We start from the raw sequence: 127,229 nt of genomic DNA, 5'->3' as shown, positions 1-127,229 counted from the left end.
ACAGTCTTCTTGGACAGGGGTGCACCCCTGACTACTAAAAAACAGGCCGCAGAATTTTAAGGGATAATTATTCAAACATATTAGTCGACGATATTATCAAAACGGCATGGTAACATTAGGAGAACGACGTAAACGACAAACAAAATTCTGCAAAACTCTACAAAGACCACCAAAGATTAACACGAAACATACTGCAAACAAGTTAATCTCGTGTGCCCCCGGAAAGTTAAGCAGATTCTGTTTCAATTGAAACACCTGAGTGTCGAACGTGGAAATTTTAATTTTGGTGTCATGTACTTAATAATGAAGAACGTTTGATTCGCATGGCACGGGTAACATCTTGTTGACACGACCAAACTGAACTATTTTTTGTTTTTTTCCTGGAACTGCCCTAGCTTTGTTTTGAACATAACCATCGGTAACTTACGTACTGTTGCCTGTGTTTCTTTGAGACATACAGACAAAATGGCAGCCGGCTCAAATCATGAAACCAATGTCACGGCTATCAAAGATTGTGCTATGTGTACTTTTGTTTGTCTGTGGTTTGTTTTTCATTTTTTGGCCATGGCGTTGTCAGCTTATTTCGACTTTTAATGTCCCTTTGGTATCTTTTGTCTCTCTTTCATATGCTTGCGTCTATTGTAAAGAAAACTACAAACAAGACGAGGAATTTCATTCTCTAAAACAGAACATTTAAGTAAAAAGATATAGGAAGATGTGGTGTGAGTGCCAATGAGACAACTCTCCATCCAAATAACAATTTAAAAATTAAACCATTATAGGTTAAAGTACGGCATAAAGGCTTATTTGTCATATAGCCACTATGAACCTTTACTGGGAGTCAAACTGTTGTATTCTAAATTACAAGATCATTCACAGAAGAAAGTTTTTTTACCATCAGCAGTGTGATATCAATGCTATCCCTAGTTCAGATATCAAATCACTTATATAGACCAGAATGTAGGGCATAACGACCACGACAATCGGAAACATTGCAGTGCACAAACTACAGTCATGTGATCATGGCTAGTGTATACTGTCGATGCGGATCACAGATGGTTTTTTTTCTTGGCTTTTGTTTAGAGATATTTTGAGTTCAAGCAGCAGGACAAGACGTTTCTTTCAATACAGGGTTCTTTTGACATTTGTCCTAGAGGTTCACTGATGTTTCAGTTGTTTTGTGTCCCCCATACAATAGATTGACATGGCCAAAGTGTATTTAGCAATGACGATGATGTCCAATGGTGATGGATAAAAGCTCGCTTTATGTAGTACACAAACATTTGACCACCACTCTATTGCAAGTCACTCACAAATGATATCGGATATGTTCCTTACGTCGTAATTACAATTCCCTTCCCTTTCATGAATTTGACCTACCGAATTAGACTATTTACCGGATTTGTAATCACATAACCAACACGACGGGTGCCGCATGTGGAGCAGGATCTACTTACCCTTCCGGAGCACCTGAGATCACCCTTAGTTTTTGGTGGGGTTCGTGTTGTTTATTCTTTAGTTTTCTATGTTGTGTCATGTGTACTATTGTTTTTCTGTTTGTCTTCTTCATTTTTAGCCATGGCGTTGTCAGTTTGTTTTAGATTTATGAGTTTGACTGTCCCTTTGGTATCTTTCGTCCCTTTTCTTTCACAACACGTTAATTGTTCGAAGTTTAACATCGATATTCGCAATATCATTATATGAATCGTGGGTTAAGAAATTTGTCGTGTTCTTTAAACACTACAGACCAATACTGACATTCGAGATTTGCTAAAACTTCCACTTGCGAACATACGTATTCCAGCCAATGGTCAGAACGTCGTAATAACGTCCCCACATTACAAAAGTCATTTGAGGTCTGAATTACTGATTAAAGTTAGGTATATTTAGTGCTATGTCAATATATCCCGCATACAAAGAATATGATCTTGCGTCACTTAGTTTGGGATTGAATAACCGAAACGTTCTTCATTTTCAAACGAATAAAAGGCTATTCTTTCATAAAATATACCTTTTTAAAGTTATAAGTGGATCTTAAAATGATTTATTTTCCTATAGATACAAATTTATTTCATAGAAATCGTCATGACATTGTAAAACTCAGCTATAAGTATGTTTTGAAATAATTTGTTTTGTCTGTTTTGCATGAACCGAGTTCAACGTATATGGCAAAAACTTAAGTTTTCACTTTCATTGATGTATACTAGATGGTTATCTGAATAAATACATATTTTTTCATGATTTTCTATAAATTTTGTTAAGTTTTGACAGACGTTGTTCTTATTATTTGAAAAAAATACATCATGTAAAACTGAAAACTACCCCCCTTTTTGTACAGTCGCATACGTGTGTTCGGAAATATCATATAATGATGGATTTCCACTTTTTGGATGAAAAATTGAATAATGAAGAAAATAGATTTAAGTTTTCAATCATTGTACTGTAAAAAGGGTATTTAAACTGGAGTTAGATATTCAATTTTAATTTTCCTTGAAAACGACATATGACATTTGATCAAAATTTATGAAAAACTGCACCATATTTTCATTTGACGACCAGAAGAATCTCAAAGTACACATATTTCCGAATCCAATGATATATGATATAGCCGTGTACCATTTTTGACGATTAAAATTTTATAAATCCGACTTTGGTCACCGGTCTAGAAGATGGGTTCTTTAAAGAGAAAAAAATATGAAAAAGGTAACTCATGAGTATAAACACCCCCTATAAGTATGCTGGCTTATTACTTTCCTTGGTTTATTTTTAAATCGATAAAGCTATAGTTATTAATCTTTACACTAAAATAATTCATTGGCCAAAAATATAATAATTATTCATAATTAATTTAAACAAAATCATGAAGCGCCTTTTCTATGGAAGTCTTTAATGTATAAGACAATTCTTGATTTTTATTTATCTTTAATAAAAGTATGAAATAAATTTTTGGTATTGTTTGAAAATATTTTTTTTTTAGTTTCTTTTTCTGTTAATGTTGATTCAAGATACTTTATTTCTTATAAAACCAAGTTAATGGTACAAAGAAAGATATTTTTACATATAATAACATACAGATTTTGCGCGTGACAAGTTTGCACAAAAACGAGCAACAAGAATGAGAGATTGGTGATCAACCTGGAGAACATACTTCTATATTGATAATTATAATTAATTTACACAAATCTTTTAATACACGAATATTTTTTGAAATAAATAAAGTACCGAATTTCAAAACATTTACTCGGCTTACATAGTAAGGTTTAAGAAAAGCCCTCTACTTTCTGTTAGAGCTGTACAGTTTAAACTATAGTGAAATTCATCACCTATCTCATGAGAGTTACAAAGTACACAGTACCTTTCCTGTCTAATAATTCTACGCCATCTACCGGTTTCTATAGGTAACCGATGATTTCCAGTTCTAAACCTACATAACGTTACTTCATCTTTCTAAGGTAATAAGTCTAAATATTCTTCAAATTCAAAGTTTTCTTTAAATAGTTTGTAACATAATGCTTATGGAGAATTCTTTAACCATTTTAGATTAAAACTATAGTTACCCCGATTTAACCAAATATTTGAAAATCCATATTTATTTAAGATATTTTTTATACAAATCAACCATTCGAAAGTAAATCCACCATCTAAGTTAAGTTTATATATATATATATTTATATAGAATATTTGTCATTTTACTATCGGAACTGTTTACAATATTAGACCAAAAAAATACCATACGGTGTTCCACATATACTGACATAGGATAAGCGCCTAGCTCTCCATATATCATAAAGCTTGGGTTTGATTTTTTCAAGATTAACAAAAGTTTACAAAAATTCAAATGCACTCTTTCTATTTCATCAGTATTACTAAATCCCCAAATTTCACAACCATATAGCAATATAGGCCTTACAATTTTATCAAAAAGATCGTACTGACATTTAACTGTCAGGTTATGTAAGCGGCCCGCCGCCGCCGCCTTTTTTTAGAACTTCATACATAGCTTTAGTGGCTTTACTAATGAGTTGAATTTTAGCACTTTTAAAACTACCCGTTTTGGAAAAAATAATGCCTAAATATGAAATGTCCTTCACAATTTCTAAATCATTACCAGCAATTGTAAAATTTAATTTGTTTGTCAATCTACCATTACCAAAAATAACAATTTTTGTTTTGGTTGGATTAACTTTCAGTTTCCATATATCACAGTATTCATCAAATGTATTTAGCTGCTGTTGAAGATCTTGTGCAGTTTGAGAAAATAAAACAGTATCATCTGCATAAAGTAATACATAAAGTTTCAAGTAAATATTAATTTGTTCTTCTATTTCATTTGTCACTGTGTTTAGACCTATTACATCATTTCTATGACAAAAATCTTCCAAGTCATTCAGATACAAAGAAAAAAGAAAAGGAGATAATTTTTCTCCTTGTCTAACACCTATATTATCATATTATGCATTGTCTGGTTGTATGCAAGCGTGTTCCATTGATTCTAGTGCTGTAGGTCGTGGGTTCGAACCCGGTTGGTCAAACCAATGACTTAAAAAATGATAGAATAATGTGTCCATGTATAGGTCTTCCAACAGAATAATGTGTCCAGGTATGTCTTCCAGTGGAATGTTTACAGATAACTTGTGATCACTTGTGACATTAGAACGTCAAAAATCCGGTTAAGTAATAATGTTGGTCTATTTTTCTCTGTACCTATTCTTATGGTTAATGATTATGTATAACAAATATATTATTATCGATGCTCGTCTTTTAGAAGCTTATAACTTGCTGTTGGACATACATATATATATATATATATATACATAAGTACGTCTGAGTCAGTGACAACCCTACACCAGATGTATCCATCGGATCGCCATCAATGATGGTGATACATGGCTGTGTACATAATGTATATACAACTCGTCTAAACATCAACCCAACAATGTTAGATCTGTAAATTTGCTTTCGCAAATTTTTGGTTCTTCCCTCGCCGGGATTCGAACCCATGCTACTGTGATATCGTGACACCAAATCGCCTGCACTGCAGCCGTCCCGCTAGACCACACGACCACCTGGGCTCTCAAAAAAAGAGCTTTCGGTGGCCATATGTTACCTTTCCACGTCAGTTTTAATCTAGCGGCGTACTACAGTACATGATATATAAGGCATGAAGATGTTATTGTTACAGATCAGCTAAATTATCTATAGTAAAGGATCCTACAAATTAATGTGAGATACAGTCACAGAAAATAATTATATTCATAAGTACGTCTGAGTCAGTGACAACCCTACAACAGATGTATCCATCGGATCGCCATCAATGATGGTGATACATGGCTGTGTACATAATGTATATACAACTCGTCTAAACATCAACCCAACAATGTTAGATCTGTAAATTTGCTTTCGCAAATTTTTGGTTCTTCCCTCGCCGGGATTCGAACCCATGCTACTGTGATATCGTGACACCAAATCGCCTGCACTGCAGCCGTCCCGCTAGACCACACGACCACCTGGGCTCTCAAAAAAAGAGCTTTCGGTGGCCATATGTTACCTTTCCACGTCAGTTTTAATCTAGCGGCGTACTACAGTACATGATATATAAGGCATGAAGATGTTATTGTTACAGATCAGCTAAATTATCTATAGTAAAGGATCCTACAAATTAATGTGAGATACAGTCACAGAAAATAATTATATTCAATTTGTAGGATCCTTTACTATAGATAATTTAGCTGATCTGTAACAATAACATCTTCATGCCTTATATATCATGTACTGTAGTACGCCGCTAGATTAAAACTGACGTGGAAAGCTAACATATGGCCACCGAAAGCTCTTTTTTTGAGAGCCCAGGTGGTCGTGTGGTCTAGCGGGACGGCTGCAGTGCAGGCGATTTGGTGTCACGATATCACAGTAGCATGGGTTCGAATCCCGGCGAGGGAAGAACCAAAAATTTGCGAAAGCAAATTTACAGATCTAACATTGTTGGGTTGATGTTTAGACGAGTTGTATATATATATATATATATATACGAGTCTAAATTGAAAACTACGTTCAAACCTATGATTGCGTTGGATAAAAACCGCAATTTTTATACGTGTGCATGTTAAACTTTCGTTGTAGAAGGGTCTAAAAACAGCACAAACAACATTTTCCAAAAGACCAAAAAAGTGAAAAAGTGTATTTAAACAAAACGCATTTGACTAACATACATAAGAACGTGTGTTGAAGCTTTTCGATAGTAAAGGTCACAGGAGAATCGGAAAGTTTTAGTTGACCAACAGAGATTAAAAAAGAAGATGTAATATGATTGTCAAATAGACATCTATCCACAAAAGACCAAAATGACACAAACATTAACAACTATAGGTCACCGTACGGCCCTCAACAATGAGCGAACTTTAATATTGAAACTTGATTTGTTACTTACTAGGCTAGTTAATAGAAAAAAACGCATTTCTGTTACATTTTTTTTTTATTATAGATGGTAATGCTGAGAAAAGCTTCTCCCGTTTCAGGCACCCGAACCACCCTAAAAAAAAAGCCCAAAAATTACATTTAGAGCAAATCTGACATGGGTAAAAAAAAATATCAAGTCTAGACCGATCTGCACTGAAATTTTCAGATCAATCGGACAACTGGTTGTTGGGTTACTTCCCCCTAGTTGGTAATTTTAAGGAAATTTTGCCGTTTTGATGCCCCATTTATGGGCATTATGTTTTCTGGTCTGTGCGTCCGTTCGGACGTCCAATTAACTTGAAACTTTGAACACATGTTCCCTGTGATATGATCTTTCTGATTTTAATGCCAAATTAGAGATTTCCCCCCATTCTCACGGTCCATAACACATATAAAATGATAGTGCCGATGGGGCATCCGTGTACAATTGACACATTCGTGTTGGTTATGTTATGAGATAAACTGTTAACAACAATAATGTTCAGCAAAGTCAGATCTACAAATAAGTCAAATGACCAAACTGGGCAGTTGACCCCTTCATGAGTTATTGTCCTTTATAGTCAATTTTACCATTTTTTGTCCTGTTGAATTATTTGTAGATCTTACTTTACTGAACATTATTGCTGTTTACGGTTTATCTCTATCTATAATAACATACAAGATAATAATCAAAAATGGCAACAACAAAAATACCAATTCAGGGGCAGCAACTCAACATTGGGTTGTCTTATTTGTCTGAATTTTAAGGCTTGACCTGATGAACATGTTAACCCCTTTGTCAGATTTGCTCTAAATGTTTTGGTTTCAGAGATATATGCCAAAATCTACATTTTACCCCTTTTTTCATTTTTAGCCATGGCAGCCATCTTGGTTGGCAGACCAGGTCATCAGACGTATTTTTTTTAAAACAAGATGCCCCAACAAGGACCTTTGGTTAACTTTTGCTTAGTAATTGTAGAGAACATGTTAGTTCACAAGGTGAAAATCCGAATGGAAATGTGTCATCATATCCCAGAGTCAATATTTCGACTAAAAGCACCAGTCTTAGTTGGTTTTCTTTCTTATCATGCTTAATGCAGTGTGCTTAGCGTACTAATCAGTATATACAAATTTAAGAGTATAGTTCCACTTTGCTGTGCTTGAAACACTGACAGGACCACAAAGGATGTTTTCAAATAGTTTAAAAGAGGCTTGGATATAAAACGATGTATGACAATAAAGAGTGTCATAGGGACCCATTTTGTATTTTGTTAGTAACTGGTAAAATAAAACATATTTAAATACAGACTTGATTGGACTGTTGGAAATTAACCATTAAATGTTAGATACATACACCCTACACACTAATACTGCATTCTAAGACTGATAAAAACCACATGAGAATAATCTACAAACTTGACAGCAAAGATACAGAAGAAACATTAGACCAAGAAATTTATAAAAATTAAGACTTGAAAGCAAATTTTCTCAGAATAAAAGAAACATAAATTAAGTGTAAGTGTGTAGATCACTGCAATTATAACTAAGTTAATGCTGTTAAAATTGATGAAAAGCTGCAACCCTATCTAGTCACTGAGAAGTGCTACAATGTTTATATATAAGCAGCACATAATCAGTAACAAGAAAGGCTGTTAACTTGTTAATTTTTGACAGCAGTACTTTTAGAAGTTAAAATGTTTACTCCAGATTTTTGAAGAAAATAAGAACTACACAAAAGGAAAAAGAAGAGCTGCACTTCCATTAGACCAGTACATCAAGCCCTTATAAAGAAATTAACATTCTCTCCCCAACTACTTTACATACAACTCTCAATATAACCCTCATCTACTCAATTTTTCCTTTTCCTCCCTATAGAACATATATCCATACATACCACTCTCATTATTTACCCTCATCCTCCCTCCATTTCTTTCTTATCCATATCAACCTTAACCACCTATATTGGCCTACTCTGTGTGTTAAATATCCCCATGAAAGTGTTAGTTAATGAAAAGATTTTAATCATGAAGTACCAGGCATGGAAGAATGAAAAATTTCAATACTGAAAAGAACATCTAAACTTTCATGTTTTTTTTAATATTGAGCTAATTTTGAGTTGTAGTTTTTATTTCAATATCAAATGGTTATCATTATTTTCAAAATTAAGGTAACAGCCAAAGTTACAATAAGCCAAAATGTGTGATGCAAATTTCATTTAAAGAAATTATCCTTGGATAACCATTTTGCAGCCAAAATATATATTTAATTGAAAGGTGTAAAAAATATTTAAAAATGAAAAAAAATAGTCTAGTTGAAAGTAAAAATTGCCAAAAGTTTTAAAAATGCCAAATGGTACAAAAGTACCTGTCTGCTAATGTACTAGCCAGCTGACCTGAGGGTTATCTGGACTTTAAGGTGCTAGTTCACCGAAACAAATGGCCGCAGTGACCACCCGTCTCTTCCTTTCGGAGTACCAATTTTAGAGTCTCTGATTTGACAAAAGCATGACTTATACAGCCAATATGAAAAACCTGACCCATTTAACAAATTAAAAAAACCCATCCCCAATTAAAATTTAAATAAAAAGTTAAAAACACCCCCAATTAAAATTTGAATGAAAGATAAAAACATCCCCAATTAAAATTTAGATAATAAATTAAAAACATTCCCAATTAAAATTTGAATAAAAGATAAAAACTTCCCCAATTAAAATTTAGATAAAAAATTAAAAACATCCCCAATTAAAATTTGAATAAAAGATTAAAACATCCCCAATTAAAATATGGATAAAAATTAAAACATCCCAAATTAAAATTTGAATAAAAGATAAAAACATCCCCAATATTAAAATTTAGATAAAAAGTCGAAAACATCCCAAATTAAACTTTGAATAAAAGATAAAAACATCCCCAATTAAAATTTAGATAAAAAGTTAAAAACTTCCCCAATTAAAATTTGAATAAAAGATAAAAACATCCCCAATTAAAATATGGATAAAAACCCAATAAAAATTTGAATAAAAGATAAAATAAATCCCCAATAAAAATTGGATTAAAAGATAAAAACATCCCCAATTAAAATATGGATAAAAAGATAAAAACTTCCCCCAATTAAAATTTGGATAAAAATTAAAAACATCCCCAGTTAAAATATGGATAAAAAGATAAAAACTTCCCCCAATTAAAATTTGGATAAAAACATATTGACATAGCCACGGGGCTCTGCCAAACTTGTACCAGTAAAGCCGATACATGGTACACGGTCTGACCAAGTCTCCCTTGGTCATGGTCCAACTGAGTGATTGATTTCACTCAGTTTATGCATGGTACAAAGAAAAGGTTTAGACCACGACTCGGTCGCAGTCTGACCAAGTCACCCTTGGTCTGACGGTCAGGGTCCAACTGAGTGATCTATCTCCCTCAGTTCATACCAGTACTAGCAGATACTTGATATGTATGGTGGGGACGTTACTATACCTAAATGGGAGGTATAGTATCTGTGAACCCTAAACACAGATGGCGACTTAACTTCCCATACATGTAATCAAGTATCCAATGCTATTACTGATAAGTTATATTATGTTTATAAAATAACTAATGAAAAACTAACCACAATAATAAGATAAAAAACATTTGCATCAAAGTTTCCTGTGGCAAGAAGTGAAATATTTCTTTTATACAAGTTCAAATGTACTAAGTAGTCCAGTTATAGTTGGTTTCCTTGAAGGTATTCAAAATGCTCAAAGAAGATGTCGACTTTTGAGTAAATACAATGTGACAGTAACTCAACAATAGAGTAAAACAAAACAAAAAAGCTATGAAAATCTCAAAGTACAGTCTTTCCCAATAAACGATAATAACTAATGGTATCTTTTTATTTTTGCCTTGCAAGTCTTTGAATGAAAAATTTGTAAGGGTTCTGCGGAACCCAGTGTCTCGCCTACTTTTGCTGTAAATTGCAGGCTCAACAACAATGAGGAAAAAAATCAATAAAAATATTCCTCTTGATACTATCTTATGATTGTAAGAACCTTCTATCCAAGTTTGGTAAATATCTAGGATAGTTAATGAATCTAATATATGTTTTGAAAATTTTAACTGCAGACTGTATATTATGTTAACTGGAAGAAAATCTAAGTCCATTTAAAATAAAATACAGAAAAAATGGAGTTATCTTTTTACAAAATTTACTTCTGGATACTATCTTCTGAACATAAATAAGCTTCTGTCCAAGTTTGGTACAAACTTGGGATAGTTTAAGAAAGTTATTAAAATTTAAAAAACTTTAACCACAGAGTAAATGTAATGTTTCCCCGCAGAAAAACTAAGTCCATTTAAAAGTAAAATACGGAAAAAATGAATTAATTTGTTTACAAAATTTACTTCTGGATACTATCTTATGATCATAAACAAGCTTCTGTCCATGTTTGGTACAAACCCAGGATAGTTTAAGAAAGTTATTAAAATTTTAAAAACTTTAACCAGAGAGTGAATGTAATGTTTCACCGCAGAAAAACTAAGTCCATTTATAAGTAAAATACAGAAAAAATGGAATTTTATTTTTACATAATTTACTTCTGGATACTATCTTGTGATCATAAACAAGCTTCTGTCCAAGTTTGGTATAAATCCAGTATAGTTTAAGAAAGTTATTAAAATTTCAAAAACTTTAACCACAGAGTGAATATTTGTGGACGCCGCCGCCCACACCGGAAAGTAGGTTCGCTTAGTCTCGCTTTTTCGACTAAAGTCGAAGGCTCGACAAAAATGTCACATTTATGTCATACAAATGCTAGTCAGATTACCTCCACATAGCTTTGAAATAACTATCAAATGTTGATTATTGTCTTAAGACAATGTACCTTCATTTTAAAGTTATAGATTGTGCACAAAACAACAAGTCATGATATTCTTGATCCGAGGTTACACAAGGGTCAAATGACAGACAATGTTATTACTATATACTAATAGTACAAATTAGTAGGTACATCTTTCATGCTGTAGGTGTCAAAAAATATAGGTCACTGTAAGCAAGTTGTAAGAGCTAGCGCCAATATAACAAAACATGATACAATTTCAAATGCAGAAACCATTATGGCCTGTTCTATGTAAAAAAAAAATTGTAAGGGTTCCGCGGAACCCAGTGTCTCGCCTACTTTTGCTGTAAATCACAGGCTGAACAAAAATTAGGAAAAAAATCAATAAAAATATTCCTCTTGATACTATCTTTTGATTGTAAGAAGCTTCTGTCCAAGTTTGGTAAAAATCTAGGATAGTTAATGAATCTAATAAATGTTTTGAAAACTTTAACTGCAGACTGTATATTATGTTGACTGGAAGAAAATCTAAGTCCATTTAAAATAAAATACAGAAAAAATGGAGTTATCTTTTTACAAAATTTACTTCTGGATACTATCTTATGATCATAAATAAGCTTCTGTCCAAGTTTGGTACAAACCAAGGATAGTTTAAGAAAGTTATTAAAATTCTAAAAACTTGAACCACAGAGTGAATGTAATGTTTCCCCACAGAAAAACTAAGTCCATTTAAAAGTAAATAAAGAAAAAATGGATTTTTTTTTTACAAAATTTACTTCTGGATACTATCTTATGATCATAAACAAGCTTCTGTCCAAGTTTGGTACAAACCAAGGATAGTTTAAGAAAGTTATAAAAATTCTAAAAACTTTAACCACAGAGTGAATGAAATGTTCCCGCAGAAAAAACTAAGTCCATTTATAAGTAAAATACGGAAAAAATGGAATTTTATTTTTACAAAATTTACTTCTGGATACTATCTGATGATCATAAACAAGCTTCTGTCCAAGTTTGGTAGAAATCCAGTATAGTTTAGGAAAGTTATTAAAATTTCAAAAACTTTAACCACAGAGTGAATATTTGTGGACGCCGCCGACGACGACGGAAAGTAGGATCGCTTAGTCTCGCTTTTTCGACTAAAGTTGAAGGCTCGACAAAAAGCGAAAAAGCCACTTCGAAATGATTACCATTGAATTAAAAGTGAACCTCAAAATCAAACAGAAATCACAATACCCCTAAACATAATTCAGCAGATGGAGAGTTGTCTCATTGGCACTCATAACACATCTTCTCATAGTCTTATTGGCACTCATACCACATCTTCTCATATCTATGGAATGACTTTACCCTAAAGGGATAAATATAACTTAAAATATTATTACAAGTAAATACCAGCTTTCAGTAATGTGTGGTCTGACCCAGCCAGGGATTTAAACTCAAAACTCTTCCTCTCAAAATAACTGAAACACTTAGATTATTTCTAAAAAGCGGAACAAAATATTATTTTAATAATATTTTAAAGAAACATAAGAAAGTTAAACTAAATATTATTTATTAAAATGAGTAATGATTTATGTAGCAATCACCTAAAATAATACTGCTACTTAAGAAAAAAAATACATCCTGCTTTAAAAAAAACCTCATACATTGTAGGGAAGAATCATAGGTGTTTAATTGTTACAGAAATTTCAACTTTACAATCGTTAGGAACTAGCAAACAGGGAAATTAGTTCATTTTATTCCACTTGATAATAGAAAATAGTAAAACAAATAATATATGACATTTTTTGTGACTACTAAACATACAAGTAAAACAATACTAGCATTCTATAAAATATACCATTCCTTCTAATGCAAATATGAAATACTTATAATTTGACATTGGTTTTAAACTATTGCAAAAGAATTCACTTACAAAAATCAAGAGGAGCAATATTCAATTTCATAGACAGGGTGTTAAATATTTTAAATCTAAGAAAAAATTACGAAGTCACAGGATTTACCATTAAATTTTAAAACAAGTTAAATCTTCTTTTCTACAAAAAACAAGAGTTGTCTCCTATTTGTTTTAGCCTTATGAAAAACTGTTACCAAACTGAAAGATCCTACAAATATGGGAGATAACTCATTAAACTTAAAATGAAGTCATAATTGGGAGGAAGGGGTGTTTAATATCAGATAATATTGAGAATGGAAGCACTTTTGTAGATGATAACGACGTAAATATAGTTTGAAATCCCAATGTCAGACCAAACCACTTAATGCATTATCTAGACCTGTTACAAGCCAATTTTTTTTACAGAACTACAATACTGTCATCTTACTTTATTTCATCTTATATAGCATATCTAACAACAAATATATAACAATTATATATAAAAATAATACATTCTAATTTATTGCAGGCCTTCCATGCAGTGAACAAAACTAGCTCATATGAAGAGATACACAAGTGTATTCCCTCCCCTTAACCCTAAAACTCGGCCTGCTAGTTTCCATTCCTCACAACTTATGCTCAGTTTGTTAAATTCAAAAACAAGTTAAATCTTCTATTTGCATTAGCCTTATCATGAACTATCAAAATATCAAAAGTACCTACAAATATGGGAGATAACTCATTAAACTCTAGGAGTAGTTATCTATACTACATGTAAATTGGATGAGAGTTGTCTCATTGTCACCAATTTCACATCTTCTTATATCTATATACCTATAAAAGGATGGTAGAGTGTAAGGACAGGAGTAAAACAATACCCCCCCCCCCCCCCCCCCCCCCCCCAACTGAAAGGGCATAAAAATAATTTAAACCAATGGTAGATGATTATTCTCAAACGTCACATCAAAGTCTTACATTAAACACCTAGTACATGTATTAACTAAGACCATATAGGGGGGAACTGTGTAGGCCTATGAAATTTGAATGTAATCAACATATCTGGTTTAAAAGAATGAATCTTTACAACTGGCTCTCACCCTCTTTCTATCTCTCTCTTTAAACATAATTGTATTATACTACATATTTGTTTGTCAATTAGTGTTTCCAAGTTCCTCAGATCAACAGAATCCATTCTTCTTCTTCTGCTTCAGATGATTTTTGAATTAACAAGCACGCTTTGTCTACAAATAGAAAATAACATTTCATTCAAAACATAAACTAAAATTCACAAAATAATATAAAAATGTTATATATGTCAGAAGATATTTACATTTTATCCATATATGGGGTAACCAGGAGATAGAGGCTATAGAAATTCTTCATATAAAGCAGTTCAGAATTGTATTAAATCTTATTGCATCTTAAGTATGAAATGCCACCATTGTACTTATATTTTACTTCAGATTTGTTTAAAATAAACATGTCAATTTTTTCAGGCACCATGGATTGGAATTTTTCATTCAACCAAAGATTTGATGGATAAGGACAATATGCCTTCAAACTAGTTTAACCCTGCCACACTCTGTATGTGCCTGTAATTCAGTGGTTAATGTTTGTTGCTGTGTTTTGTTCATTATTTTGGACATGAATAAGGCAGTTTGTTTTCGATTTCTTTTTTTTTTTTTACAATTTTCAATTTTTAGCCCATTTATAGCTGACTATGTGGTATTTGAATGCAGAATTGTGACCTATAGCTGTTAATTTATATGTTTATAGTAATAAACTAGAATGTTCATTATCTTTAATATTACCTTGAAAGGATTTAATGTAACCGTCAACATACATACCTTAAGTTGGTATTATTTTACATCCAGGTCCTACTTTCCATCAATTTTCCTTCAGTAAATCATTTACGTGTTTTTAAAATATCCAGGATAACTGAAAAAAAAATTGAATCCATAACTGTGATAGTTTTAAACTCTTAATGAAGGCCGTATGTTGACCAATAGTTGTTAACTTATATATCTTTTAGTCTCTGGTGGAGTTAGTTGTCTCATTGGCAATTATACCAATCTTATTTCGATATCTTATACATGTATATGGAATTTAGTCAATTAATTAACATCTAATCATAGCAGTTAAATTAGATACAATATTGCTAAAGTGACATAAAGGTCCAATGGGCCAGGTGTAAATATCAAATTGCTATGTATATGTTTCAGACAATATGAGTATTTGGACCGTATACGTACGGTCGGACCGTATGAGTATACGCGTACGGTCCAGTACGAGCTGACCATACATGTTATTTGATCATATGGGTTAAATTGAAACAATCTTTATTTTTAGTTTTACAAATTGTTATTGATAATTTATTACAATTAGATAGATAAAATGAACAAATGAACAATTGAAATTTGGTATTTGTTTAATTGTATATCTGAATCCTATTTTGGTACTCTCGCCCGAGGTGACACAATTCAAGAAACGTAATAATTTTAGCATTTTCATGTATGCAGTTTACATGGTTTATGCATGTTCTTTTGCATGTTCTTTTTTGGTAAAGTTGCTAAATATTCTAAAACAATTGAACTCCCACTTTATGTTTACTTCCGATATCTTTAATTTCAGTGATCATAATACAATTAATGTATTACTGATCGACCTGCTTAATACCAGAGATTAATATTTTTAATTAGCGTGAATTAAAAAAAGGTAAAATATAAAGTTTTTATTTCAATTACAATTGAACTTTTTTTATATTAATTTGATAGTTAAGTTATGTTGATCTGCTATATGCATTTGTATCTAATAAACTTGGCTAACTTTTGAATATTAGTCAGACCGTACGCGTAAGGTCCGGCCGTATGAGTATTTTGAAAAAGTACGCATACAGTCCAGACCGTACACGTACGGTCCAAATACTCATACGGTCTGGAACATATATACATGTAATTGTTTAGATGTATGTTATGATTCACATGTCACTATAATTATTAATAACTTATAACTTACTAATACATAACATTTTATATAATAAATATACATGCATATTATCATGGCATAATAATAATATACTTCTTAATTTACTAGGCTAATTATTGTGAATTTTTATAGTTTTTTATTTTTAGTTTATGCATGATTTTTTTTTTCCACCTATGAATTCTTATTTGTAATACATATTTTGGTCATAACTGTTAATTGTGACCTGTGGAGCAGGAACTGTGTACCCTTCCTATTCTTTCAGGAGCACCATTGTTAAAATTCTACATTTTGTTGGGTTGATATTATATATAGGGGTCATCAATAATTGTCAACCATTTTCCAAAGTGTACAAAACAGGGTATACATATACACTTTTTCAGACCCCCTACCCTCCCTTAAAAAGTATACATCAACCATTTTCAGATTTCAAGACAAGATTCAATCATTCTTAAAAAAAATTAAGATCAAGTCTATTATAGTTAAGTTTAATATAGAAACTTGCATTGAAAATAACTGAAACATATCAGACTGTTTTATTTGATAAATTAAAAAATGCATACTTTAAAGATGTTGAATTTTTTAATACCCCCCCCCCCCCCCCCCCCTCCCCCTAAAAGTTTACATTTTAACAATTTTGTAAAACTGCTATATTTTGGGGCCAAAAAGGGGTCTTACTGGACCTACTCCTTTATCCCTTTTCTACCCTTAAACAGAATATCAATGAATATTTTTGGTGCTCCATGTTAATTATCTTGTGGAATTATGTAATACTATATCCAAATGTGAATTTATACATCAAAATCATAACTTCTCAAATGAAATGACTAGACATCTGCTACATGTACCTGAAGCATATTTACCTTGTATTTTGAATGTCAAAGCTTCATGCAGACCCAGTTGTGATGTTCCTCATCTGGGAGATTAATCAGTATTTAATCATTCTTCGTTTTTACAAGGATAGGTTGTTGACATATTTCTCAATCCCAAACCTGGAGAACCAGAGAATCTTTACTCAAGCTTTGTTTCCTTTAAATCAATTGAAGACCAAGGCTGACGAGTCATACGACCAAAAATTTCATATCAAGAGTTTTCTTCTCCTAGACATCCTTTCAAGGTTGATGACCATCATTCAGCCGGCTATTTAACCCATAACTGGGGCAAGGTTGATGAGTGCTAGTGATGTCTGCATGTCGATCGGCCTACACACTTCATCTCTAGAGTCCTTGCTACTCCGAGATCCTCTACAGTCAAGCCTAGGACACTAGATCCCTGGACCCTGTCACGGGGAGGCACTGTAGAAGTCTTGTTAGTGTAGAGGCTATGTACTGGAAGGAAAGACTTACGCACTCAGCTTTCTTTTCACCTATGAATATAAGCTATCCAGCGGCAGTGTAAGAGTCTTTGACTCCCAACCACACTAGACGCATACACAAACCTGTGGTAACACCACCAGCACACAAAAAAAAGGGGTCATTATTTCAAATTTAGAAAAAAAGGTTATTTATTTAAATTTGGAAAAAGAAATGATTATTTATTCAAATTTAATAAAAAAAAAATTTGTAAGGGATCCACCCAGTGTCTCGCCTACTTTTGCTGTAAATCACAGGCTAAACAAAAATGAGGAAAAAAATCAATAAAAATATTCCTCTTGATACTATCTTATGATTGTAAGAAGCTTCTGTCCAAGTTTGGTAAAAATCTAGAATAATTAATGAATCTAATAAATGTTTTGAAAACTTTTACTGCAGACTGTATGTAATGTTCACTGGAAGAAAATCTAAGTCCATTTAAAAGTAAAATACAGAAAAAATGGAGTTGTCTTTTTACAAAATTTACTTCTGGATACTATCTAATGATCATAAATAAGCTTTTGTCCAAGTTTAGTACAAACCCAGGATAGTTTAAGAAAGTTATTAAAATTTTAAAAACTTTTACCACAGAGTGAATGTTATGTTTCCCGCATAAAAACTAAGTCCATTTAAAAGTAAAATACAGAAAAAATGGATTTATTTGTTTACAAAATTTACTTCTGGATACTATCTTATGATCATAAACAAGTTTCTGTCCAAGTTTGGAACAAACCAAGGATAGTTTAAGAAAGTTATTAAAATTCTAAAAACTTTAACCTCAGAGTGAATGTAATGTTTCCCCGCAGAAAAAACTAAGTCCATTTATAAGTAAAATACAGAAAAATAGAAGTTTATCTTTACAAAATTTACTTCTGGATACTATCTTATGATCATAAACAAGCTTCTGACCAAGTTTGGTAGAAATCCAGTATAGTTTAAGAAAGTTATTAAAATTTCAAAAACTTTAACCACAGAGTGAATATTTGTGGACGCCGCCGACGCCGCCGACGGAAAGTAGGATCGCTTAGTCTCGCTTTTTCGACTAAAGTCGAAGGCTCGACAAAAATGAAGGTTTATTTATTTATAATTTTAAAAAAGGAAGGATTATTTATTTAAATTTTGAAATAGGAAGGTTTATTTATGTATAATTTAAAAAGGAAGAATTATTTGAGTTTTAAAAAAGGAAGAATTATTTATTTAAATTTAGAAGAAAGAATGGTTATTTATCTGAAAACTAGAAAAGGAATTATTTATTTAAAATCCAGAAAAGAAAGTGTTATATTTCTTTAAATTCAGAAAAGGGAAGTGTTCATTATTTTGAAATTTATAATGCATTTCATCCAAAAGTACAGGGTTATTTGTACTTCACAATCTTTAAAGCAACTATACAGTATCAGAACAGTGTGAAATTACAACACCAACACATTACTTACTTCCCCTCCTTACCCAGCAACTTCTTCATCTCTATTACACTAGGCCGTGGGGTAGCCCTCCCTGACCTCCAAGACCTTAAATACACTGGACTCTCATGGGTTAACCCTCCCAGACCCCAAGCCCTTAAAACAAGTCCCTGGATTCCCATGTGGTAACCCTCCCTGGCCCCAAAACCCTTAAAAACAAGTCCCTGGACTCCCATGGGGTAACCCTACCTGACCCCCAATCCCTTAGAACAAGTACCTGGATTCCCATGGGGTAACCCTTCCCGACCCCCATCCATTAAAAACAAGTCCCTGGACTCACATGGTGGTAACCCTCTCTGACCCCCAATCCCTTAAAAACAACTCCCTGGACTCCCATGGGGTAACCCTCCCCGACCCCATCCCTTTAAAAAACCAGGATCCTGGACTCCCATGGGGTAATCCTCCCTGACCCCAAATCCCATAAAAACAAGTCCCTGGACTCCCATGGGGTAACCCTCCCCAACCACCATCCCTTAAAAACAAGATCCTGGACTCCCATGCGGTAATCCTCCCCAACCCCCAATCCCATAAAAACAAGTCCCTGAACTCCCATGGGGTAACCCTCCCAAACCACTATCCCTTAAAAACAAGATCCTTGACTCCCATGCAGTAATCCTCCTAAACCCCCAATCCCATAAAAACAAGTCCCTCGACCCCCATGGGATAACCCTTCGGGAACCCCATGCCCTTAAAAATAAGTCCCTGGGCTTGTTTTGGGTTAGCTATTCCCTACTCCCTTCCTTGCCCTTAAATACAAGTGCCTGGAGACTTACTCTCCCTTTCATCAGACCCTAGTCTCCTCCAAGACCTCTGAGCTCTTAAATTCCAATTCCTGGACGTTGCCTCATTCCACCCAACCTGCTCCAAAGCTAAGTCCCAGGTCAACTATACATAGAGCTGTTGCTATGTGGGGCGAGGGGATAATTAAAGAAAGCCAAGAAGAAAACATTAGCAAGCCAGTATAAACTACCTTTTATTCTATACATACAGTGTTAATGGTTGTGGGTGTCATGCTAAGTGAATGTGCTTTGGTATTGTGATTGGGTATTGTGATTGGGTATGGTGATGGGATATAGTGATGGGGTATGGTGATTGGGTATGGTGATGGGATACAGTGATGGGGTATGGTAATTGGGTATGGTGATTGGGTATCGTGATGGGATATAGTGATGGGGTATGGTGATTGGGTTCCATGTCTAGATTATAGGTAATGTTCTACTGACTTGCTAGTGTTCAATTCTTAAACATTTAAAAAAAAAAGTAAGTAATGTATTCATGTTGCAATCATACCCTATAATAATGCAGTATTGTTAAATTCAAGTTGTTGGAAGTCCAAATCTCAATGAAACACTGAAAATTTTCATACTTATTTAGTTATTGTGAGCTAAATTATGATATCGAAATTTAGGAATGGTTATATATTTATACAAATTAGGAAATAATGAACAGTTATTTATTTTAATTCAGAAAAAGAGAATTACTTAGATATGTCTTTTGAAAAAGCATTTTTACTCTTTATGAACAATTACAGGGATATATTTTAATGCTTCTTAAATAAATTTTAGTGATTTGTTTGAAATTTAATAAAAAAAAATAATTAAAAATTACCAAATTTTTTTTGAAATCTAACAAATTTTGTTTCAACGTTAAAATTTAATAAATTTTGGTGATTTTGTTTAAAATTTAATAAATTTTGATGTTTTTATTCAAAATATGTAACCGGAAAGTTCCCGTGAAAATAATGTATCCATTATTGCTATCATGACATAATTCAATTCCGCCTTCCCATGAAAATAATGTATCCATTACTTCCATCACGACATAATTCAATTCCGCCTTCCCATGAAAATAATGTATCCATTACTTCATCACGATATATTTCAATTCCGCCTTCCCATGAAAATAATGTATCCATTACTTCATCACGATATATTTCAATTCCGCCTTACCATGAAAATAATGTATCCTTTACTTCATCACAATATATATTTCAATTCCGCCATCCCATGAAAATAATGTATCCATTACTTCATCACGATATAATTCAATTCCGCCTTCCCATGAAAATAATGTATCCATTACTTCATCACGATTTCATCAAAATCCTGAAGATCGCGGGTTCTGTGTTTCTCAACCACTATCCAGTCTATCAGAAACATTCTGAAATTAAACTGAAGAAAGGATTAAAATACCTGAAAAAAAAGTATTAATTATTATACATAGATATTACAGTGTATATTTTTTTTTTTTTTTTTTTTTTTATATATTTTTTTTTTTTTTATATAAAAGTAGAATGTTTGTCACCACCAAATTATCAGAGACCATCTTTCCAACACATTACTTCAAATTAAAATTAAATATATTGCAGGTTACTTTTGATATTAATTAACAAACATGAAATAATAAAAACGAATTTTATGTTATTTTTTATCACAAATCTGCAATGTTTTGTGTTTGAATGTGAGTGCCAATAAAATATCTCAATAAAATGTTACTTTAAACTTTCAGGGGAAAAACTACTGACCGAAATATTAAAAAAATATAGACTTTTGCATAAAATACTAAGTAATGTGAGGAAACCAATCGTATGCAGGAAAAGCTCAGTTGTAGTGACATTTATTCTTGGTATTACTAGTGACAGATAAGTACTGAAACTGGTACTTACAAGAGATCTAAACACCTCTACAACTATAACCTTCACTGGACAATTGTAAGTTCTGAAATAAAACAAGTATGGACGTCATGCAGTCAGATAAAGCAGAGGTATCTTCTGCGCCAACTGTAGGGACAAAATATTTTTTACAAGTGTATATGTCATTATGTTTTACTTTACTGTACTGTCAACTCCAAGATTTTTTTTTGTTGGTGATTGTCATATTTTTTTGCTTCTGTGATTTTTTTGTGTGTGAATTTTTTGTGTGTGAATTTTTTGTGTATGCATTTTTTAAAAGTGTGTGAATTTTTAAGTCAGTTGTATTGTATGTTTACTCAATTTTGGCTCCTCCGTCGTAATTATTGCAATTTTAACCAATTATGTCAATAAAAAAAACCAAATAAAACAAATACCACTGGTTTTCAATTTGTTCAGGTTGTCATAATGGAGTGGACCATTTGACTTAACCAGGTTTTATAGATTCCCCCTTTTTGAATTTACCATGAAGTTTATGTAAATAGATATGACTAGAAATAGAATGATTGTTAAGGTCATATTCAAAGAGGAGACCCTCAAGGTTGATCAAGGATGTCAAGGTCAGAGTCATGCCCTCCAGAACGATGTTCATAATACAGCATCTATACTAAAATAAAAACCTTTAAATAACTGGTATGAAGAAAAAGTTATGAAAATTAAAAAAATAAAATTATGAAAGCTAAAGACAAAACAAAAATTGAATAAATTCATTAATATTGACTTTGAAATCTACTGGAACAGTTATACATTTAATCTGTCTCTAAATTTGACATTAACCAATTTGTCCTTAAATAGTATTTTTTTCCTAGCTCAGAAATACCAATCTGTTCTGAAAATTACTAGAATTATAAAATTCCTAAATAACTTCCCTCCACAGAACAGTACACAATACCCTTAAGATATCTGTCTCTCTGCTCTCTATTATTATCTCGTTCATTCATTCATTCATTCATACATCTTCCAGGCAACCTATTTAGGAAGTATCATGTTAGTTATCCCACCCAGGTTAGTTCTTGATACTTTGTGAATAAAATGGTTTAATATTGATGTACTAAGACATGGAGGGTTGATTAAACAAGAAGTTTCATTTACCAGGTTTCCAGGTGTATGGTGCATTCAGAGCTAATTAAGAAAGGTGTTATTCTATTTTACATTTTACAAAATAGTTTAGAAAAAATCCAAATTAAAATAAGTCATGTTTATCAAAAAGAAAAAGATATTGTAGGATGGCAAAGAAAACTGGGAGAACATAAACATCTGATCGTGGGAATTTGATGTCCAAAATATGGCAAAAAAAAAGGTCATTAAAAGGGTAAAAACCCCAAAAAAAATGTTGACAGACAAGGTTGATGATCGGTACCAAATTTCTTCTGTGTTTTTTTTCTAAATCTGATCCATATCAAATTTGAAGGTGTGTGTTACTGATAAAGTTAGGTGTGTTGAGTTCAATGGTGATGTCATGTGATAATTACAAGTTTTACCTTGGGCGAAATCCCGAATTCTCACCGAAATCACTAGTGATTCTGAATGTTTTTGCTGTACATAATTAATACTCTATTTCTATGACTACTGTACATATGAAGGTCTCTGATATCCTAATGAAGATAACATGCTACAGCAACATTATACATCTACCTTTGGTAACATACAATGTCTGACTTAACTAAAAAATGTATAAAACAATCATGCTTTTATTTACACATATATACATATATATACAAAGAAAGTAAGGGTAGAGTACTTTGGTAGAGGGGGACTCAGGGAGTAAGACTAAGGGCAGGTTTACTTCTATCTTTTTATAGTTTTCATTTTTGCCAGAGAATTCCTAACCTGTTATGACCTATTAAAAGACCAAACCGTCAATGAAGTGTTCAAGATACAATCATCACTAAAACATCAACCAACCGATCAATCAATACCATCAGTCATTCATTACTTGTCAAGTAATCTGGGGGCAACTGGTCATAAGGGACAAAACTTACAAAAATACAAATGTGAACCTACTCTTCTCAACGACACACAATACTAAGCTGAAACATTCGACACCTCAAACTGTACCCTCTAAAGGTCCTCCAAAAACCATTCAGACAATGACTCTTCATGAAATGCCTCCTGAACCAAACTCTCCTCATAGCTGCTCTGCCCTCCTCATCCCAAATCACAACTCTATCCTGCTCATCAGTAAAGACCTCGTCATCCTCTAGAGACAGCTCCTCCACATCACTTACACCTTCTTCTAAATCCAAAGGACCACAGCAAGGTAAAACCCTGGAGATTACATACTGCATCTGCAGATTTCGACCCTCACTTTCCAAGTTTGCGCCAAACATCTGCAGAGTCTCATCATCACTCTCCAACCTTTGTTTTACCTCACTATAATCCTCGGATAGGGCTTCCACCTCCTCTGAAACGTCAATAACCCTCCTTTCCAGATCATCCCACCACTCATCAGCCTGCTGCTGCTCCTGATCCAAGGTTGAGAAAAGGTCAGCATCATCTGTGTCGAAAACCAACTCATGTTCCTCTTCCTCCTCAAACACCGCTGTATCGTTTTCAACAGTGTCATCTAAAGTAGAAATGACTTCTACCTCAAATGGCATTGCTGAAAACAATGCAACACGGGGTGCTTCCACCAAACACTGCTCCGGGTCAGCAGCCCTTGGTAGCTCAGGCGACTCTACCACAGGGGAAGGAACATCACGACATAAACCTTGAACCTGGGGCGACCTCTCTGGCTCAACACATGGTCTAACCGAAGGACCATACGAACACAGACCTACTAAGTCTACGAACTCTCTCACTATACATAGTATACCAATCATTTTCTTGCTTTTCTTGTCGTTTTGTCTGAAAATACAGAAAAGTAAAATGATCTTAGTGATGTTTGTTAATTTTATAGACAACAATAAGTTCGCAGAGCCCAGCCTGATACAACTGCAGTAGTCGAACCCTGAACAGTTTGTAAGTTGGACAAAAATTCTTGAAAAAGGGGTTGTGGTTATGAGAGCACGGCGGGGAGCGGGGTAAGACTTGTAGTTTCAAAGGATGTTTGATAAAAAAGAAACATATCCCTATAATTACCAATAATGAAGGTAATAATCAAAATGTTCTTTCATTCCCCAAAACTGGGGAAGATTAGTTATTGATTGTGTGTTGAATTCAGCTGAGGTCCAGGGACAAATGTTTGAGTTCAATATGCAAAAATAGAATTTTATGGGGGGGGGGGGGGTATGTTTTCTATTCCTCTAAAAAGACTTTTTATTCTCGATTTGATGATTATTTTTTTTTTTTATTCTGGTCAAGCAGATGACAAAAAAAATTCTGAATCCAGATTTCCCCCATAATTTTAATAGTGTTAAATATTGAAAAAAAAATTGATTGGAGGCATTGAAAAAAGGCGGAGCTAGGCTGTGCATTAACAACTTTAAGATGGAAGTTAACGCACTGGTTTAAGCTCCTCCACTTCTTTGCTTTTCAAACGAGAAGTTCTCTATGGCAGGATTGGAGAGTGAAATAACTAAAAAATTATTCAGTTAACCCACTCTACTAAAAATAACCCAGTTAACTCACCAAAAGATTGAAGGAAAATTTACCATTTATGTTACGTACAATACTTTATATAGTAATTTACACGTCATATTTTGTGTGTATTAAATCTTCTGTCATATCAGTATTTTTTGTCTTAATATTATACAAACAAGAAATATAAATCAATGGAAAAATGGAAAATTTAAAGAAAAAAAACCCACTTATAATGACCTCAAGTAATTGTTTGGAAACTAGAAAAATCTTTCATGGTTTTGGCACTTTTTTGACCCCTAATTTCTGAACATTTGATGCAATTACCCACAAATTTAATCCCAGCCTTACCGTTGTGTTGTGATAATTTGCAATACCATTTCAGAAAGATCCATACACCAAAACACTATAGTATAATAGTCATTTACTTTTCTACATTGGTTAGAGGAATAGGGGGAGGGTTGAGATCTCACAAAAATGTTTAACTCCGCCTCGTTTTTGCGCCTGTCCCAAGTCAGGACCCTCTGGCCTTTGTTAGTCTAGTATTATTTTAATTTTGGTTTCTTGTGTACAATTTGGAAATTAGTATGGCGTTCATTATCACTGAACTAGTATATATTTGTTAAGGGGCCAGCTGAAGGACACCTCTGGGTGCGGGAATTTCTCGCTACATTGAAGACCTGTTGGTGACCTTCTACTGTTGTTTTTTTTATTTGGTCGGGTTGTTGTCTCTTTGAGACATTCCCCATTTCCATTCTCAATTTTATGATAGTCCCAGATTAAATAATGAAATAAAGAAATTGTTCAAATCAATTTTAAAGATTTCATTTCTATTTCTATTGTAAATCTTAACTATAGTATAGGAATAAAAACTGTTTTGTCCTTGCAAAAAACTTTCTATTTCCAGCATGAAAGTCTTTGTCTCAGTTAAGGGGGCTCGCAGGTCTAAATTAACTTTTTTTCCTAATATAGGATTTTGCTATTTTTTTCTATGATTCAACTTTATCTTATATACCTAATAGAAATATAAAATAAAAATATTGGGTCACCGTTCATATACGCTCACAATCTTCCTCAGAAAGAAGCATACATTTTTGTTAATGTCCTTTTTTTCTGATGAACTAATGGGAGATAAATATTAGTAACATCGAAATAAAAAAGAACTAAATTACAGAAATCGCTTAAATTTTACAATTATTTAGTTTATGTACAGCTTGTTTGAAAACAATTATAAAAAATACAGGTCACTGATGAGTTGAGAAAAATATTTCGATTTAAACGTCAAAAAATTACATTTTTGCACCAAAGGGAGATAATTTGGAGCTTTTTCAATGATATAAAAAATTTTAAAGTCATCTGTGGCCAAACCAAATCAATTTGTATGGGTGATTTTTGTACCATATTATAAAGTAATAACTAATAGTGTAATAAATAAAATTTGAAATGAAAAAAAAATGTTTAACTTTTTTCCTGAATTTTTTACACCTGCGGGCCTCCTCAATAGACAGGAAATATTTTATTGTTTAATGGGGTCTTCAAATATCACTTTAAAATTGATCACTTTCAACCATGTTTTGTCAATATTTATTGGGGGCTGTTAATCGTTTGTAGTAATTAAATTTTCAAACCTAGCATTGCCAGGTGACAGGTAAAAAGACACATGTAACTTCATTTATCTGTAAATTGTTTTATTTAACTTTTAACATGAATTTTGAATAAAAAATATATTGATTTATATTTGTTGAAATAATAATTTGTTGATTTTTTTTTATAAATCTAAAGTATGCAATATCATAATTCATAATGACTACATCAGTAGGAATAAGTGTTTTAAAAGGATAAAACATCAAATTCATTAATTTATATAAGCTGAGACATGCATAAAGATAATTAAAGTTCAAATATATTTGACTTTTTATCAAGTTTTTTAATTCAATTGATAGTAAAAACAACCATGAAAATGGGTCTGGGGGGGAGGGTATTTAACACCCAACCTTGGTTTGTTGTAATATACACTGTGTATTATGGTAGTCAGCAGATATCAGTACTAACCAAGCAGAGTGACCTTACACAGAAATGAAAATCTTTGTTGTGTTCACAAAAGATCAATGTGTACTTCAATCTAAAGATTATTGTTGTTTTAAGAAATGATTTGGTCGTAGGTTGATGATAAGAGATGTCTCATATTTTCTCAAAACAGGAATAATTACTAAAAATTTGTTGAAGAAGATGGCACTTGTCTTATCCTATATAATTCTATATTCATTGCAACTCTTTTTCTGATAGAAGGCCACTGTGTGTGTGTAATAAGTATAGCTGTTTCAATAATTGACATTGAAATCTTTCGTACATGTTATTTTTTTTATTTTATTCCGAAAACAGAGTTGTCTGCTAGAGTCTGCGAAAATAAGCAAAAATTTACACGCCCTGAAAAATAACCTGCTATATGGTATTATGTTCATCAGAATTGTTCCTAAAGTTGCTTCCAGCCTTAAGACGTCTAAATGTTTTGTTGACAAGTTGCGTCCAACCTTTGAAATAAGACGTCTAAATGTTTTGTTGACAGTTGCTTCCAACCTTTGAAATAAGATGTCTAAATGTCTTGTTAACAGTTGCTTCCAACCTTTGAAATAAAACGTCTAAATGTTTTGTTGACAGTTCAACAGTTTATTAAGATGGAAGCTAAAACAAAACGCAAAACTTCACAATATTTTTCAAAGGAAAAAAACTCAGTTTTTTCAAATTAATCTATTATAGCAAAAATGTTTCAACTTAAGTACCATCGTCTTTTAAAAGTGATGAATATTATTAATACTATCAGTAAATACTGGCATCCCTTAGGAGTCAATTGTCAATTCGGATGATTTTGACTTTTTCATAAGATCTTTCTTTGAAAAACATTCTTGCTGTTTACAGTGTTGTTTATTTACCAAATAAAATTAAAGAAATTGATAATTTAGAACTTACATGTTAACTGTTCAAACTATTTTCTAACTGAACAGAATAAAGATGCACGAAACTAACGTATTTTTTCTTCTGCTACTGAATGCATTTTATGTACTTATTCAATATTTAAGCTGCTATCTTTAACTGTATTATGTATTTTATTTTGTATGTATTTGTCCGTTTTCTATTTGTATTAATATTTTTTTAAGGCCTCATGGAAGATAAACATGTAATTGTTAAATGTGTTACCTTCGTTAAATAAAGAATTTTATTATTATTATTATTATTACAGTATATTTCTATTTTTAATAATATTCAAGATAACCAAAAACTGCAAAATTTCTTTAAAATTACCAATTTGGGGTCAGCAACCCAACAATGAAGTGTCTGATTAAGCAGGGAGCATTGAACTGCTGCAAGTTTTGGTTATCTGACATTGATTTTTACATATATCCATATTGGTCAATCAAATTTTCCCAAATTAAGTTAAGAGGGGGTGGGGAAGAGGGTCAGTAATCCATCATTGAACTTTTGATCTCGTCCCTTAGGGACTACCAATTGATTTTTATGGGGGGGGGGCTAGGATGAAAATTTTTGTCCTGCATTTTTTTTTATCTGTAATCTCTGTCCTGCCTTTTTATTTTTCACTCTGTTCAGTCCTGCCTCTTTTTTTAAGTTTATCCTGAATTTTTTTTACCTAAATTGTCGTCCTGACTTTTTTTTTTGCAAGTGTCTCATCCTCCCTTTTTTTTTTACTCAAAACTCCTGTCCTGCCTATTTTTTTCAAATTTCATCCTAGCCCCCCCCCCCCCCCATCTTAGCTTCCTTATATCTTGCCACTAATTTATGTTGTTGTATATAGTTTGGAGTAGTTGCAGCTTTGAGGGTTTAAATTGAGGAAATTTAAATTACAAAAGATAGCTGTTAAATTAATACCAGAAACAGACCCTTTTGCTCCTTCCAAGCCCTTATTCAAACACTAGATGACAGATGAGCAGAGCATAAAATATCACAAGTTTTTGATGACATTAAAATGAATAATGCCCCATCATGTCTTATTACTAACAAATTCATTATGTTTCGATCAGACAGAAGATCATATCCCTTGGCGAGTTGTTATTCAAGGAAACCTCAAACTTCCTAAACCAAAAATAGAATTGTTCTAAAATAAAATATCTTTTGTATATTCTGGACCATTCTTGTGAAACAATTTGCCAATAGTCGGTATAGAACTATAACAAATGTTAATTCTTTCAAATACAAAACAACAGATCATTTATTGAAATCAACCTGTTGAAATATATTGAGAGCTTATTGTCATGTTTATTTTTTCATCACATTTTATCAAGCTTTATTGAACTTTTTATCATACTTGACTTTTATACCATAAATGTATGAAATATGCATATGTTTGCATTTTGTTTGAATTTTTATATCAGTTATATAGCTAACTGTGTATTGTTCTTGTGGTTGTTGCAGTAATTGGAAAAGTGTTAAAATATTTGTAAAAGAAAATCAAATATTGTAGATTTTACAATCAAAATATAAATCCCACTAGTTTCCCCCATAAAAATGCAAAAATCATCATTTAAAGGCAATAAAAGATGAGAAAGAATGAAACACATACATTTTACTGTGTAAAGAAAAAACTAAATATATATACACCCATTTCATCAAAATCAATCCAGTACATTAATCTTTGAATTGACTCCTTTGAATTAAATTTAAGCAAAAACTCGAAAAAGTTTAGTAGCTTTATATTAAACTGAAGCATTTGGTTTTTGATTAAATATTCAAAGCGGTTGATAGTATAATTTGATCTAGAAATATACAAGGGAGACAATTCTAATATCATTTCAATTAGTAAGAGTTATCTTATTGTATTTCTACATGAACACTGGCTAAGTGGATTTCATGCAGAGCTCCAGTTAAAATTTAACAATTAAGAGTTTTTACTCATCATTTTTAATGTAATTGAGTGAAATATTTCTTCCTTTTGCATTATCTGTTCAAGTTCACCCCTCTAGTATATTCCTGAATGTATTTTATTTTCTCGTGGTTTTCAAATTGAGATATATTTACTCTGTTTGGGTAAAGTTGATTCATTGTTATGTGTATGATGGGACAGTATTATAGCTCTGTGAATGTGTTAAAACAATTTAACATCATTTATGGAAAGTTATTTTAATCACCCAATTTTAGTGACATAAACCAAATTATTGTCCATGTAAACATCATTTTAAACAGTCCCTATGAAATATATGATCATAATAATGGATGGTTATTTAATGACCAGTGCCATTGCACACAGATTTATTCCTTTCTTCATGAATGATCGAATCAATAATATGGGTGTAATTTCTATATTCCTCAGAATAAGTAACAGTTTTGAGACAATTTATATAACTATCTCTTTGTCTCAAGAGGTGATTTTCTATTCTGCGTAAATTAAATGAAAATTTTATGAACTGTTGCAGATTTCTTGACAGCAGCTAATATGGTTTAAAAGGCATTGTTTTTATAAATTATTGGGTTCTCCTTCGAATGAATAGACCACTTTCGAGTTCATACGTCACCGGAAAAAACTCGTCAATTATACGCGCCTTTATCACTGTCATTTGTGCGTTTAGGGGCGTCGTCACTTCCGTTCCAATGTTGAGCGAGTGGTTGGAAAACTATAATTCTATATTGTACGAATTATTCGGCAAATTGAATTCTCAAAATTAACAATCAGCCTTGCTGTCATTAGGGAATTGTCTCTAAGTACCTACAGAACAACCATTATTTCTGGTTTATCCTGCACAATGACGATCACTAAGACGCTTGATGAACGTAAATAGTGCAGGGATACAGGCGACCCCCTCTATCTGGTAAATGACGTCATAAAGGCGCGTACAATTGAAGAGTTTTTTCTGGTGACGGATGAACTCGAAAGTGGTCTTTTGGGTTTTCAAACACTGAGGAAAATTGAACTATAGAGCAGAAAACAACATTCAGCCATTACCTTAGTACCTTCTCATATTTTATTTCAAAATTCTATCTCAAAATTTTTATTTTATCCACAAAAAAGTGGTTCTTCAACAATCTACGCAAATTTAGGCAGTTTTGAATTTTATTAAATATTTTAAAAAAAAAAAGCCGTCAGCAAATCTATCTTCTGGCAATGTCATATCCAGAAATCAACGCCACATTTGAATATAATACTAAATGAAATCGGATATGGGTCACGGAAATTATATTGAAATTATATTTAAATGATATGTTTTTTTGAAAAAATGTCTATTTTAACTTTAATTTAAGTGAATTAGACAGGTTGCCAGGGCAGAAAATAAATATACACAACAATAAAATCATATACCATTTAAACGATACATAATGACTGTCGTTGCAAAAATCAAGGTTCCTGAGCTATTTTGAAAATTGAAGCGAGAGGCTTTTAACATTGCAGTATAAAATACAGGCTAAAATGACTGAAACTTCAAATTTGCAAAAGAGGGACGAAAGACACCAAAGGGACAGTCAAACTCGTAAATCCAAAACAACTGACAACGCCATGGCTAAAAATGAAAAAGACAAACAGAAAAACAATAGTACACATGACACAACATAGAAAACTAAAGAATAAACAACACGAACCCCACCAAAAACTAGGGGTGATCTCAGGTGCTCTGGAAGGGTAAGCAGATCCTGCTCCACATGCGGCACCCGTCGTGTTGCTTATGTGATTACAAATCCAGTAAATAGTCTAATTCGGTAGGTCAAATTCATGAAAGGGAAGGGGATTGTAGTTACGACGTAAGGAACATATCCGATATCATTTGTGAAAGGGTTATTCCATAACGGTCAACCAACTCGTGATGGCGTCCGTAAAATTTACGAAGGGAGGATTTCAACTTTACCATTTGGAACTCTTGGTTTAATAGCTTCCTTGTGAGCAGTAACCCTCTATCAAGAAAATCATGATAGGAAATGCAAGCACGGGAATATCGTATCAATTGGGAGATATATACCCCGTATGCAGGTGCTGCTGGAATGGTTGAAAATTGAAAATGGTGCTGCAAACTATGGTTGAAAATTGGCTAACAAGGTCATTAGAAAAACAAGTTGCTGGGGTGAAACTTGAAACTTGGATGTCCAAAGAATAAGCCAGTCCAAACCTTGTATGTGTAGTCGTTTAACTCTAGGTTCCCACGTAAAGTTAAAATGCCAATATTTAAAGAAGAATAAACTCACGAGAACAAGAAAAATTCACTTAATTTGCGTTCATTGTTTTGATTTTGACCGCCTGACAACTTTGCGGAAATATGAGAGTGATTATAAACAAGGACTCTGTGACGGGCAACTTATAATATCCGTATTTTAAAGATTTTAATGATATCAAGCCAGTCTAGTTCAAACTATAATCACGTGGTACAATTCTCATTTATATATTACGAATATTAATGTGCAAAAGCACTACTAATTTCTGGCTATGTATCAGAAAATTCTATCTAAAGTTAATACATACCAAAAATTGACATTAGAAATGTTTTTTTTCAATAACTTCCACGAAAATATATACTTAAAGAGCAACTCTAGATATTTTGTTAAAGTCATGTGTGTAGAATCTCTTTTCATTAGAAGTGGTATTAAAATCCGGAATGCTATGTAAAAGGTGAATTAAAAAACATAATTTAACTCAACATGTTTGTTAAAGTGATGATAAATACATGTAATTTAAAAGAAACAACATTGATACATGCAACAGTGCAAAGCCATAATTTGTACTGATTAAAGAAGGTATTTGAATTCAATTTTTCATTATGTCAGAAATTTCAAATTATTTTACAATGTACATGATGCATGTTGTTTCAAATATTTTTATTTTGTTTACAATTAAAGAACCTATATGTCAGCATTCTCACATACTCAAATTTGATTCTTTCTTTTGATTTTAACTGCTTTAAACCCATTTATCATTTTAAGTTTTCAAGGTTAAAACAAGTATGAGCTAGAGTGTGCTGGTGTTTCATGAACATACATTTTATATTTTTTTGTAAAAAGTTACTGGTAAAAGATCATCAAGTAAACTTTAATTGATTTTGCCATGTTTAATATTAGTTGTCACAGCAAAGTTACCAATCACTGTTGATACTAACATTAACAGAATTGTTCTATTTTTAGTCATGGCAACCATGTTGGTTAGCAGGCAGGGTGTCAAGACACATTTTTACACAATATTCATGAAATTCTGTAGTTCAGATTCAAAAGAGTTACAATGACAAACAGCTGCAGTAGTATTAAGTAAATTTATGCAAAAATTCTTAGTTCCAAGGGACATAAACCCAAGAAAAAAGTTGAATCAAAGTTGTCTGAAATTCTGTTAGTAGTTTTAGAGAAGTTGTGATGACAGGAAGAGGATTAATGAGTCAAAAACATTAAATTCAAAATAAAGTGTTTTTTTTTTTGGGGGGGGGGGGGGGGGGGGGGGGGTTATATTAGATGGCATATAATGGAAATTTAGCTAACATGACATTTACTTAAACCTAGCCATAGGATAAAAGAATCACCAGATTCACTGTCAATATCAAACAATAATTACATAAGATGTATGTTTCATTATGATACGTTATTCTGATTGGCTAACTAGCAATCTCGTGATATTTATTAATCAATTGCAGTACACAATGCAACTTTTCATTGAAGATGACACGAGATCCCACAATAAAGTGCATAGGTAAATGAAATAAAAACTTGATAAAAGGCGTGTTTTCATGATCCTATAGGTAAAAATGTAATTATAAGTATTGAATGGTTTTTTTTTTTGGCTGTGCGCACATTTATAGTATGAAGCGCTTCCGCGCTTCATACAAAATGTACTTCGGTCAACGCTTTTACACCCCAATAAATATACAAAAAAGAGCATTCAATTCTTAAATAAAATACAATACATAAATTAAAAATCTAATGTGTCTATATCAGATTTTACTCAACTTAGCAAGTAATACCATTGCCCCTTAATTCAATATTAAGTTCTGAATATACACAAAATATTTGCCACTGGGCTTCTAGTGGGTTAGACCTAGCAGTGGCTGATCCATGAATTTCCATAAAGGGGGGGGGGGGCACCAACTACTTAAGAGGGTTGCTTCATTTTATATTCAACCAAATGTTCCCCAGCAAATGTTTGGCAGGGGCGGGATCCCTGGCCTTTACCCATAATCCACCTCTGCATAGGGGAGTTGACTTGAAATATCAGCTGAGTTTTTCTCGCATACTATTAGTAAAGAGAAATAATTGTGTGGATCTGAATAATGATCAATAATGAATATTCTTGAATAATTCTTATATTTGTCAACAGGTCAAAATAAACATGTTTATCAAAATTTTATGGAAATTAAATGAGCCAAATCCATTTTATTCAAGTTGGGTACCCTGCATAAAGAAAAACTCAAGCACACCCAAATCACCTTTCATGCCAGTTTATTTTATTTGACTGATCTCCACATACATTGAAATTAGCTGTGAATCAAGGGCTTTATAGAAGTAAAATTTAAATGCCACCTTTGGTAACTTAAGCACGTTTAATTCGTATCAACAATTAAATATAAGATCCTTGTAATAGAGTCGGCCATTTTATATTTTCTGTCATTTGGATGTTTACGTTTATTGGATCATTTATAACTCAAGTGTCTAGGGGTGATTTCTTATAGCATATACAGAGATTGACATCGACAGCAGTATAAAATTCACAGGAAAAGTTGAAATACATAATTATACTCTTTAATCTCAGGGATTTGCATTGTACTCCAGATTATGATATTTTTACCCACTCATAACTTGTACTAAATTTAAATGATGGGTCTTTTTTTTAATGAACTGTTTAACTATTTCATTGTCAATTCAATGTTTGTATTTGCCATAAATTCTATCTTTTTAACTTCAAACTTAAAACACGTCTCACTTACTCAGTATTTCTCGAATTAAGGGAAAGAGTTAAATTTGACAGGCGTGACAAAATCATTTCATTAACCAATCAAATTGCGGCTCTAAGCAACGTAATAATGCCCCGGGTATATTTCTTTACGGTTGACAATGAGTATCCCCGAAACTTAAGGAGTTTAAAAAAAAACAACTATTAATAAGTGATTTTATTTTTTTTATAAAATTCCAGATTTAAAATTGCACAGTGAAAAATTGTACATTTAATGTGGTGAGGACACCACAGGAAACACAAGAACAAGCCGAAACAAGGAGCGGAAACAAGAATCAATTTATAAGCACGAAACAAAAATAGCGAAAACACCAAAACCATATATGAGACAATATCTGAAAAAGTCAATTTTCCATGTACCGCACTTCACCAGCAATTATTTTTTTATTCAACCATCTTTTAAAAAAAAATTAAGTTTCAGTATAAACTAAATTATATAATGCACCAACTCTTGCCAATTAAACACTCATTCTTATATTTCTTCCAATAAAATATTGTAATTTAAATGTTCAACCTCCCTAAAATCATGTTGTCCCCTGTGTTTTTTTGAAAACTAAATCATTCAAATAATAGCCAAATTAATTCAACAGGCGACCGATTCTTACATATATATGATGTATATATTGTAACATAAATTGGATTTTTTCCTTTGATGTTTTTATGAAACAATTTGCTTAAAAAGTGTAGTGAGGGAAAACTATGGTATATTATATGCAAATTGATGTTGTACCATACTTTGCTAATTAAATATGCAACTCAACTAGAATCCTAAGCAAAAAAGGCGGAGCTTCAGCCATGGTATAACATATTCATGTTCATGTTATTCCATGGCTGAAGCTCCACCTTTTTTTTTAAAGGTATCCGCCTCTAAAATATTTAGGAAACTGTAAAACGTACTAAAAGATCAAGATCTTCTTTTGTTTTCATTGTATAACAAAAAGCAATAATTTATGTGTACCACATCTCAAAAAAACTTTTTCAAACTATATCGGATTGTCACGAATTTCTTTAATTTTGGAAACAATTACTAAATGATTCTTCTTTCAGTTTTGAAAAAAAATTGTAAAACTACCATTTCCCTTGCGAAAATTCAAGTAAATTTCGATTTAAAAAGGGGGTACCTATAGACAAAGGAATAAATATCGGCTACATATATCTGAAAAAAACAGGATTTTTTTTTGCTATCAATTAGGGGGACGTAAACTAACTACGCTCCCTGGATCCGCTACTGTTTTTAAAAATACAGTGTTTTAAGAATTAAAATTGTGTTCTAATAAATAATCTGATAATCGAACTAATAAAATGACGGAAGAAAAGCAGTTTGTACTATAAATTTATAAATATGCATTTTTCAATGAGATGAAAATTCCGAAAAATATGATTAATTTGTATGATACCTTGAAAACAATAAAAAAAAACAAAATTCTTACCGTCATTAGAATAATTATTTAATCCTTGTCGCTGGAATCCGACTTTTTTGTTTACTTCAATCTGATGACATTATGAAATTACCCGAGCATACAATCATACACGGGGCCCAAAACTATTCCTTACTTTCTACAAATTCAGGGGTTCTATTACATGAAATACACAGAAGATCATAGACGAGGCGCAAAAGTGACTTGCGCGAGCTTCCATTTCATTGGATACAACTTAATGTCATCAATTTCCAATATTAGTTGAAGGTCTTGAAGCTGTCAATCATTTTATTTATATTACAATGTTATTTATTTGATTTAAATATTGGAAAAATCCCCCTTTAAAAAGGCCTCACATCACACAGGTGGAGAAATATACAACAAGATGAAATGTACATCATTACGCATTCAATGGTGAACGAATTCGTTTGTTTACAGACTATAATATCAACAATAAACATAGAACATAATAATTTATAGGTTGCAAACAAAAAATATTAATAAGTCAAATATGTTTTACCAAAAATTGTAAAAGAAACAAGTTTGAGTCGTTAAACACATCGTTGCTCACATAAGAAACAAGAACAGGTCGAAGAGGTCGTATGAATAATTAAATATAATTTCGCCTATTTCTATTTAAATATTCATGAGGAAAAGTGATATCAGGTCAGGGACTGTATATGACATAGAAATATACGGTCAACACATTTTGACTGCTCAAATAGAACGAGTGCAGTATAAATATCAATATTAGAACAAATTGTTTTGGTACACATTTAATCAAGTAAGTAAAATTAAAAAAACTTTTTTTTTAGTACAAGTCAAGCAGGTAGTTTTTTTTTCTTCCTTTAAATCTTCAAGAGAGTAAATATAAAAACTCCTAGCACAAGAGAATTTCTTAAGCTGTATTATGTTCTCATAGATTCATAATTATCAACAAACAGACAGAAAATAACTTATTATATAAAAAAAAAAAAAAGGTATTAATTAATGTACATATTATATACAGGAAGCACTCATAGTACGTTGGTCAATATGTAGATTTGAACATTTGAAACATTTTTTAGTAGCAATAAACAAAAAAACTATGTTAATTGGACATGCTTTGATACTATGTATGCCCTTGAATTTTTACTAGATAACATTTTTGTTCGCTTTGGGTATTCCGTATATCGCCAGATTATCGGAATTTTACGGAAGCCGATAAGGGCCATTCAAAAATATAAAATTATGTCGTAATTACGACATGGCATGTCGTAATTTCGACATAACATGTCGTTATTACGACATCGCTATGTCGTAATTTCGACATAACATGTCGTTATAACGACATCGCTATGTCGTAATTTCGACATATCATGTCGTTATAACGACATCGCTATATCGTAATTTCAACATAACATGTCGTTATAACGACATCGCTTTGTCGTAATTTCGACATATCATGTCGTTTTAACGACATCGCTATATATAAAAGAATATGTATTATGGTTGCCAAGAGACTAAATGACACAGAAATTAACAACTATAGGTCATCATAATGCCCCTCATAATTAGAAAAGCCCTCACATTATGCTAAAAAAAGAGGGAGGAAAGATACCAGAGATAGAGACCCCGAAATGCTGTTATTATTTAATTATTAGCTCCCTTGGTAATACTCCAAATTTCACATTTAATGTATTTTATTGTTAGATAGTTTACACGAAGCTTAATGAGTATACATTTGTTAATTGCATAGCTTTTGCTATTTGAATTCATTGGTTAGAGATATTTAATTATATTGTAAAGTTTAATATTTGCAGCGTCGCAAAATCTTTGGCTACCTTCTTTGGATACCTTCAGTGAGAAACTTATATATTTTTTAGAACCCCTTTAAGGGTAATGAAAGGATGGAAGGAAACGTATAACGTATAGTCCAATTAAATTACTAGGTGTTAAAGAATTAATATGTGGAAGTATCAATACTACCAAAGCAAGCCAAGCTTTCCGTCTCCCTAAATATAAGCGCAAACTACATGGTTTCTTGTAATAAGGGTCAAGTGAAGTATTGATTGCTCTATTTCTACTTTCAAACGTTGGGCACGATGTTCCTACAACCCTTAGGATTTAAAACAGAATCTTCAAAATGCTAAAAAAACACGGACCACTATTAAAACAAATTCAATGTATGTTTTGAATAATGTTTTTACAGCTCTTGATCATATACTAAGTAATCTAGTATGTTTGAGGATTGAAATAAGAAATCTATGTGAAAAAAAAACGGATATCCAACGTTACATTTATGAAAAACTGTTTTAACCTTTATGTATAGTGATCCTATTTCTTATTCTCTGATCTTCTTGATTCTTGGCAGGAACAACGACATGTGTCGGTTCTTTTTGGCGTTTAAGCCGTTATTTTGCCAAATTTCATTTGACTAGGTGGCTGCATATTAAGCTGGAATAAGAAAAATGTCCAACGACGTTTTTCGTTAACTCAACGGCTGAAAGTAAAGTTTATAAGTAGATATAGCAGATTGATTGATTGTTGGTTGCTTTACGCCGGATCTAGCAGAAAATGAATAAAAAGAGCAAGACAATAATGAAAAAACGTCGAAAATCCTAAAGACGCTAATTTACAACGTTACATGTGCTAAAGTTTCAATTAAATGTTCATGATAATTAAAACAAATCGTGTTATGAATTTTGGAAAAAGGGTTGATGATTACTGACGAAAAAAAGAATAGTGCATGTTGCTAAAGTATCCGCCCGGGGACATACTAGGTTCGACACAGGTTAAATTTTGCAATTTTTATTAATCGTTTATAGCTTTTAACGATTTATTTAAAAGAATTGAGAAATGGGGAAAAATCCCATTACATGAACTTCGTCCAACTTTTGCAAAGATAAATTGGAGACACCAAGACAGTTCTCTAATTGTAAAATGCGAATTTAAATTTATGTTACGGAAGTACTCCGAAATAGATAAGTTAAAGTCGTCACTTCAGTAAGGTGCAATCACCAATACCAAAAGCAATATCAAAAGACTTAATACCAGTTCACGAAATGTTTAACTTCGCGATTTGTCCTGCTATTCATGTTATAACTGTCGTGATGAAAGTAATTCCTGTACTAGCAAAGCCGGAACTTTTCGTCAATATAAACTTGTGCATGAAATGGAGGTAATTGAAAGACGAATCGAATCTCAAACAGCGACGAAAACCGTTTTATCGAATTAATACAAAAAAACACGGAATTATATTTGCCGTTTTCGCGGACGATTCAGGAGTAGATTACTATATTTTATAATGTATATCAGAAGACTATAGATGACTTGGGGAAATAATTCTCAAGCCAAGGTTCAAGTAATTAAAGGGATGTATTTCGACAACTTATGTGCCAGGGTAAATACAATCAGTCTATTCAAATTTAACCAGAGTGTCAGATATATTTGTATTGGGGTTGAATAAAGATATAGAAATTTTACAATGACAGATGATATGCAGCTTGAAAGTTAAAATTCCTATGATAAAAAAATATTGAAAACCGTATACAAGTACTTCCGTCTCATCTTTGCTTCCTACATTACTTGCGACAGTACTGCATTTTTAGTTGAAATAACTTAAAAGGGTAAACATTATTAAATCGATTTCCACAACTCCTGGTAATGATAAAATGACATCACAAAACGAACGGAACTAGAATCAATCAACAATATAAAAAAACGAATAAACTAATTTAAAATGAGAATGCTTGGTTTTGCAATATCAGTCCTCTTATAATTCCACATATTATTCTGCCAACAAACAGAAGTTTATATCAACCTTGTCCGGCTGTACAGCTTTTATGTTATATCTTTATTCTTACTCTTCCACGGCCGTTATCTTAGATGGGATCTATAAGAATTTGTAGTTTAAGGTTAGGCCACACCAATTTGATTCCTTGTTCGACGGACCCGCCCGCACCTATTTTTTCCAAAACAGATTTTTTTTATTTTTATTATATTCCCGCTTCCCGCATCCGGAAATGAAATCATGTCCATTTCCCGCACCGTTTTTTTGTAAATATTATATAAAGATCTCAACATTTGTTTTTTTAAATCACAGTCTAGCCTTTATATAACGATTTTAAACGTACCAGCACCCCACAACACTGTAAATATCTGCGAGAATATTTGTTTCAGCATGATATTCCAAGCTCCGATATAAATAGAAATACCAGTACAGAACAAAACGTTGGTTTCTTTCCCCTAACTTAATATATTCCCTATAAAAAAAAAATGTTCGTTGGTTATGTTGTTAAAATAAAGTACTAAGAACTTCCGAAGGATTTGCCTTGACAACTGCAATTATAATGTATGGTGACGGTCATACCCGCTGCGGGTTTGTGCACCTGTCCTGGTTGATTCAGAGACCTGTCGATCAGCAGTTATCGTTTGTTGATGTGGTTCATTGGTATTTTCCCGTTTGAAAATATAATTTAGATCGTTGGTTTTCCTGTTCGAATTGTGTACAATACTAAGGTGTGGTCCCTTATAGCTTGCTGGTTAGTCTTGATCAAAGCACTGTGTAAAAGGCCGGACTTTGACCTATGTTTGTTATTATCAGGTTGGGACCAACCCTCCCTCAGACAAGGGCCTTGAAGGGGTCATTTTACCATGTTTACTGTTCAGTCTGTTGTAGAAAAGAAAATAGAAATACTAAGGATTTGTACAGTGCTACTATACAAAACATTTGGCAACTTGGAATTTTTTACTCAAAAAGAGGAGAAATACATTATATTTTAAACAACTTTTCTAAAAGAGGGATGGGTTCACTTATTTTGAATAATATTAAACTGTTAAAGTAAATGTGTTAACATGGTTAAAGTCCAGGAATATTACAAATTCTTGGACATGTTTTGACCATTTTATACCAAATATTATAGATCTTTGGGAAAATATAAGCCCTTTTGTACTTAAAGTGTTTTTACAAAAAAAAATATAATATAACTTTAATATTTTGACCCCTCATAAATGGGATATTCATAACATTAAGGGGTTGTTCTGAACCTGATTATGACTTGGATGGAGAATTGTCTCATTGTCAGTCACACATACATAGACCAGATTTAATTATTCAATTATTTCTTGTTGAGCAGGGAAAAAATACTTCATAAATTTAAGAAATGTCAAGGTACAAGTGATAAATCAAGTTTTAATATGGTCAAAACCTACTTTTTTAGGTTTACAAAAAAAAATTATAATCGCTCGCCTTTACTTTTTAAGCTTCGCCTCAAAAATTTGCAAATTAATTATTTTTTTATTAAAATTTTCAAATCGCTCGCTCGCCCCAATTTTTGGAGTCCAAAAATCCGTAGAACAAGAAATTAAATTGGTGTGGCCTTATACGTATTAAAAAAGTTAACCATTGATTTAGCGACGATACAACTCTAGTTCATTCACGGCCTGTAATTAACAAAATTGTTGAGATCTATAAAATATATAACTTTCTCACTGAAGGTATCCAAAGAAGGTAACCAAAGATTTTGCGACGATGCAAATATTAAACTTTACCATATAGATAAAAATCTTTAATCAATGAATTCAAATAGCAAAAGCTATGCAATTAACAAATATATATTTACTATTATTATAAGCTTCATGTAAATTATTAAGCAATGCAAAACATGACATTTGGAGTTTTACCAAGGGAGCTAAAAATTAATTAATAACACTGTCTGCCACACAGCATTTCGGGGACTCTTCCTCTGGTATTTTCCCTCGTTCTTTTATAGCTGACTATGCATGGGCTTTTCTTATTATTGGGGGCACTATAATGACCTATAGTTGTTAATTTTTGTGTCATTTAGTCTCTTGGCAATAATAATACATATTCTTTTATAAACAGCGATGTCGTTATTACGACATAGCTATGTCGTAAAAACGACACAATGATGTCGTTATTGCGACATGATATGTCGAAATTACGACATAACGATGTCGTTTTAACGACATGTGATGTCGAAATTACGACATAGCGATGTCGTTATAACGACATGTTATGTCGAAATTACGACATGCTTTGTCGTAATTACGACATAATATTTTTTTTTGAATGGCCCTTATCCCTTATCGGCTTCCGTAGAATTTCAATGGGGACTAACCTGTGCACCACATATTGCGGACCTCTTTTTGTATTGTTATGAGTTACAATTTATGACAAAAATAAGCAAAGACCCATCAAAACAACATCTGATAAACAAATTTAATAATACTTTTAGATATTTGGATGATATTTTGGCTCTCAATAATGACGACTTCAGTATGTATATTAATGGAATTTATCCTGCTGAACTTACTTTAAATAAAGCTAATACTAACAAAGACCACTGCCATTTCCTCGATCTTGATATCTATATCACTAACGGAAAGCTGAATACTAAAATTTATGATAAAAGGGATGATTTTTCCTTTCCTATCGTTAATTATCCGTTTTTAGATGGTGACGTTCCCTTGTCACCATCTTACGGTGTTTATAGATCTCAACTTGTACGATTCGCTCGTGTATGTAATGTTTTAGATTTTAACGAGAGAAATTTATGTATTACTGAAAAATTATTACACCAGGGTTTCGATATCACAAACTAGTCAAAACATTTACTAAATTTTATCATCGGTATAAAGACATCATTCGTAAATATAGCTCAACATGCAGACTTCTTATACGTTCAGGTATTTCACATCCAATTTTTTATGGAAATATTCTTTATAAAGCACAACGGTGTCAGTATTCACCTCAGAAACTTACAAAACCTTTGAATAGACTTATTAAGAAGGGATTTAATTACGATACTGTTGTCAAATCATTAAAGATTGCATATTTTGGCGTTAATATTGAGTCACTGATAAGGTCTTTGCGTCGGAACTAAACACATTTATTCTAAAAACAGTTGTTGGCATGACACGGGTTATGTTCTTCTCATATATGTTATGATGGTATGATACTAAACCCCTAACGGGAAGGATTGTGCCTGATGTTCATATGATGAAATCATAATCTTTCAGTCAGTTTAATTGAAGTCTGGAGCTGGCATGTCAGTTAACTGCTAGTAGTCTGTTGTTATTTATGTATTATTGTCATTTTGTTTATTTTCTTTGGTTACATCTTCTGACATCAGACTCGGGCTTCTCTTGAACTGAATTTTAATGTGCGTATTGTTATGCGTTTACTTTTCTAAATTGGTAAGAGGTATAGGGGGAGGGTTGAGATCTCACAAACATGTTTAACCCCGCCGCATTTTTGCTCCTGTCCCAAGTCAGGAGACTCTGGCCTTTGTTAATCTTGTATTATTTTTATTTTATTTTCTTGTGTACAATTTGGAAATTAGTATGGCGTTCATTATCACTGAACTAGTATATATTTGTTTAGGGGCCAGCTGAAGGACGCCTCCCGGTGCGGGAATTTCTCGCTACATTGAAGACCTGTTGGTGACCTTCTGCTGTTGTTTTTTTATTTGGTCGGGTTGTTGTCTCTTTGACACATTCCCCATTTCCATTCTCAATTTTATTATCATTGAATCAGTGAAACAAAAGTGTGTCACTCATTGAATCAGTGTAACAAAAGTATGCCAATCATTGAATCAGTGTAGCAAAAGTATGTTTATCATTGAATCAGTGAAACAAAAGTGTTTTTTTTTGGTCGGGTTGTTGTCTCTTTGACACATTCCCCATTTCCATTCTCAATTTTATTGATATTACATTTACATTACAATATAATATGCTTTATTTTAAAAACACTCAGTCACATTGACATATTAAAAGCAATGTGTAGACTAGCTACATATGATAAGAATCGCCATAGGCGGATCCAGGGGGGGGGGGGCTAGGGGGCCCGGCCCCCTCCTTTGGTGGGAAAAATTTGGTTGATTATATAGGGAATCATTGAAGCATGACTGGAGCGGGCCCCCTCTTAGGTCAGTCAGAGGCCCCCCTTAGGTAAAGTTCTGGATCCGCCACTGAGCACTCATAGTACCAGTCAGGATCCTACTATGTCAAAATTATCTCCCCATTACGCCAGTTCATTTTCACAATCGTAGAAACGGAAGCCATTGTAGGGATGACGCGCTACCAGTTTTGCTCTTGGAAACCGATAAATTTATCCACATTGCACCATTAAGATCCTTAGGTAGCACTCCACAGTTAGAAAATAAAATTAAAAATGAGCCCCACAATGTTTTATCATCTCCTACTCCTAGATTTCTAATACATTAACCTAACTGTTTGTGTTGTACATGTGCATATGTATGTAATCAGTATCTTCCATAGATTCAATTTTCCAAAGTTAAAAGGGTGAAAATTTATTCCTTTTATGTGTATCCATGGCAACATTCAGCATTTATTTACCATAAAATATTGCAAAAAGGGGGGTGAAAATGTCATATATCCCCCAAAAATTTGGATCAAACTAGAATTTCAATGCCTTTGAGTGATACCTTTTTAGAAACTGTTTTCTTAAATCTTCCTAATGATCAAATAAAAAATGGGTGTCTTTCGCCTCATTTTTTTTTTTATTAAAATCCAATCACAAAGTTCGTGCGATAAAAAGTTGGAAAAAATTACAATAATTGCCGGACCAATGTATGGTATGGACATGCAAATACGGACTGTCATACAGAAAACAGCCCATATTACATACATTACATAACCTTGATGTTCATATAAACCCAATACAAAGGCTATTTTAATACTCAGCTATCCAAAAATGAATTTTATTGCACACTAGCTCTCATATTTAAAAAATCCAACAGGGGCCAAAATGCGAAACTACACACCTAACTGTGGAGTGCTACCTTATATCGGTCAATTGTATTTTTAAAGACAAATGTATCAGCTAGCTAATGAGCATCTGTTAATAATATTGTCTACATTGATTCATCTTAAAACTATTGTCTGATCGGGTGTCAGGTGGAATTTTCGAAAATTCCTAAACATTTAAAAAAATTCTAATTAAATAGTTCGCGGAAGGGCAGACTAGATTTTTTTAGTATATGAAGACTATAAACTCTAGTTATCACACACAAACAAATAGAATTTTTCGAAGATATGCATTTTCATCATCCAAATTGAAAGACTCGTCAAGTACTTTCAGTAAAAAAATAGCTATTCGAACACACCTTCTCTGTTTTTGTGACTCATTAGATATGCATTTCACTTGACCCATATATTTCATCTTTTAGTACTGTGATTTTTTTTTGTGTTATAACGTCAACCTGTAGCTTTAATATATAAAACATAATAGAATCTGAAGCGAGACGATGTATGAAATATTCTTACCTTGTACGATATCAAGACAAAATACTAAACTCAAACACGCCCTTACATAAAAAGGTGCACTCGATTTTCTCTTTTCAATACAATTGTTACCCATTTTTTGGATTTTTTTCTTCAGTAACATAATTGAAGGGCAGACACGAAAATTACTGAACTAATAGATTGATATGTTTTCCGTCCGTGGTATTTTTTTCAAAAAAATCGGAAGTTATGCATTTTTGTCATCCAACTTGAAAGATACCCATGTCGTCGACTTGATATCTAATTGTTATGCTTAACTATGAACTAGATAAATTGTAAACTTATACAAATGGTGTTTTTAAAATAAAACACCTTTTTATTGAGAAGAAAATTGCAATTTTGTTTGTTTCTATTAACTTTTAAAAATCTTGTCACTATAGTAAACAATACAGTAAACATTTATCGCCTTCTCTAACAAAGAGCTTCGATTCTTTGTTCTTTTTCAACCTGGTTTCCGACGGGTACGTTGGTCAATATGTAGATTTGATATTACATTACCATTACAATATAATATGCTTTATTTTAAAAACACTCAGTTACATTGACATATTAAAAGCAATGTGTAGACTAGCTACATATGATAAGAAGCAGTGCACTCATAGTACGTTGGTCAATATGTAGATTTGATATTACATTTGCATTACAATATAATATGCTTTATTTTAAAAACACTCAGTTACATTGACATATTAAAAGCAATGTGTAGACTAACTACATATGATAAAATTTATGAACGGTCAGCACTGATAGTATTGTCTCCTCCAAGACATTCTTGGTTGACCTATAATGGTATCTTTTACAAATTTTGACTTGGATGGAGAGTTATCTCATTGGCACTCATACCACGTCTTCTTATGTATACTTAACATTAAAACTCAATATTAAATAAAAGACACTGCTTCAAGCAGCCTGTTACTGTGCCCAACAGTTCAACCTAAAACTATACAGTGAAATCAATAAAGTCAGAAAACAGTTACACTGTCAAACCGTCAAACATACTATCCACACTTATCTGTGTCCACACTTGTTATAAAATTTAAAAATGTATTTCCGGAGTATTAGCTAGACGGAACTCGACTTGACATTTACTTTTGATGTTTGATTGGAGACCAAAAAATACATAATATTATTGTTTTAGAAAATGGGCATTTAAATGCTGATAAGTCCTTTGTCATGGGAGAAAAAAGATATTTAGACCTTTGAATATAATCACCTTTAACAATGGGTGATAAAGCGACACAGAAAGAAGTCCTCAATGGAAGTTATGGGGACCTCCCAGAAATGGAGAACACGGTTGTTCGTGTGTTCTTTAGTTCAACTTTCACTGGTATTTTTGTTTACTATTTTTAAAAATAAGCAAAGAAAAAAAGAAGGAATGGTTGACGTTTACTCGTATCATGTCATCATGTTATAGTGATGTAATAACAATGCAAGGGCAGATCCAGCAATTTAAAAAAAGGGGGGGGTGTTCCAACTATATATCCAACCATTCAAATGCATTGATCTGCCCCCAAAAAGGTGGGTTCCAACCCTAGAAAACCCCTTGGGGTCTGCCACTGACCATGATAACATGAGCATTGTGGTGCTTGAAATTTACATGTATTATAGATAGATGTATGAGGGGGGATAGGAGGGGTTCTGATCCCGAAATCCTGGACTTTAAAAAACGAAATCCTGAGGTCCCGAATTTGAATAAAGTAAATCCTGACGTCCCGAAATAAAAAAAAAAGGATTCCCGGATCCCGAAAGGTTCAATCCCGAAATTCCAAGCTTAAAAACACCCAATCCCGGAGTCCGGATAAAGGTCCTATCCCCCCTCATGTATATTATAATAGATATTAACTGATTAATGGTTGTATACAGGGTTTTTTTCCTTGTAAATTTAGTTGATTGATTTTGTCTTGTCTCAGATTAAAGTTTATTTTTTTACTGCTAGGAAACTGAAACAGATTATTCAAGTGCCCCCGTCCTTATCGGGTCTGTTTGCCCTAATTACATGTTCGTCCTAGGTCAGTTGGCCCTGGGTTTGTTCACCCTTCTTTTTAAAAAGAAATATCTATATTTCAGGCATACAAATTTAATAAACTTATTTGGATAATTTTATGGTATCAGACTCACTATCTATCCTTGGAATTTCTGAAAACAAATGTTCAATGACATAATACTTCTCACTGATTGTTGAAATACTTGTCTTTGATAGATTAGTGTAAATTCAATAGATATCATAAGGTAAATGATTTTTAAAAAGAGTAAAATGTAATTTTTTTTAGAAAGTAAGAAGCTAGTTTTTCGTTTAGAGTAAATATGTTTAAAAAGAGTAAATATGTCTGATACAATATCATTTTTTGGAGGTATTTTGGGTTTTTGTTTTGATCATAGTTTTTATGGGTTGTTTTTTTTGAAGATACATTCAATTATTCTAGAAAATATGTATTTTACGTAAAATAAGTAGAGCACCAGTGTAAATTAAGGTTGATTAAGAACCTTTGGTAGATGAAGTTAAGGGTACTTTGAGGATACATTGTTTGCGTGTAATAGCCATTGGCTATATGGTTTGCGCAGTTGGATAGTGTTAACGCACATTTGTTTAGAGAAAACAAATAGTCTATAATTTTAGATTCCAACCCCTTCTTCGGCTGATTAACATAAGTGATGTTAAGTTATTAAATGGTGCAAGTTGTTTATGGTGTTAGATTACGCCATATTTACATATTGTTAATAGATTAAGAGAAGTATCTTCATAAAGTAGCACATTAAAGAAAAACATGGTTGCCCTTAGGGATTTACTAGTATTGTTGTAGTAGACTGATATTTGTAAAAAAAAAAAAAATAAGAGACATAAGAACATGAAGAACTTCAGAACTTAATGACAAAATTTAAGTGAAATAGATCAGGAAAACTAACATTCAAATAAAATTGATTGTTTTAGTTTTTAAGAGGTCAGTTAAGTTTTAAATGTTTATATCATATAAAAACTAAGTCGTATTGAAATGTATAAAAGGGAAAGGCAGTAGGTTTGAAATTTTAAAACAAATGAAAAATATAGATATATAAAAAAGAAAGGAAATAGTATGATAAGGAAACTATATACTAATTTTAGAAAAATGTAATACATTACAGAGAACGACATTTTTTCGCAATAAGGTGTTTTTGTTGTCAAATATGAAATGTAGAGTCAGTAACAAATTGCGCAAGAGGTAGTTAACATTTTATTAATGGAATCTTAAAAGTTGTTAATTTTTTGGTCTATATTTAACGTTAAGATTAATTAATGAAGCAAAAAAAAATAATTATAACTGTAAAAATATTACAATTTGGAACAAAGTAACACATATAATATTCAGTATATATTATTTGTTATAGGTGTAGGGGTAAATAGAAAAGGATCAAATTATATTTTGTTTTTAATTTGTGAATTTTGAAATCTATTTTTTTTTTTTATGTCTTGTGTTAATAAACATATATTTGTTTTTAATATGTAGGATATTAAAAACTTGTAGAAGTTGTATACGACCGTTTTCCCCTTTTACTTTTTTGTTTTAAATAGATAATTTGATATAAAACAGAACTTATTTGTTTTAAATACATAAATTGATATAAAAAAGAACGTATTGTTTTAAATAGATAATTTGATATAAAAAAAAAGAACGTAATGATTTATATACGTAGAAATTGTGAAAACTTAATTTTGCTAGGCTTAGATAACTTTTGGAACTTAAGGCGAGCTACCAAACTGTCAATTATCTGATTGATAAATAAAAAATAGGAAATTAATTATAGTATAACTAACCGCTGTATTTGAATATAAAAAATAAGACAACTCGTGACCGAACGACGCATGGATTAAACGAGTGCGCATTAATCCATAGCGGCGTTCGGTCACAAGTTGTCTTATTTTTTATATTCAAATACGGCGATTAGTTATACTTTTTATTACATTGGCTATAATGTTGGTTTTTTTTATGAAATCAATGTAGAAAATGTAAGGAACTATATATTTTTCCTACGCATTCACAATTTGTTTTGATCCGACATTATCGACGTCTTGACAACGTCTATTGTTGTATGACGTCAGAGAGTGAAATAACCACGTGAAATTATCAGTTTTTATTTTACTGGGAAATCAATGTAATTTATTGCAACCAATGTAATAAGGGAAGTTAACAAGTTTTTAGTTTTTCCAAATTTAGATAAGTTTATCAGATGGGTTAGGTGCGATCTTCATTGGAATAGCCATATTTTTGTACTGTTAATTAATTGAGAATATATCTTGGTTAGCCAAAAAGAATGTTGTGAGTTCTGGTTCTAATGCCACTAACAATTGGTATAAAAAAGAAATGGTGTCAACACAATTGGTTGGAATAGATGTTACTGATAACAGAGAGATGTCTTTCTCCGCGCCATTGGTCAAGGACAAAACTTAACCAAATGCCGATGTTAACAGCCTCTAAAGAAGGACGAACCAACCAGCTAGATGCGTCAAATACTACGTAATGGAGATGATGATGACGACACTTGTACAAAGATTTGCGCCCTTTCCAGCAGTTGATGAACTTTATACTATGATGGTGACGGAAATAAAACATGAACTATATTGTTCGAACTATTTACTGATGATTCAAATGAACTGTGTGTAAATATATATCCAGATATTGGACTTATGGAAATTTATAAACTTTAGATGTGTGGTGATGGTTACCGGGAACTTTGCAATGAACTATCACAATAACCTACAGGAAGAAAAACTACTGTATTTTATTGAACTTTCGTTTTATTTTGGAGGAAGGCAAATGTTACACAATTGTGTTTCATATCATTAATTATCAAGGAGTATTAATTAGGAAATTTATTAAAAAGGAATTAAACAATTCAATGACAATCATGTATGCTTTGGACACGTACATGTAATAACGATCTGTTCCAATATTATAGACATATGCATTGCAGCCAATAAATGACCATATCTACTGTGAAATAACATGTATCCTTTAGGGGTTAATTGCATTATGAGTTTGACAATTAACCACAGACTAGTATTATCTAACATCTAGACTATTAAGTAACCGGCCATCAGCTATGAACGGTTGTTAATGGACTACTGGACTATATAAGATCCAGCTTTGGACTTGAAGGAGGACAGCTTGGTACAAGTTTTGGTACCAGAGATTCCGCCAAGGTCTCCCCCTTGTGGGTAGGCTGAAACTCATGTGCTTAATATCCGAACGTATTCCATAAGGACTGAAGTTATACCATTATACGATTACGTGCCCGTGTGAGATATTGAACATTTGAACTATTCAACTTTAAAGACAGTTAGTGAACATTCGAACATTCGAACTTTAGAATCTCTCTTGACTTTGTAATTACTTAATAAAATATATTTTTACTGTTAATGACTTGGTTACATTAGTAATAGAAACAAAATTTTGTTTTGATAAACTAGTTAACTTGGAATTGATAAAAATAATGGGAGAAGAGGTATCAGGGCAAACAGGTTCTAGGGAGAACGTGAATCAGGGGGAACGGACCTGGATTCCACCAAACCCACCTTTTATACAGTGTTAAAAAGGAACATGTATTGTAAATGTATAAACCTCCTGGTAAAATTCTCCAGCAGTGTAATCTGATATTCTGTTAATGAGGTCCTGGTTGAAAGAATGGCACTTATATGAACAAGCACCCTGTGAGTCCGTATGACAGGATCTAAACTCAAACTATGTGAGTTATGTAACAAATGTAAAAATACACATAAATATCTGATAAAAAATAGAATTGTTCTATGAACACAACAGAGATAGAGATACTCAGATATATCTACAATGTATATAGTCAAACCCACTATAATCAAGCAGGTTGGAGTAGAATTCTCCCTCTCCCCATGATTGGTCCAGAAAAAATATTGATATGACACCTCTAGGTGACAAGTTATGATTTTAAACACAGAATATATAAAGGTGCAAACCATTTTTATAACTTATTATCTACCCTGTAATTGCACGCATGACAGACAATTTTGTGACTAACTTTTATTTGCTTTGTATTTGCAGACATGACAGTAGACAGGAATTACTTGATGAAGAACAGTGTACCAAGAATTCGTCAATACTGCTTGAAGAAAAATTTAGATTTCCAGGTGAGTTTTGTTAAAAAAATCCTTTCAAACAGGGGTGAAAGGACCCTATTTGGGATGTAATAATTTGGCCTGTAGTTTTGTGGGAATTCATGAATTATATTTTTCAAGGCTTTTCAAATTAATTTAATAATTATTTTTAGGATCTGGGAAAGAATACTTTATGGTAATTAACTATTCAGAATTCAGCTTTAATTTTTAATTTAATTTCAGCTGCTGACCCCTGGCAAACCATGAATTACATCTTGATCTTTTGGTAATGTTTGACAACAAAATTGTTTCATTTGCCAGCCAAAACAATATTTTTCAATCATATTCTTTTATTTATTTTCAAGTGTGTCAATATTGCCCCAAATTAGCAATAATCATCAAGGAACTGAATGTGTAATATAGAATAAGAATTAAAGGTCACATGTTTTCTACATGCACTCAACCTGTAGGGATCAAACTTTAAAAGGTGAAAAGGTCTTATGATTTCTCCCTTCAGTATGGTGAGTACTGATATGAAAATAGTACTGTTTTTTTATTTGTTATCAGATATTACAAACAACTTATAACATTTGACCAGTACGTACTGTAACTTGAAAAAAAAGTAAGTATATTGTTAAACGCTTGCTTGTGGAATGTTTGCTCATTGTTGAAGGCCATGTTGTGACCTGCAATTGCTAGCTTCTAAGTCATTTTGTCTTTTTGGTGAAGAATTGTCTCTGACATTGGCAATCATACAATTTCTTCTTATTTTCATATTGTAGATATATTTGATAGTCTACATTGTGCCACATATATAAACATGGTGTGTATCATATTGTAGATAATTGATTATCGGTGGGGAGTAAGAGATGAAGCTTCCATAGACCACAGCACCAATGATATAGTATTAGAAGAAGTAGAAATATGTAAACTAATGTCTAGAGGACCATACTTTGTTGTAAGTTATTTCCTTGGTAGTAAATTCAATCAACAACTTCATCTTTTTTTCCCCCAAGAACAAAATATGTGGGGTCCTATGATGATTTCTTCTTGTTCACACTTTACTGTAAATTCAGAAATTATTGAGTGCATTTATTATTGTGATTTTGTCATTTAAACTAAAGTGCTATCTTAATTTTGCAACATCAAGAAAAACCATGTTTAATTTATATAAAAAGTTTCAAAATGCAAGTTTATTTGATGGGGGGGGGAGGGGGTTGAGGGGTCATGAAATCCTGAGGTCCCGAATTTAAAAAATGACGAATCCTGACATCCCGAAATTTGAAAAAAAGAAATTCTGGATCTTGAAAGGGTTAATACCAAAATCCTGAGCTTAAAAACACACAATCCTCAAGTCCTGACAAAGGTCCTGCCCCCTTTCTTTAATGCTTAAATAAAAACATTGCTGGAATATCTTAATTTACAGTACATTGTTAATATATTCCCTAGGCAACAAACAAGTAAAACTCAAATTTAAATAAAAATTGGATTTTCTTTTTTGTAGTTTCATGGCAAAAGAAAGTAAAAATGTTTACAATCAAATATTAGGATTTGTTATAATTTATATTTTTCCTGCACTTTATTTATAATTGTATTTTAGTTATTTCTTGGTGACAAGTATGGTTCTAGATCAATACCTAGAGAGATTGAAGCTAATGAGTACAAGATACTGTACCGTACAGCTATGAAGGTTGGCTGTGACACAGTCCTGATGAATCAGTGGTACAAACGTGATGACAATGCTGAACCTGCCGTGTATTATCTTCTACCAATCACTGATATCCTACCAAACTATAATAATGATGATCCAAAGAAATCCACGGAGAGAGAAAAGGTTTGTATTGTTATAGTTTAAGGATTGCCACATTTCTTTGATCAGGTCATAACAACAATATAAGATACCAGGAGAAAAGAAATAACAGTTATGAAAAATGAAATGCCATGGAAAGATCAATACAAAGAGCCAATGCATACCAGATTCTGTATTGTATATAAATGGTACAAAAGCAGGTCAATCATTGAATCTGTGTCACAAAAGTAGGTCAGTCATTGAATAGTGTTGCAAAAGTAGATCAATCATTGAATCAGTGTCACAAAAGTAGGTCAATCATTGAATAAGTGTTACAACAGTAGGTCAATCATTGAATAAGTGTTACAAAAGCATGTAAAAAAGTAGGCAAATTATTTAATCAGTGTAACAAAAGTAGGTCAATCATTGAATAGTGCTGCAAAAGTAGGTCAGTAAATTACTTAAACATGTTAAAAGAAACCATAATTATTATTATATATGTAAAATTTAACATTTTTCATGTTTTGTAAAATCATTTAGGAAAGAAGGGAATGGGATAGCATAATTGAGAAATTGACCCAGTATTTAAGGAAGGCTGCTGATCAGGCTTATGAAGAAAATCGTATAACTAAAGATCAAAGATTGAAATATTTTTATTCAGGTATGTTGATGTCATATCCATGATTGATTTTTTTATGGGAGTTTGTTCAATTTTCTTTTTTGTGAGATCCATTAATTTTCGTGGTAATCACATTACTATTTATAAAATGATGATTCAATTTTTGAAACAAACTTTCACTTATATTGTAATTGAAATGTTAGTTTTATCATTGAAACAACATTATTTTAAGTAAAAAGCAAATATGATCTACCGTTATTTTTATTTAGGTTTTATTGCCTGTGGATTTTTTTATAATGTTTTGAAAGTTTATTGTTTCAATGTTTGGTTATAACAGTCATACTACATTTTAAATCTTAGCTTTATAAATTATCTGATTTTAGTGACTGAAGCAGAGGCAACTAAAGGCATTATAGAAAGTGATTCCATCAGAAACAGAGTGCTTGCTTACATCAGAAACTTTGAGAATATATATATACAAGACAAGATTGCAAGTATGTTGGTATTGTTAATCAGTTTTGGTTTAAGGTGGTACCTAACACTACAGGGAGATAACTCTGTAAAAATCAGCCAAACGTTATCAATCACAATATTTTGTTAAGGAAATGATCAAAAGCAGTGTTTGTTAAACTGCTAAATATCAAATGAAATTTTTCCAATAAAGTGTGTGGTTCAAGGTTTTTGAAATTTTTATATTTATTCAAAGTTCAAAGTCAATATTTTGTCAACATTTTTATGAAAATTAAATGAGCCATATTTATTTTAGTCAAATTGTTTGGTACCACCATATATAAGTGTTTGTATAAATATTTAGCTAATGTTTATCCATAATAGCTTTAATATTTAAAATCTAAATTCATGTAACATCTTGTTAGCATTTGACATGACAATGTTTTCTGAGAGAACCCTTTAATGCAGTTCTTCAACCTGAAAGTTTTTCAAAGGTGTCCTATCTTCACTAGCCAATGGTTATTACCCAGTCCCCTCCTCACCACCCTTGGCAGATTAAAATAGAGTTTCAATTTCAAAAGGTAGCGATTACCATTGGAAGCAGTTGAAACTGGCTGAATCCAATTTAAAATTGCCTTTACAAAGATTACGTTTAAATTTAGAAAATGCCATGTGCTGATTGTGCAGCAATCTTTTAAGTCATTAATCAACTTATAGAAGATCCCAGGTATGTTTATAGCACATATAGTTGAATGTAAACATATATTTTCTATTTCGGCTTTTTGGAAGTCCAAAATTGGGCATTTCATTTGTCTACTGGTAGATGGCTCAGCATTATATTCATAAATGATGGATCCATTTACCAAAGTTTCAGGAGAGGGACTTAATCATAACCTGATCATAACATAAACATAATCATAGTATGAAAGGTTTCCATGGTGATATCACAACTAAGATTCATTATGTTTATTTTACTCCGAACTATTTACCTGTATATATCACTGATTTCAAGTCAAAGTATTTCATTGATTCATCCAGTTATTAAGGTAAATAAGTTTTGCACATATGGTGTAAACTTTTGACAAAAAAAAGAAGAAAAAAATTGGTGTAAAAGTGAGTTAGAAATGAAACATGATTTTAAATTATAAAACACTTTTATTTATTTTTTTATTGTAGAAAGATTTATTGACTTAGTAAAAGACGACACTGCCATAGACCAAGAAGCTAAAGATTTACGAGAACGTCTAAAAATAGCCAAAATACAGCCTGTCCTTCTTCCAGATGAGATAAAGAAGGACACATTGTATTGGACTCCAAATGGAGTAGACCCTGAAGATCCTGATCATATGGAGTATCTTATAAATCTAGGGAAACATTTTGAGGAAAACATGATCAAAATGGTAGATTATACTCTGAAAAAGAAAATTGGAAATAGAGAAGATGATGAACTGTATGAAGAAGTTCTGCATCATTTACATTTTGGTCAGAAGAGATTAGAAAGTTTTTGTGGACGCGAGGAAATTCTTGAGGAAATCAGACAGAGAATGATCACAGTTCATGGTGGTCCAGATGATAGCAATTTGTCACAGAAGGAAGATGAGAGTATGGAGTCGGAAGATGAGAGTTTGGAGTCAGGTGGAATGGAGGATATTGGTAATGATGATACCCTGGAGAATAATATAGAAAATGAAGCAGAAAATGACCAAGCTACAGAAAAATCAGATCCTTATTTTGAAGAAGTGAAGAGTAAAATAGCTCTTTATAAAGAAAGAGGTATCATCTATGCCAATGGTGACATGGACAGGGATGTTGATTCTGACCCAGAAAAGAACATGAAACTAGAAATGATAAAGAAATGCGAGCTGAAAGAGTACTCACATCCTGTGATTTTACATGGAGAATCTGGTTCGGGAAAAACATCTATCATGGCAAAAGTTGCCAAGTTGTCAAAAGAATGGTTTCCAGGGAGTTCTGTGATTGTCAGATTTCTGGGGACTTCTGGCAATTCTTCGTCATTAAAAGATGTCTTATGTAGTGTTCTCAGACAAATACTCAAAATAGTTAACAAGACTTTACCATCATTTGTAGACCTTGGAGGAGATTTTCTCTACCTCACTCAACTCTTTGAATCAATGCTCAACAACTATGACCCCTCACAAACATTAGTGATTCTCCTGGACTCAATTGACCAGCTGAGGAGCCATGATCGTGCTCATCTAATGAATTGGCTTCCTCTCAAACTTCCAACAAACATTCATTTAATAGTATCTATGTTACCAGAAACTAATGGATGCCTACAAAACATTCGTAATAGATTAATTATTGAGCCGCAGTTTATAGAAATACCTGTACTTTCAATGAATACTTCAGATGATGTGATAACAAAAATTTGTCAGCTAAATAAAAGAAGATTGACAAAACCTCAACATCGACATTTAATGGAATTGTTTGTAAAGTGTGCTAGACCACTATATGTGAAGCTCCTGGCAGACAGAGCTATACTATGGAGGTCAGGAACAGATGTAAGGGATTTTAAAGTGGGACCAAATGTTCAAGCAGCCATTGATATGTTCTTTGATTATCTGGAGAAGAAAAATGGCACTGAAGTTGTAGAAAAAACTTTTGGTAAGTGTATTTGACAAAAATTAGAAATTTAGTTAGGTGTTCTGACAGTTCATTTGTTCTTTGATTTATACACAGATACAAGTATTTCAGTTCCTACCAATAAAAATATTGCTAGAAACAAAGGGCTCATGTGCCTGTTGCCAAAGAAATTAACTAATAACAACGTCATCATAGGTAAAAAAGGCGATAGACAGATTATTATTGGTCATCTCAACTCGATTGCTTTTCTCACTTCCACAGTCACAGCCAGAAAATCAATCACATTGAGATGGTCAATGCTAATCTATAAGTATATAATTTATTTTTCTTTATGAATAAGCAATAGTTGATTTTGATAATTTTATTTGATAAAACTTTTATTTTTAGGGTTTTTGAGTGCATCACATGAGGGATTGAGTCACACAGAACTAGAAGACCTACTTTCATTGGACGATGAGACCCTACAGGACACATATCTCTATCACTTACCCCCTGATCCAGACAATATCAGGATTCCTCCCTCCGTTATTTCTCTACTCATGAAAGATACTAAAGATTACATGGCATTTCAAAAATCTGGAGGCAAGAAAGTAGTAGGATGGTACCATAGACAGTTCATTGAGGTTAAACATAGTGATATTTCTTTGTATGATATCTTAATTATCGTGTTAATAATAATTTATTAGAAAGAACATGGTTCTAAAATTCTGAACAACTATGTAGTTGATGAATTCTTCTTGAACCATTTTAAAATCATGACTTTCATTTTTAGCTCACCTGGCATAGCCATGTGAGCTTATGCCATCACTTGGCGTCCGTCGTCTGTTGTCGACTGTTGTCGTCGTCTGTCGTCGTCGTCTGTTTGCGTCGTAAACTATTTCAAGAATCTTCTCCTCTGAAACTACTAGGCCAAATACTTCCAAACTTTAACTGAATGTTCCTTAGGGTATCTAGTTTATAAATTGTATCCAAAGTTTTGATCTATTAACAAACATGGTCGCCATTGCTAAAAATAGAACATAGGGGTCAAATGCAGTTTTTGGCTTATATCTCAAAAACGAAAGCATTTAGAGCAAATCTGACATGGGGTAAAAATTTTCAGATGAATGACACAACCCATTGTTGGGTTGCTGCCACTTAATTGGTAATTTTAAGGAAATTTTGCAGTTTTTGGTCATTATCTTGAATATTATTATAGATAAAGATAAACTGTAAACTGCAAAAATGATCAGCAAAGTAAGATCTACAAATAAGTTTATATGACCAAAATTGTCAATTGACCCCTTAAGAGGTAATTTTCCTTTAATGACAATTTTTTACAATTTGTTCATCATATTTGCTAACTTTAAAAAATCTTCTCCTCTAAAACTACTCAACCAAATTCAACCAAACTTCAACTGAATGATCAGTAGGGTGTATAAAATAAAGTTTGTGTTTTATTTTCTATTTCGTCAAAAAACATGGCCGTCATGGCTAAAAATAGAACACAGGTTAAAATGCAGTTTTTAGCTTATATGAGTTAAAGTATTTATTAGGTCAAGGTCTACCTGTCCTGAAATTTTCAGCTGAATCGGGTAACTGGTTTTGCAGGTATAATGCCCCTGAATTGATGATTTTAAAGAAATTTTGCAGTTTTTGGTTATCTTGAATATTATTATAGATACAGATAAACTGTTAATAGCAAAAATGTTAAGCAAAGTAAGATCTACAAATAAGTCAATTTGACCAAAATTGTCAATTGACCCCTTAAGGAGTTATTGCCCTTTAAAGACTTTTTTCTCAATTTGTTCATCATGTTGACTTACTTTAAAAAATCTTCTCCTTTGAAACTGCTGTATCAATTTCAGCCAAACTCTGCTAAATGAGTTTCAGAGTATCTAGTATAAATTTTATATTTTATTTCCTTGTATGTCAAGAAACATAGCTTCTATGGCTAAAATAGAACATGGAGAAAATGATTTTTTTTTTGCTTTTGAAGAAAATAGGACGATTCAAAGAACATTTAAATAAATTGAAAAGCCGAAATAATCATTGATAGTATTTAACCAAAAAAATTAAGGTGAGCAATTCAGACTCTTGAGAGCCTCTTGTTAAAATAACTTAGCATTTGTGATTGAACAAATTGATATTGACTTTTCCTGATTTTCATTGGAATTTGAAATCAGCAATAAATAAGTATCTGTTTGTTTTATAGGTTGCTAAGAGACGTTACTTGACAGGTAAAGAAGGGAAGAATATGTGTCAGTTATTAGTGGAATACTTCAGAGGAACGTGGTACAACAAACCTAAACCGTTAGAACTGTACAAAAAGAAGAAAGCCTCCTACCCAGAGTCTAAGAGAGGGGTACCAGATCAACCAATCTATTTCCATAGGGAATGCTGTAATGTTAGAAAGCTGATTGAATTGCCTTACCAAATGATTAAATGTCATTTATTTAAAGATTTCCATGATGAGATAGCATGTAGATTTGAATGGCTGTATGCCAAATGTAAGTTTGTATCCGTATCAGCTGTTATAGAAGATCTAAGGATGGCCCTGACAGAGATGGATGCCGATGGTAATATTGATGATGTTGAATCCTACAATGATATAAAGATTGTTAAACAGATGTTGTCATTAGGCAGTGATAGTATCAGGAAAGACAGCTCTAATTTAGCTTTACAGGTACTTTACAACAATATTGCTTATACTCTGTTGTCATTCATTTACCTAAATAAAAAAGAGATAGGGTATGATTGCTAATGGAACAATTGCCACTCGATCTCTTCCAGAGACTAAATGACATACTGTGGATTCATTATTATTCGTGGGTAACCAATTTTCCTGGAATTCGTTGGCACAGGCGAACAATGAAATTTAATGTTCAAGGAATGATAAATTTTACGTAGGCTTGTATGAAGACTACGGCAAAACCATGAAATTAAATATCCACGAATATGTAAGTTTTCCTAAATCCACAAAAATTGGTACCCACGAAAATAAATGAATCCACAGTAGAAGTTAACAACTACAGGCAACTGTACAGCCATCATAAATGTAAAACAATTCAGACGAGAAAACCATAGGGTGATTTATGTACAAAACACATTTTGGGCATACATTAGAACACATTAAGGCATACACTAGAATGCATAGGAACATACGCTAGAACACATAAGGGCATATATGTTATAGCACATAATCACATAATCTAGAAAAATAGGACATACACTAGAACAAATCACTGTTTTCACCAGAACACATCAGTGTATTCACCAGAACACATCACTGTATTCACCAAAACACATCAGTGTATTCACCAGAACACATCAGTGTATTCACCAGAACACATCAGTGTATTCACTAGAACACATCAGTGTATTCACTAGAACACATCAGTGTATTCACCATAAAAATTCCAATTTAGGAGCCATCCTGAAAATTCAATGTGGTGATATTTTTTTTCTGTTGCTCTGTGTTGAAGGCCTCACTGGAATTTTGTTTCTCTGCCATTTGTGTGTTTTTTGCTGTGTGTGAAGTGATTTTGTGTACTGGTTGTATAATAGAACACATTAGGACATACAAAAGAGCACATTAGGACATACAAAAGAGCACATAAGAAACACAAAAGAACACATAGGACATACACTTGAATAGTTATTCACTACAAGTAATGTATTTTATGTAAACAAGAAACGTGAATATAAATGTTTATGTATTTCAATAGATTCTAGGTCAGCTGGGTCTTGGCAATACTGGTAGTGAGTTCATAAAGAAACTTGTGACAGAAACCAAGGAATGGTCAGAGACTTGTGATATATCTCTGTTACTGCCGTTATCCCAGTGTCTCCCTCCTCCTGATGGCTATATCAAAACTATGATTGATGCCCAAGTATGGCACACTGGAGGTAATGTTATAATTACTACCCTTATCTCAATGTCTCCCTCCTCCTGATGGCTATACCAAAACTATGATTGATGCCCAAGTATGGCACACGGGAGGTAATGTTGTTATAAGTGACAACCTATGAAGTTGCCTATGACATGTATGATGGTAGAAGAGGAAAAGTAATCTTTTTTGGTCATTAGCATTTAGGTTCTTGTATACTGTGGACTTATTATTATTCAATGGATATCAATTTTCATGGTTTTCGTCAGTAGAAGTGAACCACAAATTCAGATATTGAATGAACTACAGATTTTCTATTAAATTGTATACAGACTTTTGAAAATCCACGAAATCACATGTCCACGAAAAATCAATTTTTATGCAATCCACGAAAAATTGGTCCCCATGAAAAAAAGGAATCCATAGCAGACTGAATGTTTTAAATTGAAAAAAAATCTGTCAAACATGGACAGAGATTTCTCTTCGATCATAGGGTAACATTCTAAAACATGTCTTTCTCTGATGCTATGATAAAAGGTTTTTTTTGCAGTTTAATTATAAAATACTATCATATAAAACTTCTTATTGACATTGCTTTAGATAATCTTATATTTACAAATCATTCTGTTCTAAAAAAAATAGTAGTCCTACTTAATCCTCCAAATATAAACTAAATAATAAGAAAACAGACTCCTTTATAAAACATTTTTCAGAGCTGAGGACAGGGGTCTCTTAGTTATTTTGCTTGTACATGTATATATGATAAAAACAATGAAATTATCATTGTATTGTTGTTATTTCTAGAATGAGAGAATATGCATTTACTTACAATTTTATATATAATACAGGTGAATATGGTCAAGATTTCAATCTACAATTTTATATATAATGCAGGTGAATATGGTCAAGATTTCAGTCGAGTGATGCATCTACAGGAACACAACAATATTCTGGTCGTGTTAGAGGCTGTAAAAGATCATAAACATGATTATCTCTCCGTTTACGATATGAACGACAATGGATCAGCCGCATTCTCTGAGAAGTTAAAAGTCAAGGGAACAACATCTGTATACCACCCTGTGATGAATGATAAGTAAGATTACAAAACAGCTATCCTTGATTTACAAATATAATTCCTGTAGTATAATGTATGTTTGTATAGTGTGCTTTAGTTAGACCACTAGCTATGTTGTATCTATACCTGCAGGGTCAAGTGAGTTATCCTCAAAACTTGGCATCCATGGTTTGTTGTTGGTTAACATTTCCCCCAAAAAAAAATCTTCTCTGAAACTTAACTAATGGTTTAATTGGAACCAAACTCTGCCACAATCATCATTTGGGGACCTTTTTTAGAACAAAACAATGTCCTAATGGCAATGATAATGCCGAAAAATAGAGCATTGTGGTAAAATTCAAGTTTATTCTATTAACTTCAAAAATGCTTAAGACTGAGAAAAAGGATGATATTTAATACACTGAATTATATTAAAGGTGTTATTTCATGTAAGCATAAGATAATCCTTATTACCTTTATTCTAGGTTTCTCATACTTTGACATGATAACTCTGATTACCTTAATTATAGGTTTCTTGTACTTGGACATGATAAATCTGATTACCTTTATTCTAGGTTTCTCATACTTAGACATGATAACTCTGATTACCTTTATTTTAGGTTTCTTGTACTTGGACATGATAACTCTAGTTACCTTTATTCTAGGTTTCTTGTACTTGGACATGATAACTCTGATTACCTTTATTCTAGGTTTCTCGTACTTGGACATGATAACTCTGATTACCTTTATTCTAGGTTTCTTGTATCTGGACATGATAAATCTGATTACCTTTATTCTAGGTTTCTCATACTTGGACATGATAAATCTGATTACCTTTATTTTAGGTTTCTCGTACTTGGACATGATAACTCTGATTACCTTTATTCTAGGTTTCTCGTACTTGGACATGATAACTCTGATTACCTTTATTCTAGGTTTCTCATACTTGGACATGATAAATCTGATTACCTTTATTTTAGGTTCCTTGTACTTGGACATGATAACTCTGATTACCTTCATTCTAGGTTTCTCATACTTGGACATGATAACTCTGATTACCTTTATTCTAGGTTTCTCATACTTGGACATGATAACTCTGATTACCTTTATTCTAGGTTTCTCATACTTAGACATGATAACTCTGATTACCTTTATTCTAGGTTTCTCATACTTGGACATGACAAATCCTCTGGATCAAGTGGCCATGACCAATTAGTGAAAACGGAGACTTTTGCTGTGGTCAACATTCCAAGTAGATCAGAATGTGTGGCTGTGTCAGATAAATATGTTGTTTATTCCAGCTGTAAGTCATTCATTTAATGTCAGTTAATTGTATGAGTAAAAAGATTTTTGAAGTGAAATATTGAGACAGCAACCCAAGAGTGAACAATGTCTTACAGAGCATCTTTAATCATTAAGTTTGTAATGATGGATCAAATTTATGACTTGAATCATTTTTTAATCCAGCTTTAATATTCTTTAATTTACTGGTAAATTCTGATTTATTTTAGAAAACATTTATAATGTAATGTGTTACATTTGTTATACGGTTCTGTTATTATTAACCACTAAATCTAGTCTACTAAGAATTTTTTAGTATTTATTTTTAATTGACTAGGAAGATCATTATATGCCAAATCGCACATTCAGCCATCAAAATTAATCTTTTTCATTAGATTTGATAGAGAAAAATTTGTTCAAAGTATTTTAGTACTGATCATGGGTAAAAAGTTAAATTTCTCAATATGCTAAATTATTTTTTGTTATAATCCATTTCTTTGAATACATGATTTATTTAATATCTCATCTATTATTAATTTTCCAGTAACCCAGATAAATGTATGTACCATTGGACAAAACATTACAGCCATGTCAGTGACGAGGTCTGTACAGTTAGAGGTCAAGCCAGATTACCTAGTTATCTCCCCTGATAATCTATATCTTGTTGTTTTCTCTGAAAAATCATTGTTAGTGTTAAATATGGAGACCCTAGAAACACTACACACTTCAACAACTGAAGGATTTTCCTTTGGATCAAGCAAACTTCCACATCATGCATTAGTTCATATTTTGTCAACCAATAAGATGTTGTACAGAGGATTGGGATATACAGATGGAAAATTCATAAACATGTTGGACCTGGCTACAGGGGAAAAGGACTATTCTGTACAACACTGGGAACATTACACAGCAGATATTGTATCAATTCATCCATCAGAGAAATACTTTGCCGTTGGCCTTGGAAGTACTGCGGTCACAAATGGGGACAATGATAAGAGATGGTACATTCACAGGATAGGAGATGGGCAACAAGTGTCAGAATGTACAACAGAATTCTGTGGTCGCTATGGTGTCACATGCTTGAAACTCTTTGGCACAGATCAAATCTTTGCTGTTACTGCCTTAGAATTTACAACATTGAATGAAATTTATATATTTTATGCTGGTACCGTAGACGATCCATTATCAGAAGTGGTTCCCTGTCAGTCTTTGAAGGGTCACAGTATGGAGATCATGCAGGTGATACTGAGTAAAGATGAGTCTACATTGTATTCAGCCTCACAAGATTGTACCATTAGAGTATGGGATGTTAGCAGGGTTGTTAATGAGTTCTCAGATACTTATTTAAAGACTGGTAACCCGCTGGCTGCAGCAAATGCTACTGAAGACTTCAGGAAAGATATGAAAACTTTCTCTACAACAGCTGTAAAAATCACCAGGTTAGTAATACAGTTTTGTGTTATTATCAAGTTTTAGATAAAGCAAAAAAAATGGTATGATCTTAAAAAAAAAAACCACACCAAGCAAAGAGAAAGTTCAGATTTAAAACATATTTAATAACAAATATTTCACATATAGTTTGCTATTGGACAGTTTCACAAAGATACCACATGGTCACTATGATAACTAATGTTCATTCATAGTGACAGTAGGTCATTTTTGGTAATAGGTCACATTTTTATCTAAAAGAATACAATCTCACAAACTGTTTAAATCTAAACAGAGAACCAGTCGAGGCTCTAAACAGAGAACCAGTCGAAGCTAAATAAAGGAAGATATCTTACTAATTCAACTATCACACAGTATTTGCATTTGGCAACTGGAATGGTAGTTCACCCTATGTGATATGAAAAACTCTTATTTTAGAGATAGAATACTTTTGCATTTATATCTATTCTGTTTTGTAGTGACATTAGATCAGTGTTGGTAGGACGGTCAGATGGTCAATTCATGGTAAAGGATCTGAATGATGGGGAAATTTTGTATGAACAGAAGTATGAGAAGACAATCACTCACATGCTGATGTCAAAAAGTGGGGAAGAAATTATTATAATCACAGAAATGGATGACATTATTATACTTGATTCTCAGTCATGTATGTGTTGTAAGAAGGTAGTAATGGGGGTACATTCATGACGATAAAAATTCTTGCCAATAGATGTTAACAGTAATTTTTGGTGCATGACGATAAAATGTACACATTCTTTTAGACGATAAAATCAACTCATTTTGACGTTTATTTTTTTCTCTAAAAATGACGATTAAGATAATTATGTTAGACCTCTGACGAAACATGATAAGGATATTTTGACGAATCACGGTAAAATTTTAACTAATTTGAAGCTACAGTAACTGAAATTGGCCGTTTGACGTCTGACGTTTAAAAGCATTACTATCCTCTTGTATATGATTGTAAGCTTTGACTCTCCAATTTACGGGTATGAGAATAAGAAGGGTACGATTGCCAATGAGACAACTTTGTATCAGAAAGGGATCATCATCTCATGACCCAATTATTATGTATTTAAGTTGCAGAAGAAATAAACAGTGTTAAGGAGAAGATCGACAGAGTTACAGTGGTGAAGTGTTTCAAAGCTGATTTGTTCTGATAAATCTTGGGTTACAGTATCATTTACATCAAAAATGGCCAAACTAAGTTCAAAGTTTATTCTTGAAATATATCCAGTAAAGAATTCACAGCACTAACATCAACATTGTATATTTACTGACCAATTAGAGGATGTTTTTGTCATAAGACTAGGCTCATGATGCTTAATGTGGATTTATTATAATTTGTTGGATACCAATTTTTATTAATTTTCTGTTTAAAGGTGAACCACAATTTGAAATGTTAAATGGAGCACAATTTTTTTAGGCTTTAAATAAGACTGGTTATATCACATATCAAATATCAATGATTAAAATTTTTCCACCACCCATGAAAATTGGTACCCATGAAAATAAATTAACAGCAGTTGTCAACATCTTCCCTTTTGAGTGAACAATAATCGTTGAAAACTGATGAATTTCTATTAGATAACATGTATCCATAAATGTAATCTTTTGGCAATCAAAACTGCTTTTTTATTTAGATGAATTGAAACACAAACTGTCAAGTAATATGGCTGTGAACTGTGCAGCAGAAGCTAACAGTATTTTAGTGGTTGGAAAAGGTGGAATGGAGGCTGAAGGGAAAGCATTCAACATTAAAAATGGTAAATTATTGATTAAAAAAATGTGGAAACAAGGCTTAAAACATTTTAAAACATTACGATGAGTAGCTTATAATAGTGATTATAGACATAATAGTTTTTATCTGTCATTTCAACATTGGTATATTGTTATGCTAACAAAGCAGTCAAGATTTTTTTTTTTATTTTCCATGGTTTGTATTTTCTGTTACAAATGAAGTATATTGTCTATGAATCTACACTTATTTAATTATACTGGCATTTACACTTTTTGTAGGCTCTATGGTTAAAGAGTTTTCACTTCTGTACTCACTGAGTCAGGTGGCCATCAACTCTTCTGGTACTAAGGTAGGTAACACTTAATAAAACATTAGTTAGGGATATCTTATCTTGAGTAGGAGCAGGACAACTAGATCTGCATCATATTAAAACAAAGTTTAACACCTTTAATTGTAAATTTCACATGGGCAGTTGTTTAAAACCATAAAAGACTAAATTCTTCTGTTTGTGGTGCACTCAAGACAGAAGAAACACATTCTATATAAATTATAGTTAATGATCAACTAATAAATCCCTTTTGTGACATGAAAACTGACTTAAAATGGTGGCCAGTACTAAACATGCCACATTCTTTTGTGGACAGTTGTCTCATTGGCAATCATACTACATCTTCTTTTTTATAAAAGAGGGGGGGGGGGGGGGGGGGGTTAACAAAAAAATCCAAAGCAAATGAAACATTTAAGGATCTAATTATGTTGAGTAAAATAAAATGTTCTGACATAAATGTGATATTGGTACATTCTTGCCTCTTTTTTTCACATTTGATTAAGTGCCCTGTACAATTTGCATAGGTTGAATTACATCTGTCAGGATTTTGTTCAGCATTTGTGTTATTTGATTATACCTCTTAATTACTCTTTCAGATTGTAAGTACAATATTTGATTTCCCCTTGATTGTACCTCTTGAATGTTCTATTACAGGGTTTCCCCTGGGTCAATTATTTTTTTCGCCAACTCTTTCGCCAAAACAATATATTTTTTTCGCGACTTTATTATTTTTTCGCCAAGTAACACAAATATTTTTTTCTTTTAAAATTTTTCTTTTTTCCAGCCCCCCTAAATTTATAAGAATTGGTTTTTACATCAAAACAAAACATTTTATCACCTGCTATTGATCCCTCGTGTAAGGTGTAGTCATTACATTGAATGGTAACTCTCATGCCAACGTTTCGAATAGATTTCTTCATAACAACAGTTTTCTTTTTTAGACCATCGTAAGTAAGTAAAACTATATGCTTGCAACACGTATGTCAAACGACTTTAAAGACCCCACTCAAATATATGCAAGTTAAATGATAAAGTTTGAAATCAGAGACTTTTCTTGCTTTTGAACATATTTCGTCATAACAACAGTTTTCTTTTTTGGACTATCATAAAAAGAAGGAGAGGGAGTGTAAAAATTTTGCTTCAGACACGTGCATCGCAAAGTGGTTAATAAATCCCTTTTGTGACATGTTACAGAAACCATTTAACAATATCATTTTGTCATATCATACAATTAACACCTGTATTAATTATTGCTTTGATGTCGATAGCTATAAATGCAATGAGCTGATTCTTGAAGGACTATTGATTTTCTGTCAAAATCTTAACGTGTAAATTCTGAGTATTGTCTGATCAGTAAAGTCAGAGAAACCCATAAAAAGTAAATAAACAAGATGGCTGAAAATAAATCGTTATATATATTTCTTTCGCCAATGACGAATTTTAATCGCCACACTTATTATTTTTTCGAAAATTGCGAAAATGGCGACCGCCAGCAGAAACCCTTTATCAGATTGTGAGTACACTGTTTGATTTCCCCTTGATTGTACCTCTGAATTGCTTTTTAGCTCATCTGGCCCAAAGGGCCAAGTGAGCTTTTCTCATCACTTGGCGTCCAGCGTCCGGCATCCGTTATCCGTCGTCGTCCGTCGTTAACTTTTACAAAAATCTTCTCCTCTGAAAATACTGGGCCAAATAAAACCAAACTTGGCCACAATCATCATTTGGGTATCTAGTTTAAAAAATGTGTGGCGTGACCCGGCCAACCAACCAAGATGGCCGCCACGGCTAAATATAGAACATAGGGGTAAAATGCAGTTTTTGGCTTATAACTTAAAAACCAAAGCATTTAGAGCAAATCTGACATGGGGTAAATTAGTTTATAAGGTCAAAAGATCTATCTGCACCACAATATTCAGATGAATCGGACAACCCGTTAATGGGTTGCTGCCCCTGAATTGGTAATTTTAAGGAATTTTTGCTGTTTTTGGTTATTATCTTAAATATTATTATACATAGAGATAAACTGTAAACAGCAATAATGTTCAGCAAAGTAAGATTTACAAATAAGTCAAATGACCGAAATGGTCAGTTGACCCCTTTAGGAGTTATTGGCCTTTCATAGTCAATTTTTAACCATTTTTCGTAAATCTTAGTAATCTTTTACAAAAATCTTCTTCTCTGAAACAACTGGGCCAAATAAAACCAAACTTGGCCACAATCATCTTTGGGGTATCTAGTTTAAAAAATGTGTCCGGTGACCCGGCCATCAAATCAAGATGGCCGCCACAGCTAAAAATAGAACATAAGGGTAAAATGCAGTTTTTGGCTTATAACTCAAAAACCAAAGCATTTAGAGCAAATCTGACATAGGACAAAATTGTTTATCAGGTCAACATTTATCTGCCCTGAAATTTTCAGATGAATCACACAACTTGTTGTTGGGTTGCTGCCCCTGAATTGGTAATTTTAAGGAAATTTTGCTGTTTTTGGTTATCATCTTGAATATTATTATAGATAGAGATAAACTGTAAACAGCAATAACGTTCAGAAAAGTAAGATTTACAAATAAGTCAACATGACCGAAATGGTCAGTTGACCCCATTAGGAATTATTGCCCTTTAAAGTCAATTTTTAACAATTTTTTCATAAATCTTAGTAATCTTTTACAAAAATCTTCTCCTCTGAAACTACTAGGCCAAATTAATCCAAACTTGGCCACAATCCTCTTTTGGGTATCTAGTTTGAAAAATATGTCCGATGGCCCGGCCATCTAACCAAGATGGCCGCCATGGCTAAAAATAGAACATAGGGGGTAAAATGCAGTTTTTGGCTTATATCTCAAAAACCAATTAAAGCATTGAGAGCAAATCTGGCAGGGGTAAAAATTGTTTATCAGGTCAAGATCTATCTGCCCTGAGATTTTCAGCTGGATCGGACAACCCGTTGTTAGGTTGCTGCCCCTGAATTGGTAATTTTAAGGAAATTTGCCGTTTTTTGTTATTATTTTGAATATTATTATAGATAGAGATAAACTGTAAACAGCAATAATGTACAACAAAGTAAGACCTTAAAATAAGTCTGCATGACCCAATTGGTCAATTGACCCCCTAAGGAGTTATTGTCCTTTATAGTCAATTTTAAACAATTTTCATACAATTTGTAAATTTTTACTAACATTTTCCACTGAAACTACTGGGCCAAGTTCATTATAGATAGAGATAATTGTAAGCAGCAAGAATGTTCAGTAAAGTAAGATGTACAAACACATCACCATCACCAAAACACAATTTTGTCATGAATCCATCTGCATCCTTTGTTTAATATTCACATAGACCAAGGTGAGCAACACAGGCTCTTTAGAGCCTCTAGTTTAGATTGTGAGTACAATGTTTGATCTTCCCTAGATTGTACCTCTTAATTGCTCTTTCAGATTATGAGTTCAATGTTTGATTTCCCCTTGATTGTACCTCTTTATTTCAGATTGTGAGTACAATGTTTGATTTCCCCTTGATTGTACCTCTGACTTGTGAAGATGAGACCGATTCTGCCATGGAGGATATGATGCAGAACAATGACACAATGATGAGTGGCAGTTCTGCTGTAGACATCAGTCCTGATGACCAATACGCCTTCTCTGCGTCCACTGATGGAGGTATTAGAGTGGTCAAAATGTCAGGACAGTACTTCATGAGATTTGATCAGAAGTCGTCTGCTGTTGCAGCTTTATTTTCTCCTGATAGTAAATGCATTGTTTCATGTGGGTTTAAAACTATATATGTCTGGTCTTTAGCAGACGGCACATTAAGTTACAAATTAAAAAAACATGATGGTTTTGTAATCAGTTTGAAATTTGATCTTACAGGAAAGTATCTTTTGACATCTTCAAGAGATAAGAAATTAGTCATGTGGGACTTTAGGCGTGGAATCTCATTGGCTACTTTTGTGGCCCATTGCCAACTGCCATTGGTTGATTTGTCATCTGATGCGAAACATCTAGTGTTTGTTCCAGAAGATATTGCTGACATTGCTATACTACGTTTGAATAAATTGTTAACCAGCATAGTTGATGGCACACATAAATTACAAATAACACCTGCATTGCTGGGTGTTCAGGCAGTGGCTCTGTCATTCTCAAGCCAGAAAATGAAACGAAGGGAGACAACTGGTATAGGTTGTCAAATTATGTGATCTCATTGTACAGTCCACTTGTATGTGGCCATTGAACAATTACATCCTCTTGTATTATAAGAATTTATATTAATGTTTTTCTAACCTAAAAACCTCACTATTGTTATAGACTATTTTTTTATATAATACCTTGTGTATTACTAACATGATTTGAACAAAAAGTAACTGCTCCCATAAGTCAAAAACGAATTGTTTTGAGATTAATTACAATTACACAAGAACAGTACTTATTGTTGTAGTTTTCAAGTGTCATTACATGATTTAAAAAGTCTTACTAATACAAATGGTAGTCCTGTAAAACTTTATCTTGAGCATGTAGAGTGGAATCAATTTTATTTGTTGGTTACCAATTTTTGTGGAAATTGTGGGTAAATATGAATCATGAATTAAAATACAACGAATTTCAATATTTCTACAGACTTGTATGCTGACTTCAGCTAACGAACAAAGTGAAATATCCACAAAAATACTCATTTTTCACAATCCATGAAAATTGGTACTTTAGAAAATAAATGAATCCACCTATATATATGAGGGGTCCTGATCCCTAAATCTCGGACTTAAAAACAGGAAATCACGAGCTTATAAATATGAAATCCCGAGGTCCCGAAATTTGAAAAAAGAATTCCTGGAAAGGGTCAATCCCGAAATTCCGAGCTGAAAAAAACCTGATCCCGGAGTCCCGATAAAGGTCCCATCCCCCCTCATATATGCTAGAATGCACATTTGTTTCTTGATGTTATCTTCAGTTGAGAAAACTTTAATTTTCACAGGAAATTTCAAGAAAGATATCTTCTTACATTTAATTTTTGTTTTAATTCAAAAGTGTTCATTTCATTTCCAGAGTATAATATGTTGAGACTTGTTCTTTTTATAAGGTATACTGCCTTTGAATGTGATGCTACAGAACTTAAATATATATGGGTCTTTTTTTCACCAAAAATGTTGGTTTATACTAAAATGAAACACAAGGATGATCATTAAACATGTAAGAGTCGAATCTATGTCCCCATGCACACCTGTGTCCCTATATCAAATCTGATAATCTTTGTGTTTAATTTGTATACTTCACTGAAAGCAATTTTGGTTTTGCTTCAATCATAAGGGAGCAGGGTCGGTGGAAAGCCATTTTTTTTGCATTAAACATGCTGACTTTTATTTTGCCTAAGTGAAATTTTTGGCCCTTGCTCCCTGCCCCCTAACCTCAAATTCTGGTAATAGACAGGACTTTTAATTTTTGTACATTTCCAGCAACGTTCTAGATTGCAGACCAAATGTTATGTGTTCTGCTTTTTCTTTACATTTCTAAAGGTTTTTTTCTGTTTACTAGTCAATTATTTTCTATCTTTTTTACTTCCATGCAATAAGAGATTATTTTATATACAATAAGATGCAATATATTGCAATAATTTTATATTATTATATTTTTTATAACACATCTGTGATATTGAAATTGAATGCACACAAATACTAACCTCTAAGGTCATGTAAAATGAATTATCTGGTTGTTTTTTTGGATAAATGATTATTTAACATTATTAATTCTTATTTTAGGATGGAAATGAGGATTGTTACTCATTATCTTTGTCTTCAGAATGTTTTGGAGAGAAATTTTGTATTTCAAATTAAGAAAAAATCCAATTGACAGAAAATGGTGTCTCATTTAACAAAGAGAATTTAATTTCTGAGAACTGGATAATTTATTTTATAACACCTAACATAATTGTGATATTTGATAGAGAATTTTTACATAGATAGTATATTTTTTTGTATGTTTTTGCCAAAGAAATGGTTTTACTATAAAGGAAGTAAATTTTAACTTGTGCTTTTGTTTACGTTAGTTTATGTGTTTGTATGTATTATCATGTATGCTTTCACTGACTAATAAATTTCAGGATAAAGGTACACATACTTGCAGGAAAATAAATCTAAAGTAAAAAAAAAAAAATTTGGTAAACAATTTACTTACCAGTACTAAAAATGTTGAAAGGCAAAATCCATTATAAATTTGAAGAGCATTCATTATTGAAAATGCCTTATTATTGTGCCTCATCTAGCTATTGTATCAGGAAATATTTGTGCTAAGATCTTCAATATGGCTTTTGATATATTTTTATTACATCTTTGGAATGGTGTTGATATATTTTTACCAACATGTTGACTGACAATGCAATACCCCCAAAGAGAGTCAAGGTTGTTAATCACTCCCATAGTACTAACATGTCAACTATATTCTTTTTTATCTAGCTTAAAAAAAATAACAGAATATATTTTTGTGTACCCTTATACTTTTGTTGTTTTACAGTTTTCTATATTTTTATTGTTTATATACATGTTAAATAAATTTGTATTTTGTTTGTTTAAATTCTAAATAAATGTGTTGTTTAAATTGATCTTTACTGTTATATCTTGGCCTCAAAACAAATTTCTCAACTGTTATTTAAGCATAATTTGGACATCTGTAAGAAGAAATTGGATTGAGGAATATCATTCTTAGCAGTAAGACTGTATTACCCAAACCATTATTTAGAGGCACTGTACTGTAATAATGTTTTTGCAACAGTAAGATCCTGAAAGTGCAAAACTGTTTTTTGGAAACCAATTTAAGAAAAACAAGATTCTCTCCTGCTTTACTAATGATTGAATTTATATTGAAAGTTTGTTATAAGAATGGGTTATGTTTATTGTGAGTATCATGTAAAATTAACATTGACCATGGAACCATAAAATTTAGGTCAAGGTCATATTTACCCTGCCAGACAAGCATATCCATTGTATAATCATTCTATACACCAAATAGTTGACCTTTTGCCTATAGTATTGGATAAATGTGCATTGACCTTTTGCCTAAAGTATCTGATTTTCACATGACAAAAAATACATTTTTCAAGCAGTCACTCAACCTTGAAAATTAGCCCAAGGGCAATGGAATTATGACAGACAAAAATTCATAACATATAGTATATGCAGCCTTCGGCTGTTGTTTCCTCTATGGTCGGGTGGTTGTCGCTTTGACATATTCACCATTTCCTTTCTCAATTTTATTTGATTATCCAAGAAAGATGAAAAATCCAGTTTTTCTTCCTTCTAGATCTGAAATATAAAGCTTCATACAAATGGTTTACACTGGATTGTAATTCCAGTCTTCCATTTTGAGTCTTGTCGCACATGAAATTCTGTTGTGCAGTTTCAGAGGAGTTGTAATGACAAGAACAGGACTGACAGTCGGGTCAAAAACTTTGTTGAAGATGCAGAAATTGAGTGATGGCAATGAGTTTATTTTCAGGTGGCAGAAACCAGTTATTTTACAATAAATCTTTAGAATTTCATGGATTTATGATTTTATTTTCTTGAAAATTCATTCATGCTTATATTCAAATAAAATGTATGGTTTCAAGGAACCAAGATGTGTGCGTGCTTATGTAAATATATAGAAAACCTTTAAATGTGGGTGTCTGTCCAGCATGGAGATTTAAAAATTTATAAATGCATTGTAAATAAGGCAAAAAATGTGATGCTCTGATACCAATCTATTGCTCACCTGCAGAATCCTGCTAAAAGCTGACAAGAATTTTAGGCAAAATTCAAGAGATAAAGGATATTTAGTGAATTAGAGCATTGTCCGAACCTATCCTTACCATCAAAATCTCAAGATATTTTTGTTTACAAAAAAATGAATATTTTCACTACTTTGATTGGATGCCGTCAAGTGAGGAGACCACAATTTTGACATCTGATTGGACCCATGTGTGAAGGAAATCCCCAACCTGTGTATGCAACTACTTACTTGTGTAGTATACTAGCCTAGAATTTACATTCAATTATTTTTTTAGTCCACATGATGCAATTATATACCTCAATGCTTTACTATAACAAAATTTCTGCGTGGGACACATGTTCTGGTACACCAAAACTGGTACCTGCTACCTTTAACCACTCATTGAAAACAATTTATTTACATTTTTTTAGTCTGATTGAGTTCTTGAGTTATTAACCATTAAAAATACATGCATTTCATATGGTTACAGCACCAAAAAAATCATTTATAGGTTTTGTAAGACCAAATTTATTATAGCAATATTTGTGTCTTTTGCCGTCATACTGCTTTGAATGCCAAAAAATTAGAAAAAAATGATTGTGTTCATATTTAATAACTTTTATTGTGTCAGTTTTCTGGTACAGTGTACAAATTATCCAACAGTGTTCAAAACTACTTTAGTTTATTGTTTCATGCATGATATAAAACCACTTACAACTGATCTCAAGAAGTATTTTCCCATAGTTTGAGGTATGAAATAGTCTCAATTCTTGTCACTATCATTGTTCTATTGACTGCAGTGCTGAAAAAGGCTTAGTTATGAATAAACTAATATTTTTGGTACATATATTTCACTTTGTAGATCCATGATGCACTTAACTAAGTGTACATTTATTCGCAACCAGTCTCATATCTCTTCTCCACATGAGCTAGCTGTGTAGGCCGCATGTTGAAATTTTAGAATTGCCACACTATTGCTGATGAGAAAAGCCAGTTTTCTTATTTCTGTAATCTGTCCTACTGTATCAACTTTGTAGTAGAGCTATAAAAAAAGAAGAATTCATATATTCATGGTTAAAAAGTCAATAAATAAGAAAATGTACATATCATATGAAATAAATCATTATAACAGGCAATATACAGTAGAATCAGCTTTTTCTAGTACTATGCTGAGGCTTGTTTTACTGTTTTCTCTCTTTGTAATTGCTATTTCTATATACTTTATGATATAAAACCATAGTGTGGTGAACATAATCATTTCAAAACAAATCAATTGAATGTCATTGTTTGTATTGGAATACAGAGTTATCTGTCTTGATATTTGATAATTCTTAAAATCCATGTAAAAACTATTTGCTTGCAAACAGACCTATACATTGACTATGAATAAAACAAATATAATACAACCCACATGTAGAACTTTTAAAAAGGCACATTTTGTGATATTATAAAATCATGTTAAGGCTTAAGGTGGCAGAAACCAGTTATTTTACAATAAATCTTTAGAATTTCATGGATTTATGATTTTATTTTCTTGAAAATTCATTCATGCTTATATACAAATAAAATGTATGGTTTCAAGGAACCAAGATGTGTGCGTGCTTATGTAAATATATAGAAAACCTTTAAATGTGGGTGTCTGTCCAGCATGGAGATTTAAAAATTTATAAATGCATTGTAAATAAGGCAAAAAATGTGATGCTCTGATACCAATCTATTGCTCACCTGCAGAATCCTGCTAAAAGCTGACAAGAATTTTAGGCAAAATTCAAGAGATAAAGGATATTTAGTGAATTACAGCATTGTCCGAACCTATCCTTACCATCAAAATCTCAAGATATTTTTGTTTACAAAAAAATGAATATTTTCACTACTTTGATTGGATGCCGTCAAGTGAGGAGACCACAATTTTGACATCTGATTGGACCCATGTGTGAAGGAAATCCCCAACCTGTGTATGCAACTACTTACTTGTGTAGTATACTAGCCTAGAATTTACATTTAATTATTTTTTTAGTCCACATGATGCAATTATATACCTCAATGCTTTACTATAACAAAATTTCTGCGTGGGACACATGTTCTGGTACACCAAAACTGGTACCTGCTACCTCAAAGGTCATCTTATAAACTTATGATTGAAAAGAAAGTATAGTAATTCATAAAACAAATCCATTAAAAGCACATGTAAAAAAAAACCAAACAGAACAGTACAGTACTTTTATTGCTGTTCTTCATCTCAGAGTCACAGTGAGGTCTTCAACATTCAGCAATATCTCAACCTGATACCAAGCTCAAGACAGCCATTTGGAAGCTTTTTTCTAAGATTTTGATCCTTTGTAGTCTGTAGACCAATAACACAGCTAAAGGACAAATTATAAACAACAAAGACATCTAGCAAATTTTGTATTAAGGCCGTTTTTATTTAATAAGTTGGTTTATGGACATCAGCCCAAAAAACTAAGGGTAGGAGGAGGGAAAAAAATAAATTTAAACTAGATCTTTCCAGTTTTTTTTTTTTACTTGGTTTACGGACATCAGCCACAAAAAATAGGGTAAATTAATTTAGACTTGATTGAAAAGATTTATTTATAGTTCTGTAAAACTTGGAAAGACTTTTGATAATACTTTATATTCAGCATCTTTTGTAGGTTTTATGGAATTAATAAATGCGACAACAAAAACACATCACATAGAACAAGTCAATATTAAAAGACAAAGGCAAATCTAAGAGCATATTGTAGTTTCAGGCGTAACGGTTCCATTGTCATTTGTTTTGCTATGGTCACAACTGCCGGCCCTAATCTCTTCAATCACAACATTAAAGTTTTCTAATAGTTCATTAATAACTTGACCTATGGTTTCATGACAAAGGCATTTCACAAATTTTTTGTCTGATAAAATTGAATTATTTAGGACGTCCACATCCAGATGGATGTACACTGGTTATCCATAGTAAACAAACCATGCCCTGATATCGTCTGGTTCCTAAACGGAAGTCAGGGTTTAAGGATGCACTGGTTTACGATTTTTTAATGCAGTAATAGGAACCAGAATACGAAACGTAAACACAAAAATACCGTTTAAAATTTTCTTAGTAAATCGATAAATATGAGGTCGGTGGAAATAATTTTTAAGGACAAATGTGCGTTTATTTTTATTTGAATTAGCGAAAAATTCTGTCGGCGGATTGGTAAACCAACTTATTTAATAAAAACGGCCTAAAAATCTTCAACAATCTCGCTGTAAAGTACCAAAACAAGAATAGAGCAAAATGTATTGTGCTCTGAAATACCTTCTTTGATGTAACACTTACAAACCATAACAGCAAAATGTATTGTTCTCTGAAATACAGTCTTTGATATAACACTTACAAACCGTAACAGTAAAATCTGACTTTTAATGGAAGCTTTAATACTGAATTCACAGTTTCTTTCCTCCTTTTCATATCAGCAAATTCAAGTCATCCAAATATAAGGTTTATTGTTTATTCATCACATAATTCATAAATATAACAATCATGAAAATCTTTGTCTAAATTATTGATTAATGTCTATAAATATCTTGAGGAATCTAGTCATCACTTTCCTGCTGCCTTCATAGCCTGAAAACAGAAAGGTAAACAAATATAATACACAAGCATAGAATTGGAAGAATGGTTATTCTGGCTTTAACTTATCATCTTAAATTGATGTTCAACTGCATAAAAATTTGTTTTTTTCTCAAGTATTTCAATTATGTCCAGCCCAAATGGGGAATTAAGTGTTACCCTTGACTTTCCTTCCATCTGTTCCATTTTTGTTTCAGTACTTTATTTAAGTTTACCTCATGCAAATTTTATGAAACTCGTGCACAATACAAAAAAACCACAACAGGCAAGCAGAGTTGAATGTTGGCATTGAGTCATTTTAGTTATGCCTTTATTAAACTTGGAAAACTAAAAAAAATATTCAGTTACTGCACTCTAACTTGTGTTTGTCTTTCCAAATTCTATGAAACTCATACACAACACTCAGACAGAGTTTAAATTTGGGAAGTGGTTCATTAACTCATCTTTTTATGTAGGAAAATTGAAAAGATGTCAATTGTTTATTTTTATAACATTGACTTGATGTAACCCTCATTCCTAAGTACAATTATTATCTTAGCCATAGTTGTTCCTAGTTGAGCTGGAGACATGGTTACATCTACACCAGTGACCCTCCCCCTTTTATTGTACAATTATTACCTTAGCCATAGTTGTTCCTAGTTGAGCTGGAGACATGGTTACATCTACACCAGTGACCCTCCCCCTTTTATTGTACACTTATTACCTTAGCCATAGTTGTTCCTAGTTGAGCTGGAGACATGGTTACATCTACACCAGTGACCCTCCCCCTTTTATTGTACAATTATTACCTTAGCCATAGTTGTTCCTAGTTGAGCTGGAGACATGGTTACATCTACACCAGTGACCCTCCCCCTTTTATTGTACACTTATTACCTTAGCCATAGTTGTTCCTAGTTGAGCTGGAGACATGGTTACATCTACACCAGTGACCCTCCCCCTTTTATTGTACAATTATTACCTTAGCCATAGTTGTTCCTAGTTGAGCTGGAGACATGGTTACATCTACACCAGTGACCCTCCCCCTTTTATTGTACACTTATTACCTTAGCCATAGTTGTTCCTAGTTGAGCTGGAGACATGGTTACATCTACACCAGTGACCCTCCCCCTTTTATTGTACACTTATTACCTTAGCCATAGTTGTTCCTAGTTGAGCTGGAGACATGGTTACATCTACACCAGTGACACCCCCCCCCCCCCCTTTTTAGTACAATTATTACCTTAGCCATAGTTGTTCCTAGTTGAGCTGGAGACATGGTTACATCTACCCCAGCTTCTCTCAATGACTCGATCTTCTCCTCGGCTCCACCTTTACCCCCAGCAATGATAGCTCCTGCATGTCCCATTCTACGCCCTGGAGGTGCTGTTACTCCAGCAATAAAGGATATAACTGGTTTGGCATTTGGTCCCTGAAAAAGAGAGATGGATTGTGAACAATCAGTAGAAAACTTTATATCCAAATGTCAGAAAAAACAGCCTACTTTTGACATGGTATTACTATCTACCCATCCGTATTGTTATTTGTAACTACAGTGTACTCAAATTTAATGATTTTCTTTCAGAATTTCTTTATATTAACCCTAAACCAAAACTAATGTGAATTTTTGAATTCCCATTGTTACCAACAATTTCTGTATATAAAACTATTTTATTGGTATGTCCAATGTCAGATTTTTCTTTCTGGTTTTTTATTCATTTACAAATTGGATGTTGGTGACATATCTACCAAAATCCTTGTTTTAATCTTTCACTAGGCTGCCTTGATCATCAATATGATTCAGTTAGAATCAATTGTCTGTTGCTATACCCACTATGAATACTGCACATTCAATGATTTTTGTATAATTGTGAAAAATGCAAACAGATAGTGTTGCCAAAATTTGAACATCGATTTATGTATAGCATTGTAAGTTTGCATCATTTCCTTAAATTGCAATAAAAATCAAAATTGAATGTGTGTCTATTGGTAAAGAATTGCAATAAATGCACATAATTATTTCTGAATCTACAGTATCTGTTAGTAGACTGGGGCATTAACATTTATCTCACATATCTTTATCCTAATTATATGCATCATATACACAAACTAAAGGAGTTCATAGTTATAGGCTGGTCCAATTATAGCAGCTATATCTACTTACAGAGTTATTATTCCTGAGATATTCAGATGCTTTTTCTTCTGCACCTCCTCCAATTTCTCCAATCAATACTATTCCTAAATGTATAATCAAAATATGTTACATTATTTTTGTCCTCTCTCCAACAATAATTTTTAGAGCAAACAAACAAAAAATACAAAACCAAGGTGCAGCAGTATGATTGCTAATGAGAAACTTATTCACCAGAGATCAAATGATATTGAAGCAGTTATAGGTCTTGGTATGTCCATCAACAGTGAGAATAACTATAATTATTGTTCAGTTAAACTTTGGAAATTCTGGTGACATTGGATATCATACATTATCAGAAAACCAACTATGGCAACTCATGCTTTATATCAATAAAAGAAAACAAATTATTCATCATATTTATTATTGTTTTTTGAATATTGAGTGCTATGTTTTATTTTTAAGCGCCATACCAATTTTTGTGGATTTTGTGTTTAACAAAGTGCCAATTTTTTACCCTCACAAGTGGGTACTTACCAAAATAAATGAATCTACAGTATAATCATGATAATATTTCATTGGTAAGAATTTTCTAATTTAAAAAGATATTGTTTGTGGAATTGACAAGGCTGTAAATAATGTATGTACCTTCTGTTTGTGGATCTGATAAGAAAACTTCTAAACAATCAATAAAGTTTGTTCCATTAAATGGATCTCCACCAATACCAACACAGAGTGACTGTCCTAGTCCAGCCATTGTTGTCTGGTGTACAGCTTCATATGTTAAGGTACCAGACCTTGAAACAATGCCTTGAAATATACAAATATTAGTCATTAAAAACTCAGGTAACCAGGTTTGGTTTTACTTTTGGTCCTGTTTAGTGTATCAGCTCTCCAACATTTTTACTAGGGTTTGGATTTTCAAATATTTTGGCCTCCAGCATCACTAAAGTATCATTGATGTGTTGAAATGTTCATCAGAATCAAATTTGATCCCCTTAATGTTACGATCAGTTTTTGTGTTTTCTATATATAACATTTTTTTTCATGTACAGCTTTGGCAGTAAAAGGTTGATGACAAAAAAATGTCCAATTTTAACATTTTTATGCTTTAATAATAAGTTTTGTCTATTATTTTGTAATAATGTTCTTATGTTGTGCTGGGTTAGTTTAGTTTAAACATATTTATTTATAGTGGATTGGGAAACAAGTTTTACAACTTATATTAATCCCTTTCCACTTTTCGGGTGCGAGTGCTGCCTTGTAGCGGCATTAGCCTACTCTTTTTCGAAATCTACAAGGGTGTCTTTAACGTGCAAGAGATATGGCTCTCTCTTAACACGGGCCAGCCATTTATCGTCCCCGTCCGACGGACTATCATCGTTTCCTCAAGACCATACTCGCAAATGGTGTCAAGGGAGAGCCGAAAATTGAGTTCCTGAAATTTTCATCCCAAACGGGAATCGAACCAGGAACCTTTGTGTTAGTAGTCCGATGCACTAACCACTACACCACGGCTATGTTGTGCTGGGTTAGGGGAGGGTTGTGTGATCACATACATATTAAAGCCAGCAACATTCTGTATGTGCCTGTCCCAAGTCTGCAATTAAGTGGTGATCATTTGTTGCTGTATATCAAACTTGTATTTGTTTTATTGTTATATACATAAATCAGGCCCTTGGTTTTCTTGTTTCTATTGTTTTACAGTTGTTATTTCATGGTCTTTTTTTTTAGATTGCTATGGGCTGTACTTTTATTACATGACAAAGTCCTTTAGTTAAGGCAATTAGGAGATAACTGTATTGTATTTTAAGCTCCGACGGCATCAATTGGGGATTTGATGGTCGCAAATTAAGTTTACTGGCGACGCGTTAGCGGAGACAGTAAACGGGTATTTGCGACCATCAAATCCCCAATTGATGCCGTCGGAGCTTAAAATACAATATTGTTATCTCCATTCTAATGAAACTAACAGAAAACAACGTTAAAACATGTATTCAAAATCTGTTATATGCCGTCTGCGCTTGCGCATACGTCCCATAGCATCAATTGTCAATTGATGCCATGTAAGAAAGTGACGTTATCCAATCAAAATGAACGTTACAAACGTTGTTGCATTAGAATGTTGCATATTTGATGTTCAAGGTTTGCATGTTTATATATAGAAATTCACAGTTCCATCAATCATTATTTGCTGAAGTTAGGATGATTAATGTGTGTCATATGCCTATTACCATAAAATGCTGTAAATGTGTTAAATCATTAGTGATATTTATGTACTGTTTTCTAAATATATAATAAATGTACCTACCTATTTTCCCTCTTTTGTGTATATGTCCGGGCATAATACCAATCTTACACTCACCAGGCTGAAATCAAAATAAGTAGACATGTTCAAGAGGTATATAACTTCAAATATTGATGTGAGTCACATAAGGCTTTTCTTTTAATAATATAATTGAACCAGATGCTCTGCAGGGCACAGCTTGATACAACCTCAGAGGTCGAACCCTGAACAATTGGGGTAAGTATGGACACAACATTCAAGCGTGATACAGCTCTGAATTTGGATTGTGATTAAATAGATGACATAGAATAAATGTGGTCTGAGAACTTAAAAAATTTAAATTGGACATTTACCTATTATGGTACAATATCCAAAATCTAAATACATGGTTAGATTCAGCATATAAAAAAAAAACATATATTCAATTTTTGTTGAAATCAAACTAAGTTTAATTTTGGACCCTTTTGACTCCTTTTTGTCGAGCCTTCGACTTTAGTCGAAAAAGCGAGACTAAGCGATCCTACATTCCGTCGGCAGTGGCGGCGGCGTCCACAAATATTCACTCTGTGGTTAAAGTTTTTGAAATTTTAATAACTTTCTTAAACTATACTGGATTTCTACCAAACTTGGACAGAAGCTTGTTTATGATCATAAGATAGTATCCAGAAGTAAATTTTGTAAAAATAAAATTCCATTTTTTAAATATTTTACTTCTAAATGGACTTTTATGCGGGGAAACTTTACATTCACTCTGTGGTTAAAGTTTTTAAAATTTTAATAACTTTCTTAAACTATCCTGGGTTTGTACCAAACTTGGACAGAAACTTGTTTATGATCATAAGATAGTATCCAGAAGTAAATTTTGTAAAAAAATAAATCCATTTTTTCCACATTTTACATTTGAATGGACTTAGTTTTTCTGCGGGGAAACATTACATTCACACTGTGGTAAAAGTTTTTTAAATTTTAATAACTTTCTTAAACTATCCTTGGTTTGTACCAAACTTGGACAGAAGCTTGTTTATGATCATAAGATAGTATCCAAAAGTAGATTTTGTAAAAATATAAATCCATTTTTTTCACATTTTACATTTGAATGGACTTAGTTTTTCTGCGGGGAAACATTACATTCACTCTGTGGTAAAAGTTTAAAAAATTTTGATAACTTTCTTTAACTATCCTGGGTTTGTACCAAAATTGGACAGAAGCTTATTTATGATCATAAGATAGTATATAGAAGTAAATTTTGCGAAGACAACGGTGACCACGACGTGATACCAATATACAACTTTTTTTTTAATAATTTTTGCAGTCGTATAAAAATTACCAGTAAGTTCAATTGGACATAATTTAAATTAAAACTGTTAATAGTCATACCAATAGCCTGCCTTTGAAATAATAGTTAGTTTTAAACTTAAAAATTCACTTTTTGACACAGAAATAATTTTGCATTTTTCATACAGACCCAACTGTCCAACTGCAAAACTTTGGTACAAATCATTTCCTGGATTAAGACTGAAGAATTGAGTTTATGTTCGTCATTCAAATGGTCATGTATGAATCAACATAACTTGATAATACCAGGACAGTTGGGACCTACTAATCTAGATTTTGATTGACGGATGAGTTTATGTTTGACTTTAACCATGTCTTGTACAATACATACCTTGATAATACCAGGACAGTTGGGGCCTACTAATCTAGATTTTGATTGACGGATGAGTTTATGTTTGACTTTAACCATGTCTTGTACAATACATACCTTGATAATACCAGGACAGTTGGGACCTACTAATCTAGATTTTGATTGACGGATGAGTTTATGTTTAACTTTAACCATGTCTTGTACAATACATACCTTGATAATACCAGGACAGTTGGGACCTACTAATCTGGATTTTGATTGACGGATGAGTTTATGTTTGACTTTAACCATGTCTTGTACAATACATACCTTGATAATACCAGGACAGTTGGGACCTACTAATCTGGATTTTGATTGACGGATGAGTTTATGTTTGACTTTAACCATGTCTTGTACAATACATACCTTGATAATACCAGGACAGTTGGGACCTACTAATCTAGATTTTGATTGACGGATGAGTTTATGTTTAACTTTAACCATGTCTTGTACAATACATACCTTGATAATACCAGGACAGTTGGGACCTACTAATCTGGATTTTGATTGACGGATGAGTTTATGTTTGACTTTAACCATGTCTTGTACAATACATACCTTGATAATACCAGGACAGTTGGGACCTACTAATCTGGATTTTGATTGACGGATGAGTTTATGTTAGACTTTAACCATGTCTTGTACAATGCATACCTTGATAATACCAGGACAGTTGGGACCTACTAATCTGGATTTTGATTGACGGATGAGTTTATGTTTGACTTTAACCTTGTCTTGTACAATACATACCTTGATAATACCAGTACAGTTGGGACCTACTAATCTGGATTTTGATTGACGGATGAGTTTATGTTTGACTTTAACCATGTCTTGTACAATGCATACCTTGATAATACCAGGACAGTTGGGACCTTCTAATCTAGATTTTGATTGATGGATGAGTTTATGTTTGACTTTAACCATGTCTTGTACAATACATACCTTGATAATACCAGGACAGTTGGGACCTACTAATCTAGATTTTGATTGACGGATGAGTTTATGTTTGACTTTAACCATGTCTTGTACAATGCATACCTTGATAATACCAGGACAGTTGGGACCTACTAATCTGGATTTTGATTGATGGATGAGTTTATGTTTAACTTTAACCATGTCTTGTACAATACATACCTTGATAATACCAGGACAGTTGGGACCTACTAATCTGGATTTTGATTGACGGATGAGTTTATGTTTGACTTTAACCATGTCTTGTACAATACATACCTTGATAATACCTGGACAGTTGGGACCTACTAATCTAGATTTTGATTGACGGATGAGTTTATGTTTGACTTTAACCTTGTCATGTACAATACATACCTTGATAATACCAGGACAGTTGGGACCTACTAATCAGGATTTTGATTGACGAATGAGTTTATGTTTGACTTTAACCTTGTCTTGTACAATACATACCTTGATAATACCAGGACAGTTGGGACCTACTAATCTGGATTTTGATTGACGGATGAGTTTATGTTTAACTTTAACCATGTCTTGTACAATACATACCTTGATAATACCAGGACAGTTGGGACCTACTAATCTGGATTTTGATTGACGGATGAGTTTATGTTTGACTTTAACCATGTCTTGTACAATACATACCTTGATAATACCTGGACAGTTGGGACCTACTAATCTAGATTTTGATTGACGGATGAGTTTATGTTTGACTTTAACCATGTCTTGTACAATACATACCTTGATAATACCAGGACAGTTGGGACCTACTAATCTGGATTTTGATTGACGGATGAGTTTATGTTTGACTTTAACCATGTCTTGTACAATGCATACCTTGATAATACCAGGACAGTTGGGACCTACTAATCTGGATTTTGATTGACGGATGAGTTTATGTTTGACTTTAACCTTGTCTTGTACAATACATACCTTGATAATACCAGGACAGTTGGGACCTACTAATCAGGATTTTGATTGACGAATGAGTTTATGTTTGACTTTAACCTTGTCTTGTACAATACATACCTTGATAATACCAGGACAGTTGGGACCTACTAATCTAGATTTTGATTGACGGATGAGTTTATGTTTGACTTTAACCTTGTCTTGTACAATACATACCTTGATAATACCAGGACAGTTGGGACCTACTAATCTAGATTTTGATTGACGGATGAGTTTATGTTTGACTTTAACCATGTCTTGTACAATGCATACCTTGATAATACCAGGACAGTTGGGACCTACTAATCTAGATTTTGATTGACGGATGAGTTTATGTTTGACTTTAACCTTGTCTTGTACAATACATACCTTGATAATACCAGGACAGTTGGGACCTACTAATCTGGATTTTGATTGACGGATGAGTTTATGTTTGACTTTAACCTTGTCTTGTACAATACATACCTTGATAATACCAGGACAGTTGGGACCTACTAATCTGGATTTTGATTGACGGATGAGTTTATGTTTGACTTTAACCTTGTCTTGTACAATACATACCTTGATAATACCAGGACAGTTGGGACCTACTAATCTGGATTTTGATTGACGGATGAGTTTATGTTTGACTTTAACCTTGTCTTGTACAATACATACCTTGATAATACCAGGACAGTTGGGACCTACTAATCTGGATTTTGATTGACGGATGAGTTTATGTTTGACTTTAACCATGTCTTGTACAATACATACCTTGATAATACCAGGACAGTTGGGACCTACTAATCTAGATTTTGATTGACGGATGAGTTTATGTTTGACTTTAACCTTGTCTTGTACAATACATACCTTGATAATACCAGGACAGTTGGGACCTACTAATCTGGATTTTGATTGATGGATGAGTTTATGTTTGACTTTAACCTTGTCTTGTACAATACATACCTTGATAATACCAGGACAGTTGGGACCTACTAATCTGGATTTTGATTGACGGATGAGTTTATGTTAGACTTTAACCATGTCTTGTACAATGCATACCTTGATAATACCAGGACAGTTGGGACCTACTAATCTGGATTTTGATTGACGGATGAGTTTATGTTTGACTTTAACCTTGTCTTGTACAATACATACCTTGATAATACCAGGACAGTTGGGACCTACTAATCTGGATTTTGATTGACGGATGAGTTTATGTTTAACTTTAACCATGTCTTGTACAATACATACCTTGATAATACCAGGACAGTTGGGACCTACTAATCTGGATTTTGATTGACGGATGAGTTTATGTTTGACTTTAACCATGTCTTGTACAATATATACCTTGATAATACCAGGACAGTTGGGACCTACTAATCTGGATTTTGATTGACGGATGAGTTTATGTTTGACTTTAACCATGTCTTGTACAATATATACCTTGATAATACCAGTACAGTTGGGACCTACTAATCTGGATTTTGATTGACGGATGAGTTTATGTTTGACTTTAACCATGTCTTGTACAATACATACCTTGATAATACCAGGACAGTTGGGACCTACTAATCTAGATTTTGATTGATGGATGAGTTTATGTTTGACTTTAACCATGTCTTGTACAATATATACCTTGATAATACCAGGACAGTTGGGACCTACTAATCTAGATTTTGATTGACGGATGAGTTTATGTTTGACTTTAACCATGTCTTGTACAATACATACCTTGATAGTACCAGGACAGTTGGGACCTACTAATCTGGATTTTGATTGACGGATGAGTTTATGTTTAACTTTAACCATGTCTTGTACAATACATACTTTAATAATACCAGGAGAGTTGGGACCTATTGATCTGGATTTTGATTGACGGATGAGTTTATGTTTAAAGGAGTAGGTTCAGTAAGACCCCTTTTTGGCCCCAAAAAATGGCAGTTTTACAAAATTGTTAAAATGTATACTTTTAGTTATTTATTGGACAGTAGAATGGTTCTGCTACATAAATATGGGCTGTTTTTGACAATACGATGTACATATATCGAGTACTAGCACCACTAAGTCATGCTAAATTACTGAAATCTTCACAATTCTAACATTTTGGTTAAATTTTAGACGGTTTCCTTGTAAAACGAAAGTGGCCGCATTCGTGTTCATCCAAAATATTTAAATGTAAGTTGTATTTGATGATAATACATAACATATATAAAGTTTGAGGATGAACACGGATGCGGCCACTTTCATTTTTGACAAAAAACATCTTAAAAGTGACATTTTTCAGCATATTTGGTAGATTTTTCATATTTGAGCTTGAATCGGAGCGTTTTTTATGACTAAATTAGTTAAAATCTTTCATATATATTAATTGAATCCAATAAAATAGACATGTATTTAAGTGTTTAAAAAGTGGTCGACATCTTCCGTCAGATGAACCTGAAATTTGAGGCCAAAATCCGTCCTTACCGGACCTACTCCTTTAACCATGTCTTGTACAATACATACCTTGATAATACCAGGACAGTTGGGACCTACTAATCAGGATTTTGATTGACGGATGAGTTTATGTTTGACTTTAACCTTGTCTTGTACAATATATACCTTGATAATACCAGGACAGTTGGGACCTACTAATCTGGATTTTGATTGACGGATGAGTTTATGTTTGACTTTAACCATGTCTTGTACAATACATACCTTGATAATACCAGGACAGTTGGGACCTACTAATCTAGATTTTGATTGACGGATGAGTTTATGTTTGACTTTAACCTTGTCTTGTACAATACATACCTTGATAATACCAGGACAGTTGGGACCTACTAATCTGGATTTTGATTGACGGATGAGTTTATGTTTAACTTTAACCATGTCTTGTACAATACATACCTTGATAATACCAGGACAGTTGGGACCTACTAATCTAGATTTTGATTGACGGATGAGTTTATGTTTGACTTTAACCTTGTCTTGTACAATACATACCTTGATAATACCAGGACAGTTGGGACCTACTAATCTAGATTTTGATTGACGGATGAGTTTATGTTTGACTTTAACCTTGTCTTGTACAATACATACCTTGATAATACCAGGACAGTTGGGACCTACTAATCTAGATTTTGATTGACGGATGAGTTTATGTTTGACTTTAACCATGTCTTGTACAATACATACCTTGATAATACCAGGACAGTTGGGTACTACTAATCTGGATTTTGATTGACGGATGAGTTTATGTTTGACTTTAACCATGTCTTGTACAATATATACCTTGATAATACCAGGACAGTTGGGACCTACTAATCTGGATTTTGATTGACGGATGAGTTTATGTTTGACTTTAACCATGTCTTGTACAATATATACCTTGATAATACCAGGACAGTTGGGACCTACTAATCTGGATTTTGATTGATGGATGAGTTTATGTTTGACTTTAACCATGTCTTGTACAATATATACCTTGATAATACCAGGACAGTTGGGACCTACTAATCTGGATTTTGATTGACAGATGGGTTTATGTTTGACTTTAACCATGTCTTGTACAATACATACCTTGATAGTACCAGGACAGTTGGGACCTACTAATCTAGATTTTGATTGACAGATGGGTTTATGTTTGACTTTAACCATGTCTTGTACAATACATACCTTGATAATACCAGGACAGTTGGGACCTACTAATCTGGATTTTGATTGACAGATGGGTTTATGTTTGACTTTAACCATGTCTTGTACAATACATACCTTGATAATACCAGGACAGTTGGGCTTACTAATCAGGATTTTGATTGACGGATGAGTTGATGTTTAACTTTAACCTTGTCTTGTACAATACATACCTTGATAATACCAGGACAGTTGGGACCTACTTATCAGGATTTTGATTGACGAATGAGTTTATGTTTGACTTTAACCTTGTCTTGTACAATACATACCTTGATAATACCAGGACAGTTGGGACCTACTAATCTAGATTTTGATTGACGGATGAGTTTATGTTTGACTTTAACCTTGTCTTGTACAATACATACCTTGATAATACCAGGACAGTTGGGACCTACTAATCTGGATTTTGATTGACGGATGAGTTTATGTTTGACTTTAACCTTGTCTTGTACAATACATACCTTGATAATACCAGGACAGTTGGGACCTACTAATCAGGATTTTGATTGACGAATGAGTTTATGTTTGACTTTAACCTTGTCTTGTACAATACATACCTTGATAATACCAGGACAGTTGGGACCTACTAATCTAGATTTTGATTGACGGATGAGTTTATGTTTGACTTTAACCTTGTCTTGTACAATACATACCTTGATAATACCAGGACAGTTGGGACCTACTAATCTAGATTTTGATTGACGGATGAGTTTATGTTTGACTTTAACCATGTCTTGTACAATGCATACCTTGATAATACCAGGACAGTTGGGACCTACTAATCTGGATTTTGATTGACGGATGAGTTTATGTTTAACTTTAACCATGTCTTGTACAATACATACCTTGATAATACCAGGACAGTTGGGACCTACTAATCTAGATTTTGATTGACGGATGAGTTTATGTTTGACTTTAACCTTGTCTTGTACAATACATACCTTGATAATACCAGGACAGTTGGGACCTACTAATCTGGATTTTGATTGACGGATGAGTTTATGTTTGACTTTAACCTTGTCTTGTACAATACATACCTTGATAATACCAGGACAGTTGGGACCTACTAATCTGGATTTTGATTGACGGATGAGTTTATGTTTGACTTTAACCTTGTCTTGTACAATACATACCTTGATAATACCAGGACAGTTGGGACCTACTAATCTGGATTTTGATTGACGGATGAGTTTATGTTTGACTTTAACCTTGTCTTGTACAATACATACCTTGATAATACCAGGACAGTTGGGACCTACTAATCTGGATTTTGATTGACGGATGAGTTTATGTTTGACTTTAACCATGTCTTGTACAATACATACCTTGATAATACCAGGACAGTTGGGACCTACTAATCTAGATTTTGATTGACGGATGAGTTTATGTTTGACTTTAACCTTGTCTTGTACAATACATACCTTGATAATACCAGGACAGTTGGGACCTACTAATCTGGATTTTGATTGATGGATGAGTTTATGTTTGACTTTAACCTTGTCTTGTACAATACATACCTTGATAATACCAGGACAGTTGGGACCTACTAATCTGGATTTTGATTGACGGATGAGTTTATGTTAGACTTTAACCATGTCTTGTACAATGCATACCTTGATAATACCAGGACAGTTGGGACCTACTAATCTGGATTTTGATTGACGGATGAGTTTATGTTTGACTTTAACCTTGTCTTGTACAATACATACCTTGATAATACCAGGACAGTTGGGACCTACTAATCTGGATTTTGATTGACGGATGAGTTTATGTTTAACTTTAACCATGTCTTGTACAATACATACCTTGATAATACCAGGACAGTTGGGACCTACTAATCTGGATTTTGATTGACGGATGAGTTTATGTTTGACTTTAACCATGTCTTGTACAATATATACCTTGATAATACCAGGACAGTTGGGACCTACTAATCTGGATTTTGATTGACGGATGAGTTTATGTTTGACTTTAACCATGTCTTGTACAATATATACCTTGATAATACCAGTACAGTTGGGACCTACTAATCTGGATTTTGATTGACGGATGAGTTTATGTTTGACTTTAACCATGTCTTGTACAATACATACCTTGATAATACCAGGACAGTTGGGACCTACTAATCTAGATTTTGATTGATGGATGAGTTTATGTTTGACTTTAACCATGTCTTGTACAATATATACCTTGATAATACCAGGACAGTTGGGACCTACTAATCTAGATTTTGATTGACGGATGAGTTTATGTTTGACTTTAACCATGTCTTGTACAATACATACCTTGATAGTACCAGGACAGTTGGGACCTACTAATCTGGATTTTGATTGACGGATGAGTTTATGTTTAACTTTAACCATGTCTTGTACAATACATACTTTAATAATACCAGGAGAGTTGGGACCTATTGATCTGGATTTTGATTGACGGATGAGTTTATGTTTAAAGGAGTAGGTTCAGTAAGACCCCTTTTTGGCCCCAAAAAATGGCAGTTTTACAAAATTGTTAAAATGTATACTTTTAGTTATTTATTGGACAGTAGAATGGTTCTGCTACATAAATATGGGCTGTTTTTGACAATACGATGTACATATATCGAGTACTAGCACCACTAAGTCATGCTAAATTACTGAAATCTTCACAATTCTAACATTTTGGTTAAATTTTAGACGGTTTCCTTGTAAAACGAAAGTGGCCGCATTCGTGTTCATCCAAAATATTTAAATGTAAGTTGTATTTGATGATAATACATAACATATATAAAGTTTGAGGATGAACACGGATGCGGCCACTTTCATTTTTGACAAAAAACATCTTAAAAGTGACATTTTTCAGCATATTTGGTAGATTTTTCATATTTGAGCTTGAATCGGAGCGTTTTTTATGACTAAATTAGTTAAAATCTTTCATATATATTAATTGAATCCAATAAAATAGACATGTATTTAAGTGTTTAAAAAGTGGTCGACATCTTCCGTCAGATGAACCTGAAATTTGAGGCCAAAATCCGTCCTTACCGGACCTACTCCTTTAACCATGTCTTGTACAATACATACCTTGATAATACCAGGACAGTTGGGACCTACTAATCAGGATTTTGATTGACGGATGAGTTTATGTTTGACTTTAACCTTGTCTTGTACAATATATACCTTGATAATACCAGGACAGTTGGGACCTACTAATCTGGATTTTGATTGACGGATGAGTTTATGTTTGACTTTAACCATGTCTTGTACAATACATACCTTGATAATACCAGGACAGTTGGGACCTACTAATCTAGATTTTGATTGACGGATGAGTTTATGTTTGACTTTAACCTTGTCTTGTACAATACATACCTTGATAATACCAGGACAGTTGGGACCTACTAATCTGGATTTTGATTGACGGATGAGTTTATGTTTAACTTTAACCATGTCTTGTACAATACATACCTTGATAATACCAGGACAGTTGGGACCTACTAATCTAGATTTTGATTGACGGATGAGTTTATGTTTGACTTTAACCTTGTCTTGTACAATACATACCTTGATAATACCAGGACAGTTGGGACCTACTAATCTAGATTTTGATTGACGGATGAGTTTATGTTTGACTTTAACCTTGTCTTGTACAATACATACCTTGATAATACCAGGACAGTTGGGACCTACTAATCTAGATTTTGATTGACGGATGAGTTTATGTTTGACTTTAACCATGTCTTGTACAATACATACCTTGATAATACCAGGACAGTTGGGTACTACTAATCTGGATTTTGATTGACGGATGAGTTTATGTTTGACTTTAACCATGTCTTGTACAATATATACCTTGATAATACCAGGACAGTTGGGACCTACTAATCTGGATTTTGATTGACGGATGAGTTTATGTTTGACTTTAACCATGTCTTGTACAATATATACCTTGATAATACCAGGACAGTTGGGACCTACTAATCTGGATTTTGATTGATGGATGAGTTTATGTTTGACTTTAACCATGTCTTGTACAATATATACCTTGATAATACCAGGACAGTTGGGACCTACTAATCTGGATTTTGATTGACAGATGGGTTTATGTTTGACTTTAACCATGTCTTGTACAATACATACCTTGATAATACCAGGACAGTTGGGCTTACTAATCAGGATTTTGATTGACGGATGAGTTGATGTTTAACTTTAACCTTGTCTTGTACAATACATACCTTGATAATACCAGGACAGTTGGGACCTACTTATCAGGATTTTGATTGACGAATGAGTTTATGTTTGACTTTAACCTTGTCTTGTACAATACATACCTTGATAATACCAGGACAGTTGGGACCTACTAATCTAGATTTTGATTGACGGATGAGTTTATGTTTGACTTTAACCTTGTCTTGTACAATACATACCTTGATAATACCAGGACAGTTGGGACCTACTAATCTGGATTTTGATTGACGGATGAGTTTATGTTTGACTTTAACCATGTCTTGTACAATACATACCTTGATAATACCAGGACAGTTGGGACCTACTAATCTGGATTTTGATTGACAGATGAGTTTATGTTTGACTTTAACCATGTCTTGTACAATACATACCTTGATAATACCAGGACAGTTGGGACCTACTAATCTAGATTTTGATTGACGGATGAGTTTATGTTTGACTTTAACCATGTCTTGTACAATACATACCTTGATAATACCAGGACAGTTGGGACCTACTAATCTAGATTTTGATTGACGGATGAGTTTATGTTTGACTTTAACCATGTCTTGTACAATACATACCTTGATAATACCAGGACAGTTGGGAACTACTAATCTAGATTTTGATTGACGGATGAGTTTATGTTTAACTTTAACCATGTCTTGTACAATACATACCTTGATAATACCAGGACAGTTGGGACCTACTAATCTAGATTTTGATTGACGGATGAGTTTATGTTTGACTTTAACCATGTCTTGTACATACCTTGATAATACCAGGACAGTTGGGACCTACTTATCAGGATTTTGATTGACGGATGAGTTTATGTTTGACTTTAACCATGTCTTGTACAATACATACCTTGATAATACCAGGACAGTTGGGACCTACTAATCTGGATTTTGATTGACGGATGAGTTTATGTTTAACTTTAACCATGTCTTGTACAATACATACCTTGATAATACCAGGACAGTTGGGACCTTCTAATCTAGATTTTGATTGACGGATGAGTTTATGTTTGACTTTAACCATGTCTTGTACAATACATACCTTGATAATACCAGGACAGTTGGGACCTACTAATCTGGATTTTGATTGACGGATGAGTTTATGTTTAACTTTAACCATGTCTTGTACAATACATACCTTGATAATACCAGGACAGTTGGGACCTTCTAATCTAGATTTTGATTGACGGATGAGTTTATGTTTGACTTTAACCATGTCTTGTACAATACATACCTTGATAATACCAGGACAGTTGGGACCTACTAATCTAGATTTTGATTGACGGATGAGTTTATGTTTGACTTTAACCATGTCTTGTACAATACATACCTTGATAATACCAGGACAGTTGGGACCTACTAATCTGGATTTTGATTGACGGATGAGTTTATGTTTGACTTTAACCATGTCTTGTACAATACATACCTTGATAATACCAGGACAGTTGGGAACTACTAATCTGGATTTTGATTGACGGATGAGTTTATGTTTAACTTTAACCATGTCTTGTACAATACATACCTTGATAATACCAGGACAGTTGGGACCTACTAATCTAGATTTTGATTGACGGATGAGTTTATGTTTGACTTTAACCATGTCTTGTACAATACATACCTTGATAATACCAGGACAGTTGGGACCTACTTATCAGGATTTTGATTGACGGATGAGTTTATGTTTGACTTTAACCATGTCTTGTACAATACATACCTTGATAATACCAGGACAGTTGGGACCTACTAATCTAGATTTTGATTGACGGATGAGTTTATGTTTAACTTTAACCATGTCCTGCTGTGGGATACCCTCAGTTATACAAACAATAAGTGGCACTTCTGCTTCAATTGCTTCAATGATAGCTGCGGCAGCAAATGGTGGAGGGACATAGATGGCAGTGGCATCAGCATTGGTCTGATCTCTGGCCTGAAATACACATGTACAAAATGTATATAAACATAATGTGCACTGAAAAAAACCATGATGTAGGGATATAAACTGTTGTGTATCTAGAAAACAACAAAAACAGACCTATACACATGTCAAATATCATATACATGTATCATAGAAAATGTTTCCAAAGTACACTGCACTTGAATTGTACCAAAGTGTACCCAATTCTTCTGTTATTTTATGATAGCAATCTTTCAGCCCCAGGTGATGATTAATGTTACATCTCCGACAATAAATAATAAAATCAATTATATCAATATAGAGGTGAAAGTGAAGATGACATTTAGATACACCTAATGGTCAACTTTTTAAATTGAAAAAAATATCAATGAATATAAATATTAAAACTTATATATATCAATTCAATCTTTCTCATCTTCTAAAAATTAATGAGGTGAAAATGAGGATGACAAAAAAATACCAGTAGATCATTTTTTTTAATTCAGGAATAATTATTACTGAATATAAATATTTAATTTAATATCAAGTTCAAGCCTACTGCTTCTAGAAATGTTTTGTTATTGTGAAAATAGGTTCTTTTTCTTAGACCATTAATATTTCTGGTCACTTGCTAAATGATAAGTAACTTGATGTTTTTTGGCAAGACTGAATATTGTTCTTATTTAAAACTTAAAAAAGCTGGAAGTTAACTATCTAAGCACTTTAAACATTGTTAAACCTAACATACTTTTTTGTTATGTATTTCAAATTCTAACCAGACGTCCTTCAAACGGTTTGAGTACACACCCATGGTAAAATATGAATATATTACCAGGGCTGTTTCGATCGTACTCCCACGTCATATGCTTTTTTATGAATGAGGTGTCCAACGTCATAGAATATAAGCATTTTACGGGAACAAACACGCTTGTGAAACTGAAAATCATCAAAATGTGATATAAGCCATTTTTTTAATAGATATAAGACAAATAGTAAATTATCATTTAAATTCATCCAAAACTATCTAAATACGTTATGGTAAATAGTTTAAGCATGTCACTAATTCTGTTTGCTCCGTTCTTTTACACCAATTTGATAGTGCATTTATTTATGAGAACGGCAAATATTTGCCTCCAACTAGAGCGCTTCGATCCAAAATAATTGCTGTGTTTGTCGTATTAGAATCAACATAATTTATGGGGGCTTGCATATATCGTGATTTAACCACGGGTTGTCCCTTTATGCTGATTTTTTACCCCTCACTATCGCTCAGGGTAAAAATTTCTTAATTATACATTTATTATTGTGATTTGAAGATGTGTATTCACCTGACCACCAATGGTTATCTTTATTTACATTTATTTTATATATTGCATGAAAACAGTATCCTTTTTTCTGTGTAGGTAGTCTAATAATTTATTTGAAATTTAATGGGTTTTTTTAATGGCTAAAGGAGACAATGCATATTTTTCACTGCAAAACAATGTCTTCATTAAGATTTTAAAACAAACAAAGTTTCCTTATTTTAAAACACTTCATTTCCAAAGACATTTAATATCTTGTCAAAATTAATCACATTTAAGAAGCATAATAATTAATTGTTTTTTTGACAAACAAATTATAACTTGTAATTATTTACTGGTATTTTTTTCAAACAAATTGTCCTATCTTCATTATTTTATTATTCTATCAACTAAGTATCATTAATGTATTATATTTATTGAATCATTACAGTCTAAGGTTCAGTGCATTTATGTAGCTTCTTGAAATCAAGAAAAACAAAAACAGCCTGTTAATGATGACAATAGGTGATCAATAAAAATCACTGTTTGTTTTTCTCTTATTGTACAAACTCAATACGGAAGAAAATAGAAAGAAGTATTGATAAATATTATTTAAGAAGACTTTAAGGAACCTAGCTAGGAGACCCTAAAACTTCCTTAAAATGTTGTTTTTCTATCTTAAATCAAACAAGAAGATTATACCTTTAGCATGTTTAGCTTAGGCATTTCTAATGAATTCTTATTCTAATTTTTAATCAGTTATATATATGTGTAATTGAAGCAGCATGATAATTCAGTGCATGTTCAGTGAATTGATTCAAACTCTGAAATTGGACTTCAATACTAAAACATATACCAGATTAACCTGAATAACAAAGTTTAAAAAGAAAAATAATCAATATTCACCTTATTTCAAGTGGGGCCCTATGTGGCTTACTATATATCACAGGTATGGATGGGTCTGCTCATTGTTGAAGACTATATGGTGACATGTTGGAAAGTTGTCACATTGGCAACTTACCAAATCTTTGAATTCTTATATCATATATTTAGAATGGTTATACATTATCAATGTTTTGGGATAGGACTTTGTATACATAACCAACCATCAAGATTGTCAATAAGTATGAAACCCCAAATATGAATGTAAACATTTAAATAAAATACAACATGCAATAATGTACTTGGTTACATATATACAACAATAGTTACACCACAGCTGTTTTACCTGTAATCTGTAGAGGAATTACTTTTTTGTTGGTCAAATCAGGCAATGAATTGACGTTCTGCTTGCATTTGGCTTCTATAGTTTTACACTTCAGCTGACATTATATTTAAAAACTGCCTACCTCTTGAACTGAGTTGAACACAGGAAGTCCAAGATGTTTCTGTCCTCCTTTCCCTGGAGACACACCTCCAACCATTTTAGTGCCATATTCAAGAGCTTGCTGACTGTGAAATGTTCCCTTTAATATAAAACAACATTATCAGCAATTTTTAATCACATTTCAACTTGTGTTCAAGCCCTTTTTGGTCATTAAACACTAAATGTAATAACAATATAGTACATGTTCAGGTCATTTCATGTTATCTTTGGTCTTACTGTGACCTTTAGGGTGCATATATTTTAGGATATGACATGTTTGGCCAAGGGATATGAAGGTATAATTGATTGGCTTTCTAATTTATAACCTCTGAAGCCCAAAACTAAATAGCTGTATAATAATCTCTTCATGCACCCTTCCATCTGCTTCGTGTACCTACATGTATTGCGTAAAGTTTCATGGATACAAAATGTATTCCTAATACATGTATGATATGAGAACCTGTGTTCACGAGGGAAATTCAGTTTTTATTGAAATTTGTATATTATTCTTCTATATGTATATATCTTTTTTTCCTTCTACATAACTTTGTCATGTTTGTGGAGCTAAAAAATAGTAGCTTCTTGTAATTTACCAAACCAGCTTCATAGATTTGTCATTTTACATGTTATCATGGTTATACAACATTTATATACAATTTGAGGGCTGATTTCGGCCATGTGTGTTTTAGAATGTAATAAGAAATCAACATGAAATATTTGAAACATAGTTATAAGATCTTTCTTATTTAGTATCCATATGATGCTACAGAAATCATTTGACTGCATTACTCGTTAGAATTCCAATCGCAACTTTTAATCAAAAAGCATATTCTGAATAGTTATTCAACTTTAAAAATAGCAAATCCTGGATACAAGTGTATGAACAATGTACTTATTGTGTTTTGTTTTTGTACTATCAATTCCAAGTTTATTTTCCACAGCAGTCACTGAGAGTGAGAGAAGGTATTTCACTTTGTATCTTATCACCTAAATTCCTATGTTAATCTTGGAGGAACCCGTCCCAATTCGTAGCTCTTTAAATATTTAATTTCCTTTGAGAGGATTGGACATGACTCCTTTACGTACACATTCCTCTGTTTAAATTGCAATTGTTTTTAATATATAAGACGATGTCTATCGACAGAACAAGTTAATTTTTCTCGTCGTGTATCGTGTTTTGATTCAGAATTGAGGGAAGTTACTTTCAGAAGGGAGACAACTCGAAACGATAATATTGAATACTTCATTTCGGCTCAAGGGGTGTTGTAATTACACCTTTACAATGTGGACTACATAAATTTATTTGAATTTAAATGATGCATATGATTTGAAATTATGCAGCAACAGTAACCTTCAATAGCAGACAGACATAGAAAAGAATCCCATGAGTTTCAAATTAATCAAGGGAATGGGGAGTCCAGAGCAACCATTCAATCTCATTCTGATACCCTTTGAAGTCAAGAAAACTATATGCATGCACATAATTACCTAAACAAACCCTAGACTTGTGATTTGGAGCAACAACCTATATTAAATGTTAATTTTAAAAACAACCTAGATAGTTCTACATTTCTTTATGGAAGTGCAATATCAAATATCAGTTACATAAAGGTGACATATAAGAAAAACTTCAGTTCTTATATGACAGATATAGATTTATCAGTATTCAGAGAACTCTCACATTTTATCAAAACTGGGACATTCCCTCTGACGTGTTTCTAAATTTATAAGAGCACTAAATATAAATACTGCTCAATTTTGATTTTCCGTGTTGTATATATATAAGTCAATGGAGATATCATTTTGAATATCGAAACATGAAGATTATGAGAAGAACATTAAAGGAAAGTTGTTTAAATTCAATTCTTTTGTTTGTTTTTACCTTTAATTTTAAGGCAGACAGTCTTAGGAATCTGAGATGTTCCTTAATGTTTAGAATAAAATGATTGACGTGAGGAAATGGCCCTGAGTCAATGGTATAAAGATACAGATTGCTTAAAAGCAATTGTATCCCCCCAAAAAATTGTTAAAATGGGAATGTTAATTACATACATGTACATGTCAGGGCTCACGCTACCAGGCGACTTGGGCGAAGAAGTCGCTTTCCCGACCCTCACTTCGCTTTCCCTGACCCCAAAAAGCGAAGACAAGTCGCCCTGTTGTTTACGATACTCGCTTTCAGTCGCTTCTGTCATCGGACATTTTCAATTTTTACCATTATTGATAATTAAAGAAATTCAGACATAAACGATTCATTATCTTATGAAAAGAGGTTGAAGCATTGTTTTTGCAGTGAGTAGCAAGTATTTAATAAAAATACAACTTCTTATCACTTCCGAAAGTTCCGGTGCTTGTTACTCGAAAAAGTACATCAACCTAACTTTCGGCTGCAAAATAAGTTTGTTACTTCATTTAAACCTGATAATAGTTGCCTCCAGTAAATGTTCAATCCATTTATTGCATTAAAAACGTCATGATCCTTTCCAAATAACTTGTCAAACATTGTTATTTTTGTAAATTTTCTTGCAACCGACCGCCATTGACCGATTTCTAAACTATGGATCGGAAACGGACCAGCTATGACCGAAATCTGTATTTTTACAAAAGTTACCACGAAAGCACGGATGGAACAGCTGACAGAAGAATATTGATCCCAAAAGGAAAAATTACGCATTCCACATGCAGTAAAAGACTTTTGGTTACATCTAAATAAACTCATCATTGATTGGTGTATATAATTCCCTATAATTTATATGGATTGTTGTAAACTATTGTGAAGTTGCTTTATAACTCTTAGACTATTACACTAATATCAATATATTATGACCCAGCTTACCTTTATAAATCTTTTGATGAGAAACACTGAATTTCATACACAAGATAGTTTTTAATTAAATTGTAATTGATATATTATAATTTCTTTACCTTTCTTTTAGTGCTAGATATTTAGTTGGTAGTTTCTCACAAGGACCTTAGTAAAATTTAAACAACTTTTAATTTGAAATGTTACTTTAATTGTATACTCAGATATGAATTGAACAATATAAAAAGAACATTATTTACAAATGACCGTTTATACTACAGTAAAATCCAAACATTGTAGCGCACCACACGAATGAGCACTTCTCTTTCAAATCTCACCACTTCTCCCTATCAGTTTCAAAAAGAGAAGTCACTTCTCCCTATAATTCTGAAGTAGTGTGAACCCTGCATGTATTACAATAATCATGATATTACTCTAGAAAACTCAGTGTTTGATGAAATACAAATTGGACAGTTAGTTGTACATGTACCTGTTTGCCTGTAAATCCTTGGCATATGACTTTTGTATTTTTGTTGACCAGCAGGTTAGGTCGTGAGTTGGTGTAACAGTGTCGGATTCCTACTCTGCCAATAGCTGTATAAATATAAAATATAAATCAAACTGTTATCTTCTGTGGAATTACCTAGATAGTGGAAAGTTGGAATATACATGTACATCTTCAACAAATGGTGATTCATATCAGTGTATTGCAATAGGAAACTTTGTCTGTCAAACAAAAATGTCAGACAAACACCAAATTAGCCAGACCGAAATTTTAAAATATTCTAATTGACATGAAAATAGTTAAAAGGATCAAATTTTTATAAAAAAAAAAACTAAAACAGTTTAACACTGACAGAAGAATAACCAGTCATGCCAGTGGCATATATCCAGAGAAGGGTTCCGGTTTTTTTTTTTGCCCTGAAATTTTAGAAATAAAGATTTTAAAAAATCTATTCATAATTGGTAATTACAACAATAAACACCACACAATGTCAATGTGCATCAGCAACTCATTTTTTTAATTCTATTCCTTTTCCTGTTTTCCATGTGCAGATTTTACGAGAGACATCCAAGCTATGGTTTACCTATTTTTCCTCATTTATGAAGCTAATGAAGAATTCTTTTTTTCTTATTTCAAAACATGAATATTATACCAAAAAAAATGATGTACTAATCTTATCTACACAAATGTATGTAAAAATAAGCCATGACCTTCTAAATAAAACAAATAATTCAGTTTAGAAAAATATCTATAATGTATGATTCTATTTCAATAGCTACTTATATATGTGGAGTTCTTCTTCTTTCACAGGAAACATTTGCCTGATATTACACGATTCTGTGTATAATATCACTTTTGAGGGTCTTCCCCACCCTTTGAACAGAGAATTTATTTGATTTCTATGATTTTCACACAAGTGTCTGTAATGTGTGACTCCAGCATGATCAAACACGATGCCAGTTTTTGTATTGATTGCACGACAAATGTTTAAGAAAATATTTTTTTTATAAGACGAAACATGAACAGGAGGAGATTAATTATGTTATTTACCAGAAACTTTGCCAAGGACTTTTCTGGCAGTCGACATCGTGAAAAACCGGAAGCTAATAAAACTAACTAAAATTTTCTCTACACCGGATTAGTGATGTTCTAATTTCGGATTCAATTTTAGCCTTCTGCCAGCCCCGCCTCCAAAACTTGGTAGCTTTATGCATGATGAATAAAAAAAAAAAGAACAAACCGGCTGGGACGTCGCCCGGGTTACCAAGGTCCCCTTTTGCTACTCTTTGAGTATGTTTGTTTTGTTCATACATCGTTGACAATGTAATGGAATTTGATGCGACTGTCATACAAGTGAGAGGTTTAGCTAGCTATAAAACCAGGTTCAATCCACCATTTTCTACATTAGAAAATGCCTGTACCAAGTCAGGAATATGACAGTTGTTATCCATTCGTTTGATGTGTTTGGACTTTTGATTTTGCCTTTTGATTTTGGATTTTCCTTTTTGAATTTTCCTCGGAGTTCGGTATTTTTGTGTTTTTACTTTTTTCTCCACAAACGGAAATGGATAGTAGGGACTGGCTTTAATCCGACTGATTTTTTCCGTGTATAATTCCACATACTAAAAGAAATATTGTATATGACATGCTTTGTATACAAACCCATGCTCGAAATCCAATAAGATTTGTTTGCACATGCGTATATTGGATATTGAAAATGATTTCACTTTTAAACTCTTTTAAATGATGCACATGTTGTTACAATGATTCGCAATTGACATATTTGACCTATATGGGCGTTTTTCAACAAAAACGTAAATTTTTGTCCCAGCCACTTTTTAAAAAATGCGTTGTTCTTCAGAACTTGAATGATTCGCAATTGACTTATTTGACCTATCATGGGCGTTTTCAAGTCAACAAAAACGTAAATTTTTGTCCCAGCCACTTTTAAAAAAATGTGTTGTTCTTCAGAAGTGATTTTTTTGTTCAGTCAGCCTCCATTGAATTCAATGAGATTTTACATTAGTAAAAAAAAAAGTATGTTTTAAAAGCAAAAAAAAAGTATGCTTTTAAGCAAAAAAAAAATACTATTTTTAAAATGATCAATAAGATATTGGTTCTAAATAACCAAAATGGCATGTCCCGCCCTAGATCACCTGTTCGGCAATATTCAAACTCTGAAATATTGTAAAAAAGGAAGAAATGAATGTATTTTTACTTTTAATTATTTCTTTTAATTATTTAAAAGTATGTGTATAGCCAACATATTTTGATAAAAGCTTTTAATAAAGGATTTTTAATTTTAGAAGGTACATGTGTCCCTGACAAAATGTCCACTACGAAACGAAGTCATTAAATTTTGCTAATAAACATGATATCAGTTTTATAAAATCAATGTTTGCAGGAGATATAAACATTTGAGTCTTACAAAAGAAGTGATGCTTTTAAAACGGCAGTTAAATTGTTGGCAAAAAAAAATGAGCACAAGCATATCAGATGGCGTTTTAGTTAATGTCCAATATACTGTGACGAAACGGGCCAAATCTCCTTCAGTATCTGGTTTTAAAATTATGAAAAAAAAATATCAGTGTACAGCTTAGTACGTGCTTTGGTGAATAGAATGTGCCGGATTCTTGTTACTATTGCAATATAGGGATTGTGGGGGAACATAAAACATGTGAATATGTCCACTACGAAACGGTCACCTACGAAACAAGTATGAGAGAAAAACGTTTCGTAGTGGACACTACCACAACCATGCAGTCGTTTTTTACTCTTTTTTTAATTATATGTGTGCAAAACAAATAACAAGAGTTAGTTTCATGTAATTTTCAGTATGTTTTAATTTATTTATCAATATAGGATAGGGTTGATGTCAATTACGAAACTTTTTGTCCACTACGAAACGGTTTTGTCCACTACAAAACATGAGTTGTACCTTCATATGTTAAGTACTGTCTAATCTCATAAGTTACCGATTGAAATGGTTCTCCAATTCAGAAAAAGGGAGATTGTTCTAGTATATAAAGTAAAAAAAAACCTGGAATATCTATAACTTCGGAAACATTAAAATACAATAAGATCTGCGTTTAGAAGCAGTTTAATAGTAGACAAATGTCCCCTACGAAACAGTACATAGATTATGAAAATAATATCATTTTAAAGAGTATTTAAGATTGCACTTTTTATATACAAACATGTCCACTATAGAGGTATTCAAAATATTTTTTGAAATAAAATTTTGGACAAGTTGATTTCCATTTTTTTGTTTGAATTTCAGACTTTTTTTTGAAAAACGCCCAGATACGGCAACGTTTCATCCAACTTGTTCAAAACTTGACCTTCAAAGTAGAAGACGTTAATTATAACTTTTCTGTTATATAGCGTGTACATCAGTCAAAAATTAAAGTATCTACAGTCGGTTCAAATTAACTAATCCATCAATATCTTTTTACCGATTAGTTGTTAATTCTCTTATTCTTAAATTACTCGCGAACACCATTAAGAATAGATATCGACACGGAATTTCTTAGGTGTATTAGGTAAACCCATTACTTATTGAAGGTCAGTTTGTTCCCAGACAAATATATTATTATATGCAGTGGCACTTCGGGGCGCCGAATGGGACTTGGACTTTTCGTAATCAAAATCTTGTCTACACAAAAATAAACACAAAAATTTTGTGACAAAATCTATGTTTTGCATGCAAATTAGTTTACAGTATCCAAACTTAACGAATTTGCATCCAAAGTTGACTTTTGTCGTCCACTTTCCAAATTAGGCAACAAAAGTAAAGTCTGAGATACAAAAAATAATTTTAATTGTCATCACAAAAGTAACAATGTCCACTGAAAGATAATTTTGTATGATAAAAATCAAATCTGTAGTAATACTATGCTTTTTGTTCGTACAAAATTGTCTCATTCGAGTACAAAACCACAAGAGTCCTGTTCGGTTCCCTGTAGGCACAACCGTTCTATATTGACGGACAGCTACACATAGTTTTGACAGGGGACAAAAAACAATGAGAAGAGAGGAGATATGCGTAATTAGTACATGTAGTTCTCGTAGTATCAGATGAATCTAAACAATTGACCTCTCTGCTGCTTACACGACTGAGCCAAAATTGCTCAGCACATGTCGATCCATATTTTTTTAAATGGGCCCCGGGGGACTCCTTACAAAGTTTGTAGTCATAGTCGGAAAAGGTAAAAAGTCTGGATTAAGTATGAAGGATGGAACCTCTACGCTAAATCAATACATTTATACATGAATGCAAAATAATGCACATTTAAAAATATTATTTTTCAAGATCTTCTGCCCTGACAAAAGTACAACAAATCAATCTTAACTCAATAAGGAACGATGTTTTGCAAGTGTGTTGCCAATCTACAGACAGCCGTGGTGTAGTGGTGAGTGCAACGGACTACTAACACAGAGTTTCCTGGTTCGATTCCCGTTCGGGATGAGAATTTCAGGAACTCAATTTTCGGCTCTCCCTTGATACCATTTGCGAGTATGGTCTTGAGGAAACGATGATAGTCCGACGGAAGGGGACGATAAATGGCTGACCCGTGTTAAGAGAGAGTCATATCTATTGTACGTTAAAGACACCCTTGTAGATTTCAAAAAAAGAATAGGCTAATGCCGCTACAAGTCAACACTCGCACCCGCAAAGTGGAAAGGGATTAATATAAGTTGCAAAAACTTGTTCCCAATCCACTATAAATAGATATGTTTAAACTAATCTGAAGGCCAATAAGGACAAATATAAAGAGAACAACATGAAATACATTCAAGATCCTCAGTTGGAAATTGTTATGTCGACTGTGTATAGTTGACAATACTCTATATGAAAAAATGTCTGAAAACGTATTGTAAATTTATAATCTACTACAGCTGCAAAAAGGAAATGTTATATTTGTTGTGTACTGAGACTACTCTAACTATATATATGTGGTATAGTTGTCTCAGTTGTGTAACATACTGAATATTGTGATTTGGAACCAGTCTATTTGAACTCTGTCTTATTGGCTATCATACCACATATCATTTTTCTTTAATGAGATTTGCCAAGTATAGACAAAATCAAAATAGCAAATAACATGATTTAGCACAAACAACTCTGTTTTGAAAGCTAAAGTCTTTTAAGTTTGTTCAATTGATCCATCCCTGACGCTAAAATCTGAAATTTACCATTGTGCTTTTTTAAACTGTTAACCGGACGTATTTCGTATAAATATGCGAATATTATCCTCTGATATTATCTATCTGAGTTTCTTTTAATTCTAAATCATTCGTTGTCCACTTTTTAAGACTTTTATATCTATGTATGCACATCTCGACTAAACCATATTTTAATATGAGCACAAAAAGGAAAAACAAAACTTTTTTTAATCACTTTTTTAATATTTTCTTTTTATAGTTTCTAAGATAGGAGGCAAATAAAGTAATGCATAGAAATTATTCATTCAATACTACTACATTATACGTATTCTTTATCTTGTAAAAATAGAAATGTATAAATTTGTCCAGAACGATAGCCATTGAATATGTAGTCATTTGGTTTAATTATCATCGAGTCAACTGTCGAAACATTCGTCTGATAGTTCCTCTAGTATATCGTCTATTGTATAACTAGACTGTATTAGTCTATCTGTATTTCCTCTAGATACGTCTTTTGAATTGAAATATGTATCACATTCCTCAGTGGGACTTCCCATTGAAAATGTAGGTTTCTGATGCTGTTCGTTTTGACTAGTCATAAGTAGAGGTACTGCTACACATGAAATTCGTCCGAACTGATTAGGGAAGAAATCCTTTACATCACTGTAACTCGAAACAGATTTCATTATTTTTGCTGCAGAATTCATTCTTTCACTTTGTTCGAGAGTTCGACGCACAGAATCAATTCCTTTGACATAGACTATCGCTTGTCGGTCTAACTCGTCGTGGTCTGTTTGCTTACTTTTATAGAAATTGAACAAAAACACTAAAACTACTGAAAACCCGTACACCATGATAACCACGACGACAAACGTCAGAGCACCTGTAGAATCATAATTATCTTTGATAGGAGTTTCGCCTGTTGTTGTCTCTTCTGTAGTTATCCATGAAAAATTGTAAGGGACCATGTTATAGATTGACTAAAGTCTATATACTAAGTTCAAAATATGGAATGTTAGGGATTTAATCTAAAGTTTACAGTTTTGGTGTGTCAATGAAAAGAATTTTTATGTTAATTCAATTACTTCGTAAGAATGTTCGTAATTAAATAGCAGTATTAGTCAATTGTGTTTTAAAATTAAGCTTCTTATATATGTGAAGTTATTATCGAATTAAAATTCATTTGATTGTATTCTGTACTTTTGTATATTTGTATGCTTACAATATCCTGTCATAAACTGTAAAACCCTTTGGAACTATCAGTTCAGGCATGCATCATTTGATTAACAAATGTTTCACCAAAGTATGTCTTAATTTGTTATTATTGAAAGTGTTTGCTAATTTATGATATTAAAAACCCTGATTGAAATGGTTATGGTATGATAAATATATCTGATACGGTACTGCATACACGCAAACCAACTAAAAATATACACTCCAAAAGAAGGAGTGTACAAAATCAGATTCCCGACCAATGCAAAGAAAAAGGATCAATGGCTTTAATGATTTCTATGGTTCAATCAGCATCAGTTATCTTTTGAATATTTTACTAGATACCGAAAAATGAAATGGCTGAAATTTTTTTTATCGACAGACTATTTTAGAATGGAACTATTGGCAATGTTATCGTTTATAGGCAAATATGTTGTGATCATTCCAAGATGTGTTCCCCAGAATTACTTTCTAAATAGCCAAAGAAGATGATGGCGGAAAAAGGGAGGGTACAGGTATATGTTAAAACGTATCCTAGTCCAACCTTGGAGTTATTTTCTTACAATATCCACATCTTCTTTTTTCTATTAACACTAACACTCTAATAAACCTTTTTTTTTTTTAGACATACTGATTAGGCAACGCCAACCCTTTACTAAATCTGTGACTGTACTCATATGGTCTAGGTGCGAAGGCATATAGTAGGCTTAAAACTCGGTCTGCATAAGTTATGAGTTATCATTATTTTCATACATTATGATGCCTGAATACAACAAAATGCTAATGACTTGAAAAACAAGGAAATTTCTTTGACCTTAAAGTTTGACAAAAATTGCACAGTACAAATAATTGACAACCTAGTGCAAAATGAAATAACACATGACATGCTTTCGAATGCTGTGAAATTTATGATTTCTAACATTGTCATTTTACTGTAAATTTTGACAGTTCTCATTAACGTGATGATTACAGAAGAATAATGTATCTTTCTACCTAGAAATGAAATGCTGTAGGATCCGATTAACACAGAATAATAAAGAGAGTTAAAAATTTAACTGACATTAGATAACTGTAAATCTAATAAAAAAAAAACCTCTTATGAAACTACTTGAACAGCTGTTTAAAAACCTACTAATAAAATTTGATTTATAGTAACATCCTGCAAGTTTGCATAAGCGTCGTATATTCATGTGAAATCACTTATATTATTTTTTTGTCTTAAGAAGTTACCTTCAGCATCCGTAAATTTTTACTTCATCGGAAAAACTTGCAATGTTACACAGGAAAAAATAGCATCCGTGCAGACCTCTCTTTCCGCTCATTGATTTGGAGGATTTGACGATGGTTAACGTTAATTCTCACGGGAATTATGGTACTAATAATGTATCATTTGCGTACAATGTATGCTAATTCATACTGAAGAAAGTTTATATTTAAAAGTGCTGAAGGCCGTACGGTGACTTATAGTTGTTAATATTTGTGTCATTTTGGTCTTTTGTGGATAGTTGTCTCATTGGCAATCATACCACATCTTCTTTTTTATTTACTCATTGTGTACTCTGAAAAATGTAGCACAATATTAAAATTTTCAGTAAAGTTGCAACTAACAGTGGTTTTTTTTTCCGCCATGTACTCGGTATTAACAATGTCAAGGTTTTTCAATAAAAACTGCTCCGTGGGATCAAACAATTTATACTAACCGCATTAAAAGTGGTGGACGGTTACAAGAATTTCGACTGCCATTATTTTAGCTTATAGGAACTTGAGTGTACTTTTTGATATTGTTGGCCTATGCTGTTGTCTGCTCTTCGGTCGTGTTGTTGTCTCTTTGAAACATTTTCCATTTCCATTCTATATTCTATTAACTTTCAATCACTGTCTTTGCTCTCACAAAATAACCGTCATTGAAATTTAATTAGATTCTGGCTTACTTACAAAACGAACACTATTGCTATAGGTGTAAAAGTAAAAATATTCTTGTATTTTCTTTCTGAAAGTTTAACAAATACTATCCTTATTTCGTTGACTGTAAAATAATATCGCAGATACCATTGATGTATCCCAAACCTGCATCTGAGTTGAATTCTCTGTAATTGCACGGTTGGATTCGTGTTGCCTGCTTACTAATTTTATGTGTAGTTTTTTTGGTTTACTGCTGTTTGACTTTTCGTTTTTTCCCCTCTCTATTCGGTCATGATATTGTCTGGTTTTCTTCGACTTCCGGATTTTGATGCCACTTGGTACCTTGTATCTCTTTTAATGCTTATTGAATTTTTAAATGATATGAAATTAACGTATATATAAACTTGTAGCTGATCTTTCATAATATGAAATCCAGTTATTGTTATAGCGAAAGCACTTTTGTGAAACATGAAAAGATAGCTTGCCATTCAATACTTTTAAAGCTTCCATTATAAGAAGAGAAAAGAAGTACCAATACTGTGAAATAAGATGTCATATGATTGTTCAAATGACGTGGATAAATTTTATCAAAGCTTCTTGCTGCAATGTATTTTAAATGTATCATATGATGAAACATGTGCGATTCAAACACGTTTTCTGTATTTTACTTTTCAAACTGTTATTCTTATTAAAACAAACATGTTTCCACGAGATGCATATCGTAACAAATGTTTTTGTGCTCAAACAAAATTTGTAAAAGCTTTCTATTTTATGATTATGAACATATATTTATGGCTTATATTTCGTATGGCTTCTGATAATTCTTTGTCATATACTTCCGTGTTGCATTATATAATAGTATTATTTGGTAAACAAACTATTGAATCTAAAAATGTATCTTGCCCCCTCCCTGTCAACAGTCCACCAATCACGAGATCTTCCTTATCATACATGTCTTCACAAGATGAACAAACAAAACAGAACTGTTTGATACATTAACAAAAGTTCTATCATGTTATTTTTATTGCTCATGGCTTATCACATCTTAACTTGGATAACAAAAATATCTTTTTATTACATAACAGTTAAATATGAGAAAAACAAAAAAAAAGACAAACATGTCCATAAAGCAGTACATTGAAAAATAATGACTGAATGGAACGAACCCCACACTAAACGACAATAGTGTCTGTTTTTAGTTGCTTTTTGGTCATATATGTCGTTACCTAAGCTTGAGTACAGCTCTTGCGTCTGGGACCCTCACAACAAAAATCAAATCAATCAAATTGAGATGGTCCAGCGAAGAGCTGCTCGCTATACATGTTATAGATACAACGATACCAGTTCTGTCTTAAATATGCTTGAACGCATACAGTGGCCAACATTACAATTGGAACGAATACAAACAAGATTAGTGGTTTTCTATAAAATCATACACCATAATTTATCAATCTACCCTAAAGATCTTCTCTTTAAATCAGACAGTAGAACAGGACATAATCATACCAACCACTATTAACAAATTCAAACCAATTTGGATGGAGAGTTGTTTCATTGACACTGACACCACATCTTCCTATATCTTCTCAAAACATTTCATTTTATCCGCACACAATAGTACAATGGAACATATCTCCAACATCAATACTGATTTGTACAACAGCTGACGGCTTAAACGAGCAGATTTCTACATATTCTCTTTCGCAAATATTCTGAATACTTCATAAAATGTACATAGTTTTACAAAGAAATATACATAGGACAACAATCCACATAAAAAAAAAAATCACTGTTATGTTTTTATTTATTTATTTCTGTTCACCAACGCAATATAACGTAATATCATTGATAAATTTATTTCTTTAAAATTGAAAATAAGCCACGCATGCAACGGCACGTATAGTCAACGTTATGATTGAGTGCGGAAATACGAAAATAGATATATAGAAGAAGTCTAGCATTAGACAGTCAAAAGAAATGTTTGGTTTATCTTTTGAATATATGGTCAAAATCCTGTTCCATGTTCCTTATTTTACATCTAAAAACGAATTATTACTCTCCTTATGTAGAAACTAAGATACTTCACTATAAGTTACATCAAGAACAGGAAAAGCATTAATATTATTTTGTAAAAACAGAGTTGAGATGTATTCAATCGGATTTATGACTTCTATTTGAACCTTTAACCTGCACTGTGCGTTGTTTATTTATCGTTTTCAGACCATCATTCTTACACATAATAACTTAAAGGGCAACAACATGTTCAGTTCAGTATCAGATGAAACGTTTTTGACAAATATATATGTATGTTTAAGCAACATTTTGAACGCCATTTAAAAGCTTTTTGGCTTGCTTTTTTTGATAACACGATACATGCGAATGGCAAGATATGAGTAATATTATATTAACTATCAAAAAGTAAAATAACAAGAATACCGAACTCCGCGGAAAGTTATAAATTTAAATTCCCGAAGCAAATCGCAAAATCAAAAACTCAAACATAGCGAACGAACGGAAAACAACTAGCATGTTCCTGACTTGATACAGTCTTTTCTTATAGAGAAAATGGTGGATTAAACCTGGTTTTATAGCTAGCTAAACCTTTCACTTGTATGATAGTCACATCAAATTCCATTATATTGGGAACGATGTGTGAACATAACAAACAGACATAGAAGCTCAGCATAGTAGTGCATGCAAAAAATATCTTTCGATAAATTAATTAGATTGAGTGGTCTAGTAAATAAAGGCAAAAGTAGTATACCGATGTTCAAAATTCCTAAATCGATAGAGAAAAAACAAATCCGGGCTACAAACTAAAAGGGGAAACGTATCAAATATAAGAGAACACAATAGAGACACAACACCGCAAGGTAAAACACACAGAAACGAACTATAATGTAACATTGGCCATTTTCCTGGACATTGGACACTTTTAATTTGCAAAACATTCATTTCTAAATTCGCCTCTGCCTCTTTTTTTAGTTTACGCAAAAGATGCTACTTTTTACAGGAAACTGTTATAGTGTGTTAAGTGTATGACCGAATCAAGACAAATGTTTGAACGCCAGTAAAGTTTAATTTTCAATGAATGATGCTCAATTACTTTATATCACAGGAGACATCGTCTTGTTACTCGCTAGTTTCAAAAGAGGAGCGAAAGATACCAGAGGAACAGTTAAACTCATAAATCGAAAATAAACTGACAACGCCATGGCTAAAAATGAAAAAGACAAACAAACAAATCATAGAACACAGAAACAACATAGATAAACAAAGACTGATCAACACGAAACCCTCAAAAAGCTGGATGTGATCTCAGGTTCTCCGGAAGGGTAAGTAGATCCTGTTCTTCATGTGGCACCCGTCTTGTTGTTTATGTTATTACAAATCCGGTAAATAGTCTAATTCGGTAGGTCAAATTCACGAAAAGGGAAGGGGATTGTAGTTACGACGGAAGAAACATATCCGATGATTCAAATGATGACATAACATGGAAGCTTTAAAATGATTTGTACTTTTTATTGGCTGACAATAACCGTGAGTCATTCCAAAATTACATTTTATTTTTCAATAGAATGCATCATAACTACTCGTTACTACAACACTGCACTGATAAAACGGAAAGTTTTGTCATTCAAAGTTGTTGCATATGAATGAAAGAGGGACAAACGATACCAGAGGGATATTCAAACTCATAGATTAAATCAAACTAACAACGTCATGACTGAAACAGAAAGAGAAAATAATAGTACGCAAGACACAAAATAAAAAAACCAATGACTAAGCAACACGAACCCTATTAAAAGTCAGGGGTGATCTCAGGAGTTAAATAGTTTACAGGTTTTTTTTTGTATCTTTTAATTATTGCAAAGCAATGATCGTGTCCATATTTTGGCATTGCATCATACAAAGTTTGATTCCGTAAACACTTTTGCACCCCAATAAGATTACAAAATATAAAAGCACACATACCTTTAATAACATATTCTCAATTTAACGGGATGACTAATGTAAGCATTGCATGCAAACTGTTACCGAGAAAGACATGCAAATTACATCAATAAAAGCATACACATTCAACTGATGTTTTCCTTGAAATTGTATATAATTGTGCATATAAGTTAGAAATTTGTGTCCGGAGGAAGGAAGGAATTTCTAACTTATATGCATTAACTTTGATACATAGATTGATTTTGTCACGAATGAATAGTTTTTTTTTTTTTTTTTTTACTTTCTGAGAAAGCCAACAAATAAAAAAATTAAAGGTGCAACTTTCAATCGAAGATTTCAGTTAAATTACAACCTAAACAATAATATCATGTTTGTTTGTTATCGGTAGGAATAAGAATGAAACCTTGCTGCTAATTTTCAAGTAAAAAATAAATAAACCAATCAATAATTTTTTAAACATGTAGCTCAGTCTTTTGTTTCTATGTTGTGTTTTGTATGCTGTTGTTTGTCTTTTTCGTTTTTACCACGACGTTGTCAGTTTAAGGTGGTATGGGTGTCTTTCGCCATCTTGGATTGTAAAAAACAGAGAATCTAAGGTCCATATTTTCTATCAAGTTAGCAAAATTTGATGCAGGAATGCAGATATTTTATGTGAATTTTCATTTAAAAGAACCAATTTATAAGAATATAACTTAGAAATATTAATATTTTTACAAGTAGAGATTTTTTTTAATTTTTTTTTAATATTTTCAAATTGGTAACTTAAGGGGAGGTAACTCTAAAACAGTGCATTTTCTGAAGGACTCTACATGAAAATTTTCTATTTTGTCTTTTAGACAGAAAAAACGTACGGTGATCCTATCTTTTCTTTTGATATTCTCAAAGCATTGTCTGAAAGCAATCTTTTCCTAATTTATTTTACAATTCTATCATTTTGTTTAGTTTCTATTCACAAAATGTTGTTTTTTCCTGTATAATCCATACAAAATTTGTCATTTTGTCACAACCTGTAGCTTGAGAAAATGCGCGGTGACCTATCATTTTTATTATATTTTTGAACATGTATCAATAGATACTACATTTTGACAAAGTATGAACAAATTCTATCATTTTTATTTTAGACTCCCATACCACCTTAATCATGTGACGTTGTCAGTTTAACCATGACGTTGTCAGTTTAATCATGTGACGTTTTCAGTTTAACCATGACGTTGTCAGTTTAACCATGACGTTACCAGTTTAACCATGACGTTGTCAGTTTATTTTTGACACATACTAAATATATGAAGATGTAGTGTGAGTGCCAATGAGACAACTCTCCATCCAAATAACAATTTATAAAAGTGAACCGTTATAGGTCAATGTACGGCCTTCAACACGGAGCCTTGGCTCACACCGAACAACAAGCTATACAGGGCCCCAAAATTACTAGTGTTTGAATAAGTTGGAATGTTCTTTTGGTAGCTATCGACTTTCTTATGATTTAAACTAATTTAGCTAAAACTTCTTATTGAACATTGTTCCACATATATATCAGAATGGTGAACTTTGACAGGGGCAAGGGCAAGAAGGATTTTGAATACGTTTTCCTTGTTATAAAAAAAGGCAACAGTAGTATACCGCTGTTCAAAACTCGTATAAAGTTGTATACAGGTCTAGTGAAAAGAGAAAGGGTATTGTTGTTAAGACATAAGGAACATATCTGATATCATCTGTGAAACGGTTATTCCATAACGGTCAACCACCTCGTGATGGCGTCCGTAAAATGAACGAAGGGATCATTTCAACATCAGCATTTGGACGTCTTGGTTTAATAGCTTCCTTGTGAGTATAAATCCTCTATCAAGGAAATCATGATAGGAGATACAAGCACGGGAATATCGTATCAATTTGGAGGTTTATACTCCGTTGCTGCTGTAATGTTGCTATATAGAAATGGAAAGTTTTCAATTGGGAAGCTGAAATCATCTCTTTTGTCGTAAAGTTTTGTTTTCTACAAACCCTCATTGTCAATTTCTAGATATAAGTCAAGATATGAGGGCGACTAATGTATCTGTAGTATCCTTTATCTCCAGTTCGATGGGATAGATTTGTTCAATATAGTCACCAAAGGAGTAAGTCCGGTAAGGGCCGATTTTGGCCTCAAATTTCAGGTTCATCTAACGAAAGATTTTAATGCTTTTTAAACACTTAAGTGTCTATTTCAATTAATTCAATTAGTTTATGTGAAAGATTTTAACTGATGTAATTATTAAAAACGCCCCGATTCAAGCTTAAATATGAACAATCTATCAAATATGCCAAAAAACTTCACTTTTCCGATGGTTTTTGTCAAAAATGAAAGAGGCCACATCCGTGTTCATCCTCAACCTTTATATATCTTATTTATTATCATCAAATACAATTTACATTTCAATATTATGAATGAACACGAATGCGGCCACTTTCAGTTATGACGGAAACCGTCTAAAAGTCAGCTTGTCAAGGACGAGAAAGGTTTTCTTTGTTTGGCAATTTTGCTATCTTGAACATCGGTACAAGACTTTAATTGCAGTCATTAAAATCTATTTGGTACTGTAGGCTAGATGACATTTGTCTACTCATGTCATGTCGATGGAAATTTTCTCCGTGAATTTGAGCCGTTGAATTGTACAAAAATATGTTTGTTTCGTTTTTATTTGCACAAGACGGTCCGAAGTTCGGTATTTTTGTTAATTTAATTTTTAGATCGTTTTGCTTCAAATTATAGTAAATTTATAACAATATGCAAAAAAGATTAATTAACAAACAATCCGGAAACTGTTTAATTCTACTATTCTATTTGATTAAGTTTGGAAAAACAGATATTACAAAATCACAGCAAGTCGGCTTTCATTAACTGCTAATATTAAAGGAATGTATCCGCTTCTCGACCAAGTATATTCTTATCAACTTTCGTTCATTAAATAAACTGTTTTTGTTTTTTATATTTTGAGTTACACGGATTTGCGTAGACAGAGCTGCTAAATAATTATATAAGTTTTAAATATCATGATGAAATATTATTTAAAACTAAACAAAGATACAACATGGCCTACATTTAAATAGTCTGATATTTGACTTCTGTTGGACAAATTTACAATTTACTACGGCTGATGCACGTTTTATCTGCACAATACCCGAAATGGTTCTCAAAATCAAAACAGTTAGAAGGTGCTAAATGTGGAGCAGTATTTGCTTACCCATCAAGAGCACATAAATTCACCCCTCAATTTCGGGTGTTTTTTGTTGCTCAGTCTTTAGTTTTTGTTAATTTGTGTTTTTGTACTTTTGTTTGTTAGTTGGTCTTTTTTTTAGCAATGGTGTTTTCAGTTTATTCAACTTATGAGTTACATGTCCATTTGGTATCTATCATCTCTCTTTTATAAGTAACTAATATTATTGTCTTTGAGAAACCTTGTCATTTGACATGCCCAATAAATATTGTAATAGATGTATACTCCATATATGTCGAAGTACACATGCAAATGAAAGCTGTAATGTTTATGCATCCGAAGCGTTAATTACTGAATTTGTTTACACCTGCATTTCTAGCAATAATTCAACTTCTCATTCAGCACATTCAATAAATGTTCTTATGCATGCCAATAGAACATGCGTCGACTTGTGGAGCAGGATCTGCTTACCCTTCCGGAGCACTCGAGATCACCCCAGATTTTGGTGGGGGTTCGTGTTGATAAGTCTTTAGTTTTCTATGTCGTGTCTTTTGTACTATTATTTGTCTGTTTGTCTTTTTAAATTTAGCCAAGGCGTTGTCAGTTTATTTTCAATCTATAAGTTTGACTATCCCTCTGGTATCGTTCGTCCCTTTTTAATGTCTCTTTTTTTTTTTTTAAACTTTCTGAACTTCTATTTTATTTGGTGTATGATGCTTTATACTTTTGTTGATTTGGGATTTGACAATTCTAATGATTGTTCTACTGGGTTAATACGACATTCTTTGTAAAACTTGTCAGTTGGTACTCTCAATACATATTTTATATCTAAATGCTTTGATTAGCTTGTCCTTTCCAGACTCAATTGACATTGTCATTTGAAATGCTCATTAAATTATCTGCTGGGTTTTTAACACTACAGAACACGATGAAAGCTAGGTTATAGATTTTTTTTTTATCTTAAATTGAACCAGAAACGATAATGTCGAATTGTCAATACATATACTTTTCATATTAAGAATATTCGAACGCAACATATACTGGTTATATTCAAGGTACAACTTACCTTTACTTTAATAGAAAGGAAAAAAGTCAAGTCAATGAGAATTTCCTGAAAATCAACTCAAATGATAATAATCAAATGTATTTTATAGGAAACATATTTAATTAAAAAGAAGACAACAAAACAGTTATTGAGTTCAATAACAATGAAATTGATAAAGTAACAATTAAATACATGTATCTACAATAACAATGAAATTGATAAAGTAACAATTAAATATCTACAATAACAATAATGATATCGATGTTTCATTAGCAGCAACCTTTGTAGCCTTTGTTTAAAGCCAGGTCTCATTACAAATGATTTTACAATAAAAAAAATCGGAAAAATGTCAATAATAAGTACTACATAAAAAGAAAAATCATTGTCACAGTTTAGGTACGGGTCAGTTGGACAGCATCTCATAAAGTTATTGTATTTTCTTTTAATAATATATGTTATGGTTTAGAAATTGTCTGCTCATAGTCAACGAAAAGAATAAAATCTCCTTATGCTTATATTTATATTATATAATTTTATGTTTTCGAGGCGCTTTACTTAGGATTACCAAAATAATGCCTGAAATATCTCAATGCGATAGAAAAAATCTGTATGCATACATGTTTGTACTATCACTGAATTCATTTCACACATGTGAATATGAATATTCAAAACATCTTTCAAATTTAAAAAATCTTAAGGTGCCATAACTTCACACGTCTTTAATGGATTCTTATTTGCAAACACTTTGCCATAGTCACGAAAACGTATTCAAAATATTAATTCAAATGCTTAAAAATCGCTTGAAATTGCAATTTTGATTCATTGATGTTTTTAAAAGTATTTCATAAAAATTTCAATTAAAAAAAGCAAGCCATTTAACAATGTAAACGCATTCCTACCTATGACTTGTATCTATGGCAAGTAAGTAATTCAGGGTATAACTTTCTACGCAAGACACGCGTTTTGCCCAGAACAAAATAGTTATAAAGCCAATTCAAACGAGTACAAAGTTGAAGAGGATTAAGGGCCCGAAAGAGGTAATGTGTTCAGCGGTTTAACTATATTCGAATCTCATCAATCTTGTTAGAAGATACCAAATCAATGTAAAAGGGATAAACTTATTCGAATAGGACGAGACCACGAACGTGTCTACTGTTATGTATGATTCACTTGGAATGATAATATACACGCAGCCAAAATACAACAATATGGGACATAATTAGTAAAATAACAAGCACGATATCTATTCTGAAATCTTGAAATCTTGTCGCAAATTAAGGTCACAGTTGTTTACCGAGTCTCAGAATAGTTAAATCAATGCAAAACTAGCAAGTATAAAATTTGATATATTGTCTCATAATTGTATAACATTGTTTGGCGCTTAATTACTTTTGATGTCATCGATAAATGCAAAATCGTCAAAAATCTTTCGAATTGAAATTTGTTAAATCTTAATTCTACAATGCATCAAAAACTTCACATACAAAGATTTTACTTCTTCGGTAGAAGATAAAAGTGATTGTCAACAGTACTGCAAAGGAGAAGATATGCCTTTGTATTTACTTCAATGACATCTGAAGGATACATCAACAATAGAAATACCACATTGAATACGTTTGTATAATCTATGAAATAACATCCGTAAAGATTTCCCAAAAATTTTAATCTATAAGAAATCAATGCTAGAAATGTGTACTATATACTTGCTTTACACTTGAGTTTTAGATGGAATAGCATTAAAAATTACGAATTTGGCTCATTTTGAGATATTGTCATTAAGATGTAATAAAAATAAGCAATATAAGCATAACTACACTTACGAAAATATATTTTGGTACACAATCGTCGTATCAAATTTGGTGACACGAGTACAAACGTCTTGTAGGTTGAGCTGTTGCTTATGATTTAACCAAAGCCCATATGTTTAAAGGATGAAACTTCAATTTGACTAGTTTATAACGTAAATTATTTTTATAATAATATTAAGGGCCTGGATATGATTCTTAACATATCTTTTCCGTTATATGGCAAATGTTTATATGTCTTCTTTTCTTGTTACAATTTTCCAAATCGATTCACAATTTGATTCCTTTGTTCATCATATTTGGATCGTGGATGGAATATCATTTTATATCATATTCAAACGACAAAAATAATTTTCAAAGGTAATGAACACAATAGTTGTATTCTACATAAAACGCTATATATAATTCAGTTGTCTGCTGTGAAACGTACACTAATGACTGTGCTTTGTCAATCTAATCACCACAATAGTTTTGTTTTTTGTGTATTTAAACTGATTACTATCAAGTGTACTGTTACATTCGGAAATATATTGAAAGAAGAACTGTTTTGTAAAATCGGAACTCAAGGCACGTCGTACACATAACTGTTTACCTAATAAGAAAAAGTTGCCAATTAGTTATCAAACTTATTGACGCGTTTACCGTTTCATAGTCTAATTCTTCTTTAAATGATAGTTGAAATTGATTGTCATACGCTTTAGATAATATCAATCTAGTCAAATAGGTCTGCGGGGTCTCTTCCGGAAGAATTGCAGTTTTTATCTGTACTTGAGTTAACATGAAAACGCCCATCTCCTAAACAACATACTGATAGCAAAAGGAATCTTGCTCTTCTTCTGAAACTCTTATACATGGCAGAATAAACGAATACGTTGGAAAAGCTGTTGCAATTTGCCAACCACATTGTAGCGAATCTGACATTGGACGGAATATCATTGATATTTGTTAAACTCATTAGAATAACCTGAATAACGTATGGTCCCCATGATATGAAATAAACAACGGTGGCAATAGTTAACAATTTGACTGCTCTCATTTCGCTCTGTCCTGAACTTCTACTTGTTCTCCAAATTGCTACCATTCGTCTAGAGTCGATTACTTTTCTCGTTACTTTGAAATTTGTGTATATGATTATACATGCTGAAATTATAGGAATATATAATGCTGTAATCACACAGAACCATTTATATTCCCAATATAGACCACAAATCATTTCATCTTTACTATACTGGTAGTAAATAAAGTTAGATTTGGTTGGCAAAGGCGCAAAAAATGTAACAACTGCTATGAACCATAGTAATATTATAGTAGAGACAACCTTTGATGGAGTTAGTAAACATCTAGATTTCAATGGACGAACGATTGCAAAGTAACGGTCTATACTTATTAAGGACAAACTCCATATAGATATTGTAACTGAAGTACCGTGGATTATACCAGCAATCTGGCACCAGACATCTCCATACGGCCAGGAACCAGTAAAGGCAGGTATGATACAAGGGAAACAGGAAATTAATCCAACTAACAGATCACTTATGCTAAGATTCAATATACAGATTCGGGTTATACGTGGAAGCTGCACTGTTTTCTGAATAACTAGAATGTTTATAATGTTGCTGAAAATTATAGAACATGATATCATAAGAACTAAACATGATTTAATGTACGTTCCTTTTTCTGTTGGCATATTTATCGGAGAAACTGTGCCGTTTGAAATGACCAAAGAAAATACGGTAAAGTTTTTATTATTTTGGCATCCTGTGAAATCGTTGCAATTATACTCCATTTAACCTGATGTCATAATCTGATCGTCCTAATTAAATCTATCTAATCACATGTATTGTCTTCTTTTATGGGTCCGTTTAGAAATCTGAAATTGAAAAAAAACCTTTTACAAGTTTGTGCTTTGATAACAAAAAATAAAAGCTGATATCATTTATGGAATATTGTGAATTCTATACTATGTTCTTTTTCAAAAATTGTCTTAACTAAAAGCAGAATGATATACAGCGTAATATACGACATGTGTTCCTTTTGAAATAGAATAATGTCTGTTGAATTTTCGATTTATTATTTAGTAATCCGATATATACAAAGGAGTAGGTCCAGTAAGACCCCTTTTTTGCCTCAAAATATAGCAGTTTTACAAAATTGTTCAAATGTAAACTTTATTCCTTTATTGGAAAGAAGAATACTTCTGCTACATCAATATAGGCTGTTTTAACAATACAATGCACATATGTCGTGTACTAGCATAATTAAGTCATGCATAAATTACTGAAATCTTCACAATGTTAGCATTTTTGTTGAATTGTAGACGGTCTGAAATGAAAAAAAAAGTAAAATCACAATAATGCTGAACTCAGAGGAAAATCTAATTAATTGGAAAGTCTATAATCACACGGCAAAATCATATGACAAAATACTTAAAAAAAACTGTCATATTCCTGACTTTAGTATATAGGTTGGTATAGGCATTTTCAAATGTAGACAATGGTGGATTAAACCTGGTTTTATAGTGCTTAACCTCTCCCTTCGATGACAGTCTTATCGAATTCCGTTATATTTGCAATGATGCGTAAACTAAACAGGCATAATAAATAAAATAGTCAAAATATGGGTACATCAGTCATCATCGTGTAACAATTTTAGAAGGAACAATTTAGCAGAACACAAAAACATCTGAAAGTGGCCGCATTTGTGTTCACTCTTAATATTGAAATATAAGTTGTATTTGATGATAATACATAACATATATAAAGGTTGAGGTGAACACGGAAACTATCTGAAAAGTGACATTTTTTGGGGCATATTTGATATTTTTTATATTTAAGCTTAAATCGGAGCGTTTTTAATGAGTGAATCAGTTAAAATCTTTCAGATAAACCATTTGAATCAACTGAATTAGACACTTTTAAGTGTTTAAACGTGTTCAAAATCTTTCGTCAGATGAATCTGAAATTTGAGGCTAATATCGACCCTTACCGGACCTACTTCTTTGAGCAGGGAAACCGTATGCTTTATATAATTTAAAATAAAGATAACAGAAGAAAACCTCAGTTCAAAGTAAAAAAACAAAAATAACGAACTCCAAAGATTATTCCAAACGAAATGTTCTTTATAAAATGGCAAAATCAAAACCTCAAAACATAAAACGAAAGGAAAACAACTGTCATATTCTTGACCTCATACAGGGATTTTCTTATATAGAATATGGTGATTTAGCTTGGCGTTATATTTAGCTAAACCCCTTAATAAAACCAGGTTAAATCCATCATTTCCTACAAAGGAATGCCTGTACTAAGTCAGGAATATAACAGTTGTTATCTCTTCGTTTGATATGTGTTAAATCACTTGATTTTGCCACTTGATTTATATTTAGAAATTGACTATGAGGGTCGGTTGAAAACAAAACTTTACGATGAAAGAGATGATTGATTTTGACCTTCCAATTGAGAAGCTGAAATCATCACTTCGTAATTTGTACGGACGCAATCACGAGTTGGTTCACTGTTGTAAAGATGATATCGGATATGTTCCTTATGTCGTAACTACAATCCCGTTCCTTTTTCACGAATGTGACCTACCGAATTATACTTTTTATCTTTATTTGTGACATTTTTACCGATAGTGTGTGTTTGTTTTGTTCACGCATCATTATCAATATTATTATATTTGACGCTACTGTCGTACAAGTGAGAGGTTAAGCGTTGTAAAACCAGGTTCGATCCACAATTTTCTCTATTTGAAAACGCCTGTACCAAGTCAGGGATATGACAGTTGTTGTCTATTTATTTTTTATGTGTTTTGTCATTTGTTTTTGCCATGTGATTAGGGACTTCCCGATTAAATTTTCCTCGGGGTTCAGTATTTTTGTGATTTTACTTTTTACACATCGTTGTCAATGAAATGGAATTTGACGCGGCGACTGTCATACAAGTGAGATGTTTAGCTAGCCACTAAAACAGGTTTGATCCACTGTTTTCTACATAAGAAACGGCTATATCAAGTTAGGAATATGACAGTTGTTATTCATCCGTTTGATGTGTTTGAACTTTTGATTTTGTCATTTGATTAAGAACTTTTCTTCTTGAATTTTCCACGGAGTTCAGTATTTTTGTGATTTTACTTTTACACCAAGAAGTTATTCTTAAAATATTGAATCAAGAAAAGAAAGGATTAAAATCCTCTCAAATTTTGCTATAATATGAATGAACTATTTCTTTTGAAAGTGATTCGAGGATATAAGCTAAGATCAGCTGTGATATTATAAATACGGTTTTTAGGCTACCAAACTGTATTATCTATTCAAATATTGATAACAATAGTTTTCGAAATATGTAAAAATTGTGCATCGTTATAATAGCAAAGATCCAAGCTATTTCTAATGTATCCTTCCTTTGATTCATTCCATCTTAATCAGTCTATAATAATTATATTATAGTTTTTACACAGGAAGAACATGAAGCGAAAAACATCATAATCTTCCCGTTTCTTAGTACTTTTGTGTATTTATTTGTTTTTGAAATTTTTCATATTATTTTATAATACACGGAGTTGTAATGCATATATAATAAGTAAATTTAACATAATAATAGGGTTCTAATTTACAAGAATAAAACAATAATATTGACCCTGATATCATCCCGAGACTCTGATATCGGTCCTATGCTTTAACCGAGGCCCGATAAGGGGCAAGGGATTATACCAGAGCCAATATGAAAAAGACATGTTATTATTAATTTATCACATATTTAAGTTTTGCAGAAAGGAGAACACAAATTCAATTACTTTAATTGTACTGTTTTCGCGGGTACTTATTTTTCGCGAATTGAGTATTTCAAACACGTTCGTGGATATTTATTTTCGCGATTTTATAATTATTGCCTCTTTGTTCAAAGGTTTGATTTAGATTCGCGTATATTTATTTTCGCGATAATAACCCAACCGCGAAATTCGTGAAAATAAATGCTCTGCGAAAATGAGTACAATTACCAACAACAATTTAACGAAGCATAAGAGGTAAAATCTTAAATCATTTAATATCAGGATTATGATTCAGAGAAGGCAGAATAATTTAAATCAGGATTCCGATTCAGAGAAGACAGAGGCACTTGATATTAGGGTTCTGATTCAAGGAAAGCAAAGCCATTTAATATCAGGATTCTAATTCAGAGAAGCAGAAGAGAAGTTTATCTCAGGATGATGATTCGAAGAAGGCGGAATAGTTTAAATCAGGATTCCGATTCGGAGAAGACAGAGGCATTTTATATCAGGGTAATGATTCAGGGAAAGCAAAATCATTTGATATCCATGTTCTGATTCAGAAAAATCAGAATCATGTCATATAAGGATTCTGATTCAGAGAAGCAGACACATTTAGTATCAGGATTCAGATTCAGAAAAGGCAATATGATTTTAAACTTGTTTTATAATACACGGACTTGCAATGCATATATAATAATAAATTTAACATAATAATCGATTTTTAAGTAACGTTGTTAAAATAACAATGTAAAAAATATTATCATGGCATTATGAAAAAGACATTGTTAGAACAAAAACAATATACAATGGTAGACAGAAGAATATGGTGTACACGATTATATTTAGTAAACTATAGCTAATGTATCATAAGTATGGTTAACATGGCATGGCACATATCTAAATAGACAGAAACTTACCAAAAGATAACTGATGTATCATGATTTTCTCTAGGTTTTGGTTAAAATGGTAGAGTAAATATATGAATAGGTGTCTGCTTACCAAAATATAAATCATATATCATAAACATCTCCGAGATTTTGTTACAACGCCATGATTTATATATGAATAGATGACAGTTTACCTCAAAATAGCTGATGTATCAGATAAATCTCCGGGCTTTTGTTAAAATGCGATGAACTCTATATACTAGTAAATACTAGGAGTAGTTGTCAGTTTATCTCAAGATAGTTGATGTTTCATAAATATCTTTGGGTTTTGGTTTAGATATTATGAGAAATATATAAATAAGCGACCGCTTACCCCAAATTAGCTCATGCAGCATATACATCTCCGGCTTTTTGTTACAATTCCATGACTTTTGTATAAATATTTGTCATGACAAGGCATATATATTTAAATGTATGTATGCAGTGTTTGCCCTCATGAAATTGAATGCTAAATTAACCTCATTAAATTTTTTCTCTCACTCAAACAGCTCATACTTTCATAAAAGTATACAACTGTGTCTTAAGCAGCTGTTCTGTTAATATAACATCATCGCCAATATTGTCACAGGGTTCAACATCCAATTAAAAAATCCCTGATATTATTGTCAATAATATACCAGTTATTGTAAGATATTTGATAAGGACACAATGAGAAAATGAACATTGTAAAATATATGGTCAATAAATGATTCTCAACAATTTTAATATTGTTTGAACAAAACATCAATATCTCATTCTACGAAATAATTACAACAGAAAAAAATCTTAGTATGAGTTATCGTTAAGGTCATATGATCAACTTTAAGACATGTGCTCATTTTATTTACAGCTTTATTGTCGTATAACATATATCTCCTTTTATTCATAGTCATTCACCTACAGTAGAAAGGGAGCCTTTTTTACTGCGCGTGCAAAATCTGACTAAATAGATAGGAATTCAAATTTAAAAGATTTACCATCAAGTTTCCCAATGTAATAGGCACTTGGAGTAGGTTTAACCCTCGTTATGTAAATAAAAGGAAAAGACCTTGATCAGAGGACAATAAATTGCATCATTTTTTTTTAATTTCTATCAGCAATTGTCATACCTTCAACTGACATAACTGATAAAACATATTGT

General features: G+C 32.6%; 3 protein-coding genes and 1 long non-coding RNA gene across 4 annotated transcripts; 1 reads left to right on the top strand and 3 right to left on the bottom strand.

The window, feature by feature from the left end:
• Window positions 1-14,023: 14,023 nt before the first annotated feature.
• LOC134716371 (uncharacterized) lies at window positions 14,024-17,371 on the bottom strand. The gene is made up of 3 exons (XR_010106871.1): window positions 16,973-17,371; window positions 14,975-15,065; window positions 14,024-14,368 (listed from the first exon to the last, which is right to left on the bottom strand). It is a non-coding gene; the product is annotated as an uncharacterized LOC134716371 (long non-coding RNA).
• A 29,475-nt stretch (window positions 17,372-46,846) lies between these two features.
• On the top strand, window positions 46,847-73,638 carry LOC134716369 (uncharacterized). Its single transcript, XM_063579334.1, has 17 exons — window positions 46,847-47,102; window positions 51,823-51,908; window positions 52,717-52,833; window positions 53,476-53,709; window positions 54,205-54,325; window positions 54,667-54,777; window positions 55,910-57,358; window positions 57,725-57,960; window positions 59,532-60,002; window positions 61,045-61,225; window positions 62,101-62,299; window positions 63,421-63,563; window positions 64,086-64,980; window positions 65,449-65,636; window positions 66,634-66,756; window positions 67,010-67,080; window positions 70,540-73,638. Exons 1-17 carry the CDS (start codon window positions 46,997-46,999, stop codon window positions 71,245-71,247), a joined length of 5,439 nt encoding a protein of 1,812 aa, XP_063435404.1. The 5' UTR covers window positions 46,847-46,996; the 3' UTR covers window positions 71,248-73,638.
• A 4,613-nt stretch (window positions 73,639-78,251) lies between these two features.
• LOC134716368 (succinate--CoA ligase [ADP/GDP-forming] subunit alpha, mitochondrial-like) lies at window positions 78,252-103,283 on the bottom strand. The gene is made up of 9 exons (XM_063579333.1): window positions 103,168-103,283; window positions 102,103-102,206; window positions 98,793-98,909; window positions 95,981-96,193; window positions 82,814-82,871; window positions 81,151-81,312; window positions 80,536-80,609; window positions 79,615-79,803; window positions 78,252-78,389 (listed from the first exon to the last, which is right to left on the bottom strand). The coding sequence occupies exons 1-9, from the start codon at window positions 103,202-103,204 to the stop codon at window positions 78,366-78,368; spliced, it is 978 nt and encodes a 325-aa protein (XP_063435403.1). The 5' UTR covers window positions 103,205-103,283; the 3' UTR covers window positions 78,252-78,365.
• Window positions 103,284-118,779: 15,496 nt separating this feature from the next.
• Window positions 118,780-122,325, bottom strand: LOC134716367 (neuropeptide FF receptor 2-like). The gene has a single exon (XM_063579332.1). It carries the CDS (start codon window positions 122,179-122,181, stop codon window positions 121,108-121,110), a length of 1,074 nt encoding a protein of 357 aa, XP_063435402.1. The 5' UTR covers window positions 122,182-122,325; the 3' UTR covers window positions 118,780-121,107.
• Window positions 122,326-127,229: the final 4,904 nt, after the last annotated feature.

Source organism: Mytilus trossulus, chromosome 4, assembly GCF_036588685.1.
Source record: "Mytilus trossulus isolate FHL-02 chromosome 4, PNRI_Mtr1.1.1.hap1, whole genome shotgun sequence".
Taxonomy (NCBI): Eukaryota; Metazoa; Mollusca; class Bivalvia; order Mytilida; family Mytilidae; genus Mytilus; species Mytilus trossulus.
Note: the sequence above shows the minus strand (reverse complement) of the source record. Positions and strands in the feature narration are given on the sequence as shown.

Excerpts from the sequence above, each read along its gene's own strand:
- LOC134716369 (XM_063579334.1), top strand. The coding sequence starts at position 46,997 with ATGGGTGATAAAGCGACACAGAAAGAAGTCCTCAATGGAAGTTATGGG. Across the intron at positions 51,909-52,716 it reads AGAAAAATTTAGATTTCCAG|ATAATTGATTATCGGTGGGG; the intron begins GTGAGTTTTGTT and ends ATCATATTGTAG. Across the intron at positions 57,359-57,724 it reads AGTTGTAGAAAAAACTTTTG|GGTTTTTGAGTGCATCACAT; the intron begins GTAAGTGTATTT and ends TTTTATTTTTAG.
- LOC134716367 (XM_063579332.1), bottom strand. The coding sequence starts at position 122,181 with ATGGAGTATAATTGCAACGATTTCACAGGATGCCAAAATAATAAAAAC.
- LOC134716368 (XM_063579333.1), bottom strand. The coding sequence starts at position 103,204 with ATGTCGACTGCCAGAAAAGTCCTTGGCAAAGTTTCTG. Across the intron at positions 81,313-82,813 it reads ACACAAAAGAGGGAAAATAG|GCATTGTTTCAAGGTCTGGT; the intron begins GTAGGTACATTT and ends GTATATTTCAAG. Across the intron at positions 79,804-80,535 it reads ATCTCAGGAATAATAACTCT|GGACCAAATGCCAAACCAGT; the intron begins GTAAGTAGATAT and ends TCTCTTTTTCAG.